This window comes from Pangasianodon hypophthalmus, chromosome 13, assembly GCF_027358585.1.
Source record: "Pangasianodon hypophthalmus isolate fPanHyp1 chromosome 13, fPanHyp1.pri, whole genome shotgun sequence".
Classification (NCBI taxonomy): Eukaryota; Metazoa; Chordata; class Actinopteri; order Siluriformes; family Pangasiidae; genus Pangasianodon; species Pangasianodon hypophthalmus.
Window position 1 is genome coordinate 8,164,988 of NC_069722.1, and position 143,783 is coordinate 8,308,770.

The window sequence follows — 143,783 nt, forward strand, 5'->3', positions numbered from 1 at the left end:
GATGAAAAACAGAACAATAACTTCAGACATCACTCAAATGTCTCATCTGTTGATTCACAAGACGATGTCTGCTTGGGTTTCTGCAATGCAACTAGCACAATTCATCTTTATACAATGAACAGACAATTCAGGCTCCAAGTTTTTGTTCAGTGTAACAGAAAATGAGAAGGAACAGCTGTGGAAATCAGTTGAAGTTGTACTTGTCTAAAGGTCATTTATTGACAATTCCCTTACAGAAAAATCACATGCATTTCATGTCTTCATATGTGATTATGTAAGTGTAATATGTGATCACATTTGAAAAAAAAATATGTGATGGTGCATTCTATCGTGTTATGCCCAGAATACATGCGACATGATGTGAATAATAAGTGATTATGTGAAAAATTAACATGTCAAAATAAATTATTCAAGCAAAAAAAGGTCACATGCACTGCATGTGTAAAGTGTACATTTACATTAAGTAAAAGTTCATGTTACTTTTCTGCAAGGGCTGATAACATTTAACGTTAAATGAACTTCATTTGCCCCTAAATGTGACGTCCATTATTTATGTCTGTAATCAAACCTACAGCAAAACAACCTTGACTTCACTGTCCCACTATTTCTAGAGGTTATGTGTTTAGCATGTTCATTTATTCTACAACTTTTTCTTTCATTTTACTAAGCATGTTCCAATGCCACAGATTTCAGCTTTAATTTTACAAGAAAAAGAAACCAAAAGCTGTTCAGAGCATACAAAACAGATTGGAATCAGTCATAAATGTGTGCACATACCCCTTATTAGACAGTATTTACAAGATGCAAACTTTTGATGTCATATCATCTTAATATTTCTTTCAGCATTAATATCGTGATATTCACAATTTGATCATTTACATAATTCATGATGCTAAAGAAACATCCAAGAAATCTGACACACTGTTTTTTCACTTCTTCATCTTGTCCTAAGACTATGGAAACATTTACACCTATGATAGGCTATATCTGATTAGCAAAAAAATGGCTCTAAACTGGAGTGATACAAAACTAATTCCACAGAGCAGCTTCATTACACACACATATATATACACATGATTTTGATGGGATCCTTTTGGATAACATTGATTGTTGAGCTGTAGTTATAGATTTTAAGAGGGAAATGTACTTAAAACTGTTTTTAGGAAATTCAGCAGTTATCCTGGTTGTATGAGTCCCCAGTAGTGACTTTAATACTAATAACAGGTTTCAGTGCTAGTAATCCACACTACTATATAGCTATGTCTTATTTTATCTTAATAAGCCTGGGTCAAACTGAATTACAGGCGTGTCAATAAATATAAGCTGAAATATTTTTAGAAATAAAGGAGAAGACACCACACTGGATGTTATATAGGAAATGATTCAGCATAAGCATCATATCATCGGATTTACTCCAGCATCCATTTCCAGTTTCACGTCCCCACCTGCTGCTTTGATATTGCCATTACAGATGTAAGCAAATAATACTTTTTCATTACTGTTTATCTGAATAGTTTTGATTTATTTATGTGTAGAGAGAAACTTGAATAGTAGCCTTATAATGCATAATTCATGGGCACCAGTGGTTTTCCCAGTCTTGCTCCCTGCACTGCAATATTAGTGTTTTTCTGCTTAGACAAACCCATTTCACCTCATGAGGGGATCGTTAATGATCTGATGAGATGATGAATGTGTGTCAGAAAGTTCTTAGAGGACATTTGCAAAATGTGCCATGCGTGTAGGGTAAATTCAGAAGTTGGATTAGAAAATGCTGGTCTGCAGAAATGCATTTTGTAGTTTTACCAGCAGAGGACGACACAAGCCACACTTTAGGGGCAGTCGTGGCCTAATGGATAGAGAGTCGGACTTGCAACCCGAAGGTGAACCTGAAGGTTGTGGGTTCGAGTCTCGGGTCCGGCAGGGATTGTAGGTGGGGGGTGTGAATGACCAGCGCCCTCTCCCACCCTCAATACCACGACTGAGGTGAGACCCTTGAGCAAGGCACCGAACCCCCAACTGCTCCCCGGACGCTGCAGCAAAAAAAAAAAAAAGGCTGCCCACTGCTCCGGGTGTGTGTTCACGGTGTGTGTGTTCACTACTGTGTGTGTGCACTTGGATGGGTTAAATGCAGAGCACAAATTCCTAGTATGGGTCACTATACTTGGCCACACTTCACTTCACTTCACTTAATTCATTGAAATGTCGTCATTATACTACATCCATCTATTTTCCATACCACTTATCCTACACAAGGTTGCAGGGGAGCCTAGAGCCTATCCCAGGGAACTCAGGGCACAAGGCAGAGGACACCCTGGATGGAATGAAACGCTAATCAGCCTACAGTGCATGTCTTTTGACTGGGGAAGGAACCCAGTGTACCTGAAGCATGGAGAGAACATGCAAACTCCAGGCACACAGGGCAGAGGCGGGATTCAAACCCCCAACCCAGAGGTGTGAAGAAAACCATGCTAACCACTAAGCCACCATGCCCCCTATACTACATTTATAGTGGTAATGATCTTTAGTTAGCTGGACATAAACATACATGTAGTGCAGAAGAGTAACATTACATCCTATAGACATGATTATAAGCTTCAAAGGCATGCAAAGCTCATTGCAATGTTAAAATGTGCATTAATTTATCATCTTTGTCTTTTTGGCAAGGATTTCTGAGCTAGACAACTAGACAAAGTTAAAACTAGTATTACTAGTTTTAACTACTTAAGGCTAGTTACTAGTTACTACTCAAGGCAGTTTGTTTTTCTGTTTTTCTATTCATTGCCAAATCTCTCTCTCTCTCTCTCTCTCTCTCTCTCGGTTTAATTAAAATGACACCACACTCTTATCTCCCACTTTTTCCATTACAGCAGTCTTATATTAGCCAATGTTCGACCCCAGCTGCACTGCCAAAATCATTTTAGATTTATCTGTCTGATTTCACTTAGTAAAATGAATCAATTATATTAATGTACCATACAGAAGGGCCTATGATCAATATCCTACTCTATATTAGAGAATGGGCTTCTTAAAGGAGCAGTGCAAACAAAAATTTAGTTTATACAATTTCCCCTTACCCCAAATGTACAATTTTTGAAAATGGGTCCTAACTAATACCCTAAAGTGTTCTTTGATCTGTCCTCCAGGATAAACTTTGAAAGTTCTACACAGAACCCTGCAACTGAAGGTTTTCCTTACAGGAAAGGTTCCTCTAAGGGAGGCCTGGTGGTGCAGCAGGTAGCCTCACACTTCAGGGTCTCTGCTTTGATCCTGAGCTTGGGTTACTTGTCTGTGTAGAGTTTTACACATTCTTCCTGTGTCCTCATGGATTTCTTCCAGCTTCTCCAGTTTCCTTTCAGCTTCCAAAAACATGCTGGTATGAGTGTGTGAATGTGTGTGTGCACTGACTGACGTCCAGTGTGTATTCCCACCTGGTGCCCAGTGTTCCCAGTATAGGCTACAGATCCAGAAAAACATTTTAAGAGGATAGTCAATCAATCAAGACATATTCATGTGAAGCACCTTCTAGAAAATTTCACTGGAGTACTGAGGCTAATGCAGCTAATGTGTAATGGAAGCTTATGTTAGCATCAATGAAAAAGTGAAAAAGGGCCTAAAAGATATGAGTTGGCTCAGTAATACAATTTTAAACATAAATATGTATTAATATATAGAGAATAACTCTGTATTTAAAAAGTAAACAAATATACAAATTAAATAAAGTGGTGCAGTGATTCAGCATGTAGCATTGCCACCTCACAGCTCCAATGTCCAAGATGGATTTTTTAAAACAGAGTTTTATACAGTGTGAGAAACCACATTATCAAATCCATTTGAGATACTGAACAACTATCTCAGCATGTCAAGTGTGTGATGGTTTAGAGTTGCAGTTTGCACAATGCTAAAATGGAGGCTTCAGGCTTGCAGTATTGTGAGGTAAATTACCCGAAAAATGATAGCTCCAACTCAGAAAAGAAAAACTTCAGATGCAAGACTTGGCTGACTGACAACATTTGTGGTTAATGGAATATTGTGGAACTTAGATCTTGGGCTAAACTATCCCTGCAAATGCAGACCAATTCACTTTAATCAGGACATCTCTGCAACTGATCAATCAGTAGTCTGCACTTTTTAGTGTATTGTAGAGGATTATGGGTAATGAGCCAAGCCAAACTGTGCTACACCATCCAGAGTAAAAGCTCTAATACACACATCCAACATCATGACGTAGCTGATTTGCAGACAAACGTGACAGCCATCTTAACAGTAGCTGAGTCGCAGCATAATGATGAGGGTTTACCAGCAGCTTTACCATCTCTGAGACCTATAGTCTACTGAAAAATTCACTTCCTGTGCTGCTGCATCATATCTTATGGTCTTCTGACTGATTAGCAGAAGTCTTATTAATGCACGGGTTCCCAACCCTTGTGCTGGAGTACCTCCTGTCCTGCACATTTAGTGTTTCCCCTGCTATAACACACCCACTTCATTTTAGAAAGGGATATTAATTAACTGATCAGTTGAGTCGCATGTGTTATAACAGGGAAAACACTAACATGTACAGAACAGGGGATACTTCAGGACCAGAGCTGTGGTCTAATGATTAAGAACATCTTTAAAAAAAACAAAAAACAAAAACAAAAACAAACCTCAGTCAGCACACACTGGGTCACTCTCCCTAATATTACTTTTTTTTTTTTTTTTTGAAATACCTTAGAATGTTTATTCATGCTGACTTGTGAGTTGGATCAGGGCAAGATTGTGTTGATTTATTAAGTCACCAGCAGATGGAGCTGTTTTCCAACACTGACTTGTGTTAAATCACATTAAAAAATGAAGTTGTGTCGTAATTGCGCGTGCCGTTATAGGAGTATGGGTTAATCATAATTAACTAAGCACTGTCTCAGTATTAATTGAACGGATTGAGAAACAGACATGGTATAACCTAGGTAAAGATATTTCCTAGTTTATTGTCTCTTAAGAAACTTCTAGTGGTCATGTGATCATGTGATCATGTTTTTTGACTTCTGAGACCTTGGATGCTAAGTAATCATGATGTAGTGCCTTCGACGCCCACTCACTACTTCCTGTTTCTCTGCACTTCCTGTGCTCCTCGCCGGCTGCTTCTTTGCACACTTTCTCTGGCCTTTGCTGTTGTTCTGAGTGCTTGTGGGTGCGCGTGCGTGCGTGCGTGCGTGAGTGCATGACTAAGCTCGTGCATTTATCACAGCTGTTTGTGTTTCCGTTTTGTCTTGAATAAGAAAATGTGCGATGTTTACCAGCCTGCATTTTCTTTTCATATTACTGCACAGGGAGTGTCAGTGCTCTTGAATATGCACAGCACAATTATTCATATCTTTCATATATTCATATATACATACTCTGAAAAAAAGGTAGTAAATTCCATGTCACTGGGGTGCTCCTCTTATCTTTCACCTTTAATATGTAGTTTTCATCTGGAAATGTAGATCTACTGTACCTTTAAAAAGGATTTAAGATACATAACTGGACAATTTTAAGTTTTAAAGGTACACTATATGCATCTTTCTAGGCCAAAGATACAAAAGGTGCAACCAGTGACAAGGAATGGTATAGTTTACCTTTTATTATTTTTTTCTGTGAGTGCACTCACGGTGTATAGTGTATACTATTACCTTCCTTAGATCACTAAAGAAAAAGGGGAAGATCAGTATTGCATCGTAAATCAGGATTGTTACTCTGAGATGCTTTGGGAATACCAGGCCTTGCATGTTGACAGTAAGAACAATGGTTTGTAGGCTTTCTGAGATTTCCCAATCCGTCCTAGAGAATTGGGGGAATAAACAGACATTTCCTTCTGACCTCTCTCTCTCCCTCTCTCTCTCTCTCTCTCTCTCTCTCTCCCTCACACAAACACACACACATACCATTCTCCATTCTGGCACCCAAATCCTATTTCCAGCATTTATGTATTATTTCCTTGACAAGCTGATTTCTCCTCACCCCTTACTAATAATACACATTCCTCCCCATACACACTCAAATTTAAATTTGTTGTTCAACCACAACATGCATAGGCGTGTGCCTTGCCCTAATTATATTAAATGGATGGCTCGAGGAAAATTTAATTTACAAATTTTTACCTCATATGGACTCAACCAGCCAAAACATGTTTGCGTACAAATTGTCTTGCACTGGAGCTATGAGGTTAACCTGCTACCAATTAGCATCATGCAAACTGCATGACCAAATTATCACATGCCTCTAACCATGTCAAGCTGTTAAGTAACCTCAGTTTTGTTCTATAAAGTGAACAAAAGGGGAGGTGGCAATTTAAACCAGGAATCACTTTATTTAGGATGTTAAATATGGAATTATTCAGCCAAACAATGTGGTCTGAGTGTGTTATAATTTTTGTGTCAACATTAGCCCTAGTGCATAGGTACATAAGCAAACTTCTTTCAGACACCAAAAACCTGTCTTAGCTAACAGACTACATTTGTATGCGAAAGATTGTGCAAGTTTTCCTTTAAGGAACAGTGCTAATGACCAACAGTTGTGAGTTATACCAGGTTTGCAGGAGCCACTGATAGGCCCTTAAGCAAAAATCTTTGACCCCTCAACTGCTCAGCTTTATGCTGGATTGACTCACTTTGTTTTAAGAATTATGAATGAAATTATTTAATGCAAAAAGAGCCACAGGAAATCCAAAAATGACAACTTCTAAATGAGAAATAACCATATAAAAGCTGTTCTAGTAGCTTATAAGTGCAAATTTTGATTTTGTGTAAAGTAGCCATTGGTTTAAAATATCCTTCAATCTCTAAAAAATTATTACATTATCAATTCCAACTAAAAGAGCTCTTGAACCAGGGATTTATTCACATGAGATGACATGAGCTTTGCCATACCATCTCTAACGTCAGAATATTTTATATTGTTTATTTACTGAAACACTTTCATTTGTGTGAATAAATGAAATATTTTGGTTTAGGCATTCTTCAAGCTCAGGTCCTCTGATTGACTCATCAAGGACATCTAATCAAGTTGGATGTGGGCTGTCATGATTCATTCTCTGCAACACATAATAATTGGCAGCTGCCACTTTTGGCAGCTTTAAAAATAAAAAAAAAATAAAAAAATAATAAAAATGCTCTCTTTGGAAAATGAGTAATTACTTTGTCCTGCAAATGACATTTCAGTTACATCTCTGGCAGCTTAATTATTCCTGTGGAATTCAGGCATATATTGGTCATGCTGATTTCAACCATTGAAGCATTGCAGGTATTTTCACCAATTACCTTAAGCTATATAATATGAGAACTATAAAACAACTAGGAAGCCAGAACAGTAATTTTATTAGGTGGCCATTCATTTAGCACCAAGCAATAAATTGAATTAATTAAAATAAAATAATATTATATTATATTATTTTTATACTATTCTATTATTCTATTCTATATTCTATCATTATATATATATATATATATATATATATATATATATATATATATATATACACACACACACACAGGCATACATACATACGTATACACACATACTAAAATATTAGTGATTAGCAACTGTCACCTATATTTCATTAGGTGGGGCCACTGCTTTGCCATCCCTTGTTTAAAAAAAAAAAAAAACTGCCCATCTCATCATAGTGCTCGGTTCTGTGCTCGTGCTTCTCCGGTTTTTCCGCCTCTCCCCGCCTCTCTCCGTATCTCACACGCCCTTTTGTAAAAAGCCTGCCAGGCGCGGGTCATTGTAGTCGTCGCGCGCATCTCCCAGCACTCCCTTCGCTTTCTCTCTTCCTCCCTGATTTGTCTCCACGCCCTCAGGCGTTTAGCTCACAGCCGCACTGAACGCGTACAGAGGACTGCAGGTCCCGTTTGCGTGCTCACCGACGACTCTGTCTTCTTTTTTTTCCCCCTACAAGCGTGAAACAGCCGGTTTTTGAGGCTTTTCTCACTCCTCCACTTCCATCGCACGCGCCCACCGACAGACCCAGCGCTTCTCAACATGTCAGGCGAAGACGCGCCCGCCCAGCAGCAGAACGCCGAGGAGCAAAAACCGCAGCAGCAGCAGCAGCAGGATGGCGAGCCCAAAAGCGAGTCGCCCAAAACCGAGAACAAACCGGAGGCAACGCCCGCTGAACCTGTCGCTGCTGCTGCGGTTTCAGGCGAGGCGGCTGCAGCTGCAGCGGCGCCCGCGGACAAACCCGCCGAGGAGGACACGTTCAGCTACCGCGCGCTCGTGCTCACAGGCTACGGCGGCTACGACAAAGTGAAGCTGCAGGTGAAGAAAGGAAAGCCGGCGCTCAAGAGCGGAGAAGTGATGGTGCGCGTCAAGGCGTGCGGCCTCAACTTTGCCGACCTCATGGCACGCCAGGGGCTCTACGACCGTCTCCCGTCTCCGCCGGTCACACCGGGAATGGAGTGCTCGGGGATCATCGAGGCCGTCGGTGAAGACGTGACAGACAGAAAAGTAAGATCTTTAGTTCTGAATTCAAGCTCAGAAAACTTGACACTTGGTCATCGACGTTGCCGATGGGCCACATTGTTTAAATAGCTTGTTATCCTAAATTGCACACTACGCTCCTAAATAGCATGCCTAACTAGTACTCCACCTCTGGTAGCCATGGTAACACATGTTGGCGTAGGCTGACACCATTCTTAGTGCTGTAGAAGGCCAATACGGTTTAAGACGCAGCCCATGTGTCGTTGGTGTTCAGGAGGAGACAATAGACTAGTGCAGTGGACAGATTTTTAGATGTCGAGAGACAGCGAGCACAAGCAAGCCTGGCACCGCCTAATCAAGTGGAAGACAAGGCTGCATCTGCAGATGCGTTAGGTCCTTAGTGCAAAGTGAATGATCACATAATGACGTTACTGTGCTTCCATCCAATAAACTTCTACACGTATTTCAATATCATTATGAGTTGCATAAGGGTGATGTACATGTCAGAAATGTCATTTGAGGCTAGAATATATGCTGAAATGCTTATTTAAGGAGTGCCACCCATGTGACCACACCCCTGAGGGTACCATATAGCCTGTCGTCTGCATCACCTGGCTCGCGCAGCGATGCCGTGTGGACACATTCTTTATGGTTAGATTTGTTGTAACTCTGTGTTACATGTTACACGTTACATTTAAGCAGCTACCGGGTTCAGATTAAGAGTGGCAGTTTCAGACTGTTAGTTATTCGGGGAATGAGACGGAGCCGCCGCCCCTCGCGCTCGCACCCGTCCCAGCCGTCGTGCGAGTGATTGACAGCCCGTGCAGGCGCACAGCATCCTGGGAGGATGTCTGATCCAAAGACGCCTTTGTCTGACACTGATAAGCGATTAAATATTCGTTTCCGGGAAAAAAAAAACTGCAGGAAAATCGACATGCAGTTCCTCTGACACAGTGACGCGACGCGTGGTGATTGTCACGAGCTCGGCCCGGTTCCGGGTTGGGGGGAGAGGGTAGAGGTAATGGGGGGGTGTGGGTGGGGAGGGGGTAGAGGTGATAGGGTAGTGGGGAGGGGGTAGAGGTGATAGGGTAGTGGGGAGGGGGTAGAGGTGATGGGGGTGTGGAGGGGGTAGTGGGGAGGGGGTAGAGGTGATGGGGGTGTGGAGGGGGTAGTGGGGAGGGGGTAGAGGTGATGGGGGTAGTGGGGAGGGGGTAGAGGTGATGGGGGGTGTGGGTGGGAATGGGGGTAGTGGGGAGGGGGTAGAGGTGATGGGGGGTGTGGGTGGGGATGGGGGTAGTGGGTAGAGGTGATGGTGGGGATGGGGGTAGTGGGGAGGGGGTAGAGGTGATGGGGGTGTGGGTGGGGATGGGGGCAGTGGGGAGGGGGTAGTGGGGAGGGGGTAGAGGTGATGGGAGGCAGTGGGGAGGGGTTAGGGGTAGTGGGGGGTGTGGCTGGGGATGGGGCGGGTAGAGGTAATGGGGGGGGGGGTCACATCCCGGTTCAATCCCGGTTCAATCCCGGTTCAATCCCAAATGACTTTCTGCTCCATGAAGGCAATAAGTGCACTCCATATGGTGTGAAATAACTTCTGCTTCCTATATAGCGCACTTTGAGTACTAAAGAGACTTAGGGATTCACTCTTTGTCACCCCCCACCCTGAAGTGGAAGAAAAGGGCGAGGCGCGCGAGCGGCGAGAGGGAGAGAGGGGATATTATGCAAATATCCGCACGCGCCTTTTGTCATCTGCCTCGCGCGCCTGGAGCCAAGGGACGCTCTCAGACGTCATCAATCTTTCTTTTCTGGCCATTTTTCCTTTCATAAACAGAACCAGATTTGCTTTTCTCTAAACAATTACACCTATCTATGTAGGCTGCCTGCAAATGAGCGCGCGCTGCTTGCATTTCTTATTCTTGAAACATCACCTCCTAAATGCGACCATTCATTTAAAACATCATCTTTAGATTCTCTGATGAAGAAATTACAGTACTAAAGATTTTGTACACATTTCATGTGTGGCATTTATTCTGAGGCGTTCAGTCAGCGCACTCCATAGGAACAAATCGATGAGTCATGCGTGATGCGCGGTGCGCCGGGTTGCCAGATTGGATCCGCTGTTTTAAAGCTAGTCATGATTACAGGAAAAAAAATGACTGCATTCGTTCATTTAAATTTCAACCTGAATTTGACCTTCATTTTTTTTTTCATTTTTTTACCTTATGCTTATTATTTTCTCCAGTGCAAATTTTTTTCTTGGAGGAGTTTCACGCACTGATTTATTTATTAATATTTTCTATATATATTGTGTGTGTTTTATGTGAAAGTCTAACAACTGGGTGTGTCCTGACAATAAAACACATAATAGTTCTAAGTGAATTTAGTATGCAAAGTGTGATGTGCAAACTAGCACATAATTAATGATCAATTGCCTCATTTGCATCTTTTTAAAGTATATTTTAAAAACCTTGTAATATACAAAACAGAATTGCTAATAAACCACATTGTCATAATTTATTTCACATATAGGTTATGCATACATGAGACAACATATAATTTTTACTATGATATTAATTATATAGAGCAGGCGTTTTCAATCGTATCCACAAAAGGTAGGTGTGGCTGCAAGCTTTCATTCCAACCAAGCAGGAGTCTCTCCTGATTCCACTTGTTTAATCAGTTCATCTTGGTCTCCAATCAGCTATCAAGTGTGTCTCCTTTTTGGCTGGAATGAAAGCCTGCAGCCACACCGGCCCTTTGCAGATAAGTGCAAGGACCCTGATGTAGAGTGTGTAATGCAAACTATAGGCTAGGTAAGCAGGAATCCACCCAATCTGGCAACCAGCTTAGTATCCATGGCGACACTTCATGGCCTGACAGCTCGATGAAAACGTCTGCTAGATTAGAAAACATGAACATAGTGAGAAGAAAGATGGAGACACCTGAGACATGGTGTGAAACATTGTGCAGCCTGTGAGTAAGTTTGTATCAGAAAAAGAAAGCGTGGGGGCTGTGTGTGTCTGTGTGTGTGAGTGTATGTGTGAGAGAGAGAGAGAGAGAGAGAGGAGGGGGTGAAGATGCTGTCTCACCCAGCTGAGCAGATGGATATCAGACAGTCCAGTTTCCTTTTGTCCATCACTGTCTATCTTCAGTCTCTTTCATCGCTGAAATCAGATTAAAAGCCCATCTTAATCCATTTCTGCCAATCACACACCCAACCAGGTTATTGCTCAGGGACAAACAAGTCACGCACGGCCTCTCCCTGCTCATAACAACACTGCTCATAAAGACCCGCACAGACACACCGTGTCACACTGTCACACACACACACACACACACACACACACACTCCTGACACCCCGCTGGTGTTGAATCAGTGCTGAACATGTGCACTTTGGAATTTGTTGATGCTAAGCATAGCATAAAATTGCAGTTTTATAAGAGAGGAAGAGAAACTCGTGCACACACACACACACACCCACCCACACTCATATTCTTGGGGTTAATCACATCACATGACTTAACAAAGAAGGACTAATTCTTAAACTGTTTTTATCAACTGGTTTATATAAATAATGTATGATCCCCACACACACACATTTATCAGAGCCTTACTGCAGGGATCAGTCACATCTGTTCTCAATTATATTTTCCTAGCTCACACTGTCAGGCTGGAATTTCCTCCTGTTTTCAGTCACTTTGTCTGACTGTCTTTTTTTCTGTCTGTCTTTCTCTCTCTCTCCCTTGTTCTACTTCTGTCAAGCTCCCTCCTGCTCCGTTTTGTTTTTCAACAGACATAGACATTTCTTTTAAAAGCTGCTTAAAAGCTCGTTAAAACCACCGAGGCGTGAACAGGCACAGGACCGTCCATGTCAAAAATAAATCCGCATTGAAGAAGGGAACAAGATGACAACTGAAACAAGATGTTAATTTTTGAAAGTATCTTTTTGTGTCTGTAACACACAGTAACCAGACATTACAGTAAATCTATTGATACAGCATATCTATTAATCAGGGATTGGATCTGGCACCTTAAAAGGTTCTTTAGTTTGCCCTATTTCATCCTATTTGGGTTGGATCATTAACCTGCCAAAGAATCATTGAACTGTATGATTTTAATATTATTATTAATTACATAATGAATTTTTTATGAATATTGCAAGTGCATTCTTATAGGATTTTAAGTTCTCTCTCTCTGGGAACGCTTAATGGTTTTATTTGAAACCCTACAACTGAGTGTTTTCCTACCAGAAAGGGTTCCAAGTAGGATTGCCTTAGGAAGATAAGAACCCTTAAATAACCCTTTTTCCCATTTTTTTAAAATGCAGCATTACTGCTTTTGCTGTCACTTTGTTAGCAAACAGATTGTGACATGATTGTAATATTTTTGCTGTATTACAAACACTGCCAAGGATGTTTGTCAGATAAAACTGTAATTGAATTCAGGCGCTGTATGAGAAACGGGGCCAGTGGACGTCTAGAGAACTGCTGTTTAATTTTTAATGCAATATTGGCATTTGCAGTGCTTTTGTTGCAGAAGGTTGCAATATGCAAATGAGGCCTCAAACAAATCAATAAATGTGTCCCAGGAGTATTCCTGACCAACCTCACACGCTCCTCATCACTGCTTCAACAAGTGCTGTGATGTTATCTTTATCCACTAATCAAATCAGCAAATTGCAGATGGTTTCTTTTTAAGAAAAGATTCCATGTAGAGCACCTTAGGAACCTTCCTTCATATGAGTATATGAGTTATAATAGCTAGTAGCAGTAGACTTGTTTTATTATATCTCGTCTGTCCCACTCGGGGATTGTACAAGATTAACCCCAGCTGAGTGACTCTAAAAGTGCTGGTGATCTATGAAGCGAAGCTGCATGGTTACGCAACTGCAATGTCACGACAGTACAGTGCTGTCACACTAGTGTAAAGCTCTTGTTGCATTTTGGAGATAACATATCAGAACAGACCAACTATATATCTGAAACTGATATAAAACTGCAATATTACCGTTGTAGGGATGAGCAATACACTACACTCTTATATCTAACACCCTAAGGTGTTGTGTGGCTTGAACCTCCTGTACTGCTATCGCTTAAAATTTACATTTACCTTTCAAAGGATTCCAAGAAGAACCCAGTTAGAAAGTGGAGAATCTTCTTGGAGGAACCATTTTTCTGCACCATCCATACTTTTTCTCCATGAGCCCAGTTTTTCCTCCAGTTATCTTTTTCAGAACTTGCATGTTTTTTACTGCCTAGTATTAGCTGTCTAATAAAATAAAATAAAATAGAACCACATGGATCTTATAAAGGGTCTTGTAGTACAGCAGACCTGTCAACACCAAAGAAGAATAATGTCTAGTTATTGATCAATATTGATCTACTGCTCAAACTGTTTGAACGTGTCTGAGCATTGACCGACGCAGGAGAGCTAAACAGACAGCATTTAAATCCCTGTCCAATTATCAATACCATTAACATTTACTTGTAAAGTGTCAGGCCTACAGCGAAGTGTTAAATCTATTTAATCATTTCTTCTGTCAACATTTTCAGCCTTTGTCAGCATTCTGTTTGCCTTTACAGGAATCAAGGCCACCACATCAGTGCATTTTTGCAGCACCATGAACACCAGTCAAAACACTACTAGTGTGAATGGGGAAGAGGGCGGGGCTTCCGGAAGAGTGTGTCGATTAATATCAAAAGAGTCCAGAACTTCTGTGAAAATGTCGGTTGGCTTATATTCTGAGTTCATTATGAAAAAAAGATGGCTCTTTGGTGTATTTTGGAGTACATTCCAGCGTACTTCAATGAACCTCAAAAAGAAAAAAAAGCGGCGCTCCTACGCAAAATGGTTGTCAGAACTGATACAGTGTTTTAAATATTTATTTTTGGTATTTTTCATCTCATCCTTCATCCATATACCGCTGCTTTAGGCGAACCATCCAAACACGTGCTGCAACGGAGTGATTCTCTGTCAGAAAATATACCTGGGTTCCAAGTATAGCCTTGTTAGGAAGCTAAAAACTATTCAAAGAACGCCTGAATGATTTTTTTTTATGAGTGTATTAGTGAAAGACTGAAAAAATTGGTCTCAATAATACTGTTAATGTCTACACAAATTTCCATAAGGAAACCGTGAGGAAAATTAACAACCGACACAACAATAGATTTTTAACACCTACTTGTTATTAGGAGTACTCAGCAGTAGTCAGTGTTATAAAAGCACCTGTAATATCTTAGAAATCATATAGTGATGTCGTGTATCGTAATATCAAATATATATATTGTCATTTTGAAAGACCTTATAAAATAATGCAATATTAATGATCCTATTGGACATTAAAAACTACATACTGTTTCATTTTGATGTATATTGTGTATCGTGAAGATTTTTTTAAATATACATATATATATGATATTCTCATAGGAGGAGTATCTGTAGGTCTGTGTGCACATTTGCATAAATGTGTTTGCCGTCTTTGTTGACTGTAGCTGTGTACACTGGGTAGTGAGTGTATGATGTGAAGCTCATTATTTCACCCCAGCATATGCCTTTAGAGCTGAAAGTGTGCGTGACTGAGTCATGATGGTGGTTCAGTTGAAGCGCCCACGTCTATTGACCGGTGCTGTCCAATTAGATGAAGGGAAGAGGAACGGCACAGTAAAAGAGGAGAGGAGGTGGAGGTGACAGAAGCGAGAAAGGGGGAGCGAGTGGGTGAAAGAGTGGGAGGAGGGGGGAGGGAGAGAGAGTAAAGGGAGAGAAGAATTGGGACAGAGTGTGCTGGGAACAGAGTGAAATGACAGCGATTGAAAGAGGAATCACTCTTTAATTGGACTCAATAGACAGTTATGTTCATGTCTCCCTTGGGTCTATTAGTGTGTGTGTGTGTGTGTGTGTGTGTGCATATGCTTTTGTGCATCTTTCAATATTTGGACATTTTTATATCAGTCAGGGGCATGTGTGCATGCAGGCGTGTTCGTTAATCAGTACGGGGTATGTGGTCACCTAAGACACTACCACTTTGAGGTGTGTGTGTGTGTGTGTGTGTGAGAGAGAGTGATAGTGCTCTTGTGTGCACTCCTATCTTGTGTGTTTGCCCAAGTGAATGCGAATGTGTATGTACGTGCATAACCGTGTACTTTTCTTTTTGTGTGTGCGCGCGCACTTGTCATCTTGTCTCGTGGTTATTGAGGCTGAAGAATCTGGCTGCTTCCCCAATGAGAGCAACTCATCCTATTAGAGACAGAGAGGGAGAACGCAGGAAGGAGGCTGGAGTCAGTATTAAAGCAGAATGAAATACAGGAAGTTAGGAATCTGTTTTGTTCATGTTTATATGATGAACATGCTGTATAATGAAGGTAACTTTACTGGATGTCTGAATTTGGGTCACACTAGAGGATAATCAGGCCATTTTGAGCCCGCCCTGATGAGCACAAAAGGTGTCCTGACTGATCTTGTGTGTTTAAAATCTAATCTTAACTGATCTATTCTTTCACTCTTGGAAGATATGCTCAATATTTACAACTCAGTATTCTATAGTACAAAAATGCAGCTTGTCATGTTAACTTTGTCCTGGAGACTTTTTCTTTGTGTTGGAAGACTTGGTTACAGCTTTACCTCTGACTGTTATAAAGCTCTGAAACTGGAGACTCCTTCCACAAATACTATGGTGGAGCATCTTCATGTAAGTTGTTACTGTATAAATGATAACGTATTAGAAAGCGTTAATGTAAACCTTTGATTTGTCTTGCACCAGGAACTACTGTCAGGGCTGCTGTTAGAAAATTAATCCACACCTTCTGACCAATCAGAATTGAGAATTCAGCAGTACTTTAGTATAAAGGCTGAATATCAATGGCAGCTGAAACGCAACGAAACACCAAAGAGCCATCTTTTTTCATAATAAACGCAGAAGATAAGCCAAATGACATTTTCACCAATGTTGTGGACTCTTTGATACATTATTATTATTATTATTATTATTATTATTATTATGAATTTTTTTAAGTTTATTTAATTTTTTTTTAAATCTGAGGTCATGTTTGTTCAGGAGATTTTCAGCGAGATTGCTTGCAGGTTCCATGAGTTGGGATTATTGGATTCTGGTTCATTAGCATAATCTAAAAGTTTGATGTTTTATTCTTGGTATATCTTATAGTCTGAGTATAATAGGGGTGAGGGGCATGGAGGGAAAAAAATAATCTGAAATCTGGCTTCATATCTGGGGCCGCTCACATTTTCAGCATTGGTTTGGACTGTGTAAATGTTGTGTTATGGCCCAGGCAGAACTCCTACATAGAGTCATTATTGTAGTTCAAAAGTGCAGTGTGGGGTGTGTGTGTGCGCGCACACACTGTTTCCTGTGTCTCCTGATTCCAGAGGAAGCTGTGGAAGTTTGCTGGAAGAGGTTTCCTGTAGTTCTCTGTGTATGCTTGTGTCTTTGTTTCTCTTTAATATTAATTTCTTCACTGCTGTCAGACGGTCTTTCCTTGCAGACCAGCTGAAATCTGAGACAAAGTTACTACAAATTTGAAACTTTTCTAGATGTTTTGCATATTTTTAAGTTTTCAGAGTAGCATTTTAGTGGAATAGTGTCTAAAATCAGGGTGTGCTGTGGTAGCCCGAGCTTAAATCACCACTTCAGGCAGAAATTTAATTGACATGATTTTCCACTTACCCCAAAGTCGTCAAGCAGCCAAGATATGTGTGGTGTCTGTTTCGTTAGCATTGCGTACGAGCTGCAAGGATCACGTAGTGGAAGTTTTACTCACCCAAAATGTTTTCTTGAAAATATCTGCCTCAAACTGCCTCCAGTTCTACATTATTGTCACACAGACTTGCTGATGTGGTTTACCCAGTGTGACTTACTGTGACGTTATGGATTCCACAGCCTGCATTACCAAAATGATTTTTTCCATGGTGCAGTTTTGTATTGTTCTACCCATCTTCCAGTATTTGAACTTTGTAATGGAATGCTGGATATTATGCAAATTATAATACAGTTCCACTAACCACAGAGAGACCTCCATTAATTGTTAGCTACGCTAATTTTGTAGCTCCAGAAAATGATACACTTCTCCTAACTATTCCTTTAGCTAAACTTTCAGTGGCGGTGAGTTCATATTTTAGGACTGCCATAGAACCACTGTTAGACCCATAAACATGACCAGTAACCCTCAACTGCTTTGCTCTGTGCTTGATGGTATTTCTGTCTCACTTGCTCACTTCATAAGTGTTCTGAGAAAATCAGAAAATTAGCTTCCAGAGAAGAAATGAGCTAACATCTGTTGTGCACAAGATTTTTCAGTGTATTTTCCTCAATGGAATGATAATCCGTTCTGCCACAGGCACAAAAAAGGGTTATAGCCTTACTTATTGTTTGTAGATTTCTTTTCTGCACAGAGCAGCACACGTGGACTACGTTCTCTGACGTAAATCCTGAATGGTATATCAGGCTTTTACAGGGCTTATAAAAAGTCTCACCTTTGAGCTTCAGGGTGCTTCCACATATGTATAAAGTATTAATTAGTTTGATTTGGGCACTGATGTGTTCACTGGTCGCCAGCTTCTTGTGAGTGAATCTTGGTGCTGTTTGATTAGTGAGAACGCATTTCGACCCAAATTTGAGCAAGTTGCAGGAAGTAAATGGCAGACTTTTGTGAGAATGTTTCAAGCCCTGCCCCTTTCCCACACACACACATGCTGCTCAGCTTATATGTGGCATGAAATGAAATCAAAGAGAAGATGAGACAAGTGTAATTTCCCTCTGAATCAGACCAGACTGATGGGTGAGAAAGCAAGTGTGTGGCATAAATTTCCTGCCAAAGGCTTTGTAAATCTCTGTGGTTTTATATTTTCTTAAATGCAAGAACACAACTTCTGAAACTGAACAAGCTTTCAAAGATTCTACGCAGAACCACAAAACGGGTTCTCTTTCAGAAAAGTAGAACTGCTTTAGAAAGCTAAAAGTGTTTACCATTCCAAGAACCCTTGAGTAGCTCTCTCTTTCTAAGCAGATGTGCCACCGTTGAGAAATGATAAGCATGTGAGGAGACGTCGCAAAATAAGACGCACTCTTTCCATCGAGCACCATTGTGTTTTATGGATTGTTCCTTAAATGTGCTACATAAATTCCCACAACACAAGGTTTCCATTTCAGACAAGAAGAACTGCTTTAGAAGACTACCAGAGTGTACCTTAGTTATGAGGGACTCGGCCATACAGGAGCCAGAAGAACTTAAGGTTTCAGTTCATTTCTAATCAATGACTGAAATGATGATGGTTATGCCAGTGAAAGTGGCTTTATCATCATTACAACACACCACAATGCAGTCTTTAAGTTTAACCTAGAAGAGGTGATTGATTATTTCTATTTTTTTTTTTTTGGTTCCTTTGTCTGATCCATTGTTTAGTTAACCAGCTTGTATTTGATGGAGTGGTGTGATGCTGTTACTACCTTGAAGACTTGTCAGAAAACCTGAAGTCCCCGTGAAGTGCCTTGAGCAGAGTTATTCGATGTGTTGACGTAATTTCTACTGAAACAGGAAGTCAGGGCGGGACATTTCAAGTGGCCCCTCCCCTTTTTAAAATAGCCAATAGCATTTAGCTTACCTCACAGCCCTTGCATGTTAGAAAATTAATTTATTTTGATTAAACATCATTTAACAATTGTCACGTAAAATACTTACTCGCACCAGAGGCAAATACCTCCTCCTCCTTCAAAGTGAATGAATTCAAGCCATTTCCTTCTTAACTGACTTACAGTCGGAAAACTGAATAAAACACGTGTTCGAACAGCCAAAGACACATTTATGACCCATGCTTGCTGATATGAATTCTCTTGCTCAACAATCACAAGGTGATTTTTATAATGGTGGGGGCGGGACACTTCAGATACTAGAGAGCATTTGATTGGACTGAAAATCTGATGAAGAGAGAGACTGTAAATTTTGCATGCATATATCTTCTAAATGCATATTTGTCACTGATTGGCGCACACTAGCTTATAGATAACCTTAAGGCTAACATATTCATACTAAAAGCCCCAAAACTTCAATTTTGATTTCATGGGGACTTTAAAGGAACAGCTTTTCCTTTGACCGTTACCAAGCACTGATGGTGGAGACTCCTTCTATAAATTTTGAATAAACATCTCCTTATAGAAAACCTTGCCATGTCAACAATTATACATTCTTCTTTGATGCACAACAGCCCAGTTTTTAATGTTTATTAGTCCTATAGAAACAATACCATATTAGAGTGAGCACTTTAATGAAAACCTTTGATTTGCCTTAGAGCCAGAACTATTGTCAGAGCTGCTGGTATAAAAAATTAATCAACACCTTCTGAATTCAACAGTGCTGTGAATTCTGTTTCTGTTTAATTGGGCTGCCTTGTTTACTTTGTGCTGGTACGGTTTTTGAGAAGTTGAGAAATGAACGAGACTAATCCTTTTAGTTATTAGTTTTTAGATGAGTATTAGTCTGCGTGTATGGAAATAGCGTGTTGTATGATGGGATGTGTGTAATTCAATTTTGTTTTGTATTTATTTAGCACGAAGCAGCTTTACAGAAATCCGGATATAGATTTAGATTTAGGTCCCTAATGAGCAAGCCAGAGGCAGCAGTGGCAAAACTGTCTGAGATGACATGAGGAAGACACAGCTTGAGAGGAACCAGACTCAAAAGGGAACCCATCCTCTTGTTGGTGACAGCAGACAGTGCGATTATGAGTCATTAGTCTTCCACAAGTGTATGCTATAAAATCAAGCAGTACTAAGTGTTTTTTTTTTTTTTTTTTTTTTTTTAAAAAGGATCCTTAGTATGAGCGTCAAGATCCTTTTTGATGCAATTAAAGTTAGAGTTTAAATCTATAGTATCCATGTGAAGTTATCCACTGAATAATAAAGGAGACTAGGCATAACAAGCAGTTCTGCAACCTTTAGCTCCTTCTGGCACCAAGCATTTATAGTACTTTATGAATGTTAAAAAACAAATTATTCAAAGTTTAATATTTCCAAACAGAAGTATATTATCTGTAACTGCTTTAGTTTAACTTTGTTAGTTTAAACTTTGAAAGTTGTTTAGTTTATACATTTGGTTGAATTCTTGTCACAGTTTTGAAGCACTCATACACACCTGCAGTGTATTGTGATCAGAAATATAACGTGTTTATGAACATGCTGCACACTTGTGTCGGTGTCGAGATGGTTTCCCTGATGTGTGTGTGTGTGTATGTTTTTTCTGCAGGTGGGTGATAAGGTGCTGGTTCTGAACCGCAGTGGTCTGTGGCAGGAAGTGGCTGTGGTCCCCATCTCGCACACCTTCCCCATGCCCGAGGGGATGAGTTTCGAGGAGGCGGCTGCTCTGCCCGTCAACTACATCACCGCTTACATGATGCTGTTTGACTTCGGCCACCTGCGTCCCAACCAGAGTGTGCTCATCCACATGGCTGCAGGTCTGTGTGTGTGTGTGTGTGTGTGTGTGTGTGTGTGTGTGTGTGTGAGAGAGAGAGAGAGAGAGAGAGAATCTTGCTCTCTCTTTGTTGGCTGTGTGAGATACAGGGTGGGGTGTATTGTCTAGAGATGATTTTCTGCAGCTGTTGATGGTGACCTGAAGACTTCATTGTTGCTTATCTGCAATAATCTTTCATTATATTTGGTGTCCTATATACACATTTTGTGTGTGTGCTTGTAAATTGTTGCAGCTGCTACGACTGGACTTTTGTGGGAATGATAATATACAGCGTTGTTTTAGATTAGCTCATGTGCATACATCATTTATGAGCGACCAAGCAAAAAAGAGTGTGTGTGTGTGTGTGTGTGTGTGTGTGTGTGTGTGTACGCGCGCGCGCGCACATGCATCTTTGGGCGGATCAGCAGATCTTTGCCAATGAATTGTAGGCTGTCTAATCAAGTGTCTTCTGGGACCTCCTGCACAAAGAGCAGGTGTGTGTTTGTGAAGTTGTGTATTTGTTTCCAAAATTGTCAGTGTCTCTGGAGACTAAAGCATGTAGCACTAGAGTGGCCTCATCCTTTTTGTTTACAGAAGAAATTCTAGAAGTTACAGAAGAAACTCTAGTGCATCATATTTAAATTTGCCATAGTAATAAAATTATAAGGGAAGATATTACACACATTAACAGTGCACTGACATCTCATTCTGCCTTTTATGTCATTAATAATGCATGTGTTTCTTATTTAAACTTGAGGAATAAGGCTGGCTTTTTATCCACATGAAATTAATGTGAGGAATTATTCATGAAATTGTTTCTTATAGAGACAGATCCGACACCTAGAATCGGTATCAGACTAATGCCTGCAAAAAGCAGTGAATTAGTTATCAGAGGAAAAAAAAGAATGAATTTAATCCGATACTTTTGGATATTATATGATATTTTGGATATTTTTGTAGAAATGCATATATAAAGAGACATGATTGTAATTTTTTTCTTAGGATTGATTTTTTTAATATTTAAATTTTACATATAATTATATTTATTATATTTGTCATGTAAGTCAGAGTTTAACTGAATAATAAAGTTGCAATTTTGTGTGTCATGTTTTTAGCTGTGTATTTCAAATTAAAAAAAAAATTAAAGCTTAGTATGTTTTAAAGAAAAAATGTTGGATGGATATCACTATTAGCTGAGACTCAAGGTTTCAGTATCGGTATCATTTTCAGATACCGAAAATGGAAATTAGCAAAGATCCAGTGGTATTGTATGAAAAGTGGTAGTGTGCCATCTCTAGGTTCATTTTTAATCATCAGGCAACACGTCACTCTTGAATTTGGTTTTTATACATTGATATCATGTATTATTCTAATCTATTAGATTTTTTCTAATTTCCATTTTCTGCCTGTAGTCCTGTAATCTCCAATGGAGAATCTCCAAATTTTTTCACTCTAATTGCTATCCACTGCGCTGGTAGTGTGTGTGTTTTCCACAAACTCTTTCATCACATTTCCCTGCTCTCACAGAAGAACAGAAAATACATTTAGCTGAAACTTGTGGAAATCTAAGGGCACTTGTTGAACTCCATCAATAAACCTTTAAGTGAAATGTTTTTGAAACTTTCATGAGTGATTCAGCCAGGCTATTGGAAGTGAAGCTATAGCTCTGTATAAATCATAGTTTCAGAAGCAGGACTGGAAGGATGAATATGAAGAATATGTGGTTATGTGTTAACAGTGTACCTCAAATTAAACATGGTGTCTCTTTTTTTTTTTTTATTTTTATTTTTAAACTGAACTCTATAAGAACTGCATTAGTATGACTTTGTCTCATGCCTGTGTCATACTAAGACCTGTAAGTGTAACTGTTATAGTTTTGATTTTTACATTAAATAATTAGATTTTAACATGTATTGATCGAATTAAACAACTGCCCTTAGATTTCTGCTAAAAGTGTATTTTGATTAAGCAGCTTTTCTGTTCTTTTCTCAGTGCTGGTAAATGGGTCAAAATTATGGCTTGTGCTAATTCCATGTACGCAACACATACATTACCTGGAGATTAAACCTACATGACCTAACCTAGCATAATGAAATTTAAAGCGAAGGCCTTTGGCTCTCAAGAGCACCATACGAGTCAAATAATTTTTAAAAATGTTCGTTATAGAGCTCTGGGTTTTTTTTTTGTTATTCTCACTCTTGGAATTGGTCTTAACCTGTCTCATTGGTCTTATGATTAAATGATGATTAAATCAAAAACCTGGAGTATTCCTTTAATTTCCTAGGACTTCACTTAGTGTAAAATCTGTCCAAATATTATAATACTGTCAGAATCAACATCATGACAATATCTGCTTAATAAAAGCAGGTCACGAGACATGGAGTATGAGCATCATGGCAGCAATAACGAGCATAAAGCGGGTTGTGGCAATGTTTTATTCATCAGCAGGGATCACTATTGAAATTACTGCTTTCTGTTGTGTAGTAAAACTGATCTATCCAGACCAGACTAAGCTTAATTAATCATAATTCACAGCACTCCAATAAATCACACACAGTTTAGCACGTGACCTGTCTCAGCTGTTCTTGTTGTTGGGTATTGCTCGTGCTTTCTGTCTCCTGATTAATGCACCATTAGCCGTGCCACATTAATCAATATTAACACAGAGGTATGAAATAAGAACCCAGCTGCTCTAGTGCACTGTCAGCGTAATGTTCTTTAAACTCAGCGTGACATTTTGTGAATTGTGAAGTTTGTGTTTGTGACCGAGAAAGTGAAGCGATGTTTTTTTTCCAGTAGATTTATATTAGCTTTCTGACTCTTTGTCACTCATATTGTACATTTTATATTCCTTACTTAAGACCATTATTTAAAAAAAAAAAAAATTGTTATAAAACCAAACAAAAATCATCACGTGATAACCCAAAAACTTAAACTTAATACTTATTAATTTATTATATTAGATTTATATCATAGATTTATATGAATGTACTTGTTCTAATATTTTATTGTTTATATATCTATTTCTTTATCTGTCTCCAGTGTTGGTGCTTTGTAATATTAAGAGGTAAAGCTGTTCTTTTAATTTTCCAACACGGAAAATGATGTTGCATTTTGTGGTTTATGTGTAATAAGCTGAATTTTTTTTTTCCCATCTAATTATCTTCAAGAGGAAATGAGGGAATGCCTGATTATAGCTGTGATAAGTAATATCACCTTTACTTAGGTCATTTTTTTTTAGTTCTGTGGAATCAGGTATATTATGTATGTTAATGTTCTTTCTGATACTTATCAGATGTGAACTGCTTACAATTAATTTATTTATTTTTTTAAAATTTTTAAAGAAAATGCATTTCTTTATCTTTGATAGTAATTTTCTTTATCGTGATGCACAAAGCATAATGACATTTGGAGATTTGGCTCCAGAGGTGGAGCAATGTTTCAAGCCATGAATTTTTTCCCCACCCTCGTTTCTTGGAATGTGTGATGGGTTAGTTGGGGTGGTTGGTTGCTTTAGTGTTTTTGCACACAGTGTGTTATAGTGAAGAAGAAAAAATACGGGACTATAATTTAAACAGTGTTGAATTTGTTTGCGCTGTTCGTGTATATCTGTTGTAAAATAGCCTGTGTGTCATAAACTGTGTCTGAAACTCCATGAAACCTGAATGCCGTCCCATTCCATATGGTCTACCGGTGTTCACAGTAAGACAGAATGGCTTCTCTTGCTGATTATTAAACTATGCTAATGGGGTACTGTGGGCTGGAGTGCATACAGGAAAGACCTGATAAATGAGTGTAGGAGATTGAGATTATACATGCAGTGAATGACTGAAGGCGAGAGAAATGCAGATTGTGGAGAGAGGGAAGAGAAAGACACTGAGAGGGAGAGAGAAATGTAAAAGGTGGGTGGTGGTCGGTTTAGGCTGAAACTCTGCCCCTGCTCAATAGGATATTGTTCGACACACATCCTTCCCACCCTCGCACTCTTGCTCTCTTTGGGTTTACACATCTGCATCCTCTGCCTGAATTCAGTACGTGGGATTAGATATGAACACACACACACACACACACACACACACACACACACAGAGCAGTGCTGGTTGGGAAAGTGAAGTCCTCCTGGCGAGGTATATGTATATGAGTGATTCTTTGGCTCGTGTCAGGAGGAAATACAGTGATCCATCTGGAGTGTCACAGAAGGCAGAACCTCGCTGATCTCTCAGACCACCACACCCAGAACAGCAGGAGGGGGTTACAGAGATAGAGGGAAAGAGGATAGAATAAAGAAAAAACATTTCCGTTACACCGATGCAACTAAAAATTTATTCTTAATATGGTTCAAATTTAAAAATAAGATTCCTTGGAAAAAAAGAATGAATATTATAGCTTTGCATTGCAAAAAAAAATTATGAAACTAATTTTATGTTAGTTTTATATTAATTTTCTGAAGATTTTATTTTAAATTTCTTAATTTTATATATACAGTATATACACACACTCACTGGCCACACCATTAGCAACACTTGTACGCCTGATCGTTCATGCAATTACCTAATCAGCAAAGCATGCAGCAGCAGCACAAATCATACAGGTCAAGAGCGTCAGTTCCCTAAATCTGGACAGTTGAAGACTGGAAGAACGTTGCCTGTGCCCACTGTAGCCTCAGATTCCTGTTCTTGGCTAACAGGAGTGGAACCCTATGTGGTCTTCTGCTGTTGTCTCCCATCCACCTCAAGGATTTGATGCTTTGTTTATTAGCTTATTAACGTGGGATTTATTTCCTGCAGAACTGTTTTTTTTTTTTGTGTTATTGTTGTTTTTACTTTTTGCACCATTCTGTATAAATTCTAGAGACTGTTGTGTGTAGAAATCCCAGGAGATCAGCAGTTTCTGAAATACTCAAAACAGCCCATCTGACACCAACTTCCATTCCATGTGACAGCAAAGTCACTGAGATCACCCCCCTGCCCCCCTTTCTGATGTTTGAAGTCAACATTAACTGAAGCTCTGGACCTGTATCTACACGAGTTTATGCATTGTGCTGCTGCCGCACAATTGGCTTATTGGATAATTGCATGAATGTGTAGGTGCAGAGGTGTTCCTATTAAAGTGGCTGGTGAGTGTATACACATTGTGTGTATATATAATTGTATGTTGAAATAACATGATGCATCCCAAACTATTCTTTTATATGAGACAGAAAGAGAATTGAGTACAGTCTCATCATCAAAAGTGTGTTTTTGTGTGCATGTGTTTTTCTCAGTGCTTACAGAGGGAGTGTGTGTTTTCAGGAAGCGCTTGGGAGTTCAGTGCACAGGATGTTTTTTACATTTATCCTGGAACTGAAACGTGTTTCCTCTTTCACTTCTTAAGCTCCTGACACACACCCTCAGCTTGACACCACTCCATGTGTAATGGCCAAGAAGAAGCTGGGGAAGGGTGGAGTGAGGGGGCCATGTAGAGTCATGGTGCTTGTGCCAACAAGCCATAGTGTGTGGCCAAAAGCAAATAAGCACTCATTAATTATCAAACCATGATAAAGTAAACAATAAACTAAGAGTCCACTGATTTGGACATTGACCCAGTGTTGTGCTGGGGGTTGCAGTCAGCCCGAGAGTTTAGGAAGTTATGAGCTGGAATGTGTGTGGACACATGGGCCAAGAATGATTTGATTCTCAGTGAATAAATAAAATATAAAGTGATAATTCTCAATTGTTTTATCATCTGGCTCTCTTTAACCAGTTAAGCAGTCATACTCGTGGCTCTATCAGTTATATGCAGTCATGCTGAACTTCTTTACTTAAGCGTATGTCTATCAAAATGATTTTCCTCTTTTGCACTGACATGCCCAACAGCTGCTGTATATTACGGGGTTGACAAATTCCATTAAAATTGCTTTCAAATTTTAATCACTTGAAAGATTTAGTATTCACATGCCTTTGAATACTAATGACTCACTAATGTTATACTGCTGCACAGTGAGTAAACATTAACAGTAGCACAGTTTGTTTTTAGATTGTGTAAACTGTAGATTAAAAAAATCTTTATAATCTTTAATATTACCGATCCATTTATTTATTTACACACAGTATAGCTTTTTGATCACTGATATTCAGCTATATTTTACATCTTTTCAATTCCTCCTCTCTTGGGATTTATTACGCTAGTTGAACACACAGGCTGAATCCCAAAAGGCTTTTTGTTCACTATATATGCTCACTATGTAGGGCGTAACATAGTGGTGTTGAGGAATCTACACTGTACGGCACTTTTTTCACTTGTATAAATTTATATATATATAAAAGTTGTAATATTTGAGAATTCTGGTGTGTTGCTCTACATTTAGTGCGTCTGTATGTTCATTTGTGAGCTGTGTATTAGGGATAATTTTTAGCTGGTTGAGTGTTTAATATGTTGGCGGGTCAACAGATTTGAACTTAGAACCTTTGAAAATGGAGCAAAATCTCCCCCTTTCTTCTCTCTTTTCCTCCCTGTCCTCCAGTTGCCCTCTTCTTGTCAGCTACAACTGGGAATCTGTAGAATTCCACAATATTTTCAGAAAAATTCCTCCTGAAAACAACGGATCGTGCTGTGGTGACTGAGAGCTGCCAAATCTCTGTGCGTATCTGTTTGTGGGTGTGAATGTGTAAGCACAGGGAGAAATATAAAGACTTCACTGTGTCCTGTGTGTGTGTGTGTGTGTGTGTGTGTGTGTGTGTGTGTGTGTGTGCGCGTGCGCGTGCGCGCGCGTCCTCATGCACCGTTGTTTATAATGAACCTTATCGGATGAGCATCAGTCTTCATTCAGCCATGAAAAACAATGAAATTTAATCCTGAGCAGAACAAATGGAGTTAACCATGGAAATCTGTTTATGGCCCTGGAGACTCTCTTACCCCATCCCACTTCACTTTTCTATCCCTTTCTCTCGTGGTCTCATTCTCTCTGTCTTTCTGTTCCCCTTTTTGCTAGTGGTGCATAGTTCTCCGTGTCAGAGAGAGTAACACTACATGGAAAAAAAAAAAAAAAACCCTCCCATTCCCAGTGTCAGATTAGAAATTTGACTGTAGGGTAAGTGGTTGTCTTGGCAATTTTGCTGCTGGTCTTGTGATTAGGGCACTGAAGTCACGGGGTAGACTGACCCTCTGTACACACACACACACACACACACACACACACACACACACACAGTGTGTGAGGACCAGCAGGGAGGGAGCAGGTGAATAAGAAGTGTCTGCAGAGCCTGGGAAGTAAGTGTGTGTGTGTGTGTGTGCGCGTGTGTGTAAATGTATTGTGGACAGACAGGACAGCTTGGCTGGGGTCTCCATGGCAACACAAACCAAATTCACCCCAGACGGCATGAACCTGAAAAGAGGAAATACAGGGTGGTCTTTTTTTTTTTTTTTTCTTTCTTAGTTTTCCACCTTATATACACACACACACACACACACACACACACACACACACACACACACACACACACAAGCAAAAAAATTGGGTTATGGCTATTTAAAAAGTCTAACGTTCTCACTCCAGTGGCTAGTTCCTGGTTTATTTTTCACACCATGCAAATGAATCGGTGAACTGTTTGCAGTTTCTTTCGGAGTTAACACAAGTCAGCAGACTGTGACATCAAGCAGAGTTGAGTTGTTAATTTATTCAAAAAGGCTGATTTGAATTTCATATTGCACTAGAGTTGCGTGATTTGAACTAAAATGTATTGTGGTGCTATTTCTACACCTTGCAAATATGACGTGCCCTGCAATAAGTCAAAAAATGTCACAGTTAAATATCAGCCTGCATTCATTTGACCGGTTTTATTATGCCTATGCCATTATTTATCATACGAATGTTGCAGAATACTTTGCAAAGGCAAATTCTGCAATAACAAACAATATTGTGCAGCCTTATAAGGCACTGACAGCATTTGTATGGTATGTTGCCTGGCCTTACCCTGGGTGTGTGTGTGGGTGTGTTTTTCATTCTGGCATTCAATAAACGCTGCCCTTTATGTTGTTTGCAGTGACCTTTATGAATGCATTCTCACTTCCTGCCTTTCCTGATCTTTTTGTCCTATACATATACTGTATTAAGCGCTAATTAGTGCTTACTTTCAACTTTGCACTGAGTGTGAGTCATCTGCATTTAGCTTTAATTTGGTTAATGAACTAAACATGCACACAAATATTTTTACTGTTTTTCTAATATTTTATTTTCAAGACAGATATGGGGACTCAAGTATAGGGACTCAACCTGGACGCCAAAGCTGAATGTCATGAATAAAATTTTTTTTTTTTCATTAAAAATTAAAAATGGTTCCAAAGAATAGGCTTCTCAACATGGTTAGAAACGTGACTCTAGCTCTGTGGTTTGAGACTCTGTGGTGGGGAAACTCAAGGCTTACTAATAAAACAGTTTGCTAAAAGATGAGCTATATTTCCTTGGCTATCTCAGTCTGATTTCTTTTTTTTCCCCCATTTTTTTTTTTTATATCTTCAATCAGTTAATCGTCAGTTAATTGCATTCTTCTAGGCTTTATCGCACAATAGTATTACTAACCAAGCCCAGAGCCATTCCATTCCTCCATTCATTGGCGACTGCCAAGCACTGTGACATGTTGAGATGAGAGTGCAAACTCTGCCACTTGTCCTCAGACTTAACACACTTAAGGTGGCTTGGACATCATACAGAGATGGAGAAGAAATGCACCAATCTGATCAAATGCCCCATGGTCAACTGGCGCCTCTAGTTTTCACAGTGTGTCGTGTCACACAGCACTGGTGCTAGTTGGCCCCTGTCAGCACACTTCAGCGCTAATTGATGCTCAGTTGACTTAGTGTTGGAGGCCAGCAAGAGTTCTGTGGTTGGTTGTTCAGTGCAGTAAATCTGAAAAAGACAAGGAACTGATGTGAGCAAAGGACAGAAATAACAGAGTACGCTGTTTAAGGTTCTTCAAGGGCTTGGCTTCCTAAAATGGTTCTACCCAAAATCATTTCTGATGGGGAAGTTCAGTTTGTAGTTCTGCTTAGACAGGGCCTTAGACACCCTTTAGAATTTTTAAAGCATACATCTCATTTTTCTCCTCGTCTGCTAAAAATACATTCAATAGAAGGGTTCCTCAGGGGGGTCTTTGGATTGTTCTTTGAATGGTTTCTTAGCTTAGTGGTTCTAGCTTTCTAAACAGATTCTTACATGGAACACTCTGTTGTGAGGTTCAACGCATGATTTTAAGGTTCCCAAAAAACAAACCAAAGAATGTTTTGGGGTGTTAGATGGGCCCTTTTGTCTAAGAACTATATTTTTGCAATTAAATAGCCAAGCTCAATATTTGAAATTCAGACAGACAGATTCACACTGGCTTTAAAGTAGTAGCTAGTTGAGTTTGTTTGGGTACATACCAAACCACATACTTCCTCACTAAATGGAAGGGCAGAAGAGGACACAGTTGTAGATACAGCTACTGGTAGGTGGAATGTTACACATGCTGCACATAATCACATAGTGTGTGATTCAGGACAGGTGTTTTTTCTGCAATACTAGGTCTTTATTTTATTATTAATACAGACTACTTTCACCTGCTGGTATGGAAAGTTACTTCCTTTCACACAGGTGCCGAATGTATAGTGCCCCAAAAGTCTCCATCCATAGGGGAAACTAACACTTTATAGCAAAATGTCTTACTCAGTTTATATTTTTTCAGATAGCCTTTAAGAATGCCTTTAACAAAAGAAGAATGTATTGAAATCACTCTCATGGCTGGATCAGGAAGCTGTCGCAAGGTTGCGATGGACTTGAACAGGAAACATGGCAAGCACGTCACATACGACACTGTTGCCAAACTTGGTAACAAATTCAAAAAGGCTGGAAGTGTTGTGGACCAACCAAGAAGTGGACGTCCGCGAACATCCGCTGACAAAGGCACAACCGACGTGTTGCTGGCTTACATAGTCCCCTATGTACGGAGACTTTTGGGACACCCTGTATTTGCTAGTCTTCAATGCTTTTCACAGAATTAAGGCAGTGGGGGCAATTAGTCTTGGTTGATGCTAGCTTTTTACCATCAGCTTGATATACTGACAAAGGACTGTGGCACTACTGTTTTATTGTGTATTTACATATGCTTATTTGGCAGATACTTTTATCCAAAGCACCTTACAATTGAGCTGAGCAGATGAGGATCTAACAGTGACAGATTTGTGGTACCAGGATTCAAATTCACAACCTTCAAATCAGTAGTCCAGAGCCATAACCATTGAGTCGCCACTGTTCCCATATGGTGTGTATGGTGTAGATGCGTGCTGGCATGTGAGGTCCCACTGTATTTCTTCTCCTTAGCTGCCCTTTTCTTATCTGGAATGTGTTTTGAGTTTGCGGATGAAACAGGTTCATACGGGTGCAATTCTGCTGCATTTTGCGTCAGTTGATTTTACTCTGGGTGAATGCTTACTCTTTAGCAAACTGAATATTCTGTATTTTGCTTATCCTGTCTTATTGCAGGAGGGGTGGGGATCGCTGCCACTCAGCTCTGTAAGACGGTGAAGGATGTCACTATCTTTGGAACCGCCTCTGCCAGTAAGCATGAGGTCATCAGCGAGGGAGGAGTCACGCACCCCATCGACTACCGTACACGGGACTATGTAGAGGAGGTCCGCAAGATCAACCCCAAAGGTGAACGCTAACCAAATATTTTGAAACAACCCTTAAAAAATGTAAATGCTAGCTTAGATGAGGCCTAAAGTTCAAAGTTTACTAGTTTAAAGCTACCTGGTTGAAAGTCAACATTCCAGTTTAGATCAGTTAACCTCCCACCTTAGAGCTCTGTGGTAAAAGTTACTCTAGCCCCAAAGATGTAATCTAACCTCCTTGTTTATAAAATTAATTGATTACCTTTCATCACTCTCAACCTACTAACATTAATCATCCCTGTAATGTAAATCTTAATTATTAGTCTGTTTCACTGTTTACTTGAATTTAATGGGTTTAATCCAAAGTCTGCAACTCAAATATATAGACCTATAAATGTCAGTTATAAAGTAATTGCTATTTTAATAAAAATGTTTTGTGAAAAGAAAGTTTAGTAATAAAAATATCATCAAATATCTGAACTGCTATCTTGAATTACAAGAGTTATGGAATGATGACCTTCCAGTTTTATCAGTCTTAATGTTACTAAAAACTAGTTTGAATCATTGTAAAGGTAAAACCTAATATACTTATTTGGATTAGTTCCAAATCTGAATGTTATCCTACTTGCTTTGATCAGCCGCTTAGAGTAAATCTAACATTAGCTGTTTAAATCAGTCTGAAATATGAAGGCTAAACTATCAGCTTTGATCATTCCACAGATGAAAGTTTATTGATGATGAAATTTCAGAACGGGAAACTCACATACCAGTATTAATTAGCCCCAAAACAAACTCTATACTTTCAGGTTGGATTACGCTGAAGTAGAAAACTAACCTGCGATCTTTAGTCTTGCCCCAAAGGGTATAGCTGACATACCAGTTTAGATCATCCCAAAGGTTAAAAACTAAGCTCACATTTAGCTTAGCCTCAAAGGTGAAGGATAACCTACCTGTCTGTATCGTCAGGAAGGGGAAGGCTAGCCTATACTAGCTTTGAGTCCCAAAGGATAAACCTATCCTAGCAGTTTAGAATTTTCTTAAATATGGAGGCTGATCTACTCACCTGGATCAGTCTCAAAGTTATAAGCTAATCCGCTGGTTTAGATCATCCCAAAGTGTAAAACTAACATAATAGTATAAATCAATTGGTCTCAAGAGTGAAAGATAGCACAAGCAGATTAGTGCTTGTTAGTTTATTTAAACTTGGTTTGTACCATGCCAAACTGCTGCTTTAACGATTATATTTTATTTATATATATATTTATAAAGACATATTTAATATGTTTGATCGTCATGACTGAAATCAGTTTATTGAGAAGCAGATCTGCTTTTAAGTCAGGGTTATTTCAGGATTTGAGTAATAAACCATGTTTGCCTGCCTGGATCTCACTGACTGAATTGCACAAGACTGCACACATTTGAGATTAGACTGCTAGACTTATTCAGCAACATGTAAGCCCTGACATGACCTAGTTTACCCAGACTTTAGAGCCTAATAACAGAGCTGTGCACTTGCCCTCAGTGCAGCATTCAAACAGTGATTCGGAAAGTTCACAGAAGGCCGTCAGTTCAGCTTGACTGCACATAATATAAGGACCATCCTGATGACTGGAGATTTAAGATCATTGTAAATTTATTAAGCAGTGAATAATGATTATATCACTGTGAATGCTTTTGTGTCTCCACCTCATGAAGTCAGTTAAAAACAGGCTTTGGTTTCTTTTGTTGTTTACATTCTGATAACTTGTCTGGTGTGTTATTTTAACCTTGAATTGTAGCATTGCTATTCAGCTGTGTATGTGTGTGGGAGGGGATAAATGTGAGTGAGAATACGTGTGTGTATTTTTAAACCTGCTGGCCGATTTATGCTCTTTATCTCATCAGGAAAAGGAAGAACTTTCAACTGTTTTCTCATCAGTGTAAATAAGATAAACACTGTAGATGAATAATGGGGATATTATTCACCAATAAAAAATCTGTGTGTGCGCGTTTGTGTGTGCGTGCATGTTTTTCTTTTTCAGGTGTGGACATTGTCCTGGATCCCCTGGGTGGTTCTGACACCCATAAGGGCTACAACCTGCTGAAGCCAATGGGCAAACTCATCAGCTACGGTGAGTCGGAAGGCACATACAGTTCAGTGTCCAATTCAGTTTGAAAAGTTAAAGGTGTGAGCAGTTCTTGTTTTTTTTTTTTTTTTTTAATAAAGTTTAAATACTTTTTGTAATATTTAGTCTGCTGTCAATAAAACCTGCTCTCTGTAGCAGATCCAGACACAAAACCCCTAATGTGACCCTAGATCACAAACAACCAACTAATCAATTTTGAAAACTCACTCTATTGCACTAGTATTCAGGTGGTGTAGCATGGGTGGGTGGGGGTGTGTGTGCGCGCGCGCGCGCATGGCTTTGGGCGGAAACACTAAAGGAAACAGCTAGCTTCAGCTATCATTTAGACAAGCATTTTGGTCTGGCTTATCTGTTGTTTAGTGTATTACTTCCACCTCATTTGTTACTCCGTCTCTATCAGCTGGTTTAATACGAAGTTCTGGGACATGAATATTATTTGAGCAGTGCACAGAACAGACCAGGCCGAACGAAGAACAGCACAAAAGTAACAAAAATGACCCACTGCAAATGATGAGCAAAACAGCTAAACACATTAATGAGAAGAGTTAAGAGTTAACAATTCAATAAAATGATAAATAAAAAATCAACCCATCCTCCTAATTGTAATTTAATTTGCTTTTTAATTTACATGCACCTTCATCACTTTTACATCAAAGCATATTTATTACTTTCACCCTTCTGTGTGACTGTCCTGCATGCTATCAATAGTTTTGTGGTCTGAATAACAAATGAAACAACTCGTTGAACTCAATGAAACAATTTAACAAAATGTAATCAGATTATTTTGAATGTACTTCAAAAGCCAGTTACTGAGGACAAGTGAAGTGATTATAGCAACACTGTCATTGAAAATCTTGTTCTTGCTGACTATATAATTACATGGAAACATGATTGTGGAATCTAACAGTTGACTGTGATTAGCTCAAATAATTGTCATTCTGCAAATATGTCTTTTATAATTATGCAGTTGTGACGAGCCTGGAATATACTCGCAATGTGTGGTAGGATAATTGCTATACGTTTTTGTCCACATGGTACAGCCCTAGTGTCAGCTAACTTCCGTCTGCGTTCCTGACTACACCTTTAAACTCATCACTTCATGCTTGTTGTTAGGAAGTCTCTGAGAGACCACAAAGTGCTGCACTTCACTGAAACAGCTTATTGAAGCAGACACTAAGGCATTAATGCAAATTGAGTGTAGGCCTCAGCTGATCATGTAGGATAAGCATGCATGATCAGCACGCAGTCAGCACCTCGCTTTCTCCACATGTTTAGAAACTTAATGCCCATGACAAGTTTACTAAACAGCACAGCACTCTTGTGTCCCTCTGCTGCCCTCTCTCTCTTCTCAGTCTCACGCTCTTTCTAGCAGGCTCTCTCGATCTCTCTCTCTCCCCCCCTCCTGCTTGGGCTTATCAGCATCATGGCAGCCAAGTGGAACAATGGAGCCTCTATCTGCCCCAGAACCCGGCCTGTGTCCGAATGTAGCAGATTGGGACATGTCCAAATCTCAGGCCGGCTCAGAGCCCACTTTGTGTGCGTTAGTGTGAATGTGTGCGTGTCTGAGTGTAGGGAGCAGAAATAGGGTGGGTGAGAGGGCAGATTTAGAGTACCCGAAATAAATAATTGCTTAAATCTTGCTAAAAGGAAGGATGGCCAAGGAAATGCGAACAAGACGATGAGTGGAAAAGTGCTGACGGACATGAGAACAGAGCTTTTAGGAGAAGCGAGGGGGTTACAGGGTGCAACGCTGCAGACAGACAATGCTGAGACACTGAGGAAAAGAGGCATGTAATGCGTCACTAAATGAAAAGGACTCTCAGTGGATCTATGGAACAGTGGCTCGTCAGTCGGACAGAAACCCAACACACACAAGCTCTTATTCACCATACTTCGAGAACATGCTTAGAATTCAGACCCCAAAATTCCTTCAGTAATACGCTCGCCCACGGAACACACACGCACACACACAGGCCACAGTGGCCCCATTCATCCTAATAATCCACTTTCCAAATTAAGCGTAAAAGCAACACAATTATGAAAGGCTAGTGTATCACTTTGTTTTTCTGTGCTTCCCTCAAAGCTCTGTCCTCAGGCTTCTTCACACTCAATTAAAATGTGCCCTGCATGCTTAACTTAATTTAACAAGTCATGCTAAATATTAACAAATATAATTTTGTACTTGTCTGTTTTGTGGCCAGGTAAATTTAAAATGTACATTATTATTTGCACCTACATTAGTTGCTGCGTTCCCAAACGCGGTTATCCACTATATTGTGTAACTAGTACCGGTAATATTAGCTAGCTTGCTAACAAAATTTGCCTCTGTTTTTAATTACAAGATATAGTAGTCTAATGTGAGCTACATTCTTAGCACGCTGTGCTGGATTTTTACTAGCCTGCTAGTAAATTGGATTTTTTAATATAACTTTCAGTCCAACATTAGCTAGATGATTAGTTAGTGAACATTCAAGAATTTATTGTTATTTTCTTGGACATTGAAGTTACGTTACTGCTCCAACATGGCCCTTTATTAGCCAGTGTGATAGTGTAACGTTAGCTAGCTTGGTGACGATGCTAGCTAGTACTGGTAGAGAGGTAAGACCAACATTTAAAGAATTGTGGAGACTTCATTGGTTAAAACACATTTTTCTTAACCTTTATAATGTCCTAAACATTCCACCCTACTTTTATTGAGACACAGTTTGTTGATAAAGAACCAGAGGCTTAAATTTCTGATGATCGATTTCCATAGCGAGGTAACACTAGCTTGGCTAACAATTTAGCTGGCTAACTTTAGTACATTACGTAGCTGTCTGGCTTAGGTCATATGATGTTATATGCTCAGGTTTGCAATTAGCCGATAAGATTTAACTTTGTATCCAATTCAATTCAATTTTATTTGTATAGCGCTTTTAACAATGGACATTGTCACAAAGCAGCTTTACAGAAATAAATGGATTCAAAAAATATATTGTAAATATCTGAATTTATCCCAAATGGGCAAGCCAGAGGTGACAGTGACAAGGAAAACCTCCCTGAGACAATATGAGGAAGAAACCTTGAGAGGAACAAGGCTCAAAAGGGAACCCATCCTCATCTGGGTGCAACGGATAGTGCAATTACAAATAAATCCCTTCTATTATTGTGTACTATATGGACAAATAGTGCAAATGTGCAACCACATTTCCTTCTGTTTCATGGTGTTAAAGGGTGTAAATGGACACACAGTGGTCAAGTCAAGCTGGGCTGAAACATTTTTTTCCCTCTCAAACATATGTAAAAGGAGATGATGCGCTTGCTTTAATCACTCTCAGGTCATTACAGAATGTCACAAAACAGTGCAATATGATGTAACCATACACCGCTGTAGATGTAGGTTATGCCTTTTTTTTGGTGTGACTGATGAATTATCAAGCCTCCCGATGTCCTGCTTTCCACAGGTGCCGCCAACATGCTGTCTGGTCAGAAGAAGAACCTGTTCGCCGTGGCTAAAACCTGGTACCAGCAGTTCTCCATTCACACCCTGAGTCTGTGCCAGAGCAACCGTGCCGTCTGCGGCTTCCACCTGGGCTACCTGGACACAGAGCTCGTCATAGACGTCATGAACTCCTTGCTGGAGCTGTACCAGGAGGGCAAGATCAAACCCCGCATTGACTCCACCTACCACCTCGAGCAGGTGTGTGTGCGCGTGTGTGCAAAATAACAAACTATAGCCATTGTTGTATTAAAAAAATGTACTTGCTGTATATATGAACTGCACTGGTTCCATTACACCAGATCATACCACAATGCTGTTGAATCCTCAGTTTTGATTGGTTAGATGATGTTGAGGTTTATATTAATGCACTCGTTCTATTACATCTTGACAGAGACTTGTATGTTGGATGATGCACATAATTTAAGACTAATAATTAACAGATTTTCATGTTAAGTGTTATTTATTAAAGAAAAAAATATAGTTGCTATAATTTAAGTAATAACAGGAATTAACTTGTTTCATAGGTGTTGCACAACATTAAATGTAACTATAAATGGATAAAAGGTATGAGGTGTCATTCAATAATTAATAGTAATTGTATTCAGTGGCAAATTGTGGTATAAGAGGAATAAAACACAGATATGCTGTTATTAGAAAATAATCAACTTTGGGCTGGTAACAGTAACACCATTGTGTGTGAGAAGGATGCTTAGGTTAAGTACAGCACCTTAAGTGTGTGTGTGTGTGTGTGTGTATGTGGTATTTGTAGTCCTTTACATTCTTTTGTTCATCTTTCGTCAATGTATCTGTCACCATTCCTTTGAAGAAAAAGACGAATCTGTCATCTTACCTCATACTCCATCTATCACACTCTCATCCTCTGCTTATTCAATCTACACTCCTTTCTCCTGTTGCTATGGAGACCTTGCTCTGGGTTTGGTAAGGAGATGGTCAGACATACATGAATTTGGTTGCAGTAAAGCTAAGTGATCTGAAGAGATCTTATGGACACTTCTCTAAAGTGTTTGCAATAATCTGCTCAGGTTTAAAACCATGAGTCATCAGCTGCAGTACATGAGGGCACGAGTATGGTAATGAACCTACACACATACCAAACCTGGTAATTAACCTATTATTTAGTCAGTAAACTTAAAGAATACTATCCACTAACTGCTATGAATTATTCAGTAACTTGTGAATCTAATAGGAAGGGTATGTAGTTACCTCACATAAAAATGAGGAATAGGTCTGGACCAGATGATGTGTTCTGAGAGTTAGAGTTAACTTGTGAATAGAATCAGGCATGAAATCACTCTGTCCCTCAAGGACTGCAATTCATGACCCCTTCTTTAAAGCATCTTTTTTTCCCGCATAAAATTTTGGAATAGTGTTGGAGAGTATTATAAATGTAAGCTCTATGCACAGTTTTGTCAGCTGCCTTCCCTGTGCATCTATTAGTGGAAAGTTCTACCATATGACCATCACCGACCAGATATTATGCTGATAGTGAATCTGTGGTGCTGGTACAAGTGTATCAGGTTTAAACACTGTGTACACTGTGTTAATTTATTAGATAATTTGTGCCCCGTGTAGGACTACAGCGCAATTTTTCCTATGCACAAATTATGTTAACTGTCCTCTGGCCCTTTATCAGTGTCACTTTCTGACCACATGATGATTTTGGCAGGATATTTGTGGGTTGGTGGACAGTTTCTCAGCCTTGCCATGACATTGAGTAGATTAAAAATCTCACTAATGCTGCTGTGACTGGTGCACTCATAGCACAGCAATACACAGGAACTCTGGTCTGTGTCGGTATTATTGTGGTTCATTTTCACTCATGGATGGTGCAGAGGGGGCTGATGAGTTGTGTGACAAATGGGCTATTGTCAGTATTTATACATCAAGTGCATCTATAGAATAGGGTTACCTGATTAAATATTTGTTTTTTTAGCAAATTTATCAGAAATTTTGCATGTAAATTTGTATGTACATTTTGTAAGAGCAGCACTAAAGAGTTTTTTCTTTTTCCTCTTTCTCTCTCTATCCTGTTTGGGAAAATTTAGATAATTGTATATCCCTGCTGTATACAACACAACAGTAAGAGAAAGTCATTCTACTAAACATTTTTAAATCTTTTTTTTAAATAATGCTTATAAAGCCTCCCCCTCTCTCTCACCAGTGTGTAGTAGTAGTTAGTCATCAGGGTCAGGCTTTTTTCAGTTGCTAGGAGATGCCTCTCTGTTGCCATGGTGTCGGTTGCTGGGCGGTGTAGTGTGGGAGAGGTGAATGGTTGGAGAAGAAGAGAAAAACAGAAGGAAGAGCTGGAGACAGGAGTGGAGAGGAAGGGAGGATGTGTGGAGCATTGTCTTGATTAGTTGTTTGTGCATTCATTCAGCTTTCTGTTGCAGTTTACCTTAAATCTTAACAGGAGGTCACTTGTTCTGTTCTTCTGTCTTTTCTTTTTCCATTTTCACCTTACCTTGATTTGTATGTGTGTATGTGTGTTTGTGCAACTGAGTGGATGTGTATGTGTGTTTGTGCAACTGAGTGGATGTGTATGTGTGTTTGTGCAACTGAGTATTCTGAGTATTGCTCAGTGTTCATATCCCAGCAGATGGATCTACAAGCTGCTCTTTCTTTTCCATCCCTCTCTCTTTCTTCCTCTCCCTCACTCTGAGCAGGTTGCCGATGCCATGCGTAGGATGCAGGAGCGGGGCAACATCGGCAAAATCATCCTCTCCACCGAGCCCATGAAGGAGGAGGCCAAGAAGGAGGAGGCCAAGAAGGACGAGAAGGAGAAGAAAGAGGACAAGAAGAAAGAAGACAAGAAGAAGGAAGACAAGAAGAAGGATGAGGCCAAGAAGGAGGAGAAGAAAGAGGAAAAGAAGAAGGAGGAGGCCAAGAAGGATGAGAAGAAAGCGGAGGAGAAGAAAGCGGAGGAGAAGAAAGCGGAGGAGAAGAAAGCGGAGGAGAAGAAAGTGGAGGAGAAGAAAGTAGAGGAGAAAAAGGAAGAGGCCAAGAAAGAGGAGAATTGAGAGTTGGGCAGAAGTTAGGCAGGAAATTGGTGGCTGTGAATTGTGTTTGTCTTGGGAGTAGGGGATCATTTGAGTCTGTGTTGAGTGTGTGTGTACGTGTGTGTGTATGTGATGTTGGGAAGTACAGCGTAGTCCAGCTCTCGGCTCAACCCCAGGCAATTACTCTGGCCTTAAATCATCATCTTGCACTGAAATCTGTAATTGTTTATCCAGCCTTATATAAGTTGAGAACTCAAAAGCTGCTCACTAACTAACACACACACACACACACACACACACACACACATACACACACACACCATGTAACAGGGATATACCACTCTATTATGCCACTATATTTCTCTTATGTGTTACTTTTCCTGTATTCATGCATTCTTGTACTCTGTGCTGTTACTAATCTTTAACTGCGTGCCTTTTGAGGTATGCTGGATCAGTATTACACTGCCAAATCCACTACTCCATCACTTTTCCGCTCATCATTTTCTCACCTTCATCATTGCTACAACACACTACTAATATCTTGAGCATTCATTCTCTACCATTTCATATTTGGCTTAACTGCATTCTCAATGCTTTTTGTGTAATAGCTGCGTTACCCACAAAGGATTATGGGTAAATGCCAGGGTTGAGCAAGAGTCCTGTTGCCATGACTACAGTGTTCCATATGTGTCCTGTCCCCTTATTCCAATCCCCTACTGTCTCCCCAGTCACATCTGTTCTCTCCTTATTGGACCAGACTCTTTGACGGAGAAGTCAATCACTGAGCCCCGCCCATGTCGTTCACCAAGGCAATAAGGAGGAGTCAGTGTGGTTTCTGATTTGCTAAAAATTTCACGTACGCCTATTAAAGCTCAAAAAAATGATCTAATAGTGAATTCTTTAAAAAGCTTCAGTTTAAGGATCAGGCTGGAAATAATGATGAATATGACTGTGTTTTTCAGAAGTAATGACTATTCCAGGTTTTTAGAAGAATGCAGGGTTTGTGGGCCAGGAAAATGAAAGCGGCTGTGCTACAAACATTTTATTTTAAGGCACACTTTCAAAAACGCAAAAGAAACATAAGAACATGACATTATAGGATATCATATGATTTATATTCTGACAAAGACACTATGGTCTTTGCTGTAGTGGCCTGCTCATGCGTACAGTCCTGCTATTCATCACGCTGTACACAAGTCAAATCATTAATCTGTCGTTAAACATTGGCTGCTAGGATCTTAATGAACTCGGCTACAGAGCAACATTAGTGAAACGTCTCTCTCCACACATAGGCATGCAGACACACACATTCTCAAGTTATTGTATTAAAGCAGAGACTCTGAAACACTCTGAGTTTGAGATAAACCCTGAATGGTGTTTCATTCCCGAGCCTCCTCCAGGATTCCGCATTATCTGGAGCATTCCGCTCCGATCCTTATGACCGCTGGCCTGTTTCCAGAGCAATCATTGTTTTTCTGATTCTCTGCTTCTCCTCTCTCTCTCTCTCTCTCGATCTCTCTCTCTCTCTCGCTCGCTTGCGTTTTACCGTCAGTAGTTGGCATAGCAACAGGCGTTTGGCCAGCAAGTGATGACATGGTTTTGCACCCACCCACCCACCAATTCCAATCACTCCTACACATATCTGCACACTTTTCCCAGCTTTCATTCAATTAAATATTGTTAAGAATCTCTTTATATGCTGATTTGACATCTATTCAGGCTGCTGTGTCAGAGTCTAGTCACAAGGGCGTAACCTGGCACCCTTCCAACTCTGAAACCCGTCAGTCAAACCCACTGACTCCTCCCTCGGCTAAATTTATGCATCTGTAGTGCTCTTCTGCCTCTCATGGCGATATAGATGCACTGCAGCGACTTTATTTCTGTCCCTCCATCAGCGGGTCTGGTTTTTGTCTGTGTGTGAACTGCAGTGTGTTTGTGAGAGTGTGTGTTGTGTACAGATGTGGTTGAGAGGTTGCATGGATGTCTCTGTCCTCAGGTCAGTTGTCAGATTTAGATGAAAATGTGTTTTTCGTTTTTGTTTTTTGTTTTTTCCTGTCTCTACCTCCCTTATGCTATGAGCTAGCATGTATGAGCTAGCTCCCTCGTCCCCCCTCCTTGCGGTTTTATCTCTAACAAACATAACTTGTAAGCCCCACCCCCATCTCTCTCTCTCCCCAATCCCCCCTGGTGAATGGCCTGTGTTTAGTTTGGTATTATTTGCACTCTGCTTGTGGATCTTAATGCACTTACAGGGATGGCAGTCCCACTCCCAGCCCCACTGTTCCTCAGGAGTCCCCTCCAGAGCTTTTTGAGGTTAGCAAATACACACTATGTGCTCTCTTGCATACACAACCACATATCCATGTACGTAATTTGTTCCATACATGCATACATATATATGATAGTCACAAATAGAAGAAACAGAACTTCATCTCAAACAGTTTGTTCATCACTGAAAGCTTGTCCATACATCCATGGAGGAGGTTACCCAGAATGCACCGGGAAGGGCGTGGCACTGCCATCCTTGCCTAAAGAGTGACGGTGTTCTGACACGAGACTGGCAACTGGATTCTGATGCGAGTTCAGTTTCGGGATCATTCTAGTTCATGTTCATTTTTTTTTGTTGTGTATCTCTGGTTCTCTCCCTGTGTTCTTGTGAAAAGAGCTTCAGTTCTGAAGCACCACGTGACCCCGACTAACACTCCAGCGAAGGGTGTCCGTCCTCATTCTCTTACCTTTTGTTGTTTTGCATCATTTTTTTTTTTTTTTTTTTTTTTTGGTTGTTGTTGCTGTTGTTGCTGTGTAGTCCTACTATTCAGTTTGAGTGGTTCTAAGTTGAAGAGGCTTCGCTGCACTTCTGTTCAAATGTGAGGAATGATGTTCTGTTGATCCTGATTAAGTGTGCCAAACTGTGCTTGAGGCTCTTGCCTTCACTCCAGCTATCCTTACTACACTGAACGACAAAAGAGAAGGAACGACGAGAATTATTGCTGGTTGCTTTTAAACTGACTGGCAGTATATTAAAAAAAAAAAAAAAAATCTCAAACTGATGTCGTACCTGTCGTGTGTGGTTGATCGCATCGCTGAAATTTACTGGTGCTTAAGAACTCCTGGCTTTTTCGCTAATCCATGCAAACGCTGTTTAGGTCTCACTGTGCCGATCGTTAACGAACGCTGGAATACCTCCACAAAAACACAAATACACACATACTCTCACTGCCCTCTCTGGCACACCAGCTCTGTTCGGAAGGGCTGATCTATCAATCAGTTATTGCTAAATCTGTTAGTGTTTACAACTCAAAAGAAAGATCAGACAGTGCAGAACTGGCGATCAGACTTATTGTGTTAAGATACAGCAGAACATTGTCAACTAATGTCAACCTGCTGTGAAGAAAAATATTAAGTTGTCAGTGTATTATTTTTATTTTTTTTTTTTTTTTTGTTCATACATACAACAACTGCACTGTTTGGACTGGATTCTAGTTGTAGAACCCAGGTTCCACCCCGGATCTTCCATCTCATTCTCTAAGCAGGGTTGTTCTGGTTCTTGAACCTCAGGCTGGGTGACATTAGAGCTATAGATTCCACCATTTCCTCTGTCATGGTTTCATCTGACTGTACAGCAAAAAAAATCACTTATTCTGCAGTTCACCTCCAAGCTCAGTCCCAGTAGTATTAACATCTGCTTTATGACTGCATGCATTCACTGGCATGAGGTTTATACATTAGCACACGATTTGCATTTTAGTCCAGTTCCCTTTTTTTGGTTCAGAGACCCAAGATGAGCTTAGCTGCAGGTGTGCGTGTCTCTGGTGGATATGGAGCTAGCTGTGTGGATGATGGCCAGAGCGGTCGAGGTTCCATCGGAGCCACACAGCTTCCTCTCTCCATTCCACAGCCACTGTAACTTTCCCAGAACAGGAAACTCCCTTCAGGTCTGCTTTCAGCTTTTCAGAGCAGTGTTATTTGACTCAAGCCACTTGAGCTTATACATTTTACCTTCCATTTTTCCTATTTAAGCTACAAACTGACAAATCGATAAGTGAATAATTAGCATTTTTAGATATGACTAGGTGTGTGCTGGTTGACGGTAACTTACCAAATGATAAATTTAGGATTTAGTCATATAAAATGTACAACTTTTTTCCACCTTAGTTGTGGTGCCTATTATTACAGCGACATATTTGTAAGAACGAAGATTTCTATATAGATTCTTTAGGCGTTTATATATCAGGACCCCTATGATTGCCATGACATGACTCAACACTGCAGTTCCTAAATAGCTTCAAACAACAATCGCTCTCCTCTCTAGCTGCATTTGTATTAATCACCCTTTCTTCCACACACGTCAGAGATGCGACAGGCTGTTTTCTTTTGTTTTTCTCCGACTCCCTCCATCAGTGTACTCTCCAATGTATTTGAGACCCTGTGAAGGGCCGCTGCTTCTGTGCTTGACTCTGGGTTGGATCATGTGTGACTCACACAAAAGTGGTCAAGAGGACCGTAGAGCTCGTTTAATGCTTCTGTGTGTGATGTTACCATTATGCCTTACATGTTTTCCAGGACTAATAAAAGAGCATAACTAAAAAAAAAAAAAAAAAAGGGGTTGTGTGGTTATTACTTATTTACATACATAAACACATTGTACTGATGCATAACCGCACTGCTTTGCTTATGGGTGGAAATATTTACCTCTCTTTAACAGTGCATCTTATTGAAGGAACTACACAATTTTTTAATAGTGTTTTTCTCTCTTAAAAACCTGTAAGTTGGCATAAATGGTACAGCGACTATATCTGTCAGCAGTTATTTGGATTAGCATTGGCTAATCATCATTCATCTTGCCATTCTTGACATTTCAATAATCCAGATGTAGGTATGGTTATATTAAAAGCATTACTTGGTTTTATTAAGATTGCAGTTAAAGTTAAGATTATTTATTTTTTACTTAGTTTTAATTTAAACTCTTTGATTTCAAGTCAGGTAGGCTTATAGCACTGATGATTAAATTTTAACCATACCCTTGATACTAGTTGATATTGTCCAGAGTCATGTGATTTTTAAAGAGGCAACACAGTCAGGGACCTTGTGGATATCAAGTATGGAACCCTGAAGGTTCCCAGACCCCACTTTGAGAACCATGGGTAATTGATGGGGTAATTTATTTGATTGTACCTCATTAATGTGTCTAACAACTTGAAACAGTTAGTACATGTCTAATGCAGAGAAGCCAAACTTTCAAGTAAAGTGTCATTGGGATCAGAAAAACAGTAATCACTAGCCTTGTAACAGAAAATAATCACCCAGTGGGACAAGGGTATAAAAAGATCTCAAAGTGTTTAGGGGACACCAGTACAAACAGTGAAATACTTGGAAGAACCATTGACACAGCAGGAGGCTTTCAGGAGGCAAGTGGAATAAAAGTTCACAAATCATTTTTGAATGGTTCACTTTTAATATAACACACTTTTTGGCATTTTTGTTGCTTGATAGTGTATCAGTGAAAATTTAACTTATTTGATTTTTTTTTTTTTTTGATTTTTTTAATTTTTAGCTTTTGTACTTTTGAAGTAAGGGTGTGGAACTGTTTTCACTCAGTTATATATTTACACACTGTATTCTACATTGTCTGGAACCATTATTTTTTCCCTCTATGTTCATAACTAATAGTTTCATATAAATTATGTACAAAGCACTATTAACTTTTAGGTAATCAGAATTAACTGCTTAAACAGATTTAGTGAGTGGATAGAGTCTGAAAGATTTCTTAATAATTGTAAGTATGAAATTGAGCACTCATTAGGATTTGAAAGTCATTTGAAGATGCCAGCATCCATAATGTTACAAAAATATAAAGATACAGAAACATAAAAAAATTGTAGATTATATAAAAGATCAAATTCATGCAAAATCAGATGGAAATATAAACTTTTTGTTGAGAAATACTCGCCATGATGCACATTTTGAAATCCTCAATACTTGTTAATAAATAATACTTGTAACATTTAAATGCATTAATTCAAAAATAATTTAACATTTTCACTTGCAAGAAAGTTTTAAGTATCTCAGGTTCAAATAAAGAATCGCAGTATTGAGTGCTTCCTCCATTCCTCATATCTGACCTTACGGCCTTCTATAATCATGCCATATTCCACACCATTCTCCACATCTTAATGCTTTTTAACATTAGTGTTGATTTCTCTCATGCCTGCTGCTCATGTGCCAGCTTCCATGTCTACTCCTATGTTTGCTCTTCATATGCCCATCTCCTACAACATGCCCATGCCTGATCATATTACTCCCATGACATTCATGACTCACTTCATGACTGTTTTTCAAATGCAAGGTCTTTCTGGAGCTGCTTCTGTGTCTACTCCCATGTCCATTACCATGCCTGTTTCTTTTGTGTTTCCTCCTTCCATGCTTGTGGGATGTGTGCCTGTTCCCATGCTGTGTATCCATGCGGGAACTTTTATGGTCCCGTCTTTCTGCGCTTATTGGCGCGACTGAAACCGCATCATGATCTCTATGGCTTTCAGCGAAGCAAAGAGAACAGATTAACTGCCGGTCGGTTCGACAGTATATCTCCAGTGGGACGTTATGACGGAGACAGATATCCATTCGAGGCTCTCTGCTAATGACTACTACAATGTGTTTCTCTCCACAGTTTGCTTTCTCATGCCTAACTGTATGAGCCTCGCAGTATGACTCGACACAGTCTGGGCAGAATTTGACAGCTTGCCTTTTTCTTTCAGTGCAGATGCTACATTCCACGTTTGCAGGTCCACGGTTGCAGGGTGAAGCATCCTGTAGTCTTACCTTTTTAAATTGCTCTACCACCTCAGCAAACATGGTGTTCTTGTTAAGAGCAGGCCTCGGTGTGAAGGTTTCCCTGCACTCAGGACAGCTGTAGGACTCCAATTGCTTGTCCTCATTCCAGTAATCCTCAATGCAAGCCATGCAGTAGTTATGTCCACATGGAATTGTTACCGGATTGTCAAGTGGGTCCAAACAGATAGGACAGCTGAAAGGGTCCTGGTTCTTGCGAGCTACCTCTGCCATTTCACATTTATCATCATTCAATGTGCTCATAATGTGCTGTTTACGTTAGTACCAGTCTGTGTCGAAGAGCAACAAAAGGAAGCCTCCTGGTTATATTTTGTGTGATTGGCTGTGAGAGTATGAGGATAGGTATGTAGAAAACAAGTAATGAGGTGTGGTCTATAGAACAGGTGGTGTCACCTGTTCTACAGGTCTTTGAAACGTCAGCAAGCTACTCAAATGCAAAGTACAAATAAAAAAAAAAAGTTACCCACATAACACAGTTATACTGTGGAAATGGATGAAGTGAAATCTGACACTAAAATGGAAATACCTTTCGGCACTGCTGTGTTCCAGCGATACTTTAAGCTACACCCAAAGAGATAAGTGCTTTAACAGAAGGAAATAAAATTCATATTTGTGCTATGATGAGAAACAGAAGAAAGATACTTGGAGCAATGAGGATATAAAATAAATTGATGACCAAAACAGCCTGACCTGGGAATTAAGTGGGAAGAATAAAAAAAATGCTATGCTTAAAGTTAGTGAGTGTTGTGTTAAAACTTTGCAAGATATAAATGATTGAAAATCACAAAATGATTTATATTTTTTCACAAAGCGATTATGGTGTTGAGATTCAAGACTTGGCGATTCAAGGTTTTATCTTTCTGTATGTCAAAAAAACTTAGATAGTTAGACAGAATATGACTTGACCATGCTCCAAATAACCAGGATAACTACAGCTCTCTGTGCTTATTTGTGTGAAGCAGGGGAAAAAGTTCTAAAAAGCATAATTTCAGTTAAAGAAAGGAGTTTAATATTTATAAATGTACATTCAATTAATACAGTGCTATATAAAATGCTGTAAACAATACTATAAAATAATTACTTTGCTCAATAAACAATTAAGGCTATAAGAAATAATTAACCAAATATTATAAGTCTTCAAGAATTTAAATGTCACATGTGCTACACAATTCAGTATTTTCTCTTCATACAACACTATGTATTAGTGATTATAACTTAACTATACACTCTGAAGCATTTAGATTTTATATAGACTTAATTACAAAAAATTAGGACTGGGGTTGCTGTTGAAGTCAAGATATCCAAATTTCACTTCATTTTCACTTAAACCCCTTCAATCCCACAAGTCCTCAATGCCTCAGACAAGTCTTTAAGATATGTGGAGTCGGGATATCCATTCCTGTAGACACACAAAAAAACAACCACGGTTACATATAAACCTTGTTACTTCAGAAACAATTTAATTAATTACAATGTAGATATCTATATTGTCATCTATATTGTCAATCTGATGTATCTGACTGCTTTGTTTTTTTTTTATTTTCAATAAACCTTAATGCATGCTTTACAAACAGGAGTACTACCACATTTCCCTCTTTTCATACCTTTCATTACTTTCTGTTTTGTGTTTATTTGTGTAATGAAACTCACCCACTCTTCCCTCCTGTGATCTTGGTCTTATGCGGGATTCTGCTCCAGGTTATTTTTGCTTTGCCAATATTGTTACTTGGGCAAACAGTAAAGGTAAACCCTTGCTTAAATGCTTTCTCCAGGCATTGCAGTAAGCCCTGCCCCTTTGAACTGAGTGGCAAATAGGCCTCAAATACACCTCCTTGAAATGGTAACCCAGGGTTAGGGTGTTCCTCCTATGTGAGGCACAAAGCAGATATAAGTATAATAAAATGACATTTCAAATATAATAGAATAATATAAGAAGAAAGCACTCATACTCCTTGGATGCCATCAGGTATGGAGTAGGTAATCTTGGCTGTTCTGTATTGCTCGTACCCTGGCAGGCTCACTGATAACTCTGTACACCTCATGGTGCCCTGAATGCCTTGTTCCTGTTTTTGTCTTGTGCCAGCTTCTTTTCCTTTGAGCTCTTCTGTATTCTGCTCCTCTTTGTGTGGATGAACTTGAATTTCCTTTGATGGTTTTCTGGCTGCATTCATTTTAGAGCACACTATACACTGAGCATGAAGTGGAATACAGTTGGAACACAGAAAAACACCACAGCTTGTTTGGGCACCATTCTCTCCACACACACAAGATCCCAACTGTTTAATGATTGGCAAGTTGGTCTGTTTCAAAGTCAGTGTAGTTTCTTTTTGGTTTTTCTGTGCTGTGAGCGATGAAGGCTTCTGCCAGTCATCCTTCAGTCCCAACTGCACTCCACTTCCAGGTAATGGGGCGGTCTTGCTTATTTCCACATCTGAAGCCTTCTTAAGAATCTCTTTGGCAACTGGCTTTGGTGATTGCATATAAGCTGCATTCCAGGACTCAGATTTGTATCCTTTAAGTCTGCCTTTAGCGGGTCTATCACTATTAGATTTGGCCTGATTTGGTCTAATCTGACTATTGCTTTTAACTGCCATCTGGTTAGCTGATGCATTGGCTTGACTTTCATCTGTACTTCCATGATGGGTGAAGGTATTGACCAAAGATCCAGAATTAGAAAATCCATTAGGAAACAGTTCTTTTAACATTTCACTGGCTTGGGAACACAGTGATTTGGGCCCCATCAGGAAAATACCATCCTTTACATGCTGCAGTACAATTCTGCTGAAGTGTGAGCATATGTTCAAGCAGCATTCCTTGAACGTATCATTGCCTTCAGTCACACCAAGATCTGCCAGTTGAAGGCTCTGAACACAAAAGTCTAAACCTATCACATCAACTAGCTTATGAAGCTCATGCTGACATTCTTCAACCTTGGATGATGCTGATCCTTTTAGAACAACCATGGTCTTATACTTTTCTATGTGGTTCTCGGACACTTGAAGATCAGAGATCAGAGAATTTAGATCAGAGTGATATGCCTCTTTTATATAACTCCACATCAATGTAGGTACAGTGACTGTCTTTGATACAGTGCTGCTTGGAAGTGCCTCTGCGGACATCCTACTATTTAGGCTACTGGATCTTGGTCTCCTAAAGGAATTTGTGGCAAGACATGTCTTCTCATTGATCTTTTGTGTCTCCTGTTTTTGTAATGGCTGACCTGAAAAACTATTTGCCCTTCTTAAGGAAGAATTAGAGGTGGTTGTAGATTCTACTGTATATCCTGTAGTCTTGCCCGGTTTCTCAAGCCCTGTAAGGGCATCCACAACTGTGCTGATAGGAGCTTTGAATGCAGGTGTTACTCTGGAGGTACAACTTACAGAATGTGTTCTATTAACTTTGTTTGAGACCTGACCACTGTTTTTCAATGTGCCTGTAAAGGACAGTGGTTCCATCTTCTGAAACAAGATATCATCGTCTACATTATTTGCACTAGTGACTTTGATAGCACTAACCTGAGAAGCCCTGGCCTGGTCGCTATTGACTGTACCTGCTGTACCAAGGGAGAGATCTGTGGATAAGTTTGGTCCAGAATTTGATACCAGTGTTAACATGTTAATGCCTTTGGTTAAATCTTGACGCTCTCTAGTTCTCCCTCTTTCTACAGGGCCAAATCCCAATAAGCCCATGTCAGAGTTCTTAAATCGAGCAGCCAGTTTGTATTCCTCCCCAGTCCTTACTCTTTTCTCAGCAGCAGAGATTCTCATTTTAGGAGTCATTGTACTGGATTCACTACTTGCTCCGGTCATCTGCATTGTCTCTGATTCAGAAATTGGGGAGTAAGAGCGAAATGATGAAAGTGAGATTTCTTGCTTTGCTCTCAAGTTCTCATCAGGTGAACCAAACAGGAGGATCTGTTTGGCTTGAGAGACTTCACTGCTCTCACCTACAATATAAACATGGGTCTGATCAAAGCTGAGCAGCACTTTGGGCAGTAATGACTCTAAGTCCTTAAATGCTGCAGTTTGTTCTCCATGCAGGTTAAGGGCACTTCTTGGAATCTGAGCTCTTCTCAAATTACCCTCCACCTGCTGGTAAAGCTGACTCAGCTCCTTGCGGGCATGGTTCATGTGTTGTGCTGCTTTTGACCCAGTCTTAACTTTTGCATTGGATTGCAAGTACAGTGTGGTGACTCCTGCAGATGTGACATCAACCACATGCACCCCATGGTTTTGCAATATATTCCTGTACTCCTCACTTCTGCTGCATAGATATGCAAATACATCTGCCTCCATGATTAGAGACAGAGCCTCGTCATCTACTGCATCTACCCAGTCTTTTATCTTCTCATCAGAGCATTTTTGTGCCTGTAATAGTTTTACACTGTTCACTTTTGAACTTGGATACCTGGATTCCTGATGCAAAGAAACATCTTCACCAAAGTGAAGTCCACGTGGTTGGTCTGGAGGGTTGTCTTTTCCTTTCTGATGTAAGTGGACTCTATCACTTTCTCGTGCAAATAACAAACTTTCTTCACTTGGAGGTTCAAAGTCTGCAAGGAGCTCTATCAAGTGAGATACAACATCATTAACCTCTGAGAAGGGTCCCTTTAAGGTGCAGTGCCTCTGAGGCTTAATGTAATTGATACCAAGGCCTGGAAATCTTTCAGTGAGAGTTTTTATAGTCTCTTCACCCAGTGGCAAGTGGTTGCAGTCTATGGTCACAGACATATCAAGGATTACCTAGAGAGAGATGTGTAAGGAAAAAAAAACATGAGAAATATAACAGGTCTGCAAAAGGACTACACCATGGATATTTAATTAATGCTCCTTTGTCCTCCTTGCATACCTTGTTCAGGTGCAGTGTCTCCTGCCATGGAAAACTCACAGATAGTTCATACATCCTGCCATCCACCTCTAAAACATGTGGTCTATGATTGCACACACTGAGAGCAACTGTACGAAGTCAGAGAAGGTCATATTAAGCAAATATGTACATAATCAAGCAAATATGTACAAGGCATATTCTTTTTTTTGACAGTCATGGAGGCATGAGTCAGAGATTCACCCAGCCACGTTGGTGTGAATAAAAATTAATCAAACCTTATTAAGACTCAACATCTTAAAATCACAGAATTATCAGAGGTCTTGAAAAGTTGATTATGCTACACATTTTATTCAATTCTGGAATCAGATTGGTCAAAAGGTAGTTGAGAGGCGACATGTATGTCAATCCTCACAAAGTTTGTACGTGGTCATTGATTCGCCTTGCATATTCGAGATCCATCTTTTCATGCTTAGGACAACTGAGGGACTCGTACACAACGTTTACAAAAGGTGCAAACATTCACTGATTCTCAAGAAGGTAACATGATGCATTAAGAGCCAGGGTGGTGTAAAATTTTGAACAGGATGATCGGTGAAAATTGTTATTATTTTGTCTTCTGTGAAACATGTATCTTAGGTAGCTTCTGAAGGGCAGTAATAAATGGGGAAAAAAAGATCTTTAAAGAAAATAATAACAATTTACTGTTTACAATCCTGTTCAAATGTTTACACCCCGCTTAATGTAGTGTGATGCCTTCTTGAGCATCCTCAGTGTGAAAAGAGGGATCTCAACATCATATAGCCACTGTTGGAAAGGGGTCAAATATGCAGAAGATGCTGGAAAAGCAATGAATGTGAAGGACCTGGAAAATTTTTCTGAACAAAAGTGGGCAGTTTAAATACTCAGGACAAAAAGGGACTCATGAACAACTATCACAAAAAACAGATTATCACATAAAAACCGTCAATCATCCATGTAACAACATACAGTATTAAGAATCAAGTGTATGTAAACTTGTGAACTGGTTCATTTGTGTGAATTCAGTTATTATTTTACCTTGTGGACTATATGTAAACATCTGCTATGTGAAACAGCTTATTCAGGGCAGTACTAAATAAAAAAGAAAATGCAATTTCTATGATCTCTATTATTATTATTATTATTATTATTATTATTTAATTATTAACATTTTGCAGACCACCCTTAATGAGACAACAGTTCAGTTTATGGCCTATTGCTTTATTTCTAATGAACTAAGGAATATCATGAAATGGTTTTAATCACTTGAATCATCTAATCATTTTCATTTCTTTCCCTTATACACTCTTTTAGAAAGAATGAGGAAGAGACCTCTGTTATCTTCAAAAGCGATGATGGCACACGGATCTTTTGCTTTAATGGTGATGGATGATATCTCTCCTCCTCCATTCCGCTCGCGCAGAAAATGGATCAGAAGTTTATCCTGTAGCCGCTCGTGCTCCAAATCAGCGGGAAGCCCGCGAACACAAACTGTATGTCCCATTTCCGCCATCTTCTGGACAACTGAGAGGTGAAAAATAATAGCCTAGTTTGTTTGTTTTTTAAATAAATATCGTAAGCACAGATATTACTGAACCACTGGCTGAGGTAATTGAAGTAAACTATAATATATTTTTCTTTTAAACATCAGGAAGAATCTTCACAAAGTAGTCGGATATGCGCTAAAGTTGCAAACAGGAAGTTTGGCGTTCACTTATACCTTCGTGGCAAGATGAGCTAAATTATATTAGTAACCGGTTCCTGAGGTAAATACAGGTCGAACAGCTGTCCTCTGTTTCTTTGTCTTTCCACTGTGTGCAGCATCGTTTGCATTTTATTTATCCCTCTCCCATTTAAACCCTGTATTCTGTGTGTGTGTGGTGACGAAAAGAAAAGTGAAAGCTGTGGAAAAAGTGTCGTAGTGTTTTGGAGATTTAAAGAAATAGCCCCCACAACTGTACTGGAGGAACAAAGGCGTCAACAAAGGCTAGTACCATCCCATAATATTCTCTATAATATTATGGTGGATTCAACTAAGCAAACGGGGACACTTTAGAAAACTTATTTATTCCAGTTTCAGTTGTTTATTTCCAAACGAGCAAATACCGTAAATATTATATAAAGATACTATGAATAATAATATGTAATGGCTTTACCAATCAAGACATGCACGTGCATACTGCTTATCCTACCCAGGGCCACAGGGAGCCGGGAGCCTATCCCAGGGGACTCAGGGTACAAGCCGGGGACACCCTGGACGGAGTGCCAACCCATCACAGGGCACAGTCGCACACTACGGACCATTTGGAAATGTCAATCAGCCTACAAAAAAAAGGTCTTTGGACTGGGGAAGGAAACCGGAATACCCAGAGGAAACCCCCGAAGCACAGGGAGAACATGCAAGCCACACACACACACACACACACACACACGTTTATATTTATATGTAAGAATATGTATAAATATATTATATATATAAATAAATTATATTAGATCTATTTATAAACTTCTAAAGAAGACATACACAATATTAAAACACATATTTTTCCTCACATACTGATAGAGGACACTGAAGCTCAGGCTATTCAGGACAACTTCTCAACAGTTCACTATTTAGCTATGTATTTACAGTACATCAGTTCATTTTTGACCCCTGGCATTAGACAGTTCAACACGTATGCAGGGATTGGAAATTCATCAATAACTGAGGGCAAACGAGGGCCAAAAGTTTGTGGACACCAGACCATCGCACCCATGTGAGCCTTCCCCAAAGAGTTGCCACAAGGTTGGAAGCACACAGTTGTATAGGATGTGCTCTTATGCTGTAGTATTACAATTTCCCTTCACTGGAACTAAGAGGCCCAAAACTGTTCCAGCATGACAAGACCCCTGTGTACAAAGCGATGTGCATGAAGACATGGTTTGCCAAAGTTGGAGTGGAAGACATTGAGAGGCCTGCACAGAGCCCTGAGCCCAACGCCACTGAACACCTTTGGGAAGAACTGGAACACTGACTGCACCCCAGACCTCCTCACCCAGCATCAGCGCCTGACCTCACTAATGCTCTTGTGGCTGAATGATCACAAATCTCCACAGTCATGCTCTAAAATCAAGTGGAAAGCATTCCCAGAATTATTTCTCAGAATTATTATTATAACAGCAAAGAAGGGACTAAATCTGGAATGGAATGTTTGAAAAGCACATATGGGGGTTATGGTCAGGTGGCCACATACTTTTGGCCATGTAGTGTATACTACATGATTTTATGGGAAGCTTACATTTTAAAACAGTATTGAGTGCAATGGTAGAATGACTCAGTAGACCTATTTAAATACCTTAAGTTTTTTTTTTTTAATAAAAATTAAACATGGGTTAGTTTTTGAAAATTTGTGTTTGTGAATATAATACTTTGGCAGAATAAAAATGTAAATTCACAATAAAATTTGGAAAGAGTGCTGATTTTATTAACCAAAATAGAATGTTCCCAGAATGTTATGAAATGGTCCGCAAAAATAAAAAATAAAAAACCACACAAATTGAGTCCATGACTGTTGTAGGAATGCAATACTTAATACGTAGCATCCGGTGGCCCCAGTATATCTATGAGTCATTCCATGATTGAAGTGAAGTGTAATATTATCAGTCATCTCCATGTTTATGGTGGCCACAGTGGTCAGTTGATTCAATTCAATTGATTTCTCCGCATCTCACTCACTTTAAAATACAATAGTTGCCATGAGTTAAGTATTTCGTGACCACAAAAGAGATCTCAGGAACTATAACTCGTGCCCTTAATATATTATCTTGTGACCACGAGAAGCTTGGCTCATGGCCTAAGTATATTCATTCTTGTCCACACCTTATTAAGAATAACTATGTCACATTTATAAAACAAAAACAATTTTGTGTCTGATGCTAAAATTCCATGTCTGTAGGCCATTTAGCCTAAAAAAAGTTTGGGATTAAATATACTATATTTCCTTAATTTCCTTTTTTTTTTTTTTTACCACCCAGAAACCATAGGGATGCAAACTATTAAATTCAACTGTCTCCAGGCCCACAGGTTAAGTAGAATAAAATTCTGATTCGTAAACCTGCCAGTTTTGACCACAGAAGTCAGGTGCAGCTGTGACATAGAGGAATTAATAGGAAATTGCTATTTACTGCGCCCTCCACCGGCAGTTTGCTGATAGTGCAGTGGTAATATATCGGCTGACATTTTCTTCTATTAATACCGCCAGCTTTAACTGGGGTCAACAATATCTTGTGACTAGCTGTGCAGTCTCTCAGAAAGGACATTAGCTTGTTTAATCGTTTTATCCGGTTTCTTATGTATAGAAAGATCAGAGGCACATAGTAAGCAAAAACTGAACTGAATAGTGGATCATTTTAAACAGATAATCATTTTAAAATGTAGGCAGCTTTCTTTGGACAAAAGCTGATAGAAGACCTTTTTTTCAGGCTTTGAGGGTGAGTAGGCATTTTTTTTTTTTTTTTTTTACATATAGTTATTTTTAAAAAAAAAAAAAAAAACTACACTCCAGGTGTTTTTAAATTAATAATTCTCAGACCTGTTAAAGTGGACCCAGAAGTAAACTAGCTGCAAATGACCTCAATGTTTTCAGAGTTGACAGTATATGTGGACTCACAAGGGAGCTCATTTCTCTTAATTTTAACATTGATGAGCTCTCAGACCACTTCTTTACACCACAACTTCTTTAGAACTCAGACCCTAGCTACATACGGGACAGCAAGCTCCTTAGCCATAAAGAAAATGTGAAGCACACTGGGTCTGCATTGTTTTCACAAGACACAGATCGCAAAAAAAACCACAAAAAAAACCACAGAAAACATACTGAGACCAGATCTAGAGGTCTAGAGGACTGAGTATGGTTTCTTTCTGGGCTGTTTTAGAGTAGATGGAGTTCATTTGTTGTGTTCACATATGCACATTCCACATGTGCTGAGTCATTGACTGGAATGCTAAAATGGACCAAGTGTGAAGACCTTAGTGAATAAGAAGACTTATTAATATTGTATTAAACTGTATATGAGACAACGTGCAGCTCTCAACCAGTAGGTTTTTGAAATTTTGCTGAAAAATCTCTTCTCTTTTGGCAGTAAGTCGTTATATATTGTGGAAGGCAGATGTATCACTCAGTGCCATGTCTCAGAACACATTTGCCTTCACGTCAGCCACACTGCGCTCTCTGCGGCTTGAACAGGAGCTGCAGGACTGGGAGGAAACACGAAGGGCACTAGCACACAGGAGGGTAATGAGTAGGCGGCCAATGCCAGCCGCACCCCGGCTCAGACACGGGACAGAGAGGATCCAGACAGTACGAGCCCCTCCACCTCAGATCCACTGCAGAGACCCGGCTGTCCACAACACCTTCATGTATGGAGACATGAGGAGTGTGTACGCTGTACTCAAGGAACCTGGTATGGTGAATGCCCTAATGGAGATCGTCCATGAGGAGATGGTGTGGACTCCAGAAATGGGTAGAAACACTCACTTAAATACACACGAAATGTAAGAAAGTGGGAACCTGTGGTGTTTGGGATGTAAGCAACAAGTGTATTAATATGGATTTTCCAAATTTCATACTGAATTCCCAATTCAGGGGTCAGTGTACAGGCAGACGGCGTTATACACAAAGACCAAACAAAACCAGTAGCATGCACTAAGAAGTAAACTAGTATGAGGCAAAATTAAGAGTATTGCACAATATGTGTAGTGATCACGGGAAAGTCAAGCTGGGATAGGAAATGTGTAGTGTCGTGTAAATTCTAGGGTAAATTATATCATATCACAATACTTCAAAATATATGATGTAGTATCACAATATTTGGCAGCAAAACAGTAGTGGCTGATATGCAACAAACTATGAGTTCAGTGATTTAACAAACTATGAATTCAATGATACTTTTATATAGCTATGAATCATTGATGCAATGGTTGCATAAGAATTATAATGTAGTAGCCTAATCTTATTATAATTCTTTCTGTTCTCAACCCCAGGCATGTGGACTCTGTCCTCCAAAGTGAAGCAGACATCTGCCCTGCGCTTGGCTGCCAGCAGGGGTCACTATGGTTGTGTGGAGGAGCTGTTATTCCGGGGAGCGGAGGTAGACGCTGACCCTGGGGGTCGAACAGCCCTCCATGACGCTTGTTCCGGGGGTCACCACGCCTGTGTAAAGCTGCTGCTGGAGCATGGAGCTGACCCTGATCTGGTGACAGCAGACGGCAATGCGCCCCTTCACCTGTGCAGCACTGCTGAGTCCTATGCGTGAGTGAGCATGACTGATATAAAGGGAAAAAGTGCATGTCCTTTGCTGCCCAAAGTTTGAGAACCCCTACTTTAGTGATTAATGTAAATGTACCAAATACATGAAATGGAGCCATGCTGTAGAAACATAAACACAAATTTTCCATAGTGCAGGTTGTATGACAATACCACCACACATCTGCCATAAATTACATGAATTGTACACAAACCGTTCCATGAAATGGTGAAATAACATTTTACATATATAAATCAATTTCAGTGATTCCTGGTCATTTTTCAAAAATGGCTGCCACCCACCTCATTTTATAGATAACAACATGTTCTAGTGTCAGAGCTAGTGTATTTGAGGTTGCTTAAATGAACAACACAGTCAGTGACAAAGGGATGGTTAATTATGCAAGCAGTTCATGTGATGATAATTGGTGGCCATTGTAGTAAATAGATAAGTAAATTTCCATGATTTGCTTGCTATGTTAGGCTTGTAACTCAGATTAAAAGTTCTTAGCTAAGTGAACACAGTAGTCATAGGTGGAACATTTGTGTATCTTTCTTGACACATTCCTTCAAGAAAGATGAGTGTTGACAAAAAACAAAGGGGGTAAAACAATTACTGGGGAAAAAAGAAAATAAACAGCAACTGAAACTTTGTAAAATAATGAATCTGCTGTGATGCCACTAAACATTTAGGGTTCATTTTGGGCAAAGTAAACTAATAACCAATTCTGACTTAATAACTGCTTTGGCTTCCAGCACTTTAGTCTTCACCTGTGCTTAAGGTTCATTATCAGTTAAACCCGATGTCCTGCTTGCTGTTTGATTCACAGCCCTGTATTTTTGTATTTTTGATTCATAACCTTGTACTCTCTCAGCTGTACAGAGCTGCTAGTCAGCATGGGTGCCGATGTGAATGTGGCCCAGCACGACTCGTGTCTCACTCCACTGCACTTGGCATGTCGGAAGGGCCTGGAAAAACATGTGGACCTGCTGCTGGCCCACGGAGCCGATGTGACTGTGCAGAACCGTGAGGGCGAGACGCCGCTGAATGCTGCGTGCGCCGGAGCTGAGAGGCCAACTGAGGCTGCACGATACCTGTGTGTGGTGCAGAGACTGCTACAAGCTGGAGCACATGCACACACAGCTGGCAGGAAGCAGCACACCGCTCTACACAACGCCTGCAGCAACTGCAGCTATCAAATTGCTGATATGCTTCTGCAGTATGGAGCTCAGGCAGATGCAGCCAACTGCACAGGATACACACCCATGGACTGCCTGCTGCAGGTGAGGCAGAAGACAGAAAGAACAAAACAAAACAAAAAAACAGAGGCATTTAACTATGGTACTTTGTATTGGAGGTACCATTTTCTAGACTCATAAGCAAATGTGATTTTATATAAGCAGATTCAAATCCAGAGAGAGTCAAAAATGCAGGGTAATAAAGAAGCAAATATTTTGGACAAAAGTTCATCACTTGTGCAAATGCCATCCACACCAACCCTTTCACATAGTGTCTGTCAAAATTTGTGGATTACAGTCCAGCATGTGTTAAAAAGGCTGGCAAAGCCTGCAGTAACCACTTTATCCTGATCAGGGTGGCTGTGAATCTGGAGCCTATCCCAAAAACTCAGTGTGAGGTGGGAATACACCCAGGATATGATGCCAGTCCATTGCAGAGCACAATGCACACACATTCACACACTCATATACCTAGGGGCAAAGTAGTGTTCCAATTTACTGGCATGTTTATGGAAGGAAACCCACCCCTGTTAGCCAAGAACAGGAATCTGAGGATGCAGTGGGCAGAGGACGGTTGAAAATTGAAAAAAGACCAGCTGATATTTTCCGATTAGCAGCTGTCAAGTTTCGGTAAACCTGTGCACGCTGTAGTCTCAGATTCCTGTTCTTGGCTGACAGGAGTGGAACCTGATGTGGTCTTCTGCAGTTGTATGTAAATTTTGAGATGCTTTTCTGTTCACCTCAATTGTAAACAGTAGTTATTTGAGAATTCCTATCAGCTTGACAGGTTTGGCCATTGCATTAAATTTTCAGTCAAGCTTGCCTGGCACCAACAAACAAGCCACTGTCAGAGTAACTGAGATCACATTTTTCCCCATTCAGATGTTTGAGGTGAACATTAACTGAAGCAACTGACTTGTATCTGCATGATTTTTTGCATTGTGCTGTCATATAATTGGATGATTGGATAATTGCATGACTGAGCAGGGTGTTCCTATTAAAGCGTCCAGTGAGTGTATTTCAAAATATATTTTAGTCCCAATATGCAGTTTCTAGATTACTTCTTATACATTTACTTAAGACATTTAAACCTTCATTAGAACAACACCATCAGTTGACACAAACTGTTAGATTTATAGCTCTCTTTTCTTTTTTCAAAGGTGGTAGAGGATTATCCAGACCAGCACCCTGAACTAATCGCTCGTTCACTTCTAAACCACGGAGCAAAGCCTCCTTCTACCAGAGTAAGTTGACCCTTTAAAGATTTGTACACAACAAATCATTTCAACATGATCTTAATTATAAATACATTTTGATTAGGTGTTCATTTAGGCACTCCTAATCAATGAGCCCACAATGAATTTATATAGCAGCACACATATAATAACTCCTACAGCAATGCACAGATTTGAAATATTTAATAGTAATGTTAAGCTTAAACTGCAGCAGATACCATAAAATTAGATATACATGTTTCTGTTTTGTACTACCTTGTATGCTATGCTGTAAAATGTGTGCATATGTGTGTTGTTAGATGCTGAAGTTCTGCCTCCTTTCCCCTGCCACTCTGGAAGTGATGCTGAACTGCTACCCAGTGGTGCCAGACTGCAAGGACTGGATACAGGAAGTCCCAAATGAACTGCTGAAGGTATTTTCACTCCACTTTATACACTTCATTATTGGATTATTTCTGATTTGATCCAAGTATGTATTTCCTCCTTACTCCCAGGAGCACAAGTGTTTCTTTGACTCGGTTCGCCGGATGTGTGGGCAGCCCCGCACCCTCCAGCACCTCTGTCGATATTCCCTGAGACTAGGTATGGGTGCACGATGCCACTCTGCCATCGATAAGCTAAACATCCCGTGTGCACTGAAAGAGTACCTGCTGCTGCCGATTAAAGGAGAGATCCAGTGATGAATGGACAGGAAACAAGAACATGAACTCGCATGCAAATAATAAATGCTACGGAACCATATAGCCATGAACTAGGTTGTGTTAAAGCTGTTTGTTGTCTTCACCTAATCAGGGTGCCAGGCAAATGACCATAAACACTTCAAATGGAAAATGTCACAATTTCATTCATATCTTTTTTCACTTTTGCATTAGTTTTTTTCATTTACTTGTCAGTAATACAGTTGTTTTATTAATGACATTGTATTATAATATTACACCACCCAGATATGTATTTACTTCCTTCTAACTGTCGTTGTCAGTGCAGACATGTTTAGCTTATATTGACCGTTATGAAAAAACAACAGGACAAAAATATTGTTGATGACTAGACATAATCATTTCATGACTCTAGACACTTCTTTGTGAACACACTGGCATAATACAGTGAAATAATATGTTCTTTAGCCATATCAAAACAGTTGTCATGTGCGTGGGTAAAATTTACCCGCTGGTGGTTTTAGGTATACAGCGACCCCTGGCGGTTCTAGTGTTAAGACCACTGTTTCATGGATGCAGTACTTCATTTTGCTATTATTTTAGACAATAACAAACATTGAATGTGGAACATCTGCAAGACAAGCTTATCCCTTATCAGTTACATTATCAGTTATGTCTCTTGAAGATAATAAGGCAAAAAATTTTTAGCTTGACATGTTACTGAGAAATCAGAAAGCACCAAGTCTTCTGTCCTGAAGACTCTGTCATGGCGGAAAAACTTACTGATGATTCCAAATCACTGACACTGGAGACTCCTTCCAAAAATGTTAAATAAACACCTTATAGAAAACCTCAAGAACTTTACATTTTTCTTCATCAAATAGCAACATATTTTTAGAGCTTGTTTATTATACAAATTTATTATACGAGTCCCCGTGAATGATCGTTACTATAGAGATGATAATGTATTAATGTAATGTATTGAGCGCATTAATATAAATCTGTGATCTGAAATTAATAAACACCTTCTGGCCAATCAGAATTGAGAATAACAGCACTGTTGTATAATATTAAATAGACCTACTGCTCAGTTACTAAATCAAGGTTGTGTAATTGCTATTGTGAGTTTAAAAAACCATACATGGCTTGATATACGTGCAGATAGTTCATAAATTTCTGCTCCTATGGATAGACATTTTTAATAAAAGTGTTAGCATGGACATGTGAGGTGTAGACTACTGCAACTGCCACCCACAGTATCATTGCAGGAGGACTGTTACACATACTGTATATTTTGAATGTGTGTGTGTGTTTAAATATTGATCTCTTCGGAACTGAGATTGAACAATAGTTATTTAAATTAAATCATGCCCATGGTTTCTATAGTTGAGCACATGGGTGAAATTTCATTGGCATAAAAAGCATAATTAAGTCGTGTGCAAGCACTGCAATTTTCTGACAGATTTTTAGTATCCCATAGCCACATTAAACTAAACTGTGCAAGTCTTACACCACAGGTTCCTAGCCCTGGTCATTGAGTTCCCCTTGTCCTGCACATACTAGAGATTTTCCTGCTCCAACACACCTCCATCCATGCTCTGTACTGCTTATCCTACACAGGGTAAGCCTGGAGCCTATCCTAGGGAACTAAGGGCAAAACCACACACCTCTTCACAGTTTGGAAGTGCTAATCAGCCTATAACACATATCTTTGGACTGGGGGAGGAAACCAGAGGACTGAGAGGAAGCCCCCACAGCACAGGTGGGGTTTGAACCCTCAGCCGCAGGAGTGTGAGGCAAACATGCTAATCACTAAACCACCAGTCTGAGGACTGTGGGTACTCCGGGACCAGGGTTGGGAACATACGGCATTGTGCACAAGAAAAAAACTGAAAAAAAAACATTTATTTAGCTCTCTACGTGAATCCGTAGTATTTGCATTATCCAACTGGTGACTCACTGATCATGGTTTCGAGTCTCGATATATCCGCCCTTTCTAGGAAAAATGTACGGTTTTCTCTAACAGCTAATTAATGTAATAATAATACTGAAAAAAGTATTATTATTATTATTATTATTATTATTATTATTATTATTATTATTATTATTGTTATTGTTATTGTTATTGTTGTTGTTGTTGTTGTTGTTGTTTTTTAAGCGACTTATGTACGTTTTACGTGATTTATCTGGCAACCATCATTTTGCATTTCGTGGACTTTCTGTCGTGGGATCTGGCAACCCTCGCCTGACGCCCAGTGGTGACGCAGCGTCAGCTGTCCGTGTTTGTTTATTACACGGGAGGTGTTGTGGCGGCTTTGGAGCTAAAATAGCATCATTACTAAACTTTCAAGAATGATTTAATGACGGTAAATTTCTTTATTTCCTTTCCTAACGCCCATGTAAATGTGTTAAATAGAGTGTATATTATATGAAGCAACACAGTTTAAAAATTAGTCCAGTGCTGTAGCAATGTCCGAAGGTCGTCCTTACCTGAGTGTAGCTAGTTAGCAATAGTAGTTAGCTAGGTAGCTTAGCTAAGTGCGCTAACGTGTTTGTGTGTGTTTCATGCTGGCATTGTAAACTCACACCACACATTTGTGTACATTTTAATGCTATATTTGCTATATAGGTTATTTCCTGCCCTACATTAGCAAGGCTGAGGGAACTAGCCACAATGCTAGTTAGCTAATATTAGCTACAAGTTAGCGGCGGAAGAATGGAATAGTTTAGCACACTTAGGTTTTTCAGAGATTTTGACCAACGCTTTCTTTTTCTAACACGAGTTGCTGCCTGATGCAGTTATAATGCTGTAATCTTAAACCTATAGCAGGCTGGGAAAGCTGGCTTCACTGTAATGTTAATGCTATAATAAACCTGTAGCTAAACATTTCCTAAAGTAAGCCTGAGGCAGGTAGCTGTGTCACTAACAGCGGAGTAATGGCAAAATAACCATTATAGTAATTACACTTTTCTGGATACGACACATGAACTGGCATCAGTGAAACGGGGCTCATGTGCAGACCAGTTATAGATTCATAAATAACATGTTATAAGATCACTGTAATGCTCCACACATTCTGGGATCGAGAAGGAAAGAAACAAACATCAGATGTAAGTTTGCCCTATTCATAATACGGCAGTGGCATGCCTTAGTGTTCTCTCTTGAACATCCCATTTAAGAGAAACTGGCCACTGCTCCTCAACTTCTAGCAACAGCAGATGGTTTCATACTTCTTACTCATTTGAGAAAGCAGAACAGATTAACCCATACTCTCATAAACCACACCACTCACAACAGATTAAACCATACTCTCATAAACCACACCACTCACAGATTAACCCATACTCTCATAAACCACACCACTCACAGAAGATTAACCCATACTCTCATAAACCACACCACAAACACAACAGATTAACCCATACTCTCATAAACCTCACCACTAGCAGAACAGATTAACCCATACTCTCATAAACCACACCACTAGCAGAACAGATTAACCCATACTCTCATAAACCACACCACTCACAGATTAACCCATACTCTCATAAACCACACCACTAGCAGAACAGATTAACCCATACTCTCATAAACCACACCACTCACAGATTAACCCATACTCTCATAAACCACACCACTAGCAGAACAGATTAACCCATACTCTCATAAACCACACCACTAGCAGAACAGATTAACCCATACTCTCATAAACCACACCACTAGCAGAACAGATTAACCCATACTCTCATAAACCACACCACTAGCACAACAGATTAACCCATACTCTCATAAACCTCACCACTAGCACAACAGATTAACCCATACTTTCATAAACCACACCACTCACAACAGATTAACCCATACTCCCATAAACCACACCACTAGCAGAACAGATTAACCCATACTCTCGTAAACCACACCACTCACAGATTAACCCATACTCTCATAAACCACACCACTCACAGATTAACCCATACTCTCATAAACCACACCACAAACACAACAGATTAACCCATACTCTCATAAACCACACCACTCACAGAGGATTAACCCATACTCTCATAAACCAGCAACAGATTAGAGTAGCCTCTCAGGTTGCAGTCAGCGACCCTTTAAACTGTAAAATAAATTACATGGATATTAGGCTTTTTAGCGAAATGCGTACAGTGATTGGCAGAATACACGAGAAATACCTGTACTTGTTTTTGAGTTATTGATGTTTGGATTAGACTTGTTCAATTTGGCTGGTCACTTAAACAGTCTAATAACCATAGTAAGTCAATAATAATGTTGTTCTATCGGCTGCTCCCGTTAGGGGTCACCACAGTGGCTCATTGGTCTCCATGTTTGATTTGGGATAGGTTTTATGCCAGATGCCCTCCTTGGCGTAACCCTTCCATTTTATCCAGGCTCAAGACTGGCTCTGAGAGTACACTCCCAGTGGCTGGGTTGGTTCCCTGCCCGGGAATCGAACCCGGGCCGTGGCAGTGAGAGCGCAGGATCCTTAGCTGCTAGACCACCAGGGACAATAAGAGTCCAGATTTAGTCCCCCTTTACGGTTATAATAATCTCCACTCTTCTGAGAAGGCTTTCCACTAGATTTTGGAGTGTGGCTGTGGGGATTTGTGCTCATTAAGGAACAAGAGCATTAGTGAGGTGAGGCACTGATGTTGTTTGAGGAGGCCTGGAGTGCAGTCAGTGTTCCAGTTCATCCCAAAAGGTGTTCAGTGGGGTTGAGGTCAGGTCTCTACTCGAGTTTTTCCACCCCAACCTTGGCAAGCCATGTCTTCCTAGACCTTGCTTTGTGCACAGAGACATTGTCATGCTGGAACAGGTTTGGGCTGGACCCCTTAGTTCCAGTGAAGGGAAATTGTAATGCTACAGCATACCATGTGGTGCATATCAGTGGGAGCTCAGTGGTTAAGATGTTAAACTACTGATCAGAAGGTTGTGAGTTCAAATCCCGGCACTGTCACTGCTGGGCCCTTGAGCAAGGCCCTTAACCCTCAACTGCTCAGCTGAATAAAAATGAGATAAATGGAAGTTGCTCTGGATAATGGTGCCTGCCAAATGCCATGAACAATAATGGTGGGTTGCCATTTGGATGCAACAATTTCCATCATTGTTACATTTTTAAAAAATTAATTGCACATTGTAAAATAATTCTTTGGTCATGAGTTGAAATTGGCAGCCTTACAGCGCATAATATGATGTGCTCAGCTGTGACCAATTCAGTGCCATTGTGACCAAAGTCGGCAGATGCCAGTGTTCTGGCAGTGTCTACAATTTTTTTAGTAAAATCTCAGAGTGTGACTGCTACAGTGACACTCGGATTACATGAAACTCCGCTACAAATACAGCAGTGGCAATGTTGAAGCCTAAGCAAAATACGCTAATGGACAGAAAAATATCCTTATTACCTCAAACCCAGTTTGAAGAATGTTGCTGTTTATGTGAGCCTGTTTTCTGCACAAACTCGAATCACTCTGATTGATGACGAAAACAGAGCATAGTAATGTTCTTTAATCACAGGTCTGTTGTTAGAGAATCTCCATTGTGTAATCTGACATGCAGAACCTATCACATGGTCTGTTAGAGAATTCTACCAAGAATATATTCAGATCTTGAACATAATGTCTCTGAAATATGCCAACTTTAAATGTGTTTCTCAGCAGTGAGAGGCAGTGAGATGGCGGTGTGTGCTCTGTCCATGTTGGATGGCTTGGGCGATGAGGCCACGGCGCTGGGAGGTGTGCTCATTCTGCTCCTGGCGCTGGTCCTGGCCTGGCTCTCCACCCATGTGGCTGATCGCGGCGATCACATCCTGGGTACCATCCTCACCGTGGGTGCCCACGCCTCACTCATTGGCCTAGGAGGCCATGACGGCTATGCGGTTGCTCCATCCAGCTCGGAGTCAGGTGAGCAGCAGAGCGATGAGACAACAGACGAGGACAAACAGGAGGATGACGAGGAGGAGGGAGAAGGAGGAGAGGAGCTGCTGGATATCCAAGGAGGCAGGAAGAAAATGTGCCAAGAGCGTGAGGGAGAGAATGAGGGCACCGAGGATGATGAGGATGAGGGCGCAAGCATCACGGTGCGACTGAAGTTTCTGAATGATACAGAGGAGTTGGCTGTGCTGAAGCCTCAGGATACAGTCGGAGAGCTGAAAAGGTGAGAAGAAACGCATCACTGACACTGGTTTATTTATCACCAATAGTTGGATTTCTGTCAAAGTTGAAATGTTTGCATAAGAACATGCATGGAGGTGAAGAAGTTGGCCGTGATTGGCCAGTCACTGATTAGATTTAGCAGAAATCTGATTCTCGGTCATCTTTAATGTGCATCTGACTCACGTAGTTCCAGCTGACATGGTACTAGAGCAGGGGATTCTCAAACTTTTCTGAGGGACTCCTTTAACTGTGAGATAAATTCTAAGGACCCCCTCAGCAAGATTTCATACGTTCAGATATTAGGCCTTTATTTAATTGTGCACAATTGTTTGTTTTTGAGTCAAACTCAAACCCGTTTAATCCAAGTGACCAATAATACCATTGGCTAAAAACTATAAAATCACTCAGTAAATGTTGTAATAATGGTGGGTTGAAATTAAAAAAAAAAAAAAAAAAAATCACAGTGCCCCCAGGAGAAACAGTAATTGGATTGTACTGTACTGTACTGTATGGCATACTCTGAGTAAAATTGTGTGTATGCAAGTATAGTGTAACCTGTGTGTTCTGGTGATCTTTTCTGTAGCATCCTGTGTACAGTACTTTTACTTTTGGGAATTTTTGGGTGGAAACTTCGGGTCAGTTCAGTCCTATGCACGTGTCCAGAGCTTGTATGTATTACTTCAAGACATCAAATCAATCTCTGTCCTCAGTAAGTACTTCTCTGGGCGTGAGCGTCAGATCAAGCTAATCTATCAGGGACAGCTGCTTCAGGACCCACGACGCACAATGCTCTCCCTCAACATCACCCACAACAGCGTGCTGCACTGCCACATCTGCCAAGCTCAGACTCCAGCCCTGCCCCAGGCTGAGCCAGACGACGAGCTGCGCGCTCAAGCCGGAGCGGGAATCAGCGGGGGCCTGCGCTCGGCTGCTCTCACGTTCAGCACAGGCAGCCTGGTGGTCCCGGTGTTTGTAGTGCTGTTAGCCGTGGTCTGGTATTTCCGTTTCAACTACCGACAGCTGTTCACGGCGCCGGCCACCGTCTCTCTGGTGGGAGTCACCGTCTTCTTCAGCTTCCTCATCTTCGGCATGCACAGCCGCTGAGGATACAGACAGAAGAAAGAAAGACGAAAGGAGGCGGGGTGTTGGGAGAGAGGTGAAAAGAAATCGGGGTAAAAGATGGCATATTCACTCTGTCTGTTGAAATGCATTTAATGGAAGGAATATGAAGTGAAACAGCAGCAGCTGAGTGACAAAGAGTAGGAACGGTAGCAGACAAAGTACTCAGGGAGCCTTATGGCTTCTGGTGCCATTTAGATGCCTGGTGTGTCTGTGTGTGTGTGTGAGAGAGAGAAGGAAAGTGTGAGTGAGTGAGTGTGTGTCTGTGTTTAAGGATTTACTTGTGGGTGAGTAGAGAGTAATGATGCTGTAATTATGCTTTAGATTCATGTAATCTTTATAGTAATTTAATCTCAACACGAGGCCTAATTTGTCCTCAATTATTGTTTCAGCTCTTGCTGGCCTTTTCATGGATTAACCTCTATGCCAGTTTTATTGTCAGTATGTCTGAAAGCAAAAGCTCCAGTCTAATCTCTGTCTGTCATATCTGTAGCATACAAGAAATTCAACCTGTTTCTCTGCCCTGAGAAAAGAAATATGCGGCCATATTATCTGAAATCAAATAAGAAGCCTTACTAAAGCTGTTTTATCATTGTTTTTACTGCAATTCAAGACAGTATTCCACAAAAATGTTACATGTAAATTGACAAGTTTATTGATAGAATTTAACAACTGCCCTTTATAACAGATTCAAGTAAATACAAGATGTGATAGATGGACGTTAGGTTGGAATGTGCTGGAGTATTTTGTTAATGACTGATTTGTTTCTTTACATGCATCACTTCAGCAGTCAACTGACCACACAATGCACAAACCAGTAAAACCGAGGGTCGTATTTGTAACCAAAACTTTAACAAATAATCTTAATTTCATAATAACAGAGCTCAGTTTTGTGTTATGTTAATTTAGCATATTTATTTTTGGATTAAATTTTGTCTAATTAATGAGTGTGCATAGCATACCAGCTAATGGTCCTTTGTTTCAGCTCACATTTCATTTTTGTTCTACAGTATTACCTTTGAGGGGAAAAAACATTATCTTAGTTTCTGTACTTGGAAATATTTGTTCTTTAGCAATACACATTGTGCTCTGTGCGCATGAGAATCAAGTTATTATTAAAAAAATACAGGGATAACAAATGATAACTAAGTTCTGTAAATAAATAGTGTATTCTGTATATAATATAAAAAGGTGAAAATTAAAACTCAGAAAACGTTTGCTATTGATGGTTGTCATCATTTTGCTGTACAACAGTAGCACCTTTGCCAATTTCTGTGCATAATGTTTTATCAAGACATGGCAGGTTTCTAATTTGCATATCATGAATATTCATAACTTCTGGGATTTTCAGGGTGCATAACATCTTTTTAATAGTTTAAACAGTTTAAACTGACATGTTCAGAGTTACATTAAAGAAATCCCTTATATTTTGCCTCCGAGCACTAATGGTTGTTGGTGCTATTTGTCCAGAAAGAGACTGGGTCTCGAAATCTGACATGAAAGACACATTCCAGGTGAGACACGCCAGTCTTTATTCACAATACCACAGGATGTTCTGCATGGAGTGAGAGAACCAACGCCAGCATTGAAAAATTACGACATATCCATACACACAGCACAACTTCCTATGTACAGTAAGTAACAGTGGAATCTTTTATCCCTCCACCACAGAAACATTTTATACACGCTTTAAATCTGAATCCACAAATTACAAAAATAAAAGATGAAAAAAAAATCCACTTTAAAAAGCTATAAGGCTTTTGTATTTACTCCAAACGAAGTGCATCTTACATTACTCAAGAATAAATGCTATTTTTTTTAGCAGTTCAGTGTAAAATAAAACAGGTGTAATAAGTGCTCTCAAGACCCAAAAAAGACAACGTGCACACTACCACACTCAATTATACACTGTAAATAAATAGTGCAATGTATACTGAAAAATATCTACCAGGAGGCGGCGGACAATAAGTGTGTTGATTGAAAGAGCATAATTTGGCCTGAAGCTACAACAGTGATTATCAAAGGAGCATTATTTAGCAGGAAGCAGTAGGACTGTTCTGAAACAGCATCATCAGTTAAGAGGCAGCAGCATTATAGTGTGGTTTTTGAAGCCAAACCGTTAAAAGAATTATTCAAAAGGATTTACCAAGCACGCACATCACCTCACTTTAGTCTGGACATGCTATAGCACATTTATACCAATCACGAGTAAACGCAAATCCCAACATTCAACTGCACATGACATACATATGCAAACACACATCCTGCTTTAAAATAGCGAAGAAAAAAAAACCCAGAAGTCTGTGTAACAATCATGGTGGAGTTTGTGTGTGTGTTATTCTTTTAGTTCAGGTCATCATAAATATTAGGGGCCGGAGGAGGTGGAGGTCTGGGTCTCTTCTTACGATTTGACAGGGCAAGTGCACTCTGGGAATTGCTACTGCTAGTGCCTGCGCCACCCAGTCCACTCACACTGCTGCTGCTCCCTCCTCCTCCTCTCTCTCGTTCTCCTCGCTCTCCTGCTTTTTCCCTCTCACACACTCCAGCACTACTCATGAGTAGAGAGCTAGGCTTCTTCTTTTTCTTAGGTCTCTTTGAGTCTGAGTTATTTGTACCTGGGAGAAAGAGAAGAGAAAAGAAAGTGAAGATTTATGAGAAGATAGGTGGTAATGGATACAGGGGTGGGTATACAGGGTGTTAACATAATACATGGTGTTGGTGTGAGAGTGTGTGTGTTAGGGCTATTAGATTTGTTTAAGTGAATTGGATTTTTAACTGCATTTCAATTTTACTAAAGAGAGTTTGTATTTTTGAATGTATTTCAATATTAATGAGCCATAATGTAGTGCAGTAGCACTACATTATGTTCATATAATAAACTGAAATTTTACAATTTTATGTTTCCTATTGGCCATCCCCAACTCATCTTTATGCAGGAATCTGTTTTTTTTATTGTTTTATTTAACACTATACAGTATATGCTCACTACATATGGTCTTACATAATGGTATTGAAGAACCTATATAATGTACTACATGCCCAACAGGACAAATAAAAATAAATAAATAAATAAATATATGCTACAAACAAGATTTCTTTAGACTCATTCTCCTATGTTAAGTGACAGGTCATTTAGCTAAAAAAATTCAGTGTGCCAACAGAAATATGTAAGATTCAAATGTAGGTTTTTTCCTTGAATACTTGAATGTTCAAACCTTATACTCATTTTACTGTGTACTGTGGGTATGAATTACTCACTGGCTTTGGAGGAAGCGGAGTCTGAAGGTGAGATGTCAGATGAGCCATCCCACTGGAGGCGGGACATGATGAGCTGTCCATCAGGGGTGTCATACCCGTCATTTTCCAGCACTGACTCGGGGTCGGGCAGTGTTGACCTGTCAATCAACAAGCCAAGATCACTACAGACTCAAAGTCCATAAATATAAACAGACCAAAAATTATATGACCAGAAGAAAAAAAATATTGCACTGTTATGCTTAATGTGTACTGTTACATCTTGAATTGCATGTTGGTCATAAATAACACAAAAACATTCATGTGCTTGTTATGTTATTGCTTGTATAGTAACAGCTAATTCAGCGTGACTTGTATGATGGATGCGCTACATACTCTATGGCTAAAAATAAACAGAATAAGAAAACGTTATTTAACAAGGAAAAACACAATCATTGATATGGTGAAGCTTTCTGTAAGGAGATGCTTAATAAATATTCATGGAAGGAGTCTCCAGTGTCAGGACTGTGTAACTGCCAGTAAGGTTTCTACCATTGAAAGAGTTTGAGCTTTCTGGTATCTTGCTAACATGACAAGCTCCATTATTGTTTATCATGTTAACTTTAAGAGAAAGAAATATGAGAGGCTGGAAAGGGAATGACTGTTTATAGCTGCCATAACACAAGTGATAAAAGGAACTTGTATTGTGGATGTTCCACAACTTTAAATGTAACTATTTAACACTTAAACAGCAGGAAGTAATTTTCTTAATGAATATATTGGTGAACTGCTGTGGTATAAGAGGAATAAAACACTTCGGGATGTGTTGTTATTGTAAACCGATAATTGTTGATTAGTTTTCCTTTAACAGCACTCCCAGTCATGTTTTATTCTTTACATAGTGTGTGATGCATAGCTTCCAATAAATGCAAAATATACTATATAAATGCAAAATACTACTGAGTGAGCAAATATTCAGCTATTGGTGATAGAAGCACGAACAGTCTATGTTTACATGTGAGCTCTTCGTGCAGGCCTCCAACCTTCATGCTAAGCGGATTCCAAGCTACATAAACAGATTACAGTGCAACAGATCAGTTCAGCTTACACTGTGGGGAAAATTGGATGTAACTGCTAAAAACATTGAGCTATGCATGTGAGTCCTAGACATACTGTATCTCACCAAGGGGATCAGTGGGAGAAGTAAAATGGGAAGAAGAGGAGCAAAGGCAGAGGGGATCTAGAGGTGAGACAGGGACTGATTTCAATTCAGAAACTAGGCCATCACTTCCACTTGCTCTTAAGGGAATTTCATGACACAGAGGCACAGAGGTCATTTTAAATCGTTTAGGCTTAATCAAAGCATCGCGTGACCAACCTAAACATATTTATACTTATTATATTCAACATAAAAAAAAATGTTTGAATGCAGGTAAAAATAACAAGAGGAAGTGAGAAGCTTTCCAAATTGTAATTGGGACTTTTTCCAGCCTGAAGGCCATTAAGTCAGGGAGGGAGGGTGAAACTCACGCGGACGGCCCCAGGAGGAAAACTCTGACTGCCCTCCTCTGCTCGTCCGTGTGCTGGGGACAGCGCTGGGACCTGCCAGGACACAACGTGGCATTATGCACTGCATCACACACACTACCTGGGGACACAGACTTTGCCAGCAACCAACAGGACACGACAGGGAGATCTCAGGTTAGATATTAGCGGTTAGGACTAGCCTTGGGTGCTGGCAGATGTCTAAGGAGTCCCACAGTATGAACAACAGGCAGTGCTTTAGAACAACCTTGACCTGTCCAATTGAAAAAGAATGATCCTCCAATCAGAATGGAAATCAATTTGGTTAAATGTTGGAATATAAAAAAATAAGCCAAATGAATAATAGAACAAATTAAATTGGCCTCTCAGCAACTTTTGTATTAAAAAATAAATTCATATTGAGTTGCCACTTGTGTTCCATAATATCAGTCCCAACATGGACACGACCATTTCCATTTACACAAATGAAAAAGATCATGTCATTATATGACATGCAAAATCACATACAACCCTAGATCTTAGTAAACACATGTATACACAAAAGCACACGTTTGCACAGAATGTACACAATACTACACTGACCTCATATGTATCTATGGTCCCCACCCTTTATAAAATAAAAATATTTTGGACTTATATATAAATAACTTCCCAGGATTTCAATGTCCAGTTTTTCTTGCTAGCTTTTTTAAAGATCATTATCAGTATTATAAACATGAAAACTATCAAATGTAATATACATTAGGGAGGCTAGGAAAGACTATAGGTTTAAAGACTTTTTCCCCAATTTTCTCCCCGGTTTTGTTTTTGCTGATTCCCACCCACTAGCTAACTCTCTCCTATCACATGACAGCTACCAACCTCGAAGGCTGGGGCAAACACGTGCTTCCTCTGAGACACGTGAAGCCAACCTCCGCAACTGTCCCAACTGCTGTTCATGCTGCATCACAGGGCAGCACAACACACTAGGAGGAAAGCGCTATCTGCCCTCTTCCACATATATGAGCTCACAGAAGGCACAGAAGTGAGTTTAAGACTCAAAACACATTTAGAGCCATAGTGTTTAATGTTTTTCCTGTAAGTATTTATATGTGTGAAGCTGCCAAAAGCATTTTGATGGTGGAACCGAGTTGATTTTTCCCCCCATCAACAACTGAACGTGTCAATAAATCAGGTTTTACCAATCCCAAACTCTAATGGATAATATTCATGTTACAGTTAAAGGGTCATGTTACTGATTACATATACAGTCTATGAAGCCTTCCTCATACACAAAACTGCTTTTTAACACTTAAATTCATTTACTTGTCAACTAAGTGCTTGGTGTTTGATTATCTCTGGGAAAGAGGCATTTCTAGATTCCTGCCCCCTATTCAGTGGTCTTATTACATCTAGACTTATTAAAACATGACTTTTAAAAAATCAGAATTACTGACTCATTTTATTGAAACCTACACTGGTTAGCCATCAAATCCCTTTCTCTGACCAATCACTGATAAATTACGCATGAATCATTACGACTTCTTAGGACAGATGTGTCTATTAGGACAGAGCGCTTTCTTTTGCATTTTTGTCCATTTTGTTTGTTTTGTGTGTGTGTGTGTGTGTGTGTGTGTGTGTGTATGTGTATAATCTCAGCACATGGCTCTTTTACTTAATGAAAGTGAGGAGTGTCTCACTTACCGCGTGCACATCTTTTTAGTGTGCTCTGATACGACCCCACATTGCTGAGAAAAGAAAAGCTCCTGTTAGCAATAGGGCTGTTAGCAAAAGCCTTTATTCAACTTAGAAAACTCAAACAAGCTTTGCATAACATCTCTCAGTAAGCAGCACTTGTTTTAGAGCACCTGAAGTGAGGCATATTTCCATAACACCAGGAACGATGAAAATAAAGTTGATGAAACTTTGTGAATGTAATTACAGAATCATTACTGTGTTAACATATTAATCACATTACAAAACCACAAGCACTTCATATGTAAGAGGTTAGGATGAGAAATATACAGGCTGATTAGGCACAATTTTTTCTGAATGGACAGAACAAACAGATAGATGGGAAAAGGTTACCGTTGTCAGGAGAAATCTGAGCTCTTCTGGCCCCAGAGTCTCATAGCTGATCCCAGAACTGTAGTTGTACTATAGAGAAGAGGGCAGAAAAGATCACAGGAGTCAAACCCACAGTGCATCAATAAAAACTAGGTAAGAACAACACAAACAAGATCTATCAAATACCTTGTAAAGGTCGGGATTTACACTACTGCTCAGCTCTCCTGTGGAGAAAATGAGACAGAAGTAGTTTTGTAAAAAAAAGTTGAATCACAGTGTCTTTGTGCCAGATTTTTTACATTCCATTTCGTTTTATGATCCACACAAGTTAAATGTTACTTTTGTAAGTAAAGAATAACACGTGACAGGGTGCGCTATTTTAGGAAAATAATCATTATTGAAGTTGATAATTTTCATAAAACAGCACATCCGGAAGTGGATGATAATCCCTCTTATACAACAGCAATTTGTCAAAAATTGTAATTTTCGATTTATTAAAGAATGACACTCTGTATATTTAGCATTGTGAAACTTCCATGAGACAAGTTAGTTCCTGTTATCACTTATGTTATATCAGCTATAAAATAATAATTATAAAAAACCACAGCTTGTCATGTTCTTGAAAAACAGGAAAGTGTAAACTCCTGAGGACTCTCCCAAGGCAGAAAAATTACTGATGGTTACAAAGTGCTGACACTGGAGACTTGCGTAAATAATAAACGTCTCCTTACAGAAAACAGCTCCTTATCAACGATTATATGTTGTTCCTTTGTTAAATATTAGAATTTTTATTATCAGCATCTGTTTATTATTTTTTGTCCACCATAAAAGTCATTGTGAAAGAGTTGTTACTATAGAAACAGTAAGGTATTACAATGAGCACATTAATAAAAACCTGTGATTTGAATTACAGCTGGTACTAGTGTCAGAGCTGCTGTTATAGAAAATTAATCAACATCTTCTGACCAATCAGAATCAGGAACAGCACTGTGGTATAATAATTTATAAAGGACATACCATGAAATATTTCAACTCACCATTTTTATGCTTCAGAGACTTGGACCGTCTGGGGGAATTTGGATTCTGTGGAGTCAGATGTAAAAGTTAAAAGCTACAAAGCCAGAATAATTTGTACTAAAGCACACAAACAGCACTGTCCAAAATGTGAAATCAATAAAGTACATTTTTGCGTCTATCAATAATGAAACTCACAGAAAATGGAGTTCCCATTAGAGGCTAATCTATAAAATCTGGCAAAAATCAATAGAACATTTCAGATTATTTTAATACCTTGTCTGACTTTCTCTTCTTGGCTGCAAGGAACAAAAACAAACATGTGCATTAAAACCCGCACAAGTCATTTTAATGGGTTAGATTTACAATGAAGAAATAGTTGAACTAAGTGACCAAGACAGCTCACGTTTCTTTTCTGAACCATATGACCAGTCGTTGTCATTGATGTCATCGTTGTCCTCTTGGTCACTTTCTGACTTGCTTGTGTTGTTGCTGCTGGCTATCCTAAAGACACACGGGGTGCATGCAAAGTGCAAAACAGAACTAATTTGTACTTTAAAGACAAACTGTGCTGAATTTTATGTCTAAGCAAGACTATGGAGATGGGCTGTGAGTGGGCAACGATGAATAATTAAACAGTTGCTACTTTCACTAATGCTTATCATTTTATTGGAATAGTTAGGTGAAAAATCAAATTTATGCAATTTCCCTAAAATATAGTCAAGAAGGGTTGTCTGATAGTTGGTTCTTTAATTCTGCACTGGAGCTCCCAGGCTAATGTAGCAATAATGGAACTCTGTCACAATCGTGTCTGAATCTGCAAACAACATACTTAATTTAAATTTCTGATGAAATTCTGCCTTGATACTTAGGGAGGTGGAGTCAGAGCAAAAATATTACCAAACTGCGCTAAGAGATTAAGTGATTTGGTTCTCCAAGATGGCTGCTTCTGTGACATTACAGCATTCATTTATGCAGTCAACATTTTTTAAAATTATTTTCATAAATTACAGTAAGTCCTACTGCGTGAAGCACAATACCTAGTCTGTGTGACATTACTGAAGAACTGAATGAATTTTGAGGCAGATATTTGCAGATATATAATTGCAGATCTTCTGCAAAACTAAAAATGCAAACATCAGACAACAAACACGGCTTAGCTGAACAGATATCATTTTGATTTTTCACCAAATTGTTTGTTAGCATATAATTATCAGTTTTATATGTCAGTGGCTAGGTCTCCTAAGGTAGCAGGAATAAAAAAAAAAAGAAAAAAAAAAAGAAATTTAAACAAAAGAAGTTAACACTTGGTATAATATTAATCTGAAATGGTATATTCATAATGTGAAATCCCTGGACTAATTTAATTCCCAGTAGCAGTACTGGTGTGAAGGTGTTGCTCAGCCTTAAAACATCTCTGAACTGATGCCTCCATTTTGAATACTGAAGTGAGAACAGATTTCTATTCACCCTTGCGTCTGCTGCATAACTTGTTCTTGATATTGACTGTAAACCAAATATCTCTTTTGGGACAAATAAAATTTGACCTGAACGGAAAGGGATGTAAAATGAGCTGACCTGCGGCTGGCGATGCGGCTGCTATTGCGCCCCATTCCCAAACATTTCTCCAGGTGAGGGGCGAATCGCGAGGCTGCTATGCTCCTGCTACAGTTGGGACACACACACTCCTTATTCTTCCACTGGTTGTACACTTGTCCGAATATGTCCAACCCTGGCTGGTCCACAATTTCTACATGACAGAAGGACAGAAAAGAGAAATCTGTCTTCAAATAAAAACTTGTCATTAAACATGTATGGACTGGCCTGAAGTGCAGCAGCAAACATGGAGAAACTGTAAATTATTTCTGAGCAGTACAAGATCAGGAAAGTTTTGTGCTAATGGCTAGAAGGTTTGTGTGTTTATATGGCAGAAGTTTCATAGAACTGCTCCTAGCTCCTATTCGCACCTTTAGATAAAAGTCTCTGCCAATTGAATAAATGTAAATGTATCAATTTAAAATGCTAACCATCACATGATGTGTTTCCATTCCTGTTACCTATATACAAACTCAAAATGAATATAAACATGGATTAATGAAAATCTAATTCTATTGTTTATGCAGTTGTGGACAATTAATGGCTGGGTAGCAAAGGTGTCACATTTGATGGAACTGACTGCTAAGATGGAACGTGCCCTCAAGGCCTGGATAAAAATTTATAACTTTTCAAGATATAGGACTAACTTATTTTAATAATGTGTCTAATATTTGGATAGTTGGATTATTTTCATAAAATAAATGTTTTGAAGGGTTCAGTGGAATTTATTCACAGTTAAAGTGATGCCTGGCTGTAAAAAGTTTGGAAAGCCCTGCACAGGGCCTAGAAATGGTGGAACACCTCTATTGTGCAGGACGGACACTTTTCCACTCACCAAAATCCTTCATGCTTTCTTGGTCCGTCTCATCCAGGAAAAAGTAGCCTTGCTTGACAGCTCGGTGCACTTCAAAGCAAAGCCCCAAACATGCATCTTCCACCAAGTCTGAGTATATGTCATGAGCCAAGGCCTAAAAAAAAGACAGAGACAGAAGTTTAGTTTGTGGTGGTCACTTACCTGGTTTAGTTGAGAATATCTGAACGATAAGGACATGTTTACCTCTAGCTTGGTGTTATCCAGGCCTGACAGCGACATATCATCCATTTTCATTTGCAACGGCTATTGTAGGACGGCCAGCATAGTTAATGGGTTATATAGCAGGTGGACAGCCACGCTGTAGAGAAAAGGAAACAGGAAACAAGGTAACGGACATATATTATAGGAATCTCAGCCACTCAGGATAGGGTTCTCAGGTAAAATCATTGAGCCAGCTGCAGAACCCTGGTGAAAAATCCAGCTTGGTTAGACCAGCTACCAAAACCCAGGATGAACTGGGCTAACTGGGCTAACTATCTTTGCCAGGGGTTAAACCCTGGTAGAAAGAAAACAGTCTCTACATTACTAATTAAACATTGTTATTTTTGTGGACAACTGGAAAACAATCATTTATTGCTCAGTTTATTCAAGTAATAAGGAAGCTAGAAAATAAATGAGCAGGTGCACAGATGGTCTACAAGGTTCACCAGTGTTTTAGTGGGTCAGAATTAGCAGAATTTTCTCAGCAGAGAAGTTGAACAAAATATTGAAAAATGGACAATAATAAACTTCAAAAGCTAAAAAATTTCGTAAACATATTTCAATGAACTTCACGGAGGAAACCTGGAGGAAAAGAAGCTGTCCTCACGGGCTGCCTCACCTAACTGGAAATTAGATTACTGGCTATTTTTGCATTTTTATATTAGCATATTTGCTAACCGTTTCTTTATAAAACTAGGTAATTAATCAAACAGCCTACAGGAAATACAGCCACAGCCAGCGGCATGTAAGAAACTGCTGGCATTCGTAGCTCGCCAGATAACAAATATAACATTTCATAACATTGTTTTCCCGAACGTTTATAAATAATTAAAATATATACACATATTGTTTGTCGAACAGCGTCGCTTCTATCACACATACAGGTGAATTCATACAGGAACTGCTAGCTGTTAGCTGTTTAGCACATTCAGTATACCAGTTACAGTGTCGCAAACCGCGCATTATGAGCTAAAACAAGAGCTCAGCAGTGTTACATTAATAACTAATACAGTGAATAACAACATTTATCTACAAACATGCAACAGTTACTGAGGCGCTAAACGCTATTTGGTTACTTTCGAATATGTAACAAAATCGGTGACATTAAACCTACCAACAGCTCCAGCGTCCCAGTCCTTCTAGCAAGTTTATACACGTCAGCAGACTACACTTAAATATAGTGATACTTTTATAAGTATATTTAGATATAAACTATCTAATATACAGATGAAAAAGCCGCTGAATATTTAAATATGGAAAAATAATAAAGCGCAGCCATTTTGACAGACGCAAGACATCACTAATCAACTACCGATCATCAGCACACCGAATTCTGAATTACTTTCAAGGCAAAAAACACAGATTACAGAGTTTAGAAATATTTTTACAACACAAGGGAGAAAAAAAGAAAAAGAGTCAGGCAGTTGCTAAAGACAGGTTTATTTGTTCAAATGGTATATTCCAGGAATATAACACCTCTGACTATAGAAAACATCCAAATGTTCCAAATTAGCAGTACAAATTTCTTTTTCTTTTTTTTTTTGTCATTTCTACAAATAAACAAATAGCTGAGGGGTATAAAAACTAAAACATAAATTTAAAATTTTCCCTCCTCAGAGCAAATGACAAACTAATCCAGACCAGTGGCCTCTGTAAGCACCGCCTAGGGAAGCTCGGTCAATTGAAAATACAAATTAAACCATGTTCACTCAATACAAATTAAAAAAAAAAAAAAAAAGAAGTCATATTTACAATTACCATACAACAGCAGTGAACCATATCCATCTGCACTGATCTCATCACTTCTAGTCATCACTTCTAATTCTACAGTGGGTTCCATACCTGCTATGTTCCTCAACAAACATTATAAATAAGCAGTTCATTCAGCGGGATATATAAGACACACACACACTACATCATGTCTTGTTCTTTCGAAGGGGAACTGACGTAATATCTCTGGGTCTTCTACTGACAGACACCAGTGATCCGAGTGGTGTGCACACAGAAGCTCAAAAACTAGCAAACTCTTAAAATTTTTTTGCAATGATTTTTTTTCTTTTTTTTTTTTTTTTTTTTTTTTAAACACACAGGGCACAGATGAGAGGGGGGGAAAAAAACAGCTACCCCAAACTGTTCATATATACATAACATAAAGGAACTCTCCTCTGTTAAATAAAACATTTGTTTACATTCCTTGAGCTGGTGCGTATCAGAATGCATCAGTGACTATAAAAATACAAAGAGGTTAAAGGGTATGGGACATCAGGAACACTGAGAGGACAGTCAGCTGATGAGGCTTTTCAGGATAAGTGCAAGGAAAAAAAATCATACATACTAGACATTTAAAATAAACCAATAGTTAAAACAAACTATTTTTTAAAAGGAAATTTGTAGCCCTGCAAAGCAACATTTAAAAAAAAAAAAAAAAAAAAAAAAAGGAAAACAGAAGTCGGACTGAACAAACCAACACCAATTATAATCCTCACTAATAATCTGTTACACACAGGGTTTTGGGGAGGAGATTCCTCTAAAAACTGTACCACATCTGGGCAAAATATAACCTTTTCTTGCTATTTTTTTATTATAAAGACTCATCAAATGTCTTTAAAGTTAAAGCAATCATTTGAGAATTGTTAAAATCCAACACAAAATGAGGAATCTCTGCCATTTATACAAAGGGGGGGGAAAGAAAACATGGATGGAGCAGCTCCAAGCTCCAACACCTAACAAGCACAGGAGATGGCGGCTTATTTACACGCAATCTACATGGACTGACATTCAAGAAAAAAAATAATAATAATTTGCTTCATTGTTCCTGAAGTTACCACATCATGAACCAAAGAGCAAAATTACACCACTATAGGAGGACAGGGTGAAAACGAAAAAAACAAAACTGTGATGCAGATGTAGAGAATAGAGAGGAGGAGAGAGGAGAATCATTTGGTTTGCTTCACCCCCTCAAAGGAACTCACTGAGCTTCTTTGGCTCATGGGTCCTTCAATCCCCCCAAAAAGACTGAAAAAGAAACCAAAGCCTTCATTCAACAACGCTTCAAAACAATGCCACGAAGTGTGATGGTAAGAAAATTGTTTTAAATCCCATAGATATTAAAATAATCACTCATGGGATCATTTAACCTCTGCTGATGTTACAGATGTGTGTTACCCATGGGGAATTTAGGAATCCTCTCAGTCCTCAATAAACTCATCAGGCAAGCTGGAGAAGGGGGCGGGTAGGGGAGGCTAAAGCAAAAGGTGGTGTGTGAGTGATGCAAATGGACGTGGTGGTGCAGTGGAAAGTGCTCCCCCTGGTGGCTGGAGGAATGCACTGCAGGCCCAAGGCTCTGCCTCATGGCTCAGTTCACAGGGTCTGTGGCAGTCTGAGGGCTCGCTCTGCTCCAGCTCCCCATCACTCAGAGTCAGATTCAGAGGAATCCTCCGAGCTGGACGCACTGCTGCTGCTCTCTGATTTATTCTCCTTATCCTCTGCCTCTTCATCCTCTTCATCCTCATCCTCATTCTGAAAATAAATAAATAAATAAAAATCATCAAATTTTCCTCATCACAACCACATGCAAAAATGAGACAGACTTTTACATATATGCACAGACACGGCTATTAAAAATTAGACAAAGTATTAATTTAAATGTGATTTAATTTAATGTTGCTAATGTTAATGTTGTTGAAATATGCACAGATTTACAGGAGAAAAAAATTGTTTTTAACCTTATTAATTCATGTTCCAGGTGATATTGTGTATAATTTATCAGAATCAGTCACACAAGACAACTCTTATTTCTCCATAAATAAGAATATTAAAAATGGAATGCTTTAGAAGCAGCTCTTAACATCTGATTTCTAATGTCAGTTGGCACTCACAGGTGGAGAAAAAGACAGTATTAACCAATATTATATCATGCTTTACTTCCCCTTCATCCTCTCACTTCCCAACCCCAGCTATCTCCAAGAAAATAACCAAGCTTTTGGACTTGGAAATGTCACAGAATACTAATTCATAATTCTGCATATTTCTAGATATCTCACATCATCGTCTTCATCTTCGTCATCATCCCCTTCTTCACTCTCCTCTGCGCTGGATGATCCCTCCTCAGACTCCTTCTCCTCCTCTTCATCATCTTCATCTTCTTCTTCATCCTATAAAAGATAAATACATAGTAAATAGATATACATAGTAAAACACAACTGATGAATCATGGGTATTGCATCATCCTACACAGAACTTTATAAATAAGCAGACACTTACTGAGGTCTTGGCCTTGGCTTTCTGTTTAGCACTGGTACCACCTGGTTTACTTGTGCTTCTCCTTTTCTGAAAAGCACAAAAAAAAAAAAAAAAAAAAGAATGAAGTGCAGTGTTAAAGCTAGCAACATTTAAATAAATGTATCTGAAAAAACAAATATACCAAAACGGCAGGTCACTGCTAACTTACCAAGGAATTGTATTCCTTATACGCAGCTCTCTCTTGAGATGATAAGCTCTGTAAAATAAATTATTTCATCATTCAGTGCAAAATACATCAAAATGAATGATATTCAATAAGTCTGACTGATAAATTTCTTTGTTTTAAGCCATCCCCTCAAAGTTCTATGATCATTCACGTTCCACCCCGTTTCACACATCTTAATATTAAAGGTAGGTAGGTAGGTAATATTTGGCAAAGGTTGTTTCAAGCTACATGTTTTGTAAACGAACGTTTAAACAAATGCAGCCCCTTCCTTTGTCCTTGCAAAGCCACCAGTCCAAATCACACGCTGTCTAAGTTAGAACGCCTGAATTCTCTTGCAAGATGAGCTTTCTAATCTAACAGGCTACAGGAGTGGCAGGCATGCAGAGTTGCTTCCTTGTCCTGATGTTGATGGTTCACATCTTTGTTTTTCTCTCCCATTTGCCAAGGTGCCACAGAGGCGTAAGTAGATATTTTATTTACAGTTGCGGGAATTTTTGTATGCCAAATGTTAAGTGATTAATAATCACTGACCCCACTAAAACTGAAAACACAGTTAATGAGAGTGGTAAAGTACCGCTAGCCACTGCTCAAGCTGCACTTTGTATTGCTTCTGTTTCTCCTCTGCAATTTTCTTGTAGCGGTCTTTCTCTTTCTGCGGAAGGCTCTGCCAGCGGCTGCCGATTTCAGTCATACGCTCTTTCATGGGCAGGTGGTTCAGCTCCCCATTAGACAGCATTTCCTGAGAAAACTTCTGATAGCCATTTCTGAGAGAGCAGAAGTCAAAGACAACATTAAGAGCAGGGTCAGTCTAATCATCTAGCTGATATTCAACATTGTCACTCATCACTGATAGCTGATGATTGTATTTTTAAACATAAACCTCAGAACACACTTTGAGCTGAATGTCGTTGAACAGATGCACATGAAAACTTACGATGGTGGCTTTTTGGGCTCTCCTTCAAATTTCATCTTCTTCCCTGAGGCAACAACCCCAGCAGGAGAGCGCATCTCACTCAGCTCTCTCTGACAGGAAAAAAGACAGGAAACTTCATTGTTACTTTCAGATTCTGAATAAAGAAGAGTATGCCATGAAGCTCGATTTCTCAAGTAGCTAACTTATCTTAAAACAACCGTCCAGCAGGATGAGTAATAAGGAACATTAATATTAGACAACCTTTTTCCTAGTTTAAGATGTTTAGCTCATTAAAGACCTTATTTCGTGAAGGATGATTGTGTTAGTCATCATAGACTTTTATTGTATGTAGATTGGAAAACACATATGTTAGGCAAATTATAAACTTTAACCAAACCTTGCTCACCTCATATCTCTTCTGGTCCTCTGCAGCCTTTTTGATCCACATGATTTTCTCCTTCTTCTCCATGGTGTTCCACGCGGCCTCCATGGCTTTTTGGGCCTTTGGCCGGTCATTCTGACACAAAACAGAAAATTGAGGGAAAGTGAGTTTTTAAAGACACATCCATGCCATAGTAATTATACACATAGTTGTAAAAAACCTTTACATATCTCTCCTACCTTGAATCTGGCCAAGTAATCACCGATGACATTGTGCTGCCAAATTTCCTGTGCGGTCTTGGGTGGGTCCGGCAGCTTGTTTTGCTCCTCTTTCCCTCGTTTCTCTGACTCTGCTTTCAGCACTGCCTCCAAGTTCTTGTATTTTTCCTATAAGATGGTGGAGTTTTCAATGGCCACAGGCAAAAGCATGTGCTGCCATGCTGTTTCACATACTCTGAGTATACTTGATTTAATGGTTGTTCAAGCACACATATTTATATATTTATTTGATCAAAACTCATCCTCAAGACTAACCAGTATGGCTGCAGGAGCTTTCTCCCACAGCCACCATTCATTAAAATTCACTGCTGCAGGTACCAGCAAAAAAGACTGCTCCATGCAAGAAGTTACCTTCTTCTTGTCTGAGAGGTCATTCCACATGCGGGCCAGAAGTCTGGTGAGTTCACTATCAGACAAGTCAGGCCTCTCCTGCTGAAGTTTCTGCCTCTTTTCTTCAGCAAAAATGAACATGGCAGAGATCGGTCGCTTTGGCTTAACAGGACTACTCTGTATACATAAGGTGAAAAAGGAAAGAAGACTAAGACAAAACCACAAAGGATTAAAAAAAGATGGAACTGGATATGGAAGGCTGGGTAGATATAAACAGATGTGGATATATGGATGGATGGACAGATAATGGCAAGTACACTGACCTTTGCTTTAGAGTTCTTTTTGGGACCGGGGCTGGCGCCGCCAGTGGACTTTTTAAATCCCACCATCTTCTGCTCTGCCAAGATTCTCTGCTGTTCTTCCTCTGAAATGCTCTGCAGAACAGAGTGGACAATAAAACACACAAATTTTATGAAATTGTTTTAAAAAAAAAAAAAAATAGCTGCAAAAATATACATCCACTTACACACAGGTATCGGTTCATCTCAACTTCATATTCTTTCTTTTTCTGAAATAAAAAAGGGAAAGGTCATTAAAGATGACAAGGGTGCAAAACATGAACTTGCACTACGATGTAAATCAGTTTATAGTCTGGTATGCACATTTAGATTCAGATAATTTGGTACACAGTGGTATTCGCATGTTATTAGTACAGTTTCTTGCGTGTGCAGTCTTATACATTCTTACTACGTGTGTATTCTGTGAGTTGTTCTCTGACCTGCTCACAGCGTTTCTGATAAGCGTCTTTCTCGCTCTGTTTGAGTAGTTTCCAGCGCTGGCTGCACATGACCATGCGCTCAGTGCTTGGAACATCTTTCATGCCAGACATAAGCTCAGCACAGAACATTGAGTAACCATTCCTAGAGAGAGAGAGAGAGAGAGACAGCATAAGAGATTATGGAAGACTCCCAAAACATGTTACAGAATAAATATTGTCTACCTTCAACAAAGATGACAAACATAATCTTTGACATAATCAACACACCCACAATAATACTGCAATCTCCCAAGCTAAATGATAAACAATCCAGATTATCTTCAGCCCATGACTGACAATAATGATCATTCATCCTCAATTCTTAATGGCATTCTGTATACTTACGATGGCGGTTTGCCTGGTCGCCCATCAGACTTGTCCTTCAGCTGTCTTTCTGCTTTGGTCAAAGTAGTCTTGACAATATCATCTTCAGTCAAGTTCAGTTGAGGGTGTTGCTGAATGAACTCCCGCATCGTCTCCTATACAAATGTCAGGGTTCAGAGGTTACAACCCAGAATCTGTCATCTCAATTGAAGTGTCACTTCTGCTGATGATTATTGATGTTCTATGTAATCTAGTTCACGTTTAAAACCAAAAACTTCATTAAACAATCTTTTTACATAGAATAAGCAAGACAATACACATTGCTGGTAAAATATCATCAGTATTTAAAGCACTGGACAGAAAGCACCTGTCCATCTGAATTAATTCAAACAGTAAGGAGATACTCAAGCTGCTCAAACCTCATACTGCTTATGCTGCTCCAGAGATTTGGTGATCCACTTCAGTCTCTTTTTATCTGGAAGCTGTGTCCACTTCTTCCCCAGACTGTCTTTAATGTCTTTGGTGGTGGCCTAGACATTAATAACACATTAATACTGACCCTTTACTTTTCAGGATCATACAATGAATGGTGGCTGATCAGGTTAATTAACAGAACTGCTAATATGCTGTGGAGGGGTGAGTCAACTGAAATTACCTCAGGGTGAATTTTGAGGTATGCTTTTTTCTCATGGTTGTACCACAGCTGCTGTGGAGTCATAGGTTTCTCTGGTACATTGGATGCTTTCTTGCTTGTATTCTCCAGCAGGTCTGGATGCTCCTCTCTAAATACATACAGAACCCCTTAAAACATTAAAAACTGAAAAACGCAATCCAGACACAGGACGATGGTATTAAGAAATCAAAATGTCATGCACATCATTAAAAAATTATTTATTTCACAGATGAGACACTTGTACTTACTTGAACTTTAACATGTTAAGCTCAAAAGCTTCCTTTTCTTTGAGAAAATCATTCACATATTTCTCCTACAGAGAGACAATAATTCAACATTGCAGTTCAGTCCGCATCAAAAAGAAAATGTACTCTCACAAACTACTAGTATTAAAATCGTATTCTAGAAACAGATGCCTAAGAAATCTCCCCCAGGCATCAGTGCATGTCATCATGTCCTTGCACCTTTTTACGTTCAGGCAGCTCCTTATACTTTTTGGAAAGGATCTTTGTAAGGTCTAGATTGCTCATCTCCGGGTGAAGTTTAGCATACTTTGCTCTCTTTTCCATGAAGAAGCGGAAGTATGGTGTCAGTGGCTTCTTGGGGAAGTCTGGGTGTTTCTGTTGAAAAGACAAAACAAAAAAAACGCTTAGTTTTCCACAAGACCTAATTAAAAATAGCACATGCTAAAAATGATTAAAAACATGGTGTGTAAAATCCGTGCCATAAAAAGAAGCTGTTTTCTAACAATCAAGTGTCCAAAGTAAAATAAATAAATAAATAAAAGAATGACAATTGAGACATTACACATACATAAATTTTAAAACAATTACATATGGCATTAAAAACACCCATGTACCCTGTTGAAGCATAGTATAATGTTGCTCAAACAATGAAGAATTCTGTAGAAGACAGGAAACTTCTAATTACCTTCAGTTTTTTGCCTTTGTAGGGATTCTTGATGTAGTCTTGAGCATCCACAATTAACTCTGTCAGTGTGCGGAATTTACGGATCTGAAAGGAAAACATCGACTCAAAGCTGTAACTACTGTCTGAAAACCTTGACAGTACTACTGACTTTATGTATATTGTATATGTATATTTTTACTCCATGTCATCCAGCGAATGTCATTTTGTCATGATCCTCACCTCTTTTGAGACCTCAAGCCATTTCTGTTTGCACATCTCAGCTGAGTACGTGTTAAAAGCAACCTTCTCCCAGTTCAGATGAGCTTCAGTCGTCTTATACTTGGTCAGGTCTTTCTCTGGCAGATTTACTTTCATGGCATCCAGGAGCTTCAGCAAATCATCCTGGGCCCAAACTGCAGCTGTGGAGATTTAAAGTTAGAATTAGTTGTGAATTTACTATTTGCACACGTAAATTTGTAAAATAACTGCACATTCTATGAAGAAAAAACCTGTAAACTGGCAACATCATCCTACCTGGCTCTTTACTGGTGGAATCCATGCCTCCATTCATTCTCGAATATCACTTCTAGAGACACAAAAATGTGAATGATGAAAAATAATGTGCATTTTACACAAAGTTCTGTAATTTTTTTTTTTTTATATTCTACATAAATAATCTTTGTATACTTTAAAACAACAGGAATATGCAAATGAGCACTAAACATATCTGTAAAACACTTTCAATCACTGATCAGAAATGTGGTAAAGAAACCTTCATCAATGGCATGTAGATATCATAGAAATCAACCATACACAGAGAACTAAGTTATTAGATAATATGTAAATAACTAGCTTAAAACTTTTTTTTGTGCATCACGTCTTCCATTTATTATCTCTTTTTGTTAATCACAATTAACATTCATAACATTTGGCATTTCTGCAGCACTAAAATTCTGTCCTTTGGCTAGGTTTGAAGGGCATGACACAATTTAGTACCTCACATCTACCAGAAATGTTGCCAGCAACCCAAAATATACAGAGTGTTTGGTTTTGTGTCATGCAGTTAGTCTGATTCAGGGTTAAATCCCTTTCTCAGTGAAGGGAACCAGGTTGGAGACCACTCAGCCGCTCTCTGACCAGGAGTTTTGATACGCACCAGCAGTGTTCTCACCTACCCAAATGAACCACACCGAGAGGGAAATGCACCATGGTTCGAGCCAAACTAACTAAATGCTGCTTACGTGAAAGCACTCGTAGACTTAAACAGAAAGAATATCTGCAAAGTAACAGTGGTAAGGTCATCTCTGCGATAGTCATCAGAAGGTTGCTAGTCAGCATGGTGGGACCCTTGAGAAAGACCATTAGATTCTCAATTGTAAGTCAATTTTTAAAAATTGTCTCCAAAGTGCATTCATGTAAAAGAGATATAGTTCAAATAATAAAATATATTTAACAAATATGTATAAGATTACAAAAATTAACTGACGTGGTGGAAGGGGGAAAAAATTCACTTAATTATACTTGGACCTACTTTCCAATAATTTTTTTTTAATGTTTGATTTGGTGCGGATGACGCAGTTGGGTTGACCATTATAAAACCCTAAAGGAATGAGTGCTTACTCTATGGAGTGGAATTAAAACCCAGCCCAACACATAATAGTTGTTCATTACGCCGCCCCTAACCGTTTACGCTGCATCGGGAGACAGAGCCCATTGCCTGTGACGGCTTCAAATCTCAAATAACTCTGCACTCGAAACGAAACCCAGCAGCCAAATCCGTCTAATCTTCCATTTTGTGTCCCCGCTCTAAGACTTCTGGAAGACTGCAAGTCCGCGGACATTTTGCGTCGACCGTTTCGCCTACCGGTGGTTTCTTGCGCGGAATGGCGTTGTTTCGGAGCGGAGCGGATGCTGGGAGGTAACGTTACGGCGGAAGGAGGAAGGACGGGCAGCTGGAGGCGACCAGCTGATCACGGAATGGATCCGCTTTCTTTCGCTCTCGGTCGAGGCGGGAACGGAGGCCAGTGAGGAGACATGACTACAACATGCACAGACTCGAGTCCGCCTCAGTGCTAACGGGGCGCGCGGAGCTCTGCTTCCGCCATGGAGGGGGTTTCTGAGTCGCGCGCTACTTATTACACGAGCCGTCTGTTTGACTGAGCTTTTAAAAAAAAAAAAGAAAAAAGAAAAAAAAAAACTGTTAATGACCGACTCGTCATTTTCTGAACCATCAGTCGACGTTTGAAAACACCACGTTGTGGGTTTTGTATGTGGAAAGGTTGATTTAGCCACAGAATGACTCGCCAGTTTTCCAGGGCGAGGCGCTGCCATTACTGAAGCTGTGGCGGTAATGGCGACGCCTGAACCGACCCGAGCTCCAAACAGACACGAAGGAAAGCCTCCATCAACCAAAATATCATATAAATCAAGCTAATATCTAGCTAAATCTACATTTTTGCTTACAGAAATAGGAAATGCGTATTATTTTCACTTGTTTGAACGTGTTTTATTAACTAGTACAAACGTTTCTTTTTACACTGAATTTTAGACTCGACACAGATGGTGAAATGAAGCTTGTCCAAGTTGTGTGCGAAAAATATTAACAAATTACATACAGCCAAATACACTGCGTTAACATATCAAATTTAAATAAATTGTAACTGGATTATAAGACATAAATACTACTTTTAATAACGTATTACTTGACACAAACAAAAAAACAGCAAGCGCTAGCATTCGTCGAGTGCTAAGCGACCTATCCCTGACCTACACTAGCTAGGCGGCTAGGACTAGCTAGTTAGCTAGCTTCGGGTCCCCACCACCGAAATGAGAGTGGAGCCCTAATTCATCAAAATACCACGAAATACACCACCATGGTGTGTAAACGTACTGTTAATATTCTGAGAATCCCTTTTACAAACGACCTTACCGTAAAACTCGCCCGTTACCACGACATTCAGTTGACGTCGAGACTACCGGGGTAAACGCGAGGTGTTGGCGGCCGTATGGCGGCGACTGGGAGCTGGTCCTTTAATGGCTTGGAGGACAAGAATAAAGAAAAATACACTTCACTAAGCTCCAAGCGCGATGTCTGAGCTTCAGTAGTGTCTGGTTTAAAAATCTGTGATGAATGCTTAATTTAAAGAGTTAAACGCACACATTTTAAGCGCAACATGAAAAGGGAAAAACCCATGAACAGCCGAGACTGAGAGCAGCTCGCTGGCGTGACGACTGTTCTAGAGCCGCCATGCTGCTTCCACCTCACGGTGCTCTCAATCCCCCGCGCTGGCGAGGGGAAAAAACGCGTTTAAAACGGTAAGCCGTGGCTTAGGAACTTACCCGATTTACTCCTGAATCATCAGCAGCCGATAGAAGGAGTACGCAAATGCTCACGAGCTCGGGTTTCTCGGTTGTGAGAAGTCGCGCGCGCGAGCGAGAGAGGACGAGCCCGTGCGGTGAGGTATTTAACCGAAGCTCCCTGATGGCTAACCGGAGGCGGCCGGTTCTGCTCGCATACAGACAGCCTCATGGAGTCCTCACTCGGCGTGGAGATAAACGACGAACGCGTCGAGCTCAGTCGCATTTACCATTATCTTGACCATTGTTTTTATCATCAGATCATACAAAAAAAATACAAAGTGAATTGTTTTTTTTTTTTTTTCCGGTTTAAGTCTCGCGGACGGGAAATTCGGCTAAGGCGACCTCGGAATGTACTCTATCCACCCTGCACCAGGCAACGCGGTTTCAAAACAATGTGTTTAAAAAAATGTTTAGTCTAATATACAAGTGAACAAAAAGGAAACACATATTTAAACATAAACTGTGCTGTAGTTTACCTCAGGTAATCAGTTTTTAACCCAGCAGTGGTGGTGGTTGTTGTTGAGGAGGAGGAGAAGAAGAAGAAACAGGCGGCGGCGAGTTCGACCTGTCGCAGCGCGCGCGTGGTTGGAAACTGCTTGTGTGGAACGAGGGGAGGGTTGAACGTTGGCCAGCCGCGCGCCGCCGGTCCAGGGCACGAGGCTCCTCCAGTCCCCGCAGAGCCGCGAGACTTTTTTCCCCCCCGCCTCCATCTCTCTCGCTCTCGCGCGCGCTCTCTCTCTCCCTCTCTCCCCCTTTTCCAGTCAGCGCGCGCGCTCCGACCCTCTCGTTCGTTCCGACCATTTCTCTTTTCCAAGAGAGAGAGAGAGAGAGACAGACATCCCGCATTTTCGATCTGTCTGCTCCTTCCTTTCCCTTCCCTTCCTTTCCCTTCCCTCCACCCAAGCTCGAGCGCAGGGACCCTTTTCGTTCCTCCGGTTGCACGAGATGACTGATGATCGCGCCTTCGAAACGGAGAGTGAGCAAATAAAACCGAAATGTCAGCAACCCATGCATCTGTTTTTTTTAACTGATTTCTTCATGTGCTTGGAATTCTTTTATAGCCTCATTAATAAATTAATGCAGTCGATTTTGATGAGGTTTCTGTGTGATCCTTATGCAGAGGGCCCGGGGGGATGGGGATGGGGATGCCCGGCAATGCTGCTACACCAAAAACCCTCGAAGTGGACGAAAAAACCTTAACTATAAATAGTGCACTTTTATATATAGCTCATGTGTTTCCCTCTTTTTAAGTCTGTTTGACAGTTACATCTTTCTCTCAGCCCCTAAAATATCATTCATCTCTACCTTGCGTGTTTGTGGGCGTCACGCACTCTGACCAATCAATGCTCTCAGATTTGGTGAAAACAAATGATTTACCAATCAGCGCTCAGCTTCGTTACAACATCAGAGTTAAAAACACACAAGCACTGCTGCAGCACCATAGCTCTCTGTCACAGCATACAGTCTAACTCCTGTAAGACTTTTAATATTCCTGAATACATTTCCACAGTTGAGATCAAAGGTGTGCATGCAAATGAAAAAGACAAATAATGTATTTTAGCCAATCAGACATTTCACAAATGTTCCTCTATTAACACATGACAAAAACCGTCAAATAGCCTAAGTAATATTAGTTTAAATGTTTGCATTTCTCTTTCTTACTGTGATAAATATTCTCTAGTAACTTGTTTATCCATCATTTGACTTTATAACTGTCTTTAACCTCTTTCATATCTTCTGCAACCCCATCCACATTTTATTAACTTCTGAAATTCTGATTTTTAAAGATGCATTTTCTTAGTTCTATTTAAAAAAAAAAACCTGTGGGTACAAACTTTTGCACAAATCTCCATGTTCAGCTGTAAGTTTATTCACCTTGACATTAATCTATATATTTCTATATTAAATCCACTTTATTTTTTTATGAAGATTTATTTAATTTTAATTATATGCACATATATAAATACTATAATCAATGGATATTTGAATTTTGTAGGCTCAGTAGTAGATTTAGTAACAATACCCAGCCGGGTAGCTAGAGACAATACCTACGACATCAGCATGTTTTAGGAAAGTGCATTAGCAGTGGATCATACTTAGGTCTAATATTAATTCATAAAAAAAAAAAATCACATTATTTGCATTATTTTAGCTTGTTTTAATGACACAGTTTATTACTTTTAATTCACTTACTTCTTTAATAAATTCACATTTGTGCTTCAGTTTCCCCCTAATATTTGTCTAAAAAATTACCATTATATTTCATTTTGCTATAATACCTCTGCTAATGAAAGATAATATCTGCAAATGAAAGATTTTCTCCAGGTCTGTATTGGCAATAAGATTATTTTAGTAATAGAATTTTAATAGTTACATGAATTGCAACACAAGATTAAATATAAAAAAAAAATATAACAATAAAACAGAATGTACATTCATCACTATTCAAACCCACTCAAAATTCTAAAATATCCATGATCTCATAAACTGCAACAACAATCATTCAGCAACTGCTAGACTGGAATAAGAAATTTACAGATATGATATTTGAAACAAATATCAATCAATCAAAAAAAAAAAAAAAAAAAAAAGAGACACAGGGTGATATTGTAGCTACTGTCAATGTAGAAACACATTATAGGCATAATACTATATTTAATCTCAAATGCTGCACAGAAAAAAGCTTTTGCATAGAGCTTAAAAAAGAAGTTATTAAACACTATTAGCTAATGGCTTTCATACGGGTGTCTCAAAAGTCTCCACACATAGGGGAAATTAACACTTTTTAGCAAAATGTCTAATGTCAAAACGTCCATGAACATCCACTGACGAAAGCACAATTGACGTGGTGCTGGCTTACATAGTCCCCTACGTATGGAGACTTTTCGGGCACTCTGTATGATAAAAACAATATAAAATCTAACAATTCAAAAAGTAAAGCAAAACAGTCTTAGGAGAAAAATGAACTGGTATAGAGGATCTACTCAGTAGTGGGAAATGATTAAAATGTGCATGCAAACCAGAAAAAGGTTGATAAAGCTTGACTATGCGATGGTTTTGACACTGTGGGTCCTGTTCCTGTGGTTCCACACTATAACTCTTGCGATAGTTTAATGAAGGCACTGGACAGAGTTTAAGGCATGATGCCTGAGCTCACAGGTTCAGTGAAATGCTAGAAGTCATTTATGAGAAGGGACACTCATCATACACATCCACCCCCTGCTCCTCCTCAAATGTCACCTTGGCATCATCTGAATCCAACTATGACAGGATAAAACACAATATTTGCAGTCACAAAACAGATAAACACACAAGACAGAAAGCTATATACATAGACAATACTATGTCTCTTATAAATACACTTACACTTATGACAAAATGACAAAAACTATAAATCAAGTAGAAGTAGAAAAAGGTCAAATAGTCAATGGTAATATATTAGTAGTGAGAAAAACTAAATTACATTAATTCAAACTTTTTGAATATGATAAATACACTCTAATAACTTGTCCAGCCTATGCCTCTATAAATGTCTACAATCTCTTCCACATTCCACATGAATTGTAATATACAGTAGCGTAATATTTCCTATGTTCTATGTTCCATTGGGGGACACAAACTTTGCACTTAAAAGTGTAAAGTGTACACGTTAATGCCTTTCTGTCAGTCCTAATGACCTGTACGTAACAGTAAGCCACTTACGCATTTCATCTCTGTGGTAGTGAAGAGGCGTCCAGACATGAAAATACGCAGAGGGACAGTAAGAATGAGGACAAACGGCAGGGCCAGCGAAGCTTCGGTGGATTTCACTGCCCACAGGATGCCCAAACACACCAGTTGGATAAGGGTGAAGAGGTGCATTCTCCAGGTTTTTACCTGAACAGGAAACGAGGAAAGAAACAATGTTGAAAACTAAGAAATAAGTGGAAGGCTTGTTGTACTATCTTGAAATAATATGCCAAACACTGGAATGCATTATAATAACAGTGAGCATTTGGTTTCATAGAAAATTCCTTTCTAGTCTAAGCGTAGAGTTAATCTTTGTCCAGAAAATGACACAACATTTTAAATAATAGATACGAATCATATTCCCACTTTATTATTATCTCTAAAATATCAGTGTTTCCATCTGTATCATATTGCTAGTTTTTGAGAAAAGAGTTATTATTAGAATTAATTTTAACAAAACTCGAACATGTTGTCTGAGACAGTATATATAGATACTGGATGACAAATGAGTTGATATGAAAGCGAATATAATACTTTTACATTATTGTAGTATTTATTCAGTAGCTAACTAATAAGTTAAATAATGGTTAAGGTAAAAGATAAATAAATCACCACACTGAGCATAAGCTTGATAGAGAGTGTTGACAACAAAGTGTTGAGTAATTTTCTATAACTAGATGGCTATGACATTGTGTCAGTTGCAGGGCAAAGCGGTTCATAGTAATGCACTACTGTAGTGCACTTATGCACATAGCAATGTTCTAATGTTATCATTTCTATAGTCACGGCTCATTCACTGGGACTTGTATGGCAGACGCTCACATAATTTAAGCCTAATAATAAACTGACTTTTTAAAGTGTTGTTATTTCAAAACAAATATATCACTATTGCTCCAGTGCTCTGGTGAAGCGTTCAGTAAGGAGACAATTGTTTTCAGGGAATTTTAAATTTTAGCAAAGAAGACTTCAGTCAGCTAAAATGTGGCCTAAAGCCATTCCTTTAAGTTTTCCACCACAGAAGTCTTCAGGTCAGAGGACTTTGTGCTTTGCAGCCTAGTTATGTGAAAAGCTGCACTTTTTCTAAGCTTAAAGAAAAAGAGAGAGATAGGAAAAAGAGGCTGGTAAGGGATTCACAGTTAAGTGAAGTGAAGTGTGGCCAAGTATGGTGGCCCATACTCAGAATTTGTGCTCCGCATTTAACCCATCCAAGTGCACACACAGTAGTGAACACACACCCGGAGCAGCGGGCAGCCTTTTTTGCTGTGGCGCCCGGGGAGCAGTTGGGGGTTCGGTGCCTTGCTCAAGGGTCTCACCTCAGTTGTGGTATTGAGGGTGGAAGAGAGCGCTGGTCATTCACTCCCCCCACCTACAATCCCTGCCGAACCTGAGACTCGAACCCACGACCTTCGGGTTGCAAGTCCAACTCTCTAACCATTAGGCACGACTGCATTTTGTTATCAGTGTTATAACAAAATAAGAACTACCTTGTTACATGGACATTCCACGACATTAAATGTAATTACAACCGGATTAAATGCATGTGTATTCGTTGGAAATTACTGTGGCACAAGATGAACAAACCAGTTCAGGACAGATTCTATAAGTATTTGTTAAAACGGCTGACATTTTGATAAAACACAGTTACACATGTATTATATCATTATTTTATAGCATAACATTATTTACAATTATTTTTAATTATAATACAAAATAAAAGCATAAAGATGTTATCATACTCGAGTGGCGTATGGAAGAGATGGGTGGTACTTTTTGGGCACGATCAATAGCTGTATGCGATCCCACAGCTGAACACCACTTAGAGAAGTAACACCCATGTAGAGAAAGATGCCGAACAGAGCTGACATGGGAATCAACGTCAGGACGGGCTCCATAAATATGGATGCACCTGGCAAAAAAAAAGACACAGACCATCTTTTCAGACTGAATATGTGTACATGGTTTTTCAGTACTTATCAGTACCAAAACCAAAAACAAAATGAGTAAGCTACATAGTTTTAAGCAATCTGAAACATCATGGTATTAGTACCAATAGTATTAAACCTACCCCACAGATTATCAGTAGAAGAAACTGAATAATGTATTTAGGAATTAAAAAAACCCATAATGCAGCATCAATCCAATACTCACCAACTAAAGTGGCCACGATAATCCCACTAACCCTCTGCTCCAGCACCTTAGTGATCTCTGGTTTAGGGCCTTTGGACATGACAGTGAGGGCGTTGGCATGGGTGACAGATCGCACTGTTGTAGCACTAAGCCAGGGGAAACCAAAAATGGAGGCAATTCCACCCATCATCACTATGAGGAGCAAATCCAAATGGAAGCCGGAGCCCTTCACCATCTTTCTCTCTGGTTTACTTACAATCAGCCTGCAGGTTGGGAAGATACATCCAATTCCAATATATTATGTTGCAGAGCAACTTAACAAGTAAAACATGGTGAAGATAGACTTTGATGCTATTACCCATATAAACTGTAGTGCACAAACACAACTATTGATGATTAAGGTCCATGCATCTTTTTATCCCATGAGTTGATCTTGTTACCAGTTAGTATTGAATTGGAGGAGAAAAGCATCTGTAAAAAATTTTTTCTGCTACTTTAAATGTTTTCTTTTTTTAACTCTTCCAATTGCCATTGAACAATTCCCACCCACTAGCTACTTCTTCTCTATTGCATGACACCAATGGAAAGGAAAGGGCCAACACATGCCTATTTTGAGACATATGCAGCAGCTGGAGGTAAGAAGTAACTTCCCTTTATCATGTACATGATTCCAGCTCTGCTCTTTTGTCACTTGTTTCAACTAAACATCTAATTAACAAGACTAAACTAATTGGAAATGGATGAGTTGGAGGATGAAAGACACCAGTATGTGCAGGGTGGGGGGTACTCCAGCAGTAATCAACATTGGAGAGAGAGAGAGCGAGAGAGAGAGTAATATCATCTTTCCCACCCAGAGAGCAGGGCTGATTATGTTGTAGTGGACTTTTGGCCACAGATAGCTGTGTTGAATGCTTTTCTTCCATTCAAGAGCTCCTAAATATTTTCTGTACAAGAAGCTACTCACGTTGTGATCTGGGACTCGAGGAAGATGAGAATGAAAACAAGTAAGGCTGGAATGGCACAGGCAAATATTAGCCAAGTGGGGAATGTTTCCTTTAGTCCCATTGGGTTGATAATCCAGCCTCTTTCCTCAGGTTTGGACACATTCAGACCCTTTGGAACCTGCAATTTCTAAAGGTGGTTGAGAGAAAATAAACATAAATATTAGAACAGACATGGCAGACATAATCTTACTTTGATTAAAATAAGTAAATGAAAATTCATTATAGTTCATAGATGTAGATGTGTAATGATTATTTACTGTACTTGCAAAAATTAATGAGAAACTGAGATTCTGTACTGTGCAAAAGGCTTACAGACAATTATAACTCAACACCAAAGGCATCAACAACTTGCTGTGACCCTCACCCCTGTTTGGATCAATTCCAAAATCTAATCAGTGCCTCTGCTGGTTACAATGATAATTTCATATAAGTCCTACAAACATGCAACCACTCATTCTTGAGGTATCGCACTAACAAGAATCTCGGACAGACACATGCACAGATAGACTGACAGACGCACGATAGATGGATGGACACACAGACAAACTCAAAGACATAATGGTGGAGGCGTTAAAATCTGTAAAACAAATATGCTTCCAAAATAAAAAAAAAAAAAAAAAAGATTTTTAAAATATATCAAATAAATAACTATATATAACAGTAGTCTTAAAAACTTGAATCAATATTTGGTGTGACAAGCATTCACCTTCATGCACTGAAAGTCGTCTATTACTTAACATCTTCATTTCTACAACAACAACCATTCTCTCTAACATTTTATTTTAAATAAATGTTTGGACACCTATATATTGCTCTTTTTCACTGGAACACTAATCCAGAAGATATAAAATCAACATTTAAGACAAAATGTTTGAATTAGAGTTAATGGGATTTTGCACAGTACTGTATGTATGTTTTTAAAAATCTTACTTACCATTAATTAGTCTGAACATGATGTAGTTAATTGCTGAAACTAGCCACTATCACAGTGGGAGTATTTAGATTTATATAATTTACAGTATATAACCATACATTTCTTGATTTTACATTAATATCTCGAAGAACTATGGTTTTCCTGACCTGCGTGTAAACATCCTTAATACTGACGTCAACCACAACCATGAGAAGGAGGGCGATGGGCACACCGAAATCTCCAATCATGCGACGAATCTGGGGAAAGGCAGTGATTCGGTGAAACAGCAATGATAAATTTATTAGCATTCTCTGACCAACACAAATACAGCATCTGTAGAAAGTCTGTATTGATATTAATCAGGAAGAAGAGATATGTACTCATTACATTAACTGAGCATAACATCAGATCTACACACTTCTTCAAGTGCAATCAGCCAAGTCATTGTAATTACTGCCACTGCACTTTTTATCTATGCAGTGAACTTCTGATCATTTTTTTTAGAAATACCAGGATGTGTATGAGATGTGTGTTAAATTAATGTAATGCTTCAACATATGATACAAATTGATGTTTGCAAGTTTCATTTTTTGTCATCCCTGTAAATTGAGTACAAAACTACAAATGGAAAATTTGGACATCAAACATAGTTGATCTTGTAGTTAGGGAAAAAAGCTGTGTAAATGTAATTTCAGGATGTTAAATGTTGTGTGTTAAATTGCTGTAATGATTTTACAATGATTTTTTACGACACCAAATTGGTGGTCACACGTACAGGGCCTGGCAGGAAGATGCTATTCTTGAATCGACGGAAGAAGTAGGCAATGAAGAAGCAGCCCAACATCAGGCACATAGAGAGCAGGGCAGTGTTGGGGTAGTGGTCCTGAGCCGTGCTGCCGTTTGTGCTGTTGGCAACTGAAGTGTTTTTCAGAGGGTAATCTTTGAAAATCTATACAGAAGAATAGGATATGAGTGAAGAGAAGAGATGAAACCTGATGGTCGGTTAAAGAAATGTTCAGTCAAAATATGCCTGTGAGCTACCATTCACTATTAGTAATTTAAATTGGTTTAAAATGGTTGCAAAATATGTAACACAGTTTGAAAGGTATCAAAGCATTTCTATTAAAGTAATATAAAGATATAGTCAGCAGATGTTGGTGGAAATTAGTTGTTGTTAGTTGTGAATTTCAAGCAATTACAGCCCCTCTCTTTAATGTGCTAGCGCTCATGCCAACAAGTATTCAGTGTGTACACGAAAGATGATTTTAAGTTACAAAGAGGTTAAGATGTCGTTTTTTTTGTTTTGTTTTGTTTTGGTTTTTTTGCAGTGAAGGCAAGTACGCCCCTAGAAATAAGTTTTTCAGAGTTTCTTTGAATAGAGTTCTAAGGGTTCTTTCAGGTTTTTTGGCTGGCTAAAGAAGTTCTGACTAGAACTCTCTTGCATAGGGTTATACATAGAATATTTAAGGATTCCCCCGAAGAATGCTTAACGGTTCTAGACTTAGCCTTTTTTCTAACAGTATAGTGACTCCTCTGTGTCCTGATTGGTTGGATGTTGGTGGTCCGCATGTTATTCTCTGGTTTACAGAACATGAGGCACCATGCAGACAAGAGCAGGTCTTTTATTGAAGCTGTCAGAATGTGAGAACTTTGCAAAATATTTTTTAAAAAAGTGTTCTGAATTAAAAATCAATGAACACCTTTTAGTCTTTGTGTTTACCTTGTAAAGCTTGAAAAAAGTTTCATAGATGAAAATGAGGGAGATAAGGATGGAGAAGATCTCTTGGGTAAAACGAGAGATGAAGCGGACGAGGAAGCTAGCCTCTGCTGCTACCACAATCAACACAATGATGATCAGCCACATTCCAACCCATACCCGACCCACAATGTACTCGTAGCCCTGAGAATTACAAAACTGACAGACGGACAGACACAAACAGGACAACATTTTATGGATTCACTTCAACCAGTCTAGGAATCACATCTAGAGATGACAGACCTATAAAAATGTCACACTTTCACATCATGAAAGTAAATAGACCTCTTGTTGTAAACCTTTAAGGGTTCCCCCAGGTGGAAGAACAGAGGAGAGCTTTAGAGTTCTGTATTTAACCTTTATCCTAGGAATACCTTTAAATATATTGTCAACTTACACTGTCTATGTGCTATCATAGACATGTGATACATGTATACACAGTAATATAGTGATCACTGTAAAAGTCTGCATTTGTCTTTTGCAAGTGAAGACATTACTTGTAGATAGTATTCCACAATATACTACTATGAATAAAACTAAGTAAGTTTTATATATCACTCAATCTGTAACTATATTACAGTTGATAAACAGGTAGCCCTACGTTATAGAACGCCTCTTCAAACACCAGCAGTGGCCCACTGAAGCCGATGACCAGCACAGGTTGGGCGGCAAACAGGCAGAAAATGATTCCCTGTATGCTAGTGGAGATCATCAACTCTGGCACTCCCATCCATTTGTTTGTCTTATCCGCTAAGAACAGTAGAGAGAAAGTGAGAAGTGAGAAGCAGTCGAGAATTAAGTTACCTAATGTTCCAGAATGGACACGGTTTACAAGGAGCATGATACTCACCCAGAAGGCCTCCAAAGGTGATAGCAGGAGAAAGGGCAGCAAAATAGATGAAAATTATGGCAGAAAGCACCTGAGGATTTATGGCATCGATGAAGTCACTCAGGTAATGGCGGTAACGACGCTTGATGTCCTTGACCATTCCACCAAATGGATATCCAGTTCGAGCCAATGGATCATCCCGTGGCTGCTCAGGCTCTGCTCATGTGTGTACATAAAGGATGACTTTTTTTTTTTTTACTAAAGTGATAAACAAATAGAAAGCTAAACTTCCACAAGAAAATGCTAACTTGGTCTTTTTATATCTTGACATTTATCTATAACTTCCAACAAATCACCCTAAAAGAAACTGCAAAACTGATCTAAGATCAGCCCAATAGGTAATCGTCTACCAATACTCCTAAGACCTAACCTTTAGCTTTTGCTCCAAGTAGGATTCGGGTGTCAGCAGGGCGGAGTCTTTCACGTAGCATTTTCTTTTGGAAGCGGATGATTGGCTGGAGCATGGTCTCGGTCTGGATCTCAGTGGGTGGGATCACAATGCTGCAGTCCATGAAGTCAGCAATAGCATTATTCAGCTCTTTTTCACTATCGGCAAGATAGGCCTCCAAGCTGAAGACCTTTTGGTGAGAGGCAGATGGGGAGAAGAGAGTGAAGACCAAGTAAAACCTATGCGAACTTAACGGTCATAGGTTTTCCTCATTGTTGCCCAATTCTCCATTTTGCCCCCGTCCTTCAAAACTCTTTTGTTCATGCAGTGCTCATAATGCATAATAATTAGCCTGAGACAAAACCTATGTATTGACCAACATATTTTGATCAAAGTGACCAATGGATCTTCTTGTCCCACGCATCCTGACCCTCACACCAGGCCAAGGAGAACTTCCTAGTAGTGTGGCTGCTTAATGCTTACTTAGTGTTTAATAATGTTTCTTAGCCACTTCCTCTCTTACCCAGTCAGCCAGGAGTGTACCCATGGCACGTCCGCTCTCGTGGAAATCTATGCCGCTCTCAGCAGGGCCTGCCAGGACAAATATAAAACGCACAGGCACAGAAGCCTCCATAATCCCGTCCATCACCACGGAATCTTGCAGTCGCACAAATGCCACAACCGGCTTCTGTAGGGAGTCCACCGCACCTAAAAACATAGTCATAAAGTAAGACAAATTCTACAAAGATGTTTTCAAATAGTAGCCCAGTGTTTTTGTTTATTAAAAATTTGTGGTAAATTATCCTTCCTCCTCACCTGATAACACAATAGATGCCTCTACATTATCAGATGTGTCTCTCTGATTGAGAAGAATGAAGAGCAGAATCAGTGAAAGAGACTGACACAAGTTATTGCAAGAAGCTACAGTCTTAGAAAAAGGGCTCCTCAAGGGGTCTTTTTATGTTTAATATTTGTAACATTTGTTTTTAAAAGGGTTATAACTAGAACCTTTCATAAAAAGGGAAACCCCTTGTTTTACATAAAATCTTTAAGGGTTTTGCAGGAGGGCCAAACTGAAGCATGTTTTATGTTCCAAGAGTGTACATTGCATATTTACTGTGGGTAGAAAAACAGGGTGGTAAGGAATTAGAGATTATTTGATGGATAGAAAAGGAAACCTTCTGATGTAGAGTTTGACATAGGACTTTAAGGGTTCTCCTAGAGGGACAAACCAAATAAATTCCTAGATGAAAGCTTTTTACAAAAAGTGTACATTGTATATTTAGTGTGGGCAGAAAAACCCCAACAGGATGGTAAGGCACAAAAGATGGTTTAACAGATGGATGCTTGATGGATGGATGAACACACACTCACTGTCCACTTTAATAGGAACACCTGCTCATTTATGCAGATTTCCAATCAGCCAATCATGTGGCAGCAGCACAGGTCAAGAGCTTCAGATAATTTTCACATCAAACATCAGAATGGGGAAAAATATGATTTCTGTGACTTTAACCATGGCATGGCTGTTGGTGCCAGGTGGGCTGGTTTGAGTATTTCAGAAACTGTCAATCTCCTGGGATTTTCACACACAACGTTCTCTAGAGTTTACAGAGAATGGTATAAAAAACAAAAAACATTGCGTGAGCGACAGTTGATGGAAATGCCTTGTCGATAAGAGAAGTCAGAGGAAAATGGCCAGATTGGTTTGAGGTGCCAGGAAGGATATAGTAACTCATATAATCGCTCTTTACAACCGTGGTGAGCAGAAAAGCATCTCGTTATGCACAAAATATTCTGAGATGCTTTTCTGCTCACCATGGTTGTAAAGAGCGATTATATGAGTTACTTTTTTTTTTTTTTTAAGTTTTCTAAAATGAAAACCCTCAGTTGTAGGTTTTTATATAAAATCTTTTAGGGTCTTGAATGAAACTGTTTATTTCTAAGAGTATAGTTAGATGAATAGGTGCAGTATTTAAGTGTATGTATGTGTGGGATTCATCTACTAATAAACAGACAATTGTTTAATAAATAAAGAATTGCTACCTGTTTGGTGACAGAGAAGGTCTGCATCTCAATGCCTGCTGAGGTAACCTGAGTGCCACCAGCCTGACTGTGAACCACCAACAAAGCAAAAGTAAGTTAGTTCTCATGGGTGTGACCATTTCCCCAGTGGAAGTGACCTCTGGATGAGGTTTACCTGCAGCTCAAAACTAATGTCAAGAAGTCTTTGGCCCATGGTCCAGACAAGCACTCATTACACACTGGACTAATACTAACATCTTGTGGGTACACGCATGTGTATATGTGTTTTACCTGCGCTTCTCTAACAATGCCTTCAGCAAGGTCCCCTGATCTGAGGCCCGAATCTCATTCTTTCCCAGAAGTTCATCTACGATCTTCTCAGCAATGACTATGAAGTCTTTTTCGCTCAGGTCCAACAGCACTGCCGCTGCAGACATCCAATCCAACAAAGTGTTATTTAAATTCACAGTGAGAGCAATTATATAACTCTGGGTTTATTTTACTTTCTGCAAGAGAACAAGTTCTACAAACAGATTAAACAAAGGATATTACTAATTTGGTCTGATGGAGAGAATTTTTCACTCTTAAAAAAACATTCTACGAGCTTCTCAATGTTCCAGAAGGGTAAACCCTCTGTTGTGGGGTTCTAAGCTATAAAGGTTTCCCCAAAGGGGGACAAGCTGAGAAGCATTTTAGGGTGCTAGATTGAACCTATTTTAAATAGTAACATTTATAAGACTCATATGTTCTTGGTAGTTGCCAAATAAGTTCTTTTTTGGTTATGGACATTTGAAAATCTCATGGCTTTTGACAAAAACCACACACAAAGTAGGAAAATAAATGTCCTAAATGTCCTCGAATCTCACCTGTGCTCATGACCCTGCGGAGCTGAATAAGGCTTCTGAAAGTGAGACAGGAAATGTGTGAGGAACCCCATTTCCCAGTGGTTGGATTGAATGTTTCCTCATACCCCACCCAGCGACCGGTCTCCTGCCATTTTTCCCCCACCAGCTCGTTCAGCTCCACATATGACTGACACACACACAGACACTGAGTCACATGATGGAACTCAATCAAACGTGTGGAGCATGTGTGGTTGCGGGTTTGAGTGGAATGAGGTGATGTGTACTGGGCATGTGCTTACCTGAGAGTCACCTCTGGTGGTGGCGTTGGTGTTGGTGTTCCAGGCCGCTGTATCACAAGACACATGAGGTAAGACATAATCGTGACATAATGACGAGGACAAATTGCCAGTAAGTTTTAAACTCTAAGTTTCACTGTGTGATGGGAATTTCATTTATTAGAATGAAAAGATTTTCAAGATATTCAAGATTGTATTTTGGTTACATAGAAGGTTACACTTATGATTACATATAAGCCAAAATCTACTGTCCTGCAAGCTGCATACTATGCTGCAATATTTACTGCCTCTATACAGTAGATAGCCTACATAAGTGCATTGCATAAGTATTCACCCCCATTTGTAGTGTTATGAAATGGCCTAGAAATGAAATGGACCTAATTGGCATTATATGACTCTACACAAAATGGCCACTAATACTGAAGTGAGGTAAAAATCAAGATAATTTGCAAAAATATTTACTAAAAAATTTATATATTATGATTGTGTAAGTATTCGCCCCTGGTGGTGTGAAACCCCAAATTAGTTCTGGTGCAAACTCTGATTGATAGTTTTCCAGAACATTGTCCCAGAACTTGTTTTGAAAGCTGTTGGTTAGGTATAATCTCTAACAATCTCTGATGCCTTCAAGAAACAGGTATATTTATTTTGAGATCTCGTGACACTTTATCTGCATGCAGCTTGACTCCATTCAATTCAGTTATTTGAATATGGTATTGGTAACTGGTTGCATTCATGGCCTATAATCCCAATAAAGTCCATTCCAGTTTCAGGTTGTAACAATACATAATATAGAAAAGTTTAAGGAGGGTGACTAATTATGCAAGCCACTAGATACTTGTAGTAAACACAGAACTTATACAGTGTGTGTGTGTGTGTGTGTCTGTGTGTGTCAGTTTATGTGTGTTTTAGTTACCATCTGGGTGTGTATTGATGATGTAGCTCTCAGGAGGTTGCCCCTCCTGCTGCTCCTGTCTCTTCTGCTCCAAGTCATAACTCCCTGTATGTTCAGGAAGAGTCCTACAGGGGGCGATAGAGAGCCCAGACTGAAAATGACACTCAGGACTGAGTCCCACTGCACAACACTACTACTCTCACCCTTTGGTCTCACCAGAGCTTACGTATGATAGGCCAGGCTGCGATCTGTCCTCTTTTAATCATCCTAAAATATGAATAGTAATGTTTAATCTCTAATCAGAGAGTTTAGGGCTATGCTAGACCAGAGTTTTAGAGTAGAATTTTTTTCCTGGTGCAATCACACATTAATGGATAGCTGTGTATATGACATTTGGATCTAGGAGACTCAAAGTACTGAGGCCTCTCTAGGACATCTTTTAACAGAAAGCATGTCTATTTCTCACCAACAGAGGGCGCAGGTTTACTGAACATTTCTGCTGCATGGACATGTGCTGTATGCTTACATGGTGGTTGTCAGACTTTGGCAGTTAATGATTACTGGAACATTGTGATAAATCAAGTATTATTATTAATACTAATGGGATGGGATTTAAAGGGGCCTATGTTTGATAAAATTACAATAATTCAATCTGTGAAGTTGGAAATTTCCAAGAAACTGCTTCACAGGTTTGATATTTGAAAACGGAGGTTGTATGATATAAAAACAATAATAGTTATAAATATAATAAGAGGAATAGTAATAAATGATTCTTGTACCTTTATTTAATCCATGTTTCTTAACCAAAAGAAATTAATTCATGACGAAACAAACAAACAAACAGACAAATAAATATCGTATTAATAAAATTATAATTAATTGCAACATGCTTTTATGCTGTTCTATTTCTTGCATCATTTTGTCTGATGTACAGGACTTTGGTCCACAAGAGTGGACATGATCCGAGGAAGGACGTATGTGTGTGTGTGTGTGTGTGTGTGTGTGTGTGTGTGTGTGTGTGTGTGTGTGTGTGAGTGTGTGTGTGTGCATGTGTGTGATACTCACATGCTGAATGGTGAGGCTGGAGGTGAATCAGCATCCTCATAGGACATGTCATTGTCCTGAGAGGACAGAAGAGAGACAGGCTGTGTGTGTTGCGGCAGTTAGAGTCAAACATTTATTATTTTATATAGTAGAGCATTAGGTATTGATGCTCACCCCTGGAAAATTTAGAACAGCTTCCATCAGTAGGGCCTGTGCTCTGCCTTCTTATTATTTTTTCCCCTAAACTCAGAAAAACATTACACGGAACCTGTTCATACACACACACACACACACACACACACACACACACAATATGAGCTACAGTAATATCAAGTATCCAAAACAAAATGCTCTTTCAATAATCCTGGCATGATGTACTGTATGTAATATCTATCTAGTCCAACTTATTGTTTTGCATAGTTTCTCCACATCACATAAATGAAATATTACACTATAAGATAAACACAACACAGTGCAATTTGTGTATTATTTGACATCTTTTGACAAGACATTTTTCACTGGAGCAAGTCTACCAATATTGTTTCACAGGCTTGGCGGTTCTATATAGGCAAAGCACATTTTCTTATCACTGTTTAACCCTGTACTGTAAAATGTCCCCGCCTCTGTCTCTGTCTCTCTGTCCCTCTGTCACGCCTGCTTTTGCAGACTCGCCTGCCTGACTCTCATACAAGTGTGTTATTTATTAGACCATGGTTCCTCATCTACAAACTGCCTCTAACACATCTGATCTAGACTATAAAGGGGTTAATATTGAGCAAATGTGTCAGGTGTGTTAGAGTGTTAAAACCTGACCCTGTGCAAAGTAGCGAATCACCAGGACTGGAGCTGAGAAGTCCTGTGTTAGACTAGTGTTTCTGCTCAGATGAGATCTTACAGAGACAGGGAGATTTCTCATGCAGTATGTGCTGTTGTCTGATAAGCCTTGCTATCAGTAGTCACCAGTCAGCAACGTGCACACAATTTGCTTTTAAATTCACTCACCATAGCAGAACTTAATGAAGCATTAGACTGTAAATTGATGTAGTGGTACTCATAAATATAGCTGCTAACCAGGGGTGACAAACTCAATTTAGTTAATGGGAAACAATTCTTTTAATTTATTAACATTGTATACAATTTAATATACATACAATATAAAAAATATGGTTTACCATTTTATATATATAAAACACCATATTTTTAAATATTATATTATATTATATTATATTATATTATATTATATTATATTATATTATATTATATTATATTATATTATATTATATTATATTATATTATATTATATTATACTATATTATATTATATTATATTATATTATTAGCAGGGACATGATATTATTATATGATCATGGCCCTGAGTTTATCGTTCTATTTTGCCCCCTAGTGGAATAACAGAGACTATGTCTTTTTATTATTATTATTATTATTATTATTATTATTATTATTATTATTATTATTATTAAACTGTACAACATCTTTTTACAGCAGTGCTACCCTCACAGTTACACTGTACCTGTATTATGTATTTGTATTGTACATTTGACACATTTAATGTACAAACAGGGTCCATAAAGTCTAATTATGTACTTTAAATGAGGGTACCACCCTTGTGACAAGCAATGGTTCCATTTAGTACCATTTAGTACCATTGTTTTTTAGTTTTTTTACAGAGCATTTGGGCAACACTTTTAAAAAAATTCTACTATCTATTAGAACTCAGTCACAAAGTATGGTATTTTATCGAGTTGTCTGAGAGTGTGTTCTGTGGCTCATGATAGTGTCAGTCATCGCTCAGGCCTCCATTACGTTGCCACGTTTCATGAGCCTATGGCCTAAATCGTATAGTACCTAGTATGTTTTATGTACTAATCCTCTAGAGTGAGTAATACTTGTGTATTATTATGTTAGGTTATTATGTTATTGTATGTTTTTTATATTGAAAAAGTTCCCAATTCCACTTCACGGATAGAGACCCATCTTTAGCTAGCCACCTGATATTAGCTAGCTAACTAACTAACAGTTCTTGCTGTGTTACGTATAGTTTAATTCCCCTCATATTTATTTACAGTTACAGTTCAAAAGCAGACAGGAACTTTCTACAGCTATCCTTAGTGGGCATTTTTCTCATAAGTCCCTCCCCTTCAGTGGCGCATTATGGGACAGGTTAGCACAAAAAGTGTCTATTGCTAATTGGTTCATTTGTTCGACAAATATCATACATATTTTTACTGTACTATGCTTGAACATATTTCATTACATAATAGCAGCTACAAACAGTCAACCATTCACCAGCTTCTCTCTTTTTCTCTCTTTTGAAGTCAATAACAAAAAAGTGTCTTATTAAAAGAAACCAGAAAGTTCAAAGTCTTTCAAAGTCCTATGTCCTCTATGGCGGAAAAATTACTGACTGTTACATAGCGCTGACACTGAAGACTCCTTCCATAAATGCTAAATAGACATATCCTTACAAAAACTTCACTATATCAAAGATTACACATTTTTCTTTGTTAAACAAGAACACATTTTAAAATTCATTCATATAATTAGGGGCATCTCATATTATTATTATTATTATTATTATTATTATTATTATTATTATTAGTCTCATCTTATTTTGAGTCTCTCTCATTCAAGTTCTTATGACTGTCTTGTTATTATAGAAATGATCAGACATATCAGAGTGAGTGCATTAATATAACCCTGTGATTTGTAGTGCAGCTGACACTACATCTGAGCTGCTGTTATAGAAAAATCTTATAGAAACTCCTTCTGACCAATCAGAATTCTGCTCTATAATGTCATTTAGTATATCATAGCATTGGTTTTAATTAATTTGAAATTATGTTGCCTATTTTTTTTTTTTTGCACATTTATTAGCTCCTTTACAGTTTACATAATGAGGGTTGAAAGTGTAAGCAGCACAGCACAGCAAAATTAAATTTGGGTCTTGTTGTGTATTAGTTGTGATGCTGCATATTTAGAGCAGGAGGCACAATTGTGTTTTGCATAAAGCAGCAGAATGGCCTGTGTCAGCCTTGTCTGTAGGACAAACCTTCACAGATATGGAAATTATCAAACACATGCCAGCAGGTTGCACACCCATGCACACCCAAAATGGCAAAACTGGCATTCACTGCAAAAGTTCCCTTAATTTGAAAGAGATGCTGCATCAGGGTAATATTTAGTTAATACACTTAGTTAATTATTTAATAAAGATATACTAATGCACTTTAAAATTTATGTTTTCTATTTCTTTTAAGTTGAGGTTTGCTGGCATTTTTTGTTGAGTAAAAATGTTCAGGTTTAAATTGTGATATTTAGCTCAAATAATCAAATCCAGCACAAATGGCTTGTCTGGCCATGTTGGATAAAATTCATGTTAAATGCGTGTGTGTCTACGATTCACTTTTAGAAAGGAGTTCCTCAAGGGTTTATTGAATAGTAAAGGGTTCTTAGCTACTCTGAAATGAAACCCTGTTCTACATAGAACTTTTAAGGGTTTCTCCAGAGGGAAGAACACTTTAATGTGGTAGAGGAAATCTTTTTGGCTTTTTGGTAAGACTGCAATAATTTGAACCTTATTTCTGTCCCCTTTTTCTTTTCTTTTTTTTTTTTTTTTAATTTCCTGGCCTGGTCCTATACAGAATTTGTATGATTTCAAAAAAACAAATACAATGTTTTTGAGTTTTTATGTAAATAAAATAAAATTAATTTGTAAAAAAAAAAAAAAAAGTCATTGTTGTACACGTTGACTTGTGTGAATTCTTACTGCACTGGATGCTGACCTGCAAATTTTCAATGCAATTTTCAAGACATATATGTACACAAATTTCACATTCATAGCCATAGATGATGTTATCATGTCATATATAGAGGAATACACCCTTACCTGGATCCAGGTGTTTCTGGCGGTTCTTTATTGTCTCGGAGTGTGGAGATCCGCAGCTGCGCTGTAAAACCCGCTGTCTTCCAGGACAGGAGTAACCGTGCAGGGGGTGTAAGAAAGATAGATAGATCGAAAAGGAGAGTGATGGTACAAAGGGAAACACCCATTCTGACGCCATAGCAGAGTCACGTAAAGAGGGATGAAGCACAAACTGACGTTTTGCCACCCCCTCACCCCCCACCCCTTGCTGAGCACCCAGGGTGGCAGAAGGGTGATAAGCACCCACTACACAGAGTGTGTTATCGATAAAGGCCAGTTTACAGCAGGGATACCCCAAACCTGCTAGCGTAATATTATTCCCCAACTGCTATGGACAGTGATCTAGTCAAAGTACGCAAGTGTGGGAGAGATGTAGAGAGGTAGAAGCAGTAAAACAGGAGAATAAGGCAATCATGGTGTTTGAGAGGTGTGAAGATTGAACGTGATGGTAGTAGGGTCTTGTAATCAGAATGAAAGCATCGGTATTTTAACGTCAGCTTGTTTACTGGTTGGGGATTCCCTTTTCAGAGGGCTTCCCCTTCATGGTCCTCCTCTGATCAGTTTGATATGCAGTTTTTTCCGCTGAGTCATTCATAATTGTAATGATGCTGCCAAAAAAGCTGCTTGGATTCATGTTTCTTGCAGGGCATCATGACATTAGTGACTAAAATATATCTGTAAGTAAACATGATAGGTATGAGGTAGCAAAATGATCCAGATATACAAAATGTTGTATCACAAATTGTACATGTTTAAGGCAAAGGCTGGATTAAAATCCAGAGAAATACAGTGCCCTGCAACAGTAGTAACCCCCTTGGTCTTTTTCATATTTTGCACATTTTCCACAAGTTATAACCTGGAAATGAAGCACCTTTAATTGGTACTTTAGGTCATTGATCTACACAAAATAGTTCACAATGTTTTAAAATGTATTTACAAAAAAACAATCATGAAAAGTCTTGATTGTACATGTATTCATACTTGGCAGAACCACCTTTGGCTGCAGTTACAGCTTCATAGCTCAATTACAGAAGTATTTCTCTACCAGCTTCACACATCTGGATCCTGTGAGTTTTGTTCAAAATTGCTCAAGCTCTGCCAGGTTAGATGGAGACTGTTTGGTGAACGGAAACCATGTCTTGTCTTGTCTTCATGTCTTATGACATATTATCAGTAGGATTGAATCTTTGACTGGGCTATTCTGAGACACACATGTTCTTGGGTTTACAATACTCCAATGTAGCTTCGGGTGTGTTTATGGTCATTGTCCTGCTTGAATCAGCTCAATCTCTGCTCAATTCTAGTCTAAAGTCAAGTCTAAAATTGCTCATTCATCCAGTTAAATCGTGCTCATTCATCCAGTTAAATCGTGACCGGTAATGAAATGAAGTTCCTGGCAATGAAAAGCCCAACCCTACAACATTACACTACCTATGGTACTATGCATAAATACAGAGAGAGACTTGTTCAACTGCCATGTTGTGCCTTGAGTTTTACCAAATTGCACACAGTTAGATATATACAGCATTTTGTAAAGCAGCTTTTCCATGTTGATTAATTATTCATCTTCAGTTACTGTTTAATCCTGGTCAGGGTCACGTTGGCTCTGGAGCTTATCACTGAAACACTGGGCACGAGGCAGGACACACCCTGAATGGAATGCTAGTCACAGGAAATTTAGCATAGCCATTCCACCTACTGACATGTTTTCAGAAGGTGGGAGGAACCACACACATACACAAGGAGAACATGCACAGAGAGAACTTCTACACAGAACAGTTACCTGAGCTGAGGCTCAAACTGGGGACCCTGGAGGTGTGGCAAGTCTATCCACTGTGCCCCCATGCTAACCCTTTTTATTGCCACCCTTTATATGTTATTAACAGTTAATTTTAGGCTTACTTTTACAAATTTGGACACCATTCTGTCCAAAGTGTTGAATCTAAACATAAAGCAACAGTTCAGGCTTGCTCAAGGGCCCAACAATAGTTTTCTGACTGTCTTGGGATTTGAGCTCGCAGCCTTCGAGTCACAAGATCAGAATTTTAACCATGTGCCCCTTGCTAGTTTTGGTATAAAGCTCATCAATACTAAACAAATGTTACTATAACAGTTATGATACATAATGTTATGATTTGTGTATGCTTTGGTTCAGTCACAGGTTGTGTTTGTGTAGGCATGATGGATGTATTCCATTCATGATGCATCTTTATTATGTTGTTGTGGTGCATTGCGAAGGAGCCTGTTTTCTGATGCTCAGTCATGAGCACCAGGCTTTAATTAGTCCCTACTGGACAATTACTGCATGATACGATTAAAATAGAATTAATTATGACCTCTGAGGTTTTAGGGAGGTGAAGATTGGACTGTATTTCTCACAGACAAGAGTCAGGTGAGAGCAGCCTTTCATTCTTCAGCTGCTTTACAGAGCCAGGTAGATAAAAGGAGAGAATGAGATAAAGAGAGAGCGATGAGAGAAAAGACAGCTGCTTGGGTTTTTGATCAATTAGCACCTGGGTATTAAAGGTGCACTCCGTGTTATTTTAAGTCAAAATCCTTCTTGAGATATTTGGTGAAGTTCTCTCCACACTACAGCAGATGTCAATCAAATATCAAATAATAACAAATAAATATATAATAAATAACAAATAATGTGGACCACTAACATCCATCCAATTAGGACATGGAGACATCTCTACTTATTTGTCAATGATGTTGCCTGTCAGCTGTCCTTCTTGCACTAGTGTTCAGGCTTTCTAGCCTGACTCACATGCATGCATTTTGTTGTTTTGGCTTGTAAAACGCACTCTATCTACAGATTTTAAATCCAGAAATTTTGGCACCCTTTTTGATCACTTCTATTTAGAGAATATTTCAAGCTTCTTTGGATTTGTAGACTGCTCTCTAGACAGACCACAAGTTTCTAATAATGTTTGATTCCAATTAAAGCTCCAATAATGCCTGGTGAAGTACAGCTGCTGCATTTTGTGGGTTGCTTTCAGGAAAATTCGGTTGTGAAACCCCTCCAAATGGATTTTATTATGTAGGTGGCAACTAATTGATTAATTTTAACATTGATTTTAAAAGTCAGCCTTAATAATAAACTAAATATAGATTATAATAACAGAAAAATGTGAATTTTCAACCATTCTTGACATTTTAACTTGCCATTGTGGCTCTATCAATCCATTACCCTTTGCTAATGGATGAAAAAGTATTTTTGAGTGCATATTTACAATGGATGTAAAAAGTCTACACACCCCTCTTAAAATTGCAGGTTTTTGCGATGTAAAAAAATTAAAACAAGATAAATCATTCAGATATTTTTCCTCCTTCAATGTGATATAGCAACCAATAAAATTCAAGTGAAAAACAAATAGAAACGTTTCATGGAAAAAAGAAAAAAGAAAAAACTTACCTGGTTACATAAATGTCTCTTTGGGTAAGAGTCTACCAATCTAGCGCATCTTGATTTGGCCATTTGATTCCACTCTTCCTTGCAGAAATGCTCCAGATCTCTCAAATTGCAAGAGGTATCTCCTGTGCTCAGCCCTCTTCAAGTCATTCCACAGGTTTTTGATAGGATTTAGATCTGGGCTCTGACTGGGCCATTCCAAAATGTTGATCTTCTTCTTCTGAAGCCATTAGTTTGTTGCCTTTAGATTTGGATTTGTGCTTTGGGTCATTATTGTGCTGGAAGTTGAAATCTTTCTTCATTTATCTTTTTATCATTTATCTTTCTAACAGAGGCCTGTAGGTTTTGTGGCAAAATAGATTGGAACAGTATTTGGAGCTATCTATGATTCCCTCCATCTTGAGTAGAGCTCCAGTCCCAGCTGAAGAAAAGCAGCTCTACAGCATGATGCTGCCACCACCATGCTTCACTGTGGATATGGTGTTCTTTGGGTGATAACATGTCTTTTGTGCCAGACATATCTTTTAGAATTATGCTCAGAAAGTTCTAACTTGGTCTCATCAGACCATAACACATTTTGTCACATGGTTTGGAGTGATTTAGGCAGGCTTGGAAGTTTTTTAATGGGAAGGGCTTCCGTCTGGCCACCCTACTGCATACCCCAGACATATGAAGAATACGAGATATTGTTACATGCACAGAGTGAACAGTACTTGCCAGATATTCCTGAAGATCCTTTAATGTTGCTGTAAGTCTCTTGGCAGCCTCCCTGAGAAGTTTTCTTCTTGTCATTTTGTCAATTTTGGAGGGATGTCCTGTTGTAATATCATTGTGGTGCTCCATTTTCTCCACTTGTTGACGATGTCCTTCACTGTGTTCCATAGTACGTCTAAAGGTTTGGAAATTCTTTCTACTCCTTTCTTGATCAATACGTTTCAACAGTGGGATCCTGTATATGCTTTGTAAACTCTTTGCGAACCATGGCTTCAGCAGTTGGCTGAAACCAAGAAGATGTCAAAAAAAATTCAACAGAAACAGCATAGCTGTATTTGGGGTTAATCAGAATAACTTCTTTGATGACACGGGTATGATAATTACTTGTGAACATACTGTGGTTAATTCTGAGGACAGTTACATGCCAAATTATAAAAGGGTATGAACATTTGTGCAACCAAGTTTTTTTTTCTTTTTCTCCAAAAATATTTCTATTTGTTTTTCATTTGAATTTTGTTGGTTGTTATATTACATTAAAGGTGGAAAAAGATCTGACATGATTTATCTTCACATTTTCATATATATTCATTTTTTACATCATAAAAACCTGTAATCTAAACAGGGGTATGTAGACCTTTTATATCCACTGTATAAACCAGGGAAACAGGACATGAAGAGTAAAAGAATTTGAAAAAATACAATATGTTCAAGGATTTCATTAGTGTTCCTTTGTTAGAGCAAAGAGAAATAAATGAAATGTTTATTTTATACAATCATTTTTTGATATGTGCCAATAATTCTGGAGTGACTACATAGCCCAAGTAAGTGAAAAGTTTTTTTTTTTTTGATAGCAAGGACGAGGGCTTCACCATTACGTAAGAACAGAGAAAAAAAGGAAAGAAATCGATGCTGGAGTGGGAGGGGACAAATACAGTGCAAATATAACTACCACCCATCCATATGAGAAACACTTTTTGAATAACTTTTGTGAATAGTTGTTGGCTTTTTTTATTTTTTTTTAATTTTATTAAAATAAGAACTTTCAAGCCAGTAGCCTACATGCGGTATGGATGATATGACTGAGACGACTAGTAATAGCTGCATGTCCTTTGCTATTACAAAAGCAGTAACTAATAATTAATATGGAAGCCTCTGTGATCTTTTGATGCTGTATTTGAATTTGAAGTCTGTCTTGTTTGTTGAAGTATTGAAACGTTGCCCATGTGTGAACACACCCACAGAGCAGGCAGTGATAGGCTCTATCTACACAAGGGCAAGCACACTGTGAGGAGTTATTATCAGCTGCCAGAGTTCATGCATAAGGCGTACCTACGTGCCAAACTGGGTGGTGGAGTGTATAATACACAAAAACACTCTGTTCCACATATCAGCTTCTTATTAGTGTTCATACTGGAGATCTTTCATGCTGCTGATTGGAACAGTGTTATTATTTTACTATCTGTTTTGCTGTTTGAATTTAGAGTGATACCAAGCACTGATAAGCCTGATATGTCTTTTCTTCTGTGATAATTCATAGAAAAATTGCTAGAGATGCAAACTGCCCTCTAATTTGTATATGATTTGACTGCAGAAACCACAAACTAATTTGGATCTGAATGCCAAAGAGGTGCTGGGAGGTGATCATTTATTGGTCGCCCATATAAGCTCATACGAGAGCTTATTCCTGTTAGAACACACCTGTACCAGGCAGGGGAGGACTGATTATCTGATTCAGGTGTGTCACGAGATGGATTAGAAGAGAGCAGAAGTGCAGGGATGACTGGTTTGGTGACCTCTGACCAAGCAGAAGACACAATGAACTTTCATCTTATTCCTAAAATAGAGAAATGTAGCCTGTGGACATCATGTTGAATGTATCCATCCATGTAAAACATTTATAGACTTTCCGCTTGTAGGCTCATTGCTTGTTTTTACATTATTTCAATAGTAAAGTCAGCATGATCAAGGCACACTTAGGAAACTCAATTACAAGATCTGAGCAATTTTTTTGCATTAGTTTTGTCTTAGATGCTTATTTTATGTCTTCTTTATTAAAATTAAATATTACAGCAAAATTTTTGTATGTCTTTAAACAAAGTGACATACTACGTTAGAAATAAATCATGACAGGGTGTGCTGTAATATGTAAAATAATTAACATCACCAGAGTGCTTTATTCCTCTTATACCACAGCAATTTCCAAACATTAACAAATTTCTTTATGTGTTAAAAAAAGACATCATATTTTGAATCAATTTAAATACCTTTAATGCCATGGAATGTCCTCTGTGCTGAAGACTGTGGCACAAAACTACAAGTTACAGTTTTACCTCTGATTGTTACAAAACACTGACACTGGAGACTCCTTCTAAAAATGGTAAATAAACATTTAGTTGAAAAAGTCACCATGTGAACTATTTCACACATATCTGTTCCCTGTTTGATGTGTTTTATATATTTATAATTGATAAATTAAATGTATGACCAATCAGATTCAAGAATTCAAGAACGCTGTGGAATAATAAGTAATAGACCATTGGTTTAGTTTACAGCACATCATGGAAGCTGTCTGATACCTGCAGAGACAGAAGCTAATGAGAGCCAGAGTCTGTAGAGGAACTGCGACAGATTCTTCAGCACAATTAAAACAACCTACCAGCCGATTTCCTTATAAAACTACACAACAGTGTATTTGAGAGAACTGATGTGGTTTTAAAGTCACAAGTTGGTCAAGCCAAATATTCATTCATTTGCATGGTTTACTATTTGGTCTTAGTCAGTTTTTTGGTATTTTAAAAATTTTTTTGTTTTTGAAAACATCATTGAAAAGATACATGACAGTGCCTTATCTTTTACCAGAAGCCAAATATTTGAAATTTCCACCTGTTTTGGGTGTGCCTCTGTTCAGAATTGAATTTATTTGTTATGTCACACTGCACGGTAATGGTTAATGGTGCATATGAAAGTAGACACTCAGGGCTTTAAGAATTCACAGTTTTTCCATAAATATTTCTTTTTTTAACCTAGCCTACTAGGTTTAAATGTTATAATTTTATTGTGGCAGTTGTATACAGTGTTTTATTATCAAAAAAGGTTTAGTTGTTAAAGGAGAGGTGTGAATTGTTTGCCCAGCAGGTGGCACACACTCCTCCCCTTTCTCTTTGTCCTGCTCACCAGCAGCTAAACACACAATACTCTACACACAGAAACCCAACAGTGTCCTGACTAATCTTATAACAGACTTGCAGTGATAAAATAATTTATTTGGGTTTATACTGATTGAAAATGTCCGATAAGTTGATTTCCATTCCACCTGTATAATGGAATGCCAGAACACTGCTAGAAAGGGTTAAATCCTCTTTAAATTAATATCTGGCTAATCTAAACTCGAACCACACCAAAGCATGCCTGGAAATCTCATCTGATGAAGTTTTTTCATACATCAGTAATGTTCAGACGAATTGGGAATGGTTGCAATGAAATCTCAAATGTGAGCAAATAAATTTTTATTAGAATCTAATTAAAATAGGCAAAACACCTAAATAAATATTGCAGTGTAAAACACATAAATTTAATAAATGTCTACTAAAAGTCTAATAAACGGTTAAAAGTTAAAAAGTTACTAAAAAGTTAAAAGTCTAATAAAAAAAGTCAAATGTCTAATAAAAGTTTAAAATTCTACAAAAAAATTAAAAAATTATAGGTATAATAAAAGGTTAAAAGTATAATAAAAATTTACAAGTCTAATAAATACTAAAATTATAAAAAAAGGTTAAAAGTATAATAAAATGTTAAACCTATAATAAAAAGTAAATTGTATTTTAAAAAGTTATATGACTAATAAAAAAGTTGAAAGTTTACGAAAAATTTAAAAGTATAATAAAAAGTTAAATGTGTAATATAAAGTATCGTGGGTGAACTAAATGTGATGATGACTCTTATTGGTGTCGCACTTGTTGAGGTTGGTTTTGTTATTAGAAGCCTGCTTCTCTACTTGTACTCCAGCGCTGTCTTGTACAGCTGCTCAGGAAGGGAAGAAAAGTAAGACAGGTTATAAATCAGCACTCAAAACATTGAAATAAGTGTTTACATGTGGAGAGAGAAAGGGAAAGAAAAGTGATGTGTTTAAAGTATAACCAGGACATTTATTAGTTTATTAAATTTTGGTTGGTTGCTTAATGTTATGAATCAGTTATGAGTAAACCATCATGAAACAAAATGGAGGACAAAAGCACTTACCAATGGCCAAAATGCAGAGTTTAATCTACTAATGAGGATCAAATAGCAAACAGTAGATACCCTAAAATGTCCTGATTACTCTTTTAGACAATTGGGACAGAGGGGTGTCTCTGTGTGTGTGTGTGTGTGTGTGTGTGTGTGTGTTAAAGGAGTCTGAAACATTGCTCAGGCTCCCACCATGGCCGTCAACATCTCCCGTACAGGCTCCTTCTTGAGGCATAACGCCACGGTGGCTAAAGCTGCTGCGTCACTGCAAAGCTCCAGAGCCTGTGAGAACAGTTCCTCAAGCAGCACTGTTAGCTGATCCTCTACACACACACACACACACACACATTTCCAGCATTATATTACTGAGATAGATCACAGAAACACTGAGAATTAAAGCATATCTTTAACATGTATCATGGCATCAGAAAACGTTCCTCCCTTACAGAAAGCACTAAACAGACACTGCAAGAATCCTCCGGCCAACTTTAGAGAAGAAACATGAGGTTACCTTACATTATTTTCTCCCACATGAATGCAAGAAATGCGTCAAATCAAGTTTTGCTGCCAGATTCATAAAGTTTTCCCTTTTGAAATTGCTGATGAGACACTTACAGCTGCAGGAGGCGAGTTGTTAATAAACAGCCGAACACGATGAGCTCAATGAACACATCCAGGAGGTTGAAATGCTGCACTGGAGAATTTAGATTAGATTTACACGTAACAGACTAAAGCTCAAATGCTTTATATTTAGTGATGTATAATTTTACACAGTTATTTCCAAGCTTACCTGAGCTTCCAGCAACTCCGCCTTGATCGATTCCTGATTCCTGATTCCTGGACGGCTGTCAGGAAACGGATTACGGAGTCGTAGGCCACTAACATATATGAGATATAACCGGGTGAAATCAGCACTCACCTTTTTGTTGGCTGCTGCCAGACGCATCAGAATCTTCTTCCCCGCCACATACAGGAACTTCTGATCGTGGATACTTGCCAACAGTCTCTGAACACAAGATAACACACAACATGAGTCAAGACAGAGTGGAATCTACTTGTGTTATAACAGCAGATCTTCAGAGAATCTAGATGAGTGAAGAAAGGTTGACTCACAGAGAATGCCTCACGGATGGCAGGCAGCTTCAGGACAACATCTGTAATGCCACTGTAATGTAATCTGTAATGCCAGTTAAAAAACAAACTGAAAATGGATGTGGATTTTTTTTTAAATCATTAAACACTTAAAACTTATACTAAACAAACTGTATATCAAAAAAGTTCAAAATCACTAATGTAAGTAATCATTTGAGAGCTACAACAACGATAACAAGCTGCTTACATTTGTAGACAAAGTTGGCTGAGAGTTCATCTGCCATATTTTTTCAATCTGAGAGGCTTCAGAAAATATGACATATAGTGAACATTGATGCTCCCTGGTTTTTGCGGTGCATTGTGGGATTTTTTAAAGGAGCGAACGTTCCTGTTCACTGGAAGGAATTTGTGATTGAGACAGCCCTCAAAATGGCTGACACTGAACTAGGGAGCTGATTGAAGGCTAGCCCATCTGGTCCGATCCCATAGAAGAGCTATTGTAGCACAAATTACTGAAAAAGTTAATTTTGTCTATGATAGAAAGGTGTCAGAACACACAGTGCATCGCTGCTTGCTGCATACCAGAGTGGCCATGCTGACCCCTGTCCACGCACGAAAGCGCTTACTATGGACATATGAGCATCAGAAATGGGCCATGGAGCAATGGAAGAGGTGGCCTGGTCTGGTCACATTTCCTTTTACGTCATGTGGATAGCCGGGTGTGTGTGCATCGTTTACCTGTGGAAGAGATGATACCAGGATGCACTATGGGAAGAACACAAGCCGGGGGAGGCAGTGTGATGCTCTGGGCAATGTTCTGCTGGGAAACCTTGGGTCCTGGCTTTAATGTGGAATGCTATTTCGACACATATCACCTACCTAAACATTATTTCAGACCAAGTACACCCCTTCAGGGCAACGGTATTCCCTAATGGCAGTGTCATCTTTCGGCAGGATAATGTGCCCTGCCACACTGCAAAACTTATTCAGAAAGAGTTCATCTCAATCCGATCAAGCATCTGTGGAATGTGCTGGACAAACAAGTCCGATCCATGAAGGCTCCATCTCGCAATTTACAGGACTAAAGGATCTGCTGCTAATGTCTTGGTGCCAGGTATCACAGCACACCTTCAGAGGTCAGTGGAGTCCATGCCTCGACAGGTCAGAGCTGCTTTGGTGCCACAACAGGGATCTACACAATATTACGCAGGTGGTTTTAATGTTATGGCTGATCGGTGTAGCTATACTGTATATCATGTCAGAAATTCTGACTGAATGTCTGAGTCCAAGGTAACAACATGATGCTGTATATTTTAAAAAACGACAACATGGAACTTTATATTTTAAAAAACAACAACACGGCACAGTACATTTTAAAAAACAACATGATGAGTGTATTTAAAAAAAAACCCACCAAAATGGTGCTGTATACTTAAAAACAACAACAACATGGTGCTGTATATTTAAAAAACAACAACATGGTGCTGTATATTTAAAAAAAAAACATGGTGCTGTGTATTTTAAAAACAACAACATGGTGCTGTATATTAAAAAAACAACAACATGGTGCTGTATATTAAAAAAACAAAAACAAAAACATGGTGCTGTATATTTAAAAAACAACAACAACATGGCGCTGTTTATTTTAAAAAACAAGAACATGATGCTGTGTATTTTATAAAACAACAACACGACACTGTTTATATTAGAGGGTGCGTTAGCCGCTGTTGATATGTATACAGACACGTCAACACTTCTGCCATCTCGGTTTTATATGCAGTCTATGATCGACCCTTATAAAATGCTGTAACTCACGCCGTCTTCAGCCAGTTTTTGCAGAATCTGCAGAGAATCTGCAAGAATGTTTTAATAAGCTTCTCCAGTTTTTTCCTCCAAACAACTTCATCTCGAAGCTTTGTGGGCAGTTCCTAGGTCTTCATGACAGCAGGACTGATCAGATCTGCCATTTTAGCTGTGAGACCTCCCAAAGTCAGGAACAAAGGAGGATTTAAAATTAGCAGAGGTAATTTGGATTGCTAAAAGAAAGAAGGGACAAAACTTATCAATTATGCAGTTTGTTGACTTTTTTTATTTTTGAAATAATTCTGAGGACATCTAAAGAATTTATCTAGTTTTATTTCTGTAAAGAATCACTTCCTCAAGGCAATATGCTTAATACAAATAATGCATGAGGATTTATTAATATGTGGGAATGAAAGAGTTGGTGACCTGACTGGGATGTTTCTCTGATGATGCTTGTGGCCTGACGGAGACACCGGGTGCTGTAGATGTCCTGAAATGAAGGCCCTGATCACATGATCATGTTGCCTTGCGCACTAAGAACTACAGAACATTGTTACGGAATAGAAGGGTTGAGCCTATGAACACACACACACACACACACACACACACACACACACGCACCAAGAGCTACAGAACATTGTTATGGAATAAAAGGGTTGAGTCTATGAACACACACACACACACACACACACACACACACACACCAAGAGCTGCAGAACATTGTTACGGAATAAAAGGGTTGAGCCTATGAACACACACACACACACACACACACACGCACCAAGAGCTACAGAACATTGTTATGGAATAAAAGGGTTGAGCCTATGAACACACACACACCAAGAGCTACAGAACATTGTTACAGAATAAAAGGGTTGAGCCTATAAACACACACACGCACACACTTCTGTTTGAAGTTACATGCATCGATTTATTCATTTATATGAACAATTCAGGATTTTCATCATTCATTATTACTTCTTACATGACGAAGATATTTAGATTTGAGATTTCATAGAATAGGAAAATAATTATTTAAAACTAAAATATGTTTAAAATAAAGAAAGAAAGACAAAGAAAAGAAATAACTGCATCTTTATTCACTTTGAAGCGTGCAGGTAAAGAGTAAGACATTTGCACATGGTTTGCATAGGATGGGGAAGCAAATTTAATGTAGGATTACATGAAGGAATTAAGTCCTGCCAATCCCACTGCCCTGTCCCTCATAGTGTCCTTTTGTCTCTCTGCTCCTACAATAGAGGGCTTTGGAATGTAGGCTTCATACCATAACCTTTCATATTTTCAGCTACAGCAATCATGTAAGTCCAAAAAGCCCAGAGCAGGAGCAGAAAAAAAAAAGACACAAGGGGAACTGAAAATCTAAACAGTCCGAGTGACATAAATCTTACGAAACATTACGAGATGTGGTTATAGAAGCAGTGGGCAGGGGCTAAAAGTCAGCAGGTTAGGAGATGACACACTCTTTAGAGCTTCTAGTGAGCTTCTCGGGCTTGCCATTCTGAGCCTGGAAAACCGCAGCCACCACCTGGAGAGTTGCAGAGAAGAAAAGTTACACTGCAAATTAAACATGGTTATAAATTACAATTAAAGACACACAGAAAATAGAAAAACAGAACGTGAGCCTAGATTCGATTCTACCAAATGGGAAATGACTCGACTGAATAGGAACAAATCGTCATTAATCAAGAACGAATCTCACTGGACTCACTATGCTTCTAGCACCATAAAAATTGCGAAGTTAAGCAATAAATAAGGCAAACAAAATTAACTAAAGCTAAATTGCTTTGGAAAGTATGGTTAAGCATACATTGTGACTAAGAGATAAACGACACACTGCAACACAGTCTGCCTCTTAGTCACACTTACATCGGCTTCATAAGGAAATCCTCCCATCTCTAATTTGGAGAACACAAGATGGCCATCGATCTCAATCTCGAAGCATGCTGGTCAGAAAGAAAGACAAAAAATTACAAAAATTGTGTCACTGTGCAAATACTTCTGGACCTGAATGCAGGTGTCCACAATCTTTTGGCTGTTTAGTGCATCTTCACTGCTATTAGTGTTCTTTTCCTTTCCTTGATCAGAATAATAATTTATTACCCAATACTGACATTTCCCCTTCGTGCGACACAGTTTGTTAATCTTTAATTTATGACCAACTATTGCTTTTATTGTTTTTAAGCTTTTACAATCATTAATTCTAAAGAGAAGGTGTGTAAGAGACACAGATGGCTTACATCTCCTCCCCACAGTCCCGTTCACTACTGCGTCTGGAACTTTGGCTATGATGGCGCGCTTCAGGCTTATGAAGCGCCGGTCATAGCCTCAGCTTCCACTGCCGGACACACACACACACACACACACCAAAAAACATACCTGTCAGATATTAAAATGACTTTCCTCCTATTTCCTCTTAACTTTGTACCACACTGATAGTTTGTTTTGCTAGTCCAGTGAAGCTTGAAGCTTGTATGAGAGTTTAAACATGGAACCAGCTAACAATTTTTGGTTCCCAGAACGTTCTCAGAAAATACGTGTTTAAGGTTTGTGTTTGGTAAGTTTTCTTTATGGAAATAGAACTTTTTTTTTTTTTCAGTTTTGCATAATGTTCTCTTGACATCCCCCTAACATTATCCTAATGTTCTCTTAACATTACCTTAATGTTCTCGTAACGTTCTCTTAACGTTCCCCTAACCTTAACGTCACTGTAACGTTCTCTTAACCTTCCCCCAACATTCTTTTAACATTCCCCTAATGTTCTCTTAACATTTCCTTAATGTTCCCGTAACGTTCACTTAACTTTCCCCTAAAATCCCCCTAACATTCTCTTAACATTCCCCTAATGTTCTCTTAACATTTCCTTAATGTTCCCGTAACGTTCACTTAACTTTCCCCTAAAATCCCCCTAACATTCCCCTAATGTTCTCCTAACGTTCTCTTAACATTCCCCTAATGTTCTCCTAACGTTCTCTTAACATTCCCCTAACAGTCCCCTAACGTTCTCTCAACGTTCCCGTAACGTTTCTCTAATGTTCTCTTCACCTCAGTTGTCATCATTTATTTTACATATTCATACACTGATGCATCATTAATCATAAATAAAACAATCAGTCTATATTAATAAATGATCAGCGCACAATCCACGGTTTAATTGTTTACATAAAATAACATAAACCATGAATCTCGGGACATTAAAAAACAGTAATTATCATTTAATAAAAAAAAAACAAAAACATGAAAACATTTTCATAGATAACATTTTGAAAGAACACTGATTAAAAAATAAACTGCAGCTGTAAAAACTGATACATTTGTCAACTTCTGATCACCACCGTCATCTGCAAACTTAACACAGAAGTGAAAAAGGCATCAAACAAAAACAATGAGATAAAACAGAACAGGCGGATTAATCTTACCAGTATTCGACTCTTACTGTCACTACCATTTCGCGTCTCGGTGTGTTCACTCCGCTCGCAGCTGCTTCCTGCTCTCTAATGACACAGCTGCTCTCTCCACTGATTGCTCACGTTCACGTAACTGCGTCACTCAGGTGCATCACGGCGAGCGAGCGAGCACGCGCGCGCGCACGCGCACACGCACACAGAAAATCAGGGGGAAAAAAAAACAACTGCTACATAAAATAGACTACTAAGAGTTCACTTCCAATACTCTAATATTTATTAACCTTACTCATTTTATTTTATTCAACTGTAGGCTAAAGTTAGATGTCCTTAAATGTGAAGTTTGTAATGTATAAAAGTAAAGAATAGAACACTTGGGGGCGTGCTTCTTCCATCCATCCATCCAACCCATGGCAGGTCACAATCACACACACACACACACACACACACACACAATTTAGGAATGCCAGTCATCCTACATTGCATGTCTTTTGACTGGGGGAGAAAACCAGAGTACTCGGTAACTCAGTAACCCCAAAGCACGGGGAGAACATGCAGACTCTGTACACACACGGAGGAGGTGGAATTCAAACCCCAATCCCTGGAGGTGTGAGATAAACACACTAACCACTAAGCGGCCATTCCCCCCATGCTTCTTCTTATAGGAAAATAATCAGTGATGGGGTGGTGTGATGTGCGAAGTTAAGCAATAAATAAGGTAAACAAAATTAACCAAAGCTAAATTGCTTTGGAAAGTATGGTTAAGCATACATTGTGACTAAGAGATAAACGACACACTGCAACACAGTCTGCCTCTTAGTCACACTTACATCGGCTTCATAAGGAAATCCTCCCATCTCTAATTTGGAGAACACAAGATGGCCATCGATCTCAATCTCGAAGCATGCTGGTCAGAAAGAAAGACAAAAAATTACAAAAATTGTGTCACTGTGCAAATACTTCTGGACCCGAATGCAGGTGTCCACAATCTTTTGGCTGTTTAGTGCATCTTCAGTGTTATTGAAAATCAGTGATGTGGCCCATCCGAATGTTGATTATTTCCCAATAACAGAACATCCTGAAGTGTCTTATTCCATTTATACCACAGCAATTTGCCATCTATTCTTTTCTCTCTCTTGAAGTTACAGTAATAAGACAAAAAAAAGTAATGTTACTAAGAAACCAGAAAGTCCTCTGTTCTAAACACTCCTGTGGTGGAAAACTTACTCCTGCATTACAAAGCACTGACACTGGAGACTCCTTCCATAGATTTTAAATAATCGTCTCCTTTACCATGTCAACAATTTGTCCATAGATGTGGGAAGGTTGCAGCCCCCCAAGTCCCTATTCTGCACCACTGTCAGAGCTGCTGTGATAGACAATTAATCAACACCTACTGAGCAATCACAGTCTGTGATTTACAATGTAGCAATCTAGTGATATAAGGAAGTATGTATCTGAATGTGGAGCTCTGAATTGCTCATGAAAGTCCCAACTATATATATAAATAAATCTACTTACATAAATATATTTCTGTCTAATCTGACCAGTATGATTGATTTGTTGGTGAAATTAGGAGCCATCATATAGTTTTATGATGCTTTTTTATTGATCCTCTAGAGCAAGAATAGTCGATATACAGCCACTTAACGTGAAAGGGAGTCAGAGCATGTGTATTTGGAGATATTGTGGTATGTTGGTTGTTTCTCAATAGTTTTACTTCCCGTATTCGTTTAAGTCAACAGCACTATTTGCCTCCATACAGAAGAATGAATGCTCCTCTATTACATTTGCTCTGACACAACTCTGCTTTCTTCACCTCAGGATTCTTCAGGTTGGGGAAGAGGAAGGCTTGTGACATGTTTTCATTGCAATTGCAGTTTACCTCACAGACAGCAGAAAGCTCGAGAACTCTTAGGAAGAAATACATTGCTGCAATAATCTATAGCAGGATAGTATGCTTTTTTTTTGTAAAAAAAAGCATAAAACAGGGAATTTGAAAGAAAACGGAAGCACACATATATTTATACAATTTTTCCAAAATAATATTAGCTATAAAAATAACTTTTTAGTTTTACAAAGCTAATGTAGTTTACGGTGAAATGCTGTGACCTGAAATCTTTCTTATTTTTCAGCAAAGAACTTATTTATGCATGTGTGTGTATGTATGTATTTCTTTCTTTATTAAGTGTTTCAAAATTTAAGCCATTTTTTTCTACCCAAACGACATGTAGTTCTGAGAAAAGAAGGAAACAATGGTCAGACTGAAAAGCTTACAGCACCTGGTATTCCCAGGCGGTCTCCCATCCAAGTACTAACCAGGCCCGACCCTGCTTAGCTTCCGAGATCAGACGAGATCGGGCGTTCTCAGGGTGGTATGGCCGTAAGCGAAGACCGAGTGTAAAAGCCGCCTATTTAAATAGTGTAACCAAGCTGTTGGTCCCTATTCGTTATTACTCTCGATTTAAATTCACGTCTAAGCGTAGACTTTAGCTAGTGTACAGTAATTGGAAAAATGTCACTAATATGTTATATATACTATAGGATAGTAAGATTTTTACTTCCACAGCCTTTTTACTTCAGTGTTTTCTAGTCTGGAATTCAGGCTTTGCAAGTGTGGACCAGGTTCACAACTAATTGTGAAAATGTCGAGAAATCAGAGAACTTGGGCTGGAGATTTGGACAGCTTCTACTTTGCGCTACACGACCAGGCCCTTCAGTGAAGATTCTTGGGTAGAAAATTCATCATTAGTAGAGAGAGAGAGAGGGGAGTTTATAAGAAGTAAACCAGGAAAAAGATGCAGCTGCAGTCCAGTCGTGGTCTTTCTCCAAAAGTTCAGTTATTTTACAACTCCATTTATCACCAGATAGCTGCATTATTGTCAGGCAAGTTCTTTTTTTCCACCCAGTGGTGACATCAGGCTAGGAAAAGATAAAACTCCATACCAACTTTCAACAAATTTTTATTCAAGCATGTTGCAGGTTATGACATTTGGAACTTTGGCATAAACAAAATTAATTGAGAATCAGGGTGGGGAGAAACTCAGTTTTTTGAGGCAAAATGGCTTCCACATGTGGATGATTCAATGAGCTGGAAAGGTAAAAGGACAATCTGGGCTAGAGTCTGAGGTGGTAAGAGATAAGACAACCTGTGTTTAAGCTGCTTCAAAGTTAGACATTAATATTATTTGCTCTGTGATGCTGTCGTTGTGCAATCAGTCCCAAAAACAATGGCCCAATGTCATACGCAATAGCAGATGTCGAACACAGTAGCAGTCCACCATTTATGGTTTTGTTTGACAAAGATGTTATAGAGATTTCAAAACATTAGTTGAGTTACACAGCTTGCACAGACGAAACAGGCCTGACAAGAATGGACAAGAACTACATTCATGAGTTACCTCTGTCCCTGATAAGAACATCCTAACTGTAACTTATTAATTGTAATGGTAAAGGTACACAGCAGATAAAATAAATAGTCCACATAAGCAGCAAAGTGGTTTTGTTTGACTAGAAAATAGTCTTACAAAATCAGGAAACATGATGAAAAATCCATTTCAACATCCTAGCCAGGATAACAAATCTGCTTTGTGTGATTTGTTAAACGTTAACAAAGTTCTAAATGTTTACTTTTATTTCAGATCTCAACTATAATTATTACTCTAGCATGGGCATTAATGTGCCCTTATTTTATATTATCATCTATAATTAAATAGCTGTAATTGAAGAATCAAGGCAGCAAAAAGAAGGTAGAAGGTTCAAGTCTGATTTTAGTACAGTAATATGACGTTAAGGTGTCTTCCAAGACTCCATTAACTGAGACTTTACAACAAAGCTGTCTAAAACTCATAACTGTAAATTACAAAAAAAAAAAAACTGACAGTGTTAAATTTTACTTCAAATATTGTTAGAAAGCCTATTTTTTTCTCTTTTGACATACACATATCTATACTTCTTTAATGCACACTTGGATGTCTCCCCTTCGTCTCTGCTCCAGGTTTGACAGTGACTGGACTAAGAGCTTCATAGTGTAACTTTTAGTTTTTAGCTACACCAATCATGTAAGTCCAAAAACACCTCGTTAGAAGCAGAAGCGAAAGGAGACATCTGAGGAGCCATTACACACAGTTACATTGCTTAGTTTCTGAGGTAATCAAAAGCTTAGGAGTTAGAGTATGACACAAGGTGGGCGGCTCTTGGTGATCTTCTCCACTGGTTTGCCTTCGTGAGCTTTCTGGATGGCCTCCATGACCTAGAGAGGGGAAGAAAGGGCAAAAAAGAACGATGGTGTGAGATCAACCATGGAAAGTAAAATTCTAGAATCTGATTGGTCAAGTGTTGATTAATTTAATTTATACATGGTCTGTCTGAATACTCGATTCTGACTGGCTGGAAGGTGTGCGTTCAAATGCACAGGTAGTTCCAGTCAGTTTAATCACTGTTCTAAATTAATGCTCTGTCTATAAACAGTTGTAACCATAGTAACATACAGTTACAGTTGCATACAGTAGTTAAACTCACGGCTTCATTGTTAGTAGAGACGCGGCACAGATGCAGGTATTTCACACACGCACAATCGCGCTCTCTCTCTCTCTAATAACTATTTATTAATTCATTCGAATAAATGTAATCTTATCGCATTACTTTATCTCTGTGTATGATTTAGTACGGGCAGAATTCTAGATCTAACAATCTGTATATAAAATAACTAACAAAAAGTAACATTTTTTTAATCCTTTCAGTCAAATTTTGCACTGCAAACATCAGTGACAGCTTTAACTTTCCAATGCTGACAAGTGACCATGGTATAAGCGGGATAATCCACGGCTAGGTGTGCATTATACGATTCTAATGACCTGTAACGCACACCTAGCCTTGGATTATCCCTTACATAACAGCAGCTCTGACAGTAGTGCAGCTAAAACGCAAATCAAAGGTTTATATTAATGCGTTCGTTCTAATATATTGTTGTTTCTATTGTAACAGCTCACACAGGCATTTGTAATTGTTCATAATTGTTTTTTTTTGTTTGTTTTTTTTGTGAAGGAGATACTTAGCATTTTTTGAAGGTTTTTCTAGTGTCAGTGTTTGTAAGAGTAAGAGGTAAAGCTGTAAATTTTCTGAAACAAGAGAGTCTTCAGGAGGAGGGCTTTGTGGTCTCTTGGTAATATGACAAGCTGTGTGTTTTTTTTTTTTTTTTTTTTTATAAACTAAAACAGATCAAAAATGAGAGACTTGTGAGGGAACGACATTAAACATAACTATCAATGGATAAAAGCATGATGTTATGTTTTATTTTCATATAACAACGCACCCATTTTTTTCATATACATGAGCTTGATAGGAAAAAACTCCTAGCTTGACATAATCTAAGCAAGCAGCCTGTAGCTGCAATTAAAAGCAATTCTGTTGCTTGTAATGGTTTATTTATTGGTATTTGTGCTAATTGTTGCCCCCCCAACAGCTTCAGTAGTGTATTGCATTCTAACGATAGAGGCAGTCTTACATTTAACTTGTTTTGCTGTTGGTTAAGTAAACAATGTGTTGACTATAAAAATCCATGCTGAATGAACTGTCATGATCAGTGCAGTTAGTTTTTCCTAACTAACTATACCTATGAAATAAATAAACAGCTCAAATATAAATGTTTCAGTTGTGTTGATGTATGATATATTTATTTATCTGCTGATGGATACTCACGTCGTCTTCATAGGGAAAACCACTGGTTTCTAGCTTTGAGAAAACTAGCTGTCCATTGATCTGAATCTCAAAGCACCCTGAGAAAGTGAAAAAGTTGTTTCAGCCAAAATGTCTGTGAAACATTCTGCTCTTTAACAATAACACTGTGTAAAATCTGCATTAACGCACCTTGTCTGCCGACGAAGCCGGACACCTCCGCCTCAGGAAACTCAGCGACGACGACTCGCTTGAGCTCCTGATAGCGGGGCTCGTAGCCTCATCCGCCACTGGAGAAAGAGAAAGGAAGAGAAAATTAGACACTTCTGTGTGAGCAAACACATAATATTGTATAATAGGGGAATGGTTTATTGGATATCTTGGCCAGTTTATCTGTCATAATAATGGCAGTTTACATTTCAATTTCTTTAACATTGTTGCTCAGATTGTCACTCTCCACAATGCCTCAGTCTTGAAGAAGTTTTGTTTTCTCCAAACATAAGTCTCTCTCTCTCTCTCACATGTGTGTGTATATATTATATATATATATATATATATATATATAGTTCAAGTTTTGTCACATCAGTTCACAGAACACTGGAAACAGGTTCCTCGCTTCAACATCAATCTTATGCAACCTTTTTCTTCTGGTAAACTTAAACACAGTGTAGATCCACTGTCACTCTAGACTCTGAATTTATCACACACCCATTCACACACTACGAACGATCTGGAAATGCCAATGAGCCTACATCACATGTCTTTGGACAGGGGGAGGAAACTGGAGTACCTGGAGGAAACCCCTAAAGCACGGGGAGAGCATGCAGGCGCTGTGTGCGCAGGACGGAAGTGGGATTCAAGCCCCCAACCCTGGAGGTGTGAAGCAACTGTATAAAGTGCAGAATGGACACAGGGCTAAAAAAAAAAAAAATCCCAAGAATGCTGCTGTACCTGATACACTCATATCAGTGCAACACACACTTCATAGTCATGACCCTGTCAGTGTTACTGCTGTCCTGAGAAGTTATGCATGCAAAAATTTTTAACGTGTTCACAAATAGAAATGTAAGAGAAGAGATCAGGAAAATAGACAGTTCCACGGTTATGAGAGATGTATATGTATATCAAATGAATTATTCATTAGATTATTTTATAATGCTGTAATAAACTTGATCATTCAAGGGAACCACTTCAGTTAAGATGCAAATATATGCTTTACATACTGTTTCCTTGTTACAAACTTTTCCACACATTTTGCAAACGACACGGTACATTTATATTGATACTGATATTTTAATCACTGGATCTTTTAAAGGCTTGTTTTTAGGCCAGAGGAAACACGAGCTATAAATTTCATAACGTAATAATAAACTAATAAACAGATTAATGCATCTGGGTGTAATGATGCAATACGAAAACAAACCTGAGCAGCTAACATGCAAACACACACAGCCATGGAAACGGAGCTAGCAACAAGCCATGAAGTGACTGCATTTCCTACTTCATTTTAATTTCTAAAGCTGTTATACGTGTGTTTTTACAACAATTACCCCCCCCCCCCCACCCCCCCCCCCAAAAAAATATCCCCTAGTATTTTTTTTTTTATTTGAATAAAAATAACAAATAACGCTAGCTTGCTTACCGTATCTAGCTACTGTTTATGCTAACACAACACAAAAGGTTAGCTGACTAGCACCCTCTTTAACGGCACTGATTAACATCCCACTACAACAACACTTCATTTTATTTACCAGGAAAAAAAATATTTTCACATGAAAACATTTCTAAATCTTACCAATATTCCACTTGGATTTGTACACCCATCACCACACCTCGACTACAGCTCTCAGATTCACTTCCTGTCGTTTGAAGTTAACACAGCAATTTTGCGCTTCATCAGAGGCGGGATATCAAATGGCTCGTCCACTGATATTAGTGCACTACAGGCGGTGTAAAAGCAATTATTTCGTACCCTATGTAGTGCACTAATATGGGTAGTAGTGAGCGATTTGGGAAGCAAGCACAGTGACAAACGAGAGAACATCTAGCGCCTCCTGTGGAGTTGGAGAAAACTTGACAGGTGTCTTATTTAACATAGGGAAAAAACGAAGTAATAAATGAGTGAACAAATACAGCAATTATCGGGGTCCAAGCACTTTACGGCCTTTAAAGTCATGCGTAAAAATTTTGAACTTAATATTGTGCTAGCCTATAAGCACCTAACTCAGAGAAAAAGTAAGATAATTTTAAGAAATATCGGTCTTTATTAACCTTGTCTAACACCTGCTGAACACTGATTGGCTGATGGTGGCCATGTTTTTCAGGATTCTCAACTGTTTCTCAATTGTCCATGACACTGATGGGACCTTGGACAAAGACACTTCGTGCAAGATTTGAAGTCGATTGGACTAGTGGTTCCATATTTAGCACCAATTTCATGATTCATCCTGTTATAGCACCACCACGTTGGCCACATAGCTCCGCCATTTTGTGCATGTGATCTCAGACTGAGCCCATCCATAATTGTGGTGAAAGTGTGTCATTCCATTCAAGAGTTATAGCCATTTCAGTAAAAGTGGCCATGCCCTCTTCAAACGTTTTTGCCTGTTATCGAAGGTTCAATTTTTTTTGATAATTTTTTTTATCTAAGTAGTCCAAACAATTGTCCTGCACTGGTTTTATTTTGGTTGAGCAGAAAAACCCAGGACTAGTTCGCAAAACTATGTTTTTTAAGTAATCGCAAATATTCAATGAATGATTTGACTGACTGCAATGATTCTTGAGGCAAAGTTGTTCAGAATGAAGCTCCATCAAACAATATGAACTACTTGTGTTTGTGTGAAACACTGTGGTATATAAAACCATTTATGTGTATGAAAAACTCGATAGCGCCCCCCAGTGGCTAATTAGCTTCAAATTTCTCACAGACCTCTGGAGCCAAGAGTCAAGCAAGTCCACCAAGTTTCGTTCCGATTAGCCTTTGTTAACCTTGTCTAATAGCTGCTGAATGGTGGACATATTTTTCGAGATACCTGACTGTCCTCATATATATTGATATATGACCTCATATACCTTTGACAAAGACACTGCATGCAAAATTTCAAGTCAATTGGACAAATGGTTGCGTAATTAGAGCCAATTTCATGTTTTTTCCCTGTTATAGTGCTACCAAGTGGTCACACTCAGTAGGTTTTTTTACATGTGTCCTCAGATTGAGCCCATACATAAGTGTGTCAATTTTGGTGAAAATATCTTATTCTGTTCAAGAGTTATAGCCATTTAAGTAAATGTGGCCACACCCTCTTCAACTGTTTTGACTTGGTTAAATCAAAATTTCAACATTTTTTGGCAATTATTGATAATGGCACTCCAGAGAATCTTTCTGCACTGGTTTGGTTCCGATTGGACAAATGGCCTAGGATTGGTTTGCAAAAGTAGGTTTCACAAAAAATCCAATATGGTGGAAACTTTTTCATGGCGGAAATATGAGATATACGTTTTATTTGTCTTGAGCCAAGGATTCCAGTGACACTCGAGCCTGTGGCAAACTGTTCAAAAGTTATGGCCATTCTTGTAATTTTTTTTGTTTGTTTGTTTTGATCACTGTAGCTCCACCATGATCGTGATGAGACAGACCGATGGAGTACTACCACCTTTCAATGTTTCAGATCTCTAAGACTTACGGTTTGGTCTGCACAATCAGTTTTAGGGCATAATAATAATAATAATAATAATAATAATAATAATAATCATCCTCATCCTCTTCATCATCATCCTTACAAAAACAGTAGGGTTTCATCTCTTAAGGAAGAAAACAACATTTGCTGTGAACAGATTTATTCATCTTCAGTTGCCGCTTTGTCCTTGTCAGGGTCACAGGATCCTGAGATTTAATATTTTCAAGTTTGAGTCTTCCATCTTTGGTGTTGACCAAAATTGGACAGGCATCTTAAACATATTTTTTTTAAAAAAAATTTTTTAAACATATTTAAGCACAAGAAGTTGTTTTAAGTAGTGCATTTTTTTATTATCAGTACCCATATAATTTATATTTCTGACACCTACCCCAGAGATAATAAGAGCACCACTGAGTCTCTTCATGTTGGAGACCCTTAAGAGACATTCAGAACATTTTCAGCTCCTTCATATTCAGCGGTTTGTTTTTCTCATTATTGCACATCAATTTGCATTTCTTTAGGCATTTCTGTGTTGATTTGGAAATATGTTTGGCTCATCATTTTGTTGAAAGCTCTATGGCCAAGCCTCTCAACCTCCAGGCAGAGCCAGCCAGGTATTCTGGTTGAAATATCCAGGTACTTAGCAAAAGACCATCAATCGAATACCATCAAGAGCCCCTGAATCTTGTATACAGTCAGTAAACATGCTGATGGTGTGCATGACCAAAACATTGACTTTGGTCTCAGCTGACCACAACATATCATACCAATTATATGCAAGATTTGGAGCCTAGCTTGAGGACACTCGACATGAGTCAGGGAGGAAACCCACACAGCCTTGGGGAGAACAATTTCAGACAGACAGTAACATGAGCTTAGGATTCAAATGGAAATAATTTGACAAATTCAAATGGCACACCAGGGGACACTGGAGCCATGGGATGGCAATACTACATTATTAATTTATTTATATATATTTTTATTTACTTCTTCTTGATTCACTTCTCCGGGGCATTTCCAGGTGAATTGAATGACATTTGGTTAAACCTAAGATACAGTATAAAAAAGTATAAAATAGTAAAATAATAGGCTATTTAACAAAATAATAAAAAATAGTATAAATATAGCTAGTTATAGATATAAAGAGTTAGGAAATATAAATATAGATAGTTAGGAAAAAATACACACTTTTTTTTTTTTCAATTCAATGATTCATTATAATGATGAGTATATTAAACAATAAACAAATTTCATATCATTGTATATATTTAAAGTATAGGATAGGTAAATTATTGCCATTTGAATTTGTCTATGTGGTTGTGTATTTTATATATTGCTTATCTTTTAATAAAAAGGCATCATACCCATTTATACACATTGTTCAGAAACAGTGAGCCACATGATGGCAGCAGCCAACCACTAAAGTCTCTCATGATGGTGGTTGATATCACCAAACAAACCCAGCTCTTCTTTTGATTCAGCACTTTAATATGTCCTCAAAAGTCTTCAAGACTTGAGAAACTAAAGTATATTACTTTGCTTCCTGTTAACTAGGTCATTTCATTGTTTAGCACAGAGAAATTAACCTGCATTACGAATATCTCTGGTATCTGGCCTAATCATCTGCCTCAGCACTGGAATGCTGGTCTAATTAAAAACATTTACTGCAAAGCTGAACAGTTTTTGGTCTACAGGATAAATGAAGACTGTGGGAATTACCTGATTAAGGTCTAGCTTTAATGTTAATGTAACCCAAGATCACATTTTCTGGAAAAGATGGAAGACGGCGCCTTATTATATAGCCTAAGCTGACAGCCTGCAGGATACAGTTTAATGTGGTTTTTTATATTACCAGCATACTGACCAGGCAGTAAACGAACCATAAGCAGACAGCACAGTTTAGCCTACAGGCATGCATTTACTTAGCTTTCAGGATGTCATACCTTCAAGAGTACTTTCAAGTTTAAACCTAGTTTTTTTCTTGCATTAAGATAATGATGTGCTGACTTGCGATTGAACTTTTTTTGATCACTGACTCTTTGATCTGTTATGGAAATAATTAATACTGAGAATGTCATATATCGTTATCCCATGGAGACAAACTGACTTAAATATTAACAACCCTACAGTATTAGCACAATAGTCTTATAATTTATAACAGGTGCACTTTGGCTTTTTTGTATAATCGTTTGATTGCCAGAAAGGTATACGTCAGCACTCTTGCAATTTATAGATGATTTATAGGAAATATGAGAGACTCTCTAATTATGGACTGTTTATTTAAAAAAAAAACAAAAAAAACAAAAAAAAAACAAGAGAGTCAGAGAGCTTGCTTTGAATTTTGTCTCTTGAAAATCATTATAATCAAAAATGTGATTAAACCAGATTTAAAACATAAATTGCTCAAACCACTTCAGGCTTCCTGACAAATTTTAGACAGATGTTATACAAGTGTAAACATATCTGTCTCTCCAAACCACATTCGACTACCAAACCCCCTCCTAAAACATATTACGTCTCAATATACTGTATATGCACCTTGATCTACAAAGTTGCCATATTTTGCTTCCTCAAGGAAATGCCATGATGCAAAAACCATCCTTTGCATAAAACTGGAACAAAGCATTGTTGCATAAAACAAGGAACAAAGCAGGAAGTTGGATGTTAGGTATAATGAGTTAATTTGCTTATTGATAGCAATTCAATCTGACTGCTTTAGACCAACCTGCCATATCCTGCCATATTGTGTTTTTTCCTTACATAAACTCTATCATAGTGCTGCAATGGCATAGGGAAAACATGTGCATTTGGTGTTCATAGGAAAAAAACAGAAATAATTACGAATTAGGAATGTCTGATAAGCATCACTGTAAGTGCTGACTCATCAGTTACAACATAATTCTTCTTCTTCTTCTTTTTTTTTTTTTCATACATTACTGTGATGTCAACTTCATTCAAATTATTGGCATGAAATGTATGCCCTAGGCCTGAAATGCACAGTTTTACACTCTTTATTAGAATTGTGTAAATGTATACGAGTATTTTTTTTGTTTGTCTTAAACATCACCTTCACGTCATCTGTACTATAATTAGAGAAAGTGAACAGGTAAAGGTGTGTGTGCCTACATTCTCAGCTTAGAGGGTGTTTGTAGTTAGACTCACTAGGATAAGGGGCAAGGCTGCTTCTATGTATTTTGGTTTTTGGAGTTAGATTAGCCTCATAGTGGGTGTTATGGAGTTTAATTCTGGATTCACGTGTTCTGGATGGTGCTCAATGATTTATCCAGTCCAACATTGTCTTTGATTAAGGGCCAGGTGTGTTAAAGGGAGAAACACAGATGACAGTGATACAGAATTCTTGACATATGACACGATAATGGGTTATTACTCATTGTTGGATTGACAGCTTACTACCGGGCTCTTGGCAGATGTGACGCAGATGTGAGGAAGTTAAACGTTTAAAGCAGAGTGCCAGAAAGAGAGAGACAAAGGAAATTTAAACAAGTTGCTAAACAGGCGAAAAAGATGGTGTACTCATAGAAATGGCCTTATCATAGACATTCACAGTCAGACCTGCGGTTTGATAAGTTTTTTCCAGCTCTAATGCCCCAAACTTATAAAGAAGTCCAGCAACACCCATTGTACAGCTAGTGTTAGTGTTAGTTAATGTTCGGTAATTAAGAGCCAGGTAACATATCAGATAACAAAATACACAAAGAATACAGATCGGGTAATAAAAATACACACACCAGAGCTCACTACCATAGGAGACAGGAACAGCCTGCTGAAAAAACCACAGTACAATAAGCCAAGAAATGATAGATCTACAAGAAGAGTCTTAGCATCTACAAGAAGTGCAAATAATAGCATTGTGCAAATTAACAAAGTGCAGGATGAATATGCCATATATATATATATATATATATATATATATATATATATATATATATATATATATATATATATATATATATATATAGATAGATAGATAGATAATATACTGATATTTAAAAATAACCTAAGATATATACCATGAATCTATAACTATATAGGGATAATACAGATTAGAATAAAATTGAAGGATTACAAAAGCCAGCTACTGCTAGCTAGCTTGTTAAAAGACAAGTTATGTCAAGCCTAGTACTCAGTAACTGTGACACACTTATGTTGGTTACACAATAACATAATGCTTCCATCATAATCTGGACACAACAATAGTGGTCACAGTCAATTATATCAGAGTTGCAGATAGTAAATAATTTGTTGGTACATTACTATTTATGCATAACATATTATGCATAAGGATACTAAAGAGTGCTTAGAGAATTAAGGATTTATGCTTCCATCTGAGCTGGCTTCTGTTGGAGCATTAGAAAGGCTCACCTTCCTCCACAGTGATTGACTTGTATCAATGTGTGAATGAATGGGGGTGGAAGCTGAAGGGAGCTCTGACTTTGTCCGACTCCTCCTCCTTAAAAGCATTTATCACAGTGTTGTCATAGTGGATATACCTAAATTTCATGGCATTTCCCGTAGTGAAGTTGAATCCTTGCTGATCAATCAAGTAGCTTATAAATTGTGACATTATTTTAAGCCATAAACGCAACGTTGATCAATTTTCTTAACTTGCTCTGTAGGTTTCTGAATAGGTGGATGATGAATATAAAAAATAGGATGATGTAGTGTTTAAGGCATTAAAATAGTTTAAAACTTGGTCATATGGAGCAGTTCTCTTTTAGGTCAGTGTAGTCAAACTGAATTAGTGCTTAGGGAGTTCAATTACTAACACTTATGTTTCCTATTCATGTTTAAAGTTGGTGAAGGGTCATACAAGAGTTCTGTGTTAATTGAATTCTGAGAAAAGCTTGTTCATTCAATCATCTTCAGTAAATGGTCAGTGTTGTTGTGGGTCCAGAGCCTATCCAGGGAACACTGGGTGCAAGGCAGGAATACACCCTGGATGGGAAACCCTGCCCTAACACTCACTCAAACCTAGGGGCAAGTAGCCAAACCATCCACTGTCATGGTTTTGAGAGGTAGGAAGAAACCAGAGAACATGGAGGACATGACAACGACATGAGGAGAACATGCAAAACTCCATACAGACAGTAACCCGAGCTCAGGATCAAACCTGGAGGACCCTGGAGCTGTAAGACATCAACTCTAACTTCTGCACATTTTCCATTAATCTATGTGGTTCTGTATTAATACACAACAATTTCTGTAATACATTCACTTTCACATATCACATCTTGTTGTTTACTTCCTGCCCCCTTATTTGATTGACAGCTATGATTCTCTTACTGTTCTGAAAGACTTTGAACACTTCTGGAGTCCATTTCGGACAGCTTTCAGAAGCAGCTCTGATAAGCATAAACTAGGCTTTAGTGTGTGGTATGCAGTTTGGGATAAAGCCTTAAATATGCTTGTATGTCTATAAACATGACACTTTCAGATAAATCTGTGTGGTGGAGAAGGGCACAGCATAACCCTTGTTACAAAATTTTCCTCTGTGTGTAGCAATTTTCTAGCAGAGGTAAAAATTCCCAAATCCTCAAATCCCCAAATCAGACATCCAGCATCTTTAAAGCTGACAACCCTGCAGTGGAGTAGCAGTAAAGTTTATGCTTTTCACTTTACGCTGTCACTAGGACAAAGGCTCTAATGTCCTAATGGTGCAGTAGACACACTATAAGCACTACACCTCTTCAACTCCATTAGCTCCTGACTGGTTTATATACACTCAAATCCTTACTCCTTTTGGGAAGTCATCACCCTGCCCAGAGTCTGATCTCTGACTTGATTAGACCACCACTTTGTCCATGGGTAAAAGGAAAAAAAAAGAAAACAAATTACCTGGTCTGTTTTCTTTTCTCCCTTACACTAATTGAAGTGTATAAGTACAAAGCATGTGTATATTTGTTTAAGCATGTGTTTAAGAAAGAGAGATTTGTGCATCTCTGATTGATGCAGTTACATCTAATTAGCTGGCTGAAACCATTAACTAGCTGGTGTTAATGGTTTCAAGTAACAATACTGCACCACTGTGTAAGTCACAAATTAGCGTGCCCTACTCCAGGACTGCAGGTAAATATACATATGTGCTGGTGCTGTTTCAGTATCTTGATTATATATACAACCCTGTAGAACAATGTCTTTTTGTGAATGTCTGCCATCGTTTCTATCTGTGGTAGCCCCTTTCTGTTCAAGCACCCTCTCTCCCTCCCCCTTACTTATTTGTCAGAGTAATCATACTCCATCTTGCACCATGCTGGCTCACTGCTCCTCACACTTCGGTCCGCCTTGCTCATTAGAATAAGTCTGCAGCTTGGCAGGAAGCATTGAAGAAATATATCTCTCCCTCTCTTACTCTCTCTCTCTCTCTCTGGTGGGCAAGATGATTCCTACCCACATCCATCTCCATTAGTGTAATAGCGTATAGCAGCTCAGACAACTCTACCCCCCTCCATACCTCCCCACCCCTTACCCCCTCTCTCTGGATCACATTTCTCCCACTGCTATTTTTCCAGGTGGAGAGAGAGAGTGGGTGAGAGAGAAGGTAGGGGGTATGCTGAAGGAGAGAGAGAGAGAGAAAGCAAGAGATTAGGCCCGGCTGAAAAAGAATCATCCATCCTTAGCTTCCTGTCCACTCTGCAGTGTCACGACCCTCATGGGAGACTTGGCTCTCTGTCCAGCTCCGATTTACAGTCTGCATGTGTGGGTGTGTTTAGTCTGCATGTGTGTGTGCATATGTTTCCATCTGAATGCCTCTAAACCAGGAGCGCAGACAGACCCCCTGCAGCTGCATGCCTTCTCTTCAACACTTTCCTGCCACCACTAGGCCTCCGACATAATGCCCACTTGTATCATCACATCTACCCACCCCACACCCCATATCCACACAACAACCGAGCTGTTATTCCTACCAAGCTAATCGGCAGCCACATTACTCCAGCCGAGATTATAGAGGCTCTGCTTTTGGTCCTACTTTACCCCTTTTCTCAAACCCAAGAACGACCCCTAAGCCCCCAACCCAGGAAGTGACAGGTCAGAGTGGAGCCCCAGAGGTAAAGGTCAGGAAGCAATTATGGGCAGTAATAGAGTGCAGTGTGGAAAGTTCTAGATCAGCTTTGAGGTTTGGCATCTGTTCAGAGCAGGTCTCAAGGGCAGATTATTGCTAAAGCTTGCTCGAATCCTGCTAACCTGTTCTGGACCAGTAGCATTGAACTCTGCTGGAAGATTTGGAGAGATGAAAATACTTTGCATGCAGTTTTAAAAGTACCGGTAGGTTAACAATAGCGGTAATGCTCGCAGAGTACAATGGATTCATGTTTCATAAGACTGTAATTACGTTATTTAATTCAGCTTGCTCAGTTAAGCTGGGTTGGATAGCAATTGTATAGCTCTGCAGTGAATGGAAGTGTCTCAGATATCTCAAAGTAGCTCACTAGAATACGGAATCAAGAACTCATTCACCTGCGTTCTGCTATCTCTTTAAATATGCTACAAGTACTTGATGAAAACCATCCCCAAGATAGATTTTTTAACCCCATTTTGCCAAAAATTTTGGTCATACCTGTTAACTAGTGAACTCTCCCCTATCACATGACAGCTACTAGCCTGGGAGGATGGGGGCAAGCATGTGCTTCCTCTGAGACACATGAAGCTAGCTATCACAAATGCTACTCGTGCTACATCACAGGGATCACCTTCATTTTTGACCAACAGTTTACGAGAAAGCAGACAGGCTCCATAAAGCCACAAGGCCAAGGTCACGACCAGCTGGAGACTGAAGGGTGGTTGGAGTTAAACTTCATATTAGGGCTGAATTCCAGAAACAGAGTCAATATGTGTGGCATAGCAATAAGAAGCTAAGCCTCAGCACAGTTTATGTTTTTCCACAAACTCTGTCCTGGGTTCAGTGCCTTCAAAGCCTTAAAATATTTGGCTTATGATTTCGAACTTAAAATTTCAAGGTTTAAGAAGTGCCCAAATTTTAAAGCAATGATTGGATGCTTAATTTATCCATCACAAATGGACTTCAGAACCTGCAGTGCCAAATAAATTCTCCAGATGGAGTTGACTTTAATGTTAGCAGTTAGCGTTTCTAATTTAATCTTACCCCTGGACACAAAACAGTGCAAAGTGGCAGGTTCTAAATTAAATAATTACCACCTCACTAATATTATACCATTATACCTGGCTGTCAGTTAAACATAAAAGCTACAGACTGTGGTTACAGTCCAGGGCCAAAATTATCCACTCTAAAAGTGTACCATTTTTGGTTGAATTTTACTTGTTTGAATTTGAACCCTGTCTGTCTAATATCACCAGCATGAAAAACAGAATATAGCTCCAGTATATAGCTGTAAATAATGGCACTTAACCTGCAAACCTAAACATATTTTGCTT

At 38.9% G+C, this 143,783-nt stretch overlaps 9 protein-coding genes and 1 non-coding gene across 17 annotated transcripts; 3 read left to right on the forward strand and 7 right to left on the reverse strand.

The window, feature by feature from the left end:
- Positions 1-7,729: 7,729 nt before the first annotated feature.
- On the forward strand, positions 7,730-44,733 carry vat1 (vesicle amine transport 1). The gene is made up of 6 exons (XM_026916195.3): positions 7,730-8,466; positions 20,683-20,890; positions 31,382-31,552; positions 33,531-33,620; positions 37,079-37,314; positions 39,801-44,733. Exons 1-6 carry the CDS (start codon positions 8,002-8,004, stop codon positions 40,152-40,154), a joined length of 1,524 nt encoding a protein of 507 aa, XP_026771996.3. The 5' UTR covers positions 7,730-8,001; the 3' UTR covers positions 40,155-44,733.
- Positions 44,734-45,086: 353 nt separating this feature from the next.
- si:busm1-163l24.4 (uncharacterized protein LOC368754 homolog) lies at positions 45,087-47,341 on the reverse strand. Its single transcript, XM_026917127.3, has one exon. The coding sequence runs from the start codon at positions 47,223-47,225 to the stop codon at positions 46,320-46,322; it is 906 nt and encodes a 301-aa protein (XP_026772928.1). The 5' UTR covers positions 47,226-47,341; the 3' UTR covers positions 45,087-46,319.
- Positions 47,342-48,021: 680 nt separating this feature from the next.
- On the reverse strand, positions 48,022-53,997 carry si:busm1-163l24.3 (uncharacterized). Its single transcript, XM_026917091.3, has 6 exons — positions 53,548-53,997; positions 53,160-53,351; positions 51,831-51,937; positions 48,932-51,724; positions 48,633-48,847; positions 48,022-48,381 (listed from the first exon to the last, which is right to left on the reverse strand). The coding sequence occupies exons 2-6, from the start codon at positions 53,338-53,340 to the stop codon at positions 48,306-48,308; spliced, it is 3,372 nt and encodes a 1,123-aa protein (XP_026772892.3). The 5' UTR covers positions 53,341-53,351; positions 53,548-53,997; the 3' UTR covers positions 48,022-48,305.
- Positions 53,998-56,040: 2,043 nt separating this feature from the next.
- On the forward strand, positions 56,041-62,283 carry asb16 (ankyrin repeat and SOCS box containing 16). Its single transcript, XM_026916181.3, has 7 exons — positions 56,041-56,297; positions 56,949-57,329; positions 57,850-58,117; positions 58,987-59,395; positions 60,511-60,594; positions 60,885-60,998; positions 61,080-62,283. Exons 2-7 carry the CDS (start codon positions 56,993-56,995, stop codon positions 61,263-61,265), a joined length of 1,398 nt encoding a protein of 465 aa, XP_026771982.1. The 5' UTR covers positions 56,041-56,297; positions 56,949-56,992; the 3' UTR covers positions 61,266-62,283.
- A 1,173-nt stretch (positions 62,284-63,456) lies between these two features.
- tmub2 (transmembrane and ubiquitin-like domain containing 2) lies at positions 63,457-69,748 on the forward strand. 2 transcript variants are annotated; one of them, XM_026916463.3, is made up of 3 exons: positions 63,457-63,607; positions 66,915-67,413; positions 68,123-69,748. In XM_026916463.3, the coding sequence occupies exons 2-3, from the start codon at positions 66,932-66,934 to the stop codon at positions 68,514-68,516; spliced, it is 876 nt and encodes a 291-aa protein (XP_026772264.1). In that variant the 5' UTR covers positions 63,457-63,607; positions 66,915-66,931; the 3' UTR covers positions 68,517-69,748. The 2 variants fall into 2 exon arrangements, with proteins under 2 accessions (XP_026772264.1, XP_026772265.1); XM_026916464.3 differs by having other exon boundaries at positions 63,480-63,607; positions 66,918-67,413.
- A 298-nt stretch (positions 69,749-70,046) lies between these two features.
- Positions 70,047-80,329, reverse strand: atxn7l3a (ataxin 7 like 3a). 3 transcript variants are annotated; one of them, XM_026916461.3, is made up of 13 exons: positions 80,156-80,327; positions 79,024-79,138; positions 78,802-78,934; positions 77,949-78,120; positions 76,777-76,874; positions 76,647-76,669; positions 76,394-76,439; positions 75,543-75,580; positions 75,378-75,446; positions 74,994-75,037; positions 73,296-73,367; positions 71,790-71,926; positions 70,047-71,146 (listed from the first exon to the last, which is right to left on the reverse strand). In XM_026916461.3, exons 2-13 carry the CDS (start codon positions 79,072-79,074, stop codon positions 70,875-70,877), a joined length of 1,155 nt encoding a protein of 384 aa, XP_026772262.2. In that variant the 5' UTR covers positions 79,075-79,138; positions 80,156-80,327; the 3' UTR covers positions 70,047-70,874. The 3 variants fall into 3 exon arrangements, with proteins under 3 accessions (XP_026772262.2, XP_034165992.2, XP_026772263.2); XM_034310101.2 differs by lacking the exon at positions 80,156-80,327 and adding an exon at positions 79,883-80,128; XM_026916462.3 differs by lacking the exon at positions 73,296-73,367 and having other exon boundaries at positions 80,156-80,329.
- Positions 80,330-80,465: 136 nt separating this feature from the next.
- Positions 80,466-92,673, reverse strand: ubtf (upstream binding transcription factor). Of its 4 annotated transcripts, none has more exons than XM_026916495.3 (21): positions 91,972-92,673; positions 88,670-88,721; positions 88,376-88,554; positions 88,157-88,240; positions 87,691-87,846; positions 87,475-87,539; positions 87,209-87,335; positions 86,973-87,083; positions 86,575-86,708; positions 86,191-86,332; positions 85,939-85,980; positions 85,736-85,846; positions 85,434-85,589; positions 85,044-85,190; positions 84,829-84,939; positions 84,444-84,532; positions 84,084-84,273; positions 83,492-83,539; positions 83,305-83,370; positions 83,085-83,195; positions 80,466-82,560 (listed from the first exon to the last, which is right to left on the reverse strand). In XM_026916495.3, exons 2-21 carry the CDS (start codon positions 88,704-88,706, stop codon positions 82,450-82,452), a joined length of 2,217 nt encoding a protein of 738 aa, XP_026772296.1. In that variant the 5' UTR covers positions 88,707-88,721; positions 91,972-92,673; the 3' UTR covers positions 80,466-82,449. The 4 variants fall into 4 exon arrangements, with proteins under 4 accessions (XP_026772296.1, XP_026772295.1, XP_026772297.1 ...); XM_026916494.3 differs by lacking the exon at positions 91,972-92,673 and adding an exon at positions 91,475-91,940; XM_026916496.3 differs by lacking the exon at positions 91,972-92,673 and adding an exon at positions 91,065-91,465.
- Positions 92,674-93,648: 975 nt separating this feature from the next.
- slc4a1a (solute carrier family 4 member 1a (Diego blood group)) lies at positions 93,649-111,467 on the reverse strand. The gene is made up of 21 exons (XM_026916699.3): positions 111,313-111,467; positions 107,581-107,674; positions 107,428-107,483; positions 106,384-106,487; positions 105,471-105,517; positions 105,193-105,358; positions 104,618-104,753; positions 104,348-104,414; positions 103,118-103,160; positions 102,825-103,009; positions 102,284-102,491; positions 101,875-102,069; positions 101,626-101,774; positions 100,989-101,183; positions 100,044-100,217; positions 99,436-99,525; positions 98,316-98,482; positions 97,373-97,614; positions 96,961-97,130; positions 95,198-95,371; positions 93,649-94,756 (listed from the first exon to the last, which is right to left on the reverse strand). Exons 2-21 carry the CDS (start codon positions 107,605-107,607, stop codon positions 94,679-94,681), a joined length of 2,673 nt encoding a protein of 890 aa, XP_026772500.3. The 5' UTR covers positions 107,608-107,674; positions 111,313-111,467; the 3' UTR covers positions 93,649-94,678.
- Positions 111,468-123,677: 12,210 nt separating this feature from the next.
- selenow2a (selenoprotein W, 2a) lies at positions 123,678-133,649 on the reverse strand. Of its 2 annotated transcripts, none has more exons than XM_026916916.3 (4): positions 133,490-133,649; positions 131,887-131,984; positions 131,719-131,795; positions 123,678-124,142 (listed from the first exon to the last, which is right to left on the reverse strand). In XM_026916916.3, exons 1-4 carry the CDS (start codon positions 133,516-133,518, stop codon positions 124,062-124,064), a joined length of 285 nt encoding a protein of 94 aa, XP_026772717.1. In that variant the 5' UTR covers positions 133,519-133,649; the 3' UTR covers positions 123,678-124,061. The 2 variants fall into 2 exon arrangements, with proteins under 2 accessions (XP_026772717.1, XP_026772716.1); XM_026916915.3 differs by lacking the exon at positions 123,678-124,142 and adding an exon at positions 128,966-130,270 and having other exon boundaries at positions 133,490-133,648.
- Positions 128,289-128,407, reverse strand: LOC113528661 (5S ribosomal RNA). Its single transcript, XR_003402976.1, has one exon. It is a non-coding gene; the product is annotated as a 5S ribosomal RNA (ribosomal RNA).
- Positions 133,650-143,783: the final 10,134 nt, after the last annotated feature.

What these genes read in the sequence shown, in the direction of transcription:
- si:busm1-163l24.4 (XM_026917127.3), bottom strand. Translation starts at nt 47,225, where the DNA reads ATGAGCACATTGAATGATGATAAATGTGAAATGGCAGAGGTAGCTCGC.
- tmub2 (XM_026916463.3), top strand. Translation starts at nt 66,932, where the DNA reads ATGGCGGTGTGTGCTCTGTCCATGTTGGATGGCTTGGGCGATGAGGCC. An exon ending in ACAGTCGGAGAGCTGAAAAG is followed by an intron (nt 67,414 to 68,122) that starts GTGAGAAGAAAC and finishes CTCTGTCCTCAG; the next exon opens with TAAGTACTTCTCTGGGCGTG.
- ubtf (XM_026916495.3), bottom strand. Translation starts at nt 88,706, where the DNA reads ATGAATGGAGGCATGGATTCCACCAGTAAAGAGCCAG. An exon ending in CTTAACATGTTAAAGTTCAA is followed by an intron (nt 87,336 to 87,474) that starts GTAAGTACAAGT and finishes GTATGTATTTAG; the next exon opens with AGAGGAGCATCCAGACCTGC. An exon ending in ATCAGAAACGCTGTGAGCAG is followed by an intron (nt 85,981 to 86,190) that starts GTCAGAGAACAA and finishes TTTTTATTTCAG; the next exon opens with AAAAAGAAAGAATATGAAGT.
- atxn7l3a (XM_026916461.3), bottom strand. Translation starts at nt 79,074, where the DNA reads ATGAAAATGGATGATATGTCGCTGTCAGGCCTGGATAACACCAAGCTA. An exon ending in AGAAAGCATGAAGGATTTTG is followed by an intron (nt 78,121 to 78,801) that starts GTGAGTGGAAAA and finishes TCTGTCATGTAG; the next exon opens with AAATTGTGGACCAGCCAGGG. An exon ending in TTCCTCCTGGGGCCGTCCGC is followed by an intron (nt 71,927 to 73,295) that starts GTGAGTTTCACC and finishes GTTGATTGACAG; the next exon opens with GTCAACACTGCCCGACCCCG.
- asb16 (XM_026916181.3), top strand. Translation starts at nt 56,993, where the DNA reads ATGTCTCAGAACACATTTGCCTTCACGTCAGCCACACTGCGCTCTCTG. An exon ending in CAAAGCCTCCTTCTACCAGA is followed by an intron (nt 60,595 to 60,884) that starts GTAAGTTGACCC and finishes GTGTGTTGTTAG; the next exon opens with ATGCTGAAGTTCTGCCTCCT. An exon ending in TCCCAAATGAACTGCTGAAG is followed by an intron (nt 60,999 to 61,079) that starts GTATTTTCACTC and finishes CCTTACTCCCAG; the next exon opens with GAGCACAAGTGTTTCTTTGA.
- vat1 (XM_026916195.3), top strand. Translation starts at nt 8,002, where the DNA reads ATGTCAGGCGAAGACGCGCCCGCCCAGCAGCAGAACGCCGAGGAGCAA. An exon ending in GCTCATCCACATGGCTGCAG is followed by an intron (nt 20,891 to 31,381) that starts GTCTGTGTGTGT and finishes GTCTTATTGCAG; the next exon opens with GAGGGGTGGGGATCGCTGCC. An exon ending in CCGCAAGATCAACCCCAAAG is followed by an intron (nt 31,553 to 33,530) that starts GTGAACGCTAAC and finishes TTTCTTTTTCAG; the next exon opens with GTGTGGACATTGTCCTGGAT.
- slc4a1a (XM_026916699.3), bottom strand. Translation starts at nt 107,607, where the DNA reads ATGGAAGCTGTTCTAAATTTTCCAGGG. An exon ending in CTGTTCTAAATTTTCCAGGG is followed by an intron (nt 107,484 to 107,580) that starts GTGAGCATCAAT and finishes CTGTCCTCTCAG; the next exon opens with GACAATGACATGTCCTATGA. An exon ending in ACTTGGAGCAAAAGCTAAAG is followed by an intron (nt 102,070 to 102,283) that starts GTTAGGTCTTAG and finishes ACACATGAGCAG; the next exon opens with AGCCTGAGCAGCCACGGGAT.
- si:busm1-163l24.3 (XM_026917091.3), bottom strand. Translation starts at nt 53,340, where the DNA reads ATGGCGGAAATGGGACATACAGTTTGTGTTCGCGGGCTTCCCGCTGAT. An exon ending in AGACACTGCACCTGAACAAG is followed by an intron (nt 51,725 to 51,830) that starts GTATGCAAGGAG and finishes ATCTCTCTCTAG; the next exon opens with GTAATCCTTGATATGTCTGT. An exon ending in ATCACAGGAGGGAAGAGTGG is followed by an intron (nt 48,382 to 48,632) that starts GTGAGTTTCATT and finishes GTGTGTCTACAG; the next exon opens with GAATGGATATCCCGACTCCA.